Genomic DNA, 120,566 nt, shown 5'->3' on the forward strand with positions numbered 1-120,566 from the left:
CTACCCTGAGCCCCTCGAGGCATGCTGGGCTCTTCTTAAACGTCCAAAACAGATGGTTGTTGATCAGAGTTTTAAAGATCCCAGGATAGACATTCTTCAGCCTCCCTTGTTAACTGATGTCAGTGCTTAACCTGTTTTCATCTGAATAACTTCTTTTTGAAATTACACCAACAATAGTGGAAATTTGAAAATTGCCCAAATAAGTCAATAGCTCCCCACTCCATAAACCACCTGCAGCCATGTTGCTACAACTTACATTTGCTACAGAAAGAGTTGGAGTTTAGGAGTTGTAGTTTTATAAAAATACAAGGTGGTTTGGTTTGGTTTTTTGAGAGAAAGAGTTACAAGTCCTAATCAGTCCTCTTCCTCGTGGAGTCAGGGCTGCTCCATCATGGGTCCTGCCTTCAGAGCCCCAGTAAGGAAGCCCTGGCCTTAAGTCACATGGGTCTTTAGTCAGGGGACACAGACTCTCTGCTGTGCTCCACTCCATCGTGGGTCAGGCGGGAAGGATGCGGCTCACCAGGTGTCTACTGGGGAAGCCCCGCCCCCAGTGTCTCTTGGATTAAGGGTTGACTGAGCCCCACATCTGACCCGGATGCCTATTTTCATATAGCCTGTGAGCTGAGGTTTTTGTTTGTTTTTTGTTTTTTAACCTTTGAAGTGGTTGGAAAAAAACCCAAAAGAACACTATTTTGCGAGGTGTGACGGTTATTGTTGTTTAATTGCTCAGTCCAACCGTGTCTGACTATGTAAATGAACTAGAATTCCAATTAGCTAGAATCTTCCACCCTGTCTTCCTCATCCTGCCTTGGCTTCCTTTTCCTCTGTCTTCTCCTTTCTTCTCAGTTTTGTGTTAAACACATCGGGAGCACCCAGGCCCTCAGGCCACCCTGGAGCATCCTTGCTTACCTAGCTAGAGCTCTGGGTGGAGCAAGTTGATGATCCAGTTCATTAGTCCATAGATAACCTTCTTTTTGTCTACATGGGTTGTTTAAAAAAAAAAATGTTATCCTTGTTCCTGTAGAATCTCACCCTCTTTATAAACTATTTCTTTGTTCAGATCATGCTATTTTGACTCCCGCCTGCCTTCTTACTAATGCCTCACAACTGGGTGTCATCTGCGATCTTAATTAGGAAGTTCTCAGTTACATCACTGGGGTGAAGACAGAGATGTTCAGCCCCGGCTGACACGAGTGAGATCAAGCAGGATGCTCCCCCGTGGAGGCTGAGTCATCAATCAGCCACCTCTTGGGTGATATTATTCAGCTCTTAAGACAGAAAGGAGTCTTATTTCTTTCTATCTCATTGATGAAAAGTCATTGGCAATAGAATCTAAGGTCATCTTTCAGCACAGAGATTACACCTCCTGCTTATTCCCTATCTACATGGCCGATCTATCGTCGAAGAACATTAAATTAGCCTGCTGAGATTTGATCTTCACACACTGTCGACATGAGTGCAAATTGATTGTTTGCTGATGGTGAACTCACTCTTTTTTTTTTTTTTTTTTTTTTGGGGTATAGCTGATTAACAGCGTTGTGATAGTTTCAGCTGAACAGCAAAGGGACTCAGCCATAAGTATACACATGTATCCATTCTCCCCCAGACACCCCTCCCATGCAGGCTGCCTTATAACATTGAACAGAGTTCCGTGTACTGTACAGTAGGTCCTTGTTGGTTATCCATTTCATAACACCAAAAACATTTCGGATTGGGGTATAGCCAATTAACAGTGTTGTGATAGCTTCAGGCGAACAGTGAAGGGACTTAGCCACACCTAAACATTTATCCATGCTCCCCCAGGTTATCCATTTTAAATACAGCAGTGTGTATGTGGGTGGACTCATTCTTGACACTGAAGTGGATTGTATGGTGTCCTGCATGGGTGTTGCATGGGGTGAGACCAAGGCGATCAGGGAGACCAGTCGAGGTCACATTTTTCACCTGGGCATCATGCCAGGTGCTTTATGAAGATTTGCTTATTTAATATTTGCAACAGCCCAGGGAGTTTGGTATGGCTCTTCTTGTTTTCCAGGTAAAGAAACTGAGGCTCCAAAGGTAGAGGATCTTGTGCTAGGCCACATAGCTGGTTGGTAGCGTTGAACTTGAACTTCGTCGAGTCTTTCCCACTGACTCCTGGCAGTGATGAGTGTGTGCTCACCTGAACAGGACCACACTGTGGGAAAGACTGTCTTTAAACTCCCAAGGCTTCAAACAGCACCTGGGCACAAATGACTTCAAAGTTTATCATCTGCCTTCTAAGACCCAGCTACCATCTCCAACTGCCTCCTGGATGCTTCCAGTCACATCTCATTCTAAAAACTGCTGCTCCACATGTCAACTCAAGCAGTGATCTTCTCTGCAAAACTCAGGACCTGCCACCCCTCCCCTCGCTGTCGTGTGCTTCTCGGTGGTACAGTATCCTTTCAACCTTCTCAAAATAGGAGTTATTTTTAAGCCCCTCCCTGTGGATTCTTACTCTGAAATCTTCCTCACCTCCATCTCCCATTTTCTATTTCTACTTTCCTTTTTGCCTTCATCACCTAAGGCTTAGATTATTGCAACAGCTAACTACATCTTTTACCAGCTGTCACAAACTCTGTATACTCAAGTCAGTTCCTTCCTTAAAAGTTCCTTCCTTGATTGTGTTTGCATACTGAAATCACCTGGGAAGTTTTAAAAGTACTCAGCCTTGTGTCTATTGGGGGTCTTCAACATGACAGCATCAGGGTACCAGCCAGCTCTAGCGTTGTAGGAGCCACGGCAGGATTCTGAGACCAAGGGTGCTGTCCTAAGGTTCTGGGGATCAGACACAGTCCCCAGGAATTAAAGAGGTGTGACTCTAACCTCACTCTTGTCTCTTTGGACTGGATGAGATGAGACAGGCTTACCTGCCAATTAAAAGAGTCAGGTAGGTAAAGCTTTGCACTGTTGCAGCCCACACTTTCTCATAGTCCTTCCAAAAGGTATCTGCTGTTTTCCAGTGACCGACTCAGGTGAATGGTGCCTCTGTGCGGTCTTAGACCCTCGAACAGAAGGGTCATGCTCAGACTTGCCAGTGTCACAGTTTATACATTACATGTTTTCTAACCAACGTTCATAGAATTCTCTGATGGAGAATTGTGCAAGTTGGCTGGCACATCTGATCAATTAGTCCAGAATATAATGACTTAATGCAGTGTTTTTGTTTTTAATTTATTATTTGTTTTTGGTAGTGTCGGGTCTTAGTTGCAGCATGTGGGATATTTGCTGTGGCTCTCAGGTTCGGTGGTTTCTGTGCACAAACTTAGTTGCCCCCCGGCATGTGGGATCTTATTTCTCGGACTAGGAATCCAACCTATGTCCCCTGCATTGGAAGGCAGATTCTTAATCACTGGACCACCAGAGAAGTCCCCTTAATGCAATGTTTTAAAATCTGTGTTCCATTTAACAGTAGCACTATAAGGTGCTCCAAAGGGGGGAAAAAAAGAATTTCATGCCCAAATAATCTTAACAAATCTATTGAGATGCACTTTAGCATATTAAAGGCTCTGAGAAGGTCTGCATTCAAAACTTTCGTTTATTACTATGTTCTCCAAACATATTTGACTGTTGTCCACTGAAAAAAATGCACAGCCTAAAAATTGAGAATTAGGTTTTATTTGGCAGACAAAACTGAAAACTTAAGCTCAGGACACAGCATCTCAGATAGCTCTGAGAAACTGCTCCAAAGAGATAAGGGAGGAGCCAATATATGTAGGAGTTTTTGCAACAAATAAGATACGCATAACAAAGAAAATGCAACAGGTAGTCTTCCTGCATTCTCCACAGCAGAGGATGGTTGATCCTTTCCTCTCCCTTCTTCCTGATTGGAAGATATGTTGTAAACTGATGGTTATACCACAAGGTGGCAGGTGATATGAAATGAAGAAGGAGTAAGAAATCTGGCTGTGAGACTCTGGCCTCCAAAACAGTGGAGAAGCCTGAGTTTAGGGAATCTGAATCTTTTATACAAAGCAGTAAGCCTATGGCACCCTCTGCTTCACAGATAGACGTTATCTCAGTCTCACAAGAGTATAAGCACACTTGCATTTTGCTTCAAAGGAAGACACTGTCTCTCCTTATCAAGGCTGATAAATGCATAGACATCCTTCAAAAAACAGTCCAGAACAAAAGGCAGTCAGAGTCTCTGCTCAAGACATGCAGAAATTTGAGATATCCATGAAGAATTGTATCCCTCCAGAAATGTCTTTTTAAGCTTAAACTCTCAATAAATGAAGTTGGAATGAATAAAATTAAACGAATGATTTTTTACTTTTACCCCAAATTGTCTACTCAATTCTCACTTTAAAAAAAGTGTGTTGGAGAGTATTATTAATGTCTTATCATGATTGATTCCCCAGATCCGGAAAAACTTCTTAAACACCGCAGGAGTCTTGGTACACCATTGTCTCTGCTTTAATTGTCTCTAACTTTGGTATCTCAGATTCCCTCTGGCTTTTTCACACCTCTGTCTGAACGACTGCCTGCTGACATCTTCCTCACTCCCTGGGCTCAAGGCTGCCTCCTTTCTTCCTGTCCCCAACTTTTTTTTAAAACTCTTTCTGGTCCTCTTGGGTTTCACCTCATTGGGTTTTGTCAACAAGATATACAAAGAGAAGACAAAACAACTTCACTTCTCACTGCGTTGGCTGTCTTCTCATAGCATGTGAAAGTGAAAGTCACTCAGTTGTGTCCAACTCTTGGCAACCCCATGGAATTCTCCAGGCCAGAATACTGGAGTGGGTAGCCTTTCTCTTTTCCAGGGGTTCTTCCCAACCCAGGGATCGAACCAGGGTCTCCTGCATTGCAGGTGGATTCTTTACCAACTGAGCTATGAGGGAATAGTTGAGAGAAATCTTAAATGCTATCTCATCGTACCTGCTCATTTTACAGATGCGTGGGGTTCTGTGGTCAAATGAATACAGGAAATATACTACATCCAAAAAGTTAACAGGTGTAACTATTTTGGAGAGCTGCTTGGCAGTTTTTAAGAAGTTAAATATATCTACCCTATGACCCAGTCATTCCTTTCTTAAGTATTTACCCAAGAAAAATGAAAACATATGACCACAAAAAACTTGCACAGGAATGTTTGTAACTGCCTTATTCATGACAGTCGAGACCTGGAAACAACCCGATGGGTAAACAGATCATGAGATATATAAACGGATAGGGGGCACTAGTGGTAGAGAACGAGCCTGCCATGCAGGGGATGCAAGAGACAAGGTCTGATCCCTGGGTCAGGAAGATCCCCCGGAGAAGGAAAAGGCAACCCATTCCAGTATTCTTGCCTAGAGAATCCCATGGGTGGAGGAGCCTGGTGGGCTACAGTTTATAGGGTCACACAGAGTCAGATGAAGCGACTTAGCGTGCACACACACGCATCCATGTATGCACAGTGAAATACAGCTCAATCACTGCCAAAAAAAGAAAAGAAGAAAGAATGAGCCGATATACACAGTAGCTTTGATGAAAGTAAGAAATCTCACATTGAGCGAAAGAAGCCAGACCCCCCACAGAATTAAATCCATGTGGCATGATCTGATTTTTATGAAATCTAAGAAGTAGCAGAGCCAGATGATGGTGATGAGAAGTCAGACACTGGTTGCTGCTGGGAGAGAGGATGGACTGGAATGAGGAGACTTCCTGGGATGATGAAAACATCCTGTATCTTGTTTCGGATGGTGGTAGATTCATTCAACTTTTTTTTTCCTTCTATTTTTTGACTGTGTGGCATGTGGTATCTTAGTTCCCTACCCAGGGATTGAACTTGCACCCCTGCAGTGGAAGCATGGCGGGTTAACCACTGGACCACCAGGGAAGTATGCATTCAACTGTTAAAACTTATCGACCTGAACGATTAAGGTCTGCGCTTTTGTTGATAATACCTCAATTAAATCTTTCAAAAAATTCAACATACTCCTATACCGTGGTACATTTCAGAGGCTTTAATCCAGCAAATATATATCTTCTTTCTTTAAGACAGAGACACAGACAGAGTATTCCTTAACCTTATTTGAAGACAGGCCACACTTTGACGGTGCATCTGGGGAATGAAACATGCTTTAGAGGACAGATGGGTTTGCACGCTGACTTTTTGCCTCTTACCTGCTCATTGTTTCTTCTGCTCCCTTCCTTCCTCCTCAACACAGAGAGGGGCAACTCAGGCCAGTGTCCGGGGCAGGATGCTGAGTTACTTTCCATGGCCCGATTCCCCTGCCTCCCCCTGGCCAGACCGAGTCCCCTTGTTGCACCCTCGTCTTTCCAGATCACCCCTGCCCATCACCTCCTGTCAGTGGCAAGAGACAAGGTTGGACGGGGGAGCTCGGCTCCTAGTGTGTTTGCAGGACGTTGCCTCTCTCGCCATGCAGCCCATTCATTTTGTCACATCTGCGTGCTTCACCAGCTCACAGCCCACACTGCTGTCAGTGCCTCTGTCTGTCACTGTGCCCATTCTGGGGACACAAGACGGAGTAAAGCACCATTTCTGCCCCCCAGGGGAGAGAGTTACATAAACACGCCTTTTTTTTTTTTTTATGGCTTTTAACATTTTATTTTAGTTTCAGATGAACAGGGAAGGGATTCAGCCATACATATCCATGACTCTTGAGAGTCCCTTGGACTGCAAGGAGATCCAACCAGTCCATCCTAAAGGAAATCAGTTCTGAATATTCATTGGAAGGACTGATGCTGAAGCTGAAGCTCCGATACTTTGGCCACCTGATGCGAAGAACTGACTCACTGGAAAAGACCCTGATGCTGGGAAAGATGGAAGGCGGAAGGAGAAGGGGATGACAGGAGATGAGATGGTTGGATGGCATCACCGACTCAATGGACATGAGTTTGAGTAAACTCCGGGAGTTGGTGATGGACAGGGAGGCCTGGAGTGCTGCAGTCCATGGGGTCGTAAAGAGTTGGACACAACTGAGTGACTGAACTGAACTAAACTGAGCTGATTCTTCCCCGAACTTCCCTCCCATGTAGGCTGCTGCATAACACTGAACAGAGTTCCCTGTGCTATATGGTAGGACATAAGCACACCTTTTTTTTTTTTTTTTAAGCCAGTTAACAATGTTGTAATAGTTTCAGGTGAACAGGGAAGGGACTCAGCCATGCACATCCATGTACCCATTCTCCCCCAAACTCCCCTCTCATCCCCTCAGTGTTGCCTGCGCTCTACAGTGGGTTCTTGTATACACCGTGGAACAGCAGTGTCCACACGCAGCTCAAGGCCAGCTTTTATCTTCATTCCTCCCCTGCAGATGTGCTGATTTCCTTTCTCAGATGGGTCTGCTGGAGGCGTAAATCGTAATACCAACCACTGCACACAACAGGAGGCTCATTACTGTGACTAAAAAGGTATCTGTCATAAGAGGGATGCTCTGCATGCTGGCCAGGTGCCAGAGTGGTGCAGTGCAGGAGGGACTCCAGGGCCTTCAGGGTTTTCCTGCACCTCTGTGGGTGTGGCAGCTAAGAAGCAGCCCCAGAAGCTCCAGCAATAAGGGGGTCATGTAGATCCATAAGCCCTGAAGCCCATGAGTCCAGGGGGTTTTTGTCTTGTTTGTGCGGCAGGGATGAAGGGAGCTCAATTTTGTGGTTTTCATAGAACTATCAGGCCGTCACACAAAATGACCCCAGACTTCTTGCTCCTTGTCCAGTTCAAGCACGTGATACAGTCTTCCCTTGAACTGGTAGCTAGGCAAGGTGGGGAGGGTAAATTCAGCTACTGGCTGCACTCAAGGGCAGCAGGAACAGCCTGGCATTGGCCATGGCCTTGGCCTCATTGATTGCCCTTGCAAGCAGAAGTCCAAGGGAGATGGTGGAGCCTTAGGTATGATTCAAAGCCCAGAAGGTTCTTCAGTTCACTCGCTCAGTCACGTCTGACTCTTTGCAACCCCATGAACTGCAGCACACCAGGCTTCCCTGTCCATCACCAACTCCTGGAGCTTGCTCAAACTCATGTCCATCAAGTCGGTGATGCCATCCAACCATCTCATCCTCTGTCGCCCCCTTCTCCTCCTGCCTTCAGTCTTTCCCAGCATCAGGGTCTTTTCCAGTGAGTCAGTTCTTCGCATCAGGTGACCAAAGTATTGGAGTTTCAGCTTCGGCATCAGTCCTTCCGATGAATATTCAGGACTGATTTCCTTTAGGAGAGGCTGGTTGGATCTCCTTGCAGTCCAAGGGAACAAAGCATTCCTAGGGAACAATGTCTCTGTTGACTTTTTTTATGTGTATTTATCTTTGGCTGCATTAGGTCTTAGTTGTGGCATATGGGGTCTTTCGCTGTGGCATTCTGGCGCCTTCCTAGCTATGGTGCCCATGTTCCAGAGCACGTGGGCTCTGTATATGCAGCACACAGGCTCTCTAGTTGTGGTGTGCAGGCTCAGTTTCCCCCTGGCACGTGGGATCTTAGTTCCCCTGTCAGGGATCGAACTAGCATCCCCTGCATTGGAAGGCAGATTCTTAACCACTGGACCACTAGGGAAATCCCTGACTTTTTTAAAAGAAATTAATATGAACCAATTCTGTCTGAAGAATCCCCATGGACAGAGGAGCCTGGCAGGGTACAGTCTATGGGGTCACAGAGTCGAACATGACTGAGTGACGACTAAGCACAGTGTTGACTTTGTGCGTGTGTGTGTAGAGTTTCATGTGTTTTCACTGCATGTAGAGTTCCTTAAAACTATCATCATAGTCAGGATACAGACAGCCTCGTCCTTCTGAAATTCTCTCCCGCTGTCCCATTTTACTCCCACTCTCATCTCACCTCTGACTCCTAGCAACCACTGAGGCGTTCTCCATCACCATAGCTTTATCTCTCTGAGAGCATCATATAAATGAAATCATTATAGTACATAACCTTCTGAGTCTGGCTTTTTTCACCCAGGGTAATTTTATCTGATGATCTTTCTTTAGCCCTTCTAGAGCAAGTCTGCTGCTGGTGAATTCTCTTATTTTTCATTCACCTGAGAAGGTTCGCATTTTACCTTCCTCCCTGAAGGATATTTTCTTACAATGTAGGATTCCACGATGACTGTTTTTTTTCTTTCTGCACATAAACGCTGTTGCTCAACTACCTGCTCTCCTCCAGTTGTTTCAGATGAGAATTCCAGTTGTTCAGCTGTTTCATCATAACGTGTTGTTTCTTTCTGATTGTGATCGTGATTTTTTCCCCCATTTTCAGCAGTTTGATTATGATGCATCTGGGCATGGATTTCTTGGGTTTATCTTGTTTGGGGTTTGCTGAGATTCTGGAATCTTACCGATAGGTTTTATGCCTGTTGATAAATTTGGGACATTTTTGGTCTGCATTTTTCACTTGGTTTTCTACATCATACTCTATCCTCTGAGACACAAATAACACAAATACTAGACTTTTTAGAGTTGCCAATAGAACTTGGAAGGTTTGTTCTTTTTTTTTTTTTAGTCTTCATTCTCTCTCTTTTTAGTTTTTAGTTTTTTCCTGTCTTTCAAATTTTTTAATTGAAATATAGTTGATTCACAATGTTGGGTTACTTTCAGGTGTAGAGTAAAGTGATTAAGTTATATGCACACACACACACATATTCATTGTTTCTTGTTAAGACTAGATACTTTCTACTTTGAGTTGATCAACTTTTTCATGTTATTTATATTCTGTTTTTAAACCCATTTAGTGAATTTTACATTTTTGTGACTGTATTTTCCTTTTTAAAATATCTATTTGGTTTGCCTTGTATTTTTTATTTTTTGGCTGAAGTGTTCCAGAGTGTGTGTTTTTACTTCTTGGAGCATTTTTGTAATTGTTGTTTTAAAGTCTTTGTCAGATAACTTTCACATCTTTATCATCCTCGCACTGCCATCCGTTGATTGTATTTTCCCGTGTGAGCTGAGATTTAGCCGGTTCATATGCCAGATATTTTTGGATCATATCACAGACATTTTGAGTATTATGTTAGGAGTTACTGGGTCTTGTTGAAATCCGGTAGAGAATGTTGATTTTTTTTTAGGCAGACCATTGACACAGTTGGGCTCAGGATGCAAGTTCTGAACTGACTTCTGTGGGTTGTGGCTCCAGTGTCAGTTCTACTTTCGAAGTCTTTGCAGTGCTATCCCATTTCTCCTGAATGCCCACTGTCTCATGGTCAGGCTGAGACCTAGAGGGCAAGGAGCCTGTTAGTTCGGTTCTCTGTCTTTGCAGCTCTGTTTGTGATCGAATCCAAGCATGCCTGGCTTGGCGGTGAGCCCAGAAGTTAGATGATAACATCATGAGTTTGTTTCCCAAGTCTCCTTTCTCTGTATAATCTCCCTGGTATTTTCCAGTTTCCTGGGGTTTCCCATTTTTGGCCGTCCACACAGAAACCTGGGGTTTTCTTTTCCCTATTCTTCTGTGCAGTTCTTGTGACTTTGCCCATGTCCAGGGCTGGTTCATCAGAAAAGACCTTGATGCTGGGAAAGATTGAGGGCAAAAGGGGAAGAGGGAGGCAGAGGATGAGGTGGTTGGATGGCATCACCGACTCAATGGACGTGAGTCTGAGCAAACCCTGGGAGATAGTGAAGGACAGGGAAGCCTGGCGTGCTGCAGTCCATGGGGTTGCAAAGAGCTGGACACAACTGAGCAGCTGAACAACAATGACAAAGGCCAAACGGGTGGGGGACACAGAGAGAGGAAAAAGCATGTTCTTGGAGCCTGGAGAGGAAGAGGCCCCTTCCCCAGCATTTTCCATGCTTGTCAGAGGAGGTGATGGAGAACATGTGACCTCCAGGTGACCCATGAGCTGGATCTGGAGAGGCAGAGTCTCCTCACCCACCTCCCCTCCCGTGAATGTACATTCTGCCCATGATTCCCGCGGTGGGAGGTGTTCCCAGAACTCAGCCTTGGGAGGGGGTGTTGTTGAGGCCATCCAGATGGTATATGTGACTGGACCCAGTTAAGGGCTCTGCATAATCTTTCAAGATTCTGATGGGTGGATGCAGTGATCTGTTTGTCTTGCAGCTGCTCGAGATGAACACCTTATGTGAGTTCCCTTGCTCATGAAACCTGCCTCCTGCCAACCTGTAGGGTCTTACTTCTTACCTCCGTGTCTCCCTACCTGCCTTGTTTGGGGACCAGTTTCAGATTTCACGAAGGAAGCTCCGGAGGTTGTAAACCTATACCTCTGACACAAGGAGGCTGAACTCGAAGATTTCTCTTGGAGTGTTCTTGGTCCACACTGACACCCACTTCTGGGCTTCAGGCTTCCTTGTGTCTCTTCCAGGGAATACCAGGGTGTGGGAAGGGAATGGTGGATCTGAAGTCAGCTGATGCTGCTACGGATTGGTGTTTTCTGCTTGGTCCTCAGATCACTGCCCCACCCGCCTCCTCATTCTGTCCAGGAACTCACTGGGTGAGCCAGGATACAGAAATGGAGATCTCATCTTACCCAGATCTAGAAGCTGCTCATTGACTTTTGCTGAGCCATTTCTCCAAACTGAGGACCCTTTTCTAGTTAGAAAGGGAGAGCGGACGTATCATCATAGGAGTTTGTGATGACAGTTGTCGAGTATGTGAGCCTGTATATCTGTGTGTGTGTGAGTACTACTGAAGTGTGGATAAAAGACACTGCTGCCTATTATGCGCATCATGTAACTTCCAAAGAGAAGCCCAGACCTCATCCCAGACCAGAGTGGTGGTCACCCTCCTCTCATCCCCAGACACCGCTGATGGGAGCAGAGTCTGCCCGGCCTGTTTGGTGTGATGGTACTTCGGACAGCCGCTTGGGGGTGGCTCTCCTCCTAAGGGCCTGTGGGGTGCCTGTAATATTCCATGTGGGGAGATGTCAGCCCAGCATCTCATCCCAGGGTCCCTTTTCCATTTGTTTGTTTTTTGTTGGTTTTGTGTATGTGAAACTTTAATCTTTTAAAAAAAAATGATATTTATTTATTTAGTGCACTGGGCTTTAGTTGCGTCATGAAGTGTCTTTTGTTGTGGTACACGTGGGCTCCAGAGCCCACAGGTGTAGTTGCTCCATGGCATATGGGATCTTAGTTCCCAAGGATCAAACCCACGTCCCTCCTACATTGCAAGGCAAGGCTCTCAACCTGGACCACCAGGGAAGCCCCCGACACTTTAATCTTTATTTTATGTCTTAGGCCAGGCCATCAGCTGCGTTTGAGATCTTAGTTCCCTGACCAGGGATTGAACCTGTACCCACTGCTTTGGGGAATGTGGAATCTTAACCACTGGACCACCAGGGAAGGCCCTTCTCTTGCTAGGTCCCTTTTGAAACTGTCTTTTCTTCTCTTTTGCATTTACCCATTTCTTCTGCCAGCCCCTTTTATGGAGTGATGTGACGGTAGGAAGGAATGATTAGATCCAAGCAGCAGAAGAGAATGAGTGGAGTGTTTCTGTGACAAAATGAGCATCTTACATGTTGTAAGTGTTGTGATCTGGGCTGGGGCAGGCTTTTGTTGGGAAGGAAGCGGCAGTGCAGAAAACTCTTGATGGATAAAGATATAACTGTTCTCGCCAATGTCACCCAAGGGATAAACAGCTTGCCCGCCATAAAATCTCATTAGTCCTGCCAGGCGGATGAAGAAATGTAAAGATTTGTGGCCCCAGTCTAACTAAAGCCATTATCTCAAGACTGTTTCAGCAATGCGTTATGAGTCTATTTGAAGATTTCAATTTACCTGTAGTTGGGTTTGCTTTCTTTTCTTCCACTGGAGGAAAACATACAGCCTGTTTTATTGTTTTGGATTCATTTTTTTCAGAGAAATGAAACTATCATAGCCCTCCCTCCAAAAATAGTGAAAACACCACCAGTTACCTGTCTTGCCCCCACTCCCTGCCTGGCCCATCCACACACAATCATAGAAGAGATTTCTGTTGGGGCAGTAAGGTCAGGGGCCACCTGGTGGGTGCACAATTGAAGAATATGATTGACGAAGTCGTAAATTCCTTTGTGCTTGAAAAACATGCTGAGAATCCAAGGAAAACTCAGTTTCTCTCTGAAGAAGAGACATTACTATGAATATGGGCACTATTTTTCTTTATATATATTCGTTGAGGGAATTATATACATTAATTATTGCCTGGAGAATCCCATGGACAGAGGAGCCTGGAAGGCTGCAGTCCATGGGGTCGCTAAGAGTCGGACATGACTGAGCAAGGTCACTTTCACTTTTCACTTTCCTGCATTGGAGAAGGAAATGGCAACCCACTCCAATGTTCTTGCCTGGAGAATCCCAGGGACAGGGGAGCCTGGTGGGCTGCCAGCTATGAGGTTGCACAGAGTCGGACACGACTGAAGCGACTTAGCAGCAGCAGCAGCATATTATATATTATTAATAATTATATTAATTATATTAATGTATATATTTCTCTCAATGAAAGCTAAGTGCCTCTGAATGAGGGACACACAAAGAACATGCTAAGATCCTTGTTCCCTCTAAGTTTTTTTTATCTCCTTGTGAAGATGAGACATACTGGAATGGGTTACCATTCCCTTCTCCAGGGGATCTTCCCGACCCAGGGATCAAACCCGGGTCTCCTACCTTGCAGGCAGATTCTTTACTGTATGAACCACCCGGGAAACTTTTGTTTCTAAAAGAGCTTCTCAAATTCCTTTTGTTTTCCTTGCTCCACTGTTGCTTGGCTCCATCAGAGTGTCACTTATTACAGCTGTCTTGGACTCTAGCATTTTCCTCTGAAACAATCTCCAGTTCAATCTGATCACATTGCTGCTTTATTCAGAATCCCTTCTCGGGTCTCCATCACGACCAGAGCAAGATCTGAAGTCCTGAGCACGTTATTCTAGCCCTTGAGTCAGCACAACTTCCTCTCTAGTGCTGTCTTCTACTGGACCAGGAATACTGGTTGCTCTTGGAGGAGGCCCGCCATTGTCCCAGCTCCTGACTTTGTTCTTCCTGTTCTTCTGTTTGCAATTCTTCTCTTCTGTTTTCTTCCAGGTAAAATCAGTTTTGTCCTTCCATACTCAGGTCGAGTGTTATCTCTTCATTCATTCATTGAATCTATTCATTCAACAACACTTTGTTACTGGGCAATAAGTCCACTGCTGAGGATGCATAAAAGAGACATCCTTCCATCCTCAAAGGACTTAGTCCGATGAAGAGATGAATTTGAGTATAAAGATATGCAAACAGGGGGCTTCCTAAGTAGCACTAGAGGTAAGAACCCACCTACCAATGCTGGAGACATAAGAGATGCAGGTTCGTTGCTCACGTTGGGAAGATCCCCTGGAGGAGGGCATGGCAACCCACTCCAGTATTCTTGCCTGGAGAATCCCATGGACAGGGGAGCCTGGTGGGCTACAGTCCATAGGGTTGCACGAAGTTGGACATGACTGAAGAGACTGAGCACGCATATATGCATGACAGAGATACAATGGCTGTAGTGAACTTGTGTGTGTGCCTGCGTCGCTGTGTGAGGGGTCCAGGAGAAGAGGTCCTTAAGTCTGCTTGAGCGATTCTGGAAGAGCTTCCAGAGGAGAGAGTATCTGAGCTCAGGCTTAATGGATGGGCAGGGTCTGTCTGGTAGACTAGTGGCAGGCGGGAATTTCTGGCAGAAGAAAGGCTAGAAGCAAAGGCAGGAAGCTGTGGCCCGGCAGGGCACCTTGGAGAGAGAGGGTTCGTATGAATGGGATGCAGACTGTGAGAGGCGGCTGTGGGTTTTGGTGGCACCTGGGCTGCTTGTGAGGCAGAGTGCAGGACAAGGACAGACGCCAAAGCATTGAGAGGGACGTCAGAGACTGTTCTGTGATTAGATTCCAGGGGCTGAGCCTTTCAGGAAGATGTATGCTTTTACACATTTAGATAAGAATGCCAGTTGATAGTAACATCTGTTGAAGCCACACTTAAAAAAATTTTTTTTTAAATTTATTTGGCTGCATCAGGTCTTAGTTGTAGCACTCAGGATCTTTAGTTTCGACATGTGGGATCTAGCACCCTGACCAGGGGTCAAAGCTTGGCCCCCTGCCTTGGGAGTGCTGAGTCTCAGCCTCCAGACCACCAGGGAAGTCCCAGAACCATGTTTAAGCTAAAGGGTACTTACTCTCACTCCCCCAAGCGATCACAGTGTTAGTGAAAGAGTAAGAGTTTGTTTCTCAGAGCTTGGAACAGTATGCGAAATAAACTGCTGCTGCTACTGCTAAGTTGTGTCCGACTCTGTGTGACCCCATAGATGGCAGCCCACCAGGCTCCCCTGTCCCTGGGATTCTCAAGGCAAGAACACTGGAGTGGGTTGCCATTTCCTTCTCCAATGCATAAGAGTGAAAAGTGAAAGTGAAGTCACTCAGTCGTGTCCAACTCTCAGCGACCCCATGGACTGTAGCCCACCAGACTCCTCCATCCATGGGATTTTCCAGGCAAGAGTACTGGAGTGGGGTGCCATTGCCTTCTCCGGTGAAATAAACTAGGCATCCCCTTCTCTTTCCCTCTTCCCTTCCGTTCCTGGAAACTGTCAGGAGATAGCACTTAAGATATATAAGTTCTATTAAAAATTTGACTAGAAATAGTTCTAAAATTTAGAGACTTCCCTGGCAATCCAGTGGTTAAGACTTCTCTAACGCGGGGGTGGCAGGATTGATCCCTGGTCGGGAAGTTAAGATCCCACTTGCCTCCAGGCCCCAAATCCAAAACATAAAACAAAAGCAATATTGTAACAAATTTAATAAAGACTCTAAAAAAGATCCACATAGAAAAAAATTCTTTAAATTTTTAAAATAGAGGATGATTCTGAGAAACACTGGACTGGAAGAAACACAAGCTGGAATCAAGATTGCCGGGAGAAATATCAATAACCTCAGATATGCAGATGACACCACCCTTATGGCAGAAAGTGAAGAGAAACTCAAAAGCCTCTTGATGAAAGTGAAAGTGGAGAGTGAAAAAGTTGGCTTAAAGCTCAACATTCAGAAAACGAAGATCATGGCATCCGGTCCCACCACTTCATGGGAAATAGATGGGGAAACAGTGGAAACAGTGTCAGACTTTATTTTTTTGGGCTCCAAAATCACTACAAATGGTGACTGCAGCCATGAAATTAAAAGACGTTTACTCCTTGGAAGGAAAGTTATGACCAATCTAGATAGCATATTCAAAAGCAGAGACATTACTTTGCCAACAAAGGTTCATCTAATCAAGGCTATGGTTTTTCCAGTGGTCATGTATGGATGTGAGAGTTGGACTGTGAAGAAGGCTGAGCGCCAAAGAATTGATGCTTTTGAACTGTGGTGTTGGAGAAGACTCTTGAGAGTCCCTTGGACTGCAAGGAGATCCAACCAGTCCATTCTGAAGGAGATCAGCCCTGGGATTTCTTTGGAAGGAATGATGCTAAAGCTGAAACTCCAGTACTTTGGCCACCTCATGAGAAGGGTTGACTCATTGGAAAAGACTCTGATGCTGGGAGGGATTGGGGGCAGGAGGAGAAGGGGATGACAGAGGATGAGATGGCTGAATGGCATCACTGACTCGATGGACGTGGTCTGGGTGTACTCCGGGAGTTGGTGATGGACAGGGAGGCCTGGCGTGCTGCGATTCATGGGGTCGCAAATAGTCAGACGTGACTGAGCGACTGAACTGAACTGAACTGATGTTTTATATAACTAAATTTATTTTATTTTTGGACACATGGCTCTTCATAATGTTTCTGCTTCCTGCCTGCTGCATGGATGGTCACACACACACACACACACACACACACACACACAGCTTCACTGGATTTGGAGCCCCCTTCTACTGTTTGTGGGGGCTTTCCTGGTGGCTCAGCCAGTAAAGAATCTGCCTGCAATGCGGGAAACCTAGGTTTGATCCCTGGGTTGGGAATATCTGCTGAAGAAGGGAAAGGCTACCCACTCCAATATTCTTGGCTGGAGAATCCCCATGGACATAGGAGCCTGGCGGTCTGCAGTCCATGGGGTCGAAAAGAGTCAGACATGACTAAGCACAGCACAGCACAGCCACTGACTGACAAGGTGTTCGCTGGGGCTTGAGCATTTGCATTTTCCATCGTTTTCAACACAAGCCCCCAGGGATGCTGATGCTGCTCATCCGGAGACCAGTCTCTGAGTAGCACTGCTCTGCATGCTACTATCTCCATCATCAAATTCAGCACATAAAACACTAATCTGAACATGACTTGCTGAGTTGAAAGGCATTTTAAGAGGCTATCAAGACTCATCATCACTTTACTATCCGAGGCATGACAGCGTGTACTCCAGTGCACTGCTCAATAAGCACAGGTGACTGAAGCCCCAGGTCCTGATACTCACGGGAATAAAAGTTGATTGTTCCATTTTGTTAATCTTGGATTAAAAAAAATGATCCCATGATACAATATGAGATATATTATCATACATGAAACAAATGACGCAAACTTCTCAGCTGGGAGCTCTAATGCCTTGGGACTAAGGTTAAGCTTTTTTTTTTCCCTTAATACTTGATCTACAAGCTTTAATTTTCACCTCTCTGTATCTTCTATTATCAAACCTTTTTAAAATCAGCTTTATTGAGGAATAACGTAGGTACAATAAACTGTATCCATTTAAAGTGTTAACCTTTTAAGCTACTTAGTGTGGTGGTGGTAGTGCAGTTGCTCATTCATGTCTGACTCTTTGCGAACCCATGGACTGTAGCCTGACAGGCTCCTCCGTCCATGGGATTCTCCAGGCAAGATACTGGAGTGGGTTGCCAATTCCTTCTCTAGGGGAATTTCCCGACCCAGATTATTCACCAACACAAATAAAATTTTTTTTTAATCCAACACAATTGGGAAATACTATGTGACCTTGACAGGGAGCAAGACAAATATGATTTATGAATGTGGATTTATGAATATGAATTCTGTCTGGGATCTGTGTGACACATGAATGACGGAAGGGCAAGAGGGAATCGGGACAAGAGGGTCTACCAGGGTGTTGGAGTCGCTTCCTAGGGGCATGTCAGCTCTGTTCTGAGGCACCTGAGAAGGGGGAGAGAAAGCATCAGATCCCAGACACCCCGGAAACTTTGGGAATGCACCTAGTTGGCTCAGATGACACAGTCTAGGGAACACTTGGACAGTGAGAATAGACAGAGGGGACACGTCCTTATCATGCCTTTCATGGCTGTCACTTGCTTTCTGTTCCCAGTGTCCGCACCTTGGCCCAGGACCTCATCACCTCATCACCATGCTTCTGGACTCTCCCCACATGAACCTATCTTGCATGTAATTATGTTTATGCTGCTGCTGCTAAGTCGCTTCAGTCGTGTCCGACTCTGTGCAACCCCATAGACGGCAGCCCACCAGGCTCCCCCATCTCTGGGATTCTCCAGGCAAGAACACTGGAGTGGGTTGCCATTTCCTTCTCCAGTGCATGAAAGTGAAAAGTGAAAGTGAAGTCACTCAGTCGTGTCTGACTTTTAGCGACCCCATGGACTGTAGCCTACCAGGCTCCTCAATCCATGGGATTTTTCCAGGCAAGAGTACTGGAGTGGGGTGCCATTGCCTTCTCCAATGTTTATGCTACATCTCTACTAACAGAATTTCTAGAACTCTCAGAATGCAATCATACTCTTTAGTCTGGTATTTGAAGCCCTCGACCATGCGGCCTGCACCTGGAGTGACTTTGTTAGCCCAATCTCACCAAATTCCAAACACAGGTGCCACATTCCAGGTGAGGGGACTGCCCTCACTTTCATGGTGTCTCTCCTGCTGGAACATCTTCCTTATCTGTGTTCTATGCTCTACGTGCTGTTCTCTGTCAACTTTACACAATGAAGGCTCCAGTCCCTCTGGATTCTTTCCTCTTCCAAAATTTTGTAGCTGTTATGGTCTGAACTACTTACTTTATACACAATTGTGAGCTGTTTTTGATTCTTAATGAGCATTTCATGAACTTATGTTCTATCTCTTAAAAAAAAAGTATAAGCTGGTTGAGATTAGAGGCCACATTACAGAATACTTTTGGGGCTTTAGAATTATAGGTAAAAAAATACTTTAAATGTGTAATTCAATGGTGTGTTGAGACTTTGAACACAAGCAAATCCAAGAATCTGAAGAATCCTTTGTTAAACAAAGCATCTTTTTAAAAAATTTTAAACATATCTTAAATATTTTTGTAGGCACCACAGAAATACAAAATGTGGTGATAACAAAGCAAATGTTTATTGAGTGCTGACTGAGTGTCAGAATTCTTTCAAGTGCTTTTCCATGGCAGTCAGTCAGTCAGTCAGTCAGTTGCTCAGTTGTGTCCGATTCTTTGCAACCCCATGGACTGCGGCACAACTGCTTTAATTCTCCTGACAACCCACTGAGGCTGTTACTCCCATTTTACTGCCAAGGAGACCAAGGTACAAAGCAGGGAAGTCATTGCCAAGGTCTGAGAACTTGGGCCACGCAGGTGGGCCTGGTGCCTGAAAGTTTAACTGCAGTACACACTGCATCTCATTCATATAAGGAGCATATGAAATGCAGACGGGATTGAGGAGTAAGAAGCAGAATTATAATTACGGGCCAGAGGAAAAGATCTTGAAGTCCATGTCAAGATTTACGCCTTGGAGATGGTGAGATGGAACGCAGGTCCTGTATAATGAAGGTGTTGGATTCTAATGAACTCTGGGGAAAGAGTGGTTCATTATCACTCAGTCTATTTTTAGCTCCTTTTTAATGTCATCATAGAGAAAATATAAAATCTCTATAATTTGATTACGCTATATATGATAGGTATTATCTTAATTATTATTATTATAAAGATGTCCTACAAAAGTCTGCACTTTGCTGAGTTTTTCATTAAAAATCTCCTTTTTGGACATAGCAAATGCTTTATCTTTTCCACTTCAATAGCTGGAAATTCTCCCTTGGGTGTGCTAGCTCTTTAAATATTTTCAGGTTGCCAGATTTCCTCCATTGGCTCTCCAGGAAGCCAATTTGGTTTTAAGCCCTGCTCCAGCTTTCACACCCTCACTGCATCATAATAAAACGCTGCCTAATTACCCCCTTTGTGGGGTCCCAGAGGCTCCTGTACTTGTCTCCACGCCATTGCTTTGGACCATAAACTCTTCTCAGATGAGACATAAACCTCTTCAGTATTTAAATCTCCAGGTCTTGTAACATGAGTTTACTCCCACCAAATCGTTTCCAGTCTTGTAAGAGGAGCGATCAAATGAGACAGTGTAACTCATCTCAAGATCTTTTCTAATGGGACCACTTTAGGGGGAGGGATGTTCATTTCTAAAAATCAGGTACTCACATCTAAAAGGGGATCCCGAAAAACCAAATCCTTGTATTTGTTTTGTTTCTCCACTTCTGGTATGAGAAGAGAATTTAGAAGTGAATAGTTGAAGTGTTACTGTATCACAAAGGCAAAGGTCTGATTAAAGTAATACGGTGGCTTTATTTGGTGGCTATTTTCTTCCAATGATGGAAATTTCTTCAAGAAACTTGAGCCAAACAGCCAAACCTATGTTTCTACTGAAAAGGAAATGCTTTTAATAGCTATGAAAATATCCCATTTGTAAAGTATGTATGTGCTTATGTGTGCTAAGTCGCTTCAGTTATGTCTGACTCTTTGCGACCCCATGGATTGTACCCACCAGGCTCCCCTGTCCATGGGATTTTCCAGGCAAGAATACTGGAGTGAGTTGCCATGCCCTCCTCCAGGGGATCTTTCCCACCCAAGGATTGAACCCATGCTTCTTATGTCTCCTGCATTGGCAGGTGGGATCTTTATCACTAGCACCACCCAGAAAGTGCATTTGTAAAGTAATTTTATGCTTATTTGGTTAACCCTAAAACAAAACAGATAGAACATGTTAATTTGCAAGAGCATTGGAATTGAGAGGGAGAAGTTAACAGTAAGTGATTCTTTCTCATCAGTGGGCAAAATGACAGGATTGGACACTTGTAGAATATTTGCTTATCTTCTGAGATTTCTTTCTTTTTTTTAATTAACAAATGTATTCAATTTTCCAGTCCCTAGACATAGGGAAGACATGGGGGCATGCTTCTGAGAAGCAGATCTTAGTCGAGAAATGGAGATGAGGATGAGGACATGGACTCTGCATTGCTCAGGCTTCTCTGTGTGCCCAGCATCTTTCCCACCGCACACATCGCCCATACTTTCCACCCACAGTGCCGGTCCAGAAAGGAGCCAGGCTACCGATGTGATGGCAGGACTTTAGGATCTTTGTGGTCCAAGGCCCAGTTCCTGAATCACTTTCCCAGATAACTTCAGACATCCTCAGATGATGTGCTTCAACCTCTGGAACAAATAGACAGACTTGTAATCTCTACAGGCTTCCCAGGTGGCTCAGCGGTAAAGAATCTGCCTGCCAGTGCAGGAGATGCTGCTTTGATCCCTGGGTTGGGAAGATCCCCTGGAGGAGGAAATGGCAACCCACTCCAGTATTCTTGCTTGGAGAATCCCACAGGCAGAGGAGCCTGGTGGGCAATGGTCCATGGGGTCAAAGACAGTTGGACACGACGAGCAACTGAGCATGCACACACACAGTCTCTACAGCAGCGGCTACCAACTTTAGCTGCAAATCAGAACCTCTTGGGGAACTTTAAAAACGACTGATGCCCAGTTCCTCCCCACCCCCAGATAAAGATTTTAACCGGCCACAGTGTGGGTCCTAGATGCCTGTGTATTTAAAGTTCTGCAGGTGATGCTAATCACTGCTCTAAATTCATTCCAGAAGAAAGAAGCCTGCCCCTCCCTCATTGGTCAGCTGCTGGTATACCTGTAGAGATGGTAGTAACAGGGGTGTTATATAGAAATAATATGCTGCAAAATTATCAAAAGGCTGCAATGAAAGGCCCTGTCAAAGTAGAAAGATGATAACAAGTATGACTCTCATTTTGTTAGAAAAGATTGCTAAGACCTGATATCTGTGTAATAACCCTCCCAGTTATAAAGCATGTTCAACATACCACCAGCTTTGTCCTCATAAGGACCCTGTGAGGCAGATGGAGAAGGTATTATTATGCTCATTTTTTCATAGGTGAGGACAGGAAGCTCAGAAAGTCTGGGTGACATGTCCAGGATCACACAGCTAAGTAGCTAGGATCACTGGGGTTGGAATCCAGGTTTTTGATTGCTCTTCTGTTGTAATAAGTGGTACGATTATGAATATAGTCCTGGGCTTCCCTGGTGGCTCAGTGGTAAAGAACTTGCTTGCCAATACAGGAGACTCAGCTTTGATCCGTGGGTGGGGAAGATCCCCTGGAGAAGAAAATGGCAACCCACTCCAGTGTTCTTGCCTGGGAAATCCCATGGACAGAGGAGCCTGAAGGGCTACAGTTCATGGGGTCACAACGAGTCAGACATGACTTTGCAACTAAACAACAACAACCCATATAGTTCCAGCTATTCATTCACTGTGTGACCACATGCACGGTTGTGTGACCTCTCTGTTTGCTCATCTGTAAGATTCAGATACTACATGGACCTACCTTACAGGGGTCACGTGGAACAAAGTTTCTCATAAACTATAAACTGCAGCACAAATATAAACTGCTGCTATTATTCTACAGGGACGAGGCAGTGGTTTGACAGATGTAAGGTGATTTACAGAACTCTTTTCCTACCCTTGGGGCTTAACATGAACTGCAAAATTTAAGTTGTTACCTGGTAGTCTGTGTATGTTTTTGGTCTGGTTTGTTCATTGATTTACCAGCCTCGGTTACAGGATTGACCAGAACAAACTGGCCTTCCCAGGGTAAAAGGACTGTCTGAGTGAGACACTGAGACCATTTTTGAGTCACACTTCCCTTTCTGCTGCGCTTCTGAATTTTCTGGCTTGTAATGGTTTTTGAAGCAGTTGCTGTATGTGTCCTAAGCCACCTTAAAATCTGTAACATGTCATATTACTTTACTTGGGCTCCCTGGGCCTATTTTGTTTTCTTTAGAAATCATATGGTAGTTAAATTTTCTCTGTCTGATTTCACTCAGCACAATATACTCAAGATGCACCCCAAGTTGTCATGAACAGAAAGATTTCATTCCTATTTATTGCAAAGTAATATTCCATTATATATTCCATTATATATGTGTGTGTGTGCTAAGTTGCTTCAGTTGTGTCTGACTCTGCAACCCTATGGACTATAGCCCACCAGGCTCCTCTGTCCATGGGATTCTCCAGGCAAGAATACTGGAGTAGGTTGCCATGTCCTTCTTCAGAGGATCTAAGACATAGAGGAAGCCTCAATCTTCTTAAGTACTTCTGAACAGAATGTTGGCAGAAATCAGGATGGAAAAAGCCATTCTGACAAAGTCTTAACTGGAAACGAGGAACATTTTATTGGACAGTGGAGGAAAGGCTGTCCTCCTAAAATGTCAAAGAACTGAATTCTGTTCATGTTGTCATGTTTTGTGGAAGTTAGAACTTGCAAGGAATGAAATGAGATATTTAGCTGAAGCAGTTTCTAAGCAAAGAGTTGCAGGAGTAACCTGGTTCTTTCTGACTCTTCAGGATAAAATGTGAAAAGAAAGAGAAATGACTCAAAGACAAAACTGTTAATACAAAAAGAAATAGAAATTAAAGATTTGGGAAAATCTCAGTGGTGCTGGAGAAGACTCTTGAGAGATCTTGGACTGCAAGGAGATCAAACCAGTCACTCTTAAAGGAAATTAACCCTGAATATTCATCGGGAGGACTGATGCTGAAGCTGAAGCTCCAATACTTTGGCTACCTGATGCAAAGTGCTGACTCATTGGAAAAGACCCTGATGCTGGGAAAGATTGAGGGCAGAAGGAGGAGAAGGTGACAGAGGATGAGATGGTTAGATGGCATTACCGACTCAGTGGAGTTTGAGCAAACTTGGGGAGATAGTGAAGGACAGGCAAGCCTGCTGTGCTGCTATCCATGGAGCTGCAGAGTCGGACACAACTGAGCGACAGAACAACAACAGTGTCCATGTTGGAACAAATGAGAAGTGCCGTGTGCGAGAGGACACTAAGGATGGGGCCAGGTGAGCCTTCGATAAAGACATTTATTCTGCCATCTCCATGGAAACCAGGAGCTCTTCTCCAAGACGATGGAAGACTAACTCTCCTTTCCCTCCAAACTGATTCAGAGGTCATCAAGGGTGCTGCTTCCATCACAGGCCTGCCTTTAGGGTGGGAGAGAGCAGCAGGGGCTACTGTTGCACTTGCCGGAGCTCAGGGGGACCCACCAGCACCGCCTGGCACCATGTGTCTGTAACCTGCACTCGGGCATGGTGCTCCTCAGCTGCCCCAGGTGCGGGCAGGTACGGCTGAGGCACGGGCAGCAGAGTTTAACAGCATCCACGCTGTGCTCATGGAGTGCATCAGCCCTGGGCGCATGGCTGCCTCCACCTAGGTTTCAAAGGATGGGAGCCAACAACCTGTGGAGGCACAGTTGTGGGACTGTCACTCCTTCCTTCTTTCCCATCTCTCCTCTTTGAACTGGGAGTGTGTGTCCTGTGCCCCTCCTACCACTTTGTATTTTGAAAGCATATGGCAGATTTGGTTTCACAGACAGCTGGGGAATGTGCCTCTGGATGAATCTTACCCTGAGTCTCACTTATATCTGATTTACATGATATTTGGAGGAGACATTGAACTTTTGAGTTGACATTTGAGTAGGACATGAATTCTGGAGGGTCCACATGGACTGCTATAGGCTTTATTATAGACAGCTGTAATAAAGATTTCTAAAATCCCTTATTCACCCTCATCTCTGTCCCTTTCCCCCTAGCTTACCAGTTACCTGTTCTCAATATCTGAAAGTGAAGTTATTATACAATGACATGAATATTTCTATCCCACCTGCCCAGGTCATGTGCTGAAATCCTAACCCCCAATGTAACAGTATGTGTTTAGAGGTGGGGCCTTTGGGAGGCGATTAGGTCATTAGGGTGGACCCTTCGTGAATGGGATTAGTGTTCTTTTTGAAAAAGACCCCAGAGGGCTCCCTCTCCCTTTCTGCCACATGAGGACACAAGAAGAAGACAGTTGTCCATGACTAGGAATCTCACACCGAATCTGCTGCTCCTCGCTTGCAGAACTGTGAGAAATACATTTCTGATGTTGATAAGCCATCCAGTCTATGGTTTTTTGTTACCAGCCTAAAAGCACTAAGACATCGATATAAACATTCATTGATAGGAAATGGAAGAACTGTATCATATTGTTATAGCAATTAAAATGAGCTCACTTTACATTTGGGCTTCCCAGGTGGCACTAGTGGTAAAGAATCTACCTGCCAATGCAGGAGACTTAAGAGATGTGGGTTCAAGCCCTGGGTTGGGAAGATCCCCTGGAGGAGGGCATGGCAACCCACTCCAGTATTCTTGCCTGGAGAATCCCATGGACAGAGGAGCCTGGCAGGCTCTAGTCCATAGGGTCAAAAGTGTTGGATACGACTGAAGCGACTTAGCATGCATGCAACATCACATTTATAAACATGTATAAACCTCAGAAATACAGTGTTGAACAGAAAAAGGCAATCTTGAGAAAGCATAGTATGTGACATTTATATAAAGCTTGAAAACATGTAAAACAATATTATAGAATGCTTATAATAGAGGTATATATAGTAGTGGGAAAAAACATGCATCTGAAAAAGTAATCAAAATCAGGATGTGGCGGGTACAGGTGTTGTTGTGCAACTTTATAATTTTCATGAATGTTTTACATGTTAAACAAAGCACAGCTGAAATGCTTATCAGCTTGGCACAGATCAAGATGGAAGACACTTTACAAAACTTAGGCAATCCAGCCATCCCCAACCCTTTTGGCACCAGACACTGGTTCCGTGGAACACAGTATTTCCATGGACCAGGAGGCGGGGGATGGCTTTGGGATGATTCAAGTGCATCACATTTATTGTGCAATTTATTTCTATTGTTATTACATCAACTCCACCTCAGATCATCAGGCATTAGACCCCACAGGCTGGGGACCCCATTGCAATTGGCATTCTACTTCATGTCATTCTAACTTCACTTTCAGATAGTGAGAACAAGTAACCGGTGAGCTGGGGGGAAAGGGACGGAGATGAGGTTGAATAAGGGCTTCTAGAATTCTTTATTACAGCTGTCTGTGAGGGTTTTCTGGAAATTTGAGGTGAGGTTGGAGACAGGAAGGAGGCAGCCTGGTGAATAAAGCAGAGAATACCAAGGAGAGATCGGATGATGAACAGTCTGCTTGAGTAGTGAGCCATTTAGGAGTGATTCATGCAGCCAATATTTATGATGTATCACTTATGCACATAAATCACAGAGACGACCTAAAATGTAGCAGAGAAACAAGAGCCAAAAAGGAAATGGAATTTGCTCTCCCCTCCCCCAACCCCATCACTCTGCATTCTGTAGTCAAATTAGAAAGGGACACAGAAAAATCAGCGGGAGGGTGGGGGCTGGGGCGGGGGGCGGGGGGAAGGATTCTGGGGACGGGAGGGTCCCTCTAGAGTGGCTCGTATCTTTGTACAATGGGAACGGGAAATGGGGGTCCCAGCTGTACTGCTCTGTTTTTCATTCAGACTTGAAACGTTTCCCGCTTGGGGTTGCTTGGCAGAGCACTGGCTTCTCAGAATAGAAAACCTGATCACAAGCTGCTTTTCCTCTGTGACACACCACCTACATTGTAACATGCTTCGGTGACTGAATCAGAAGGTGACGTGCTTTTCAGTTCACTAGAAGATATCCTGCTTGTCACAAACCAAGTAACTCTTGCCAGCATTTTCGAGTACAGCCTATTCTGTTATGGATCCCTCTACTAAACATAAGGTCCTCCAACAGAGAAGGGGGAAGAAGCATTGCTGCTAACGTATTAGCATCTTGCAGCGTATTCACAACGACTTCCTGTGGAGCTCAATGAAATGCCAGGGCTCAGCTGTCACAGGGGACTGTGTTCATTCATTGAGTTCCCCACCGGCAACCCTCCAGAGTGTTACAAATCCACTTAACAACCTCGAATCCTGGGTTTTCTGTTCATATTTGTAAATTAACATAAAGAAATACAGACTCACAAGCAAGGAGAATTCCCATAGGCTGCTGCCAAGAGGTTTTGTGTTTATTTTGGCATTCAGAAGAAATCTTTTCGAATCCCTAAAGTGGGGAGCAGTTCTTTTCATTAGGAATAAGTGAGGCTGGCCTAAAATGGTTCTGGGCTTTCAAAATAGTCTCACTTCTAACGAAAGCACTGACGCAGAAGTATATGAATAAAACAGCGCAAAGCCTCATGGTGCGTGGATAAGGCACGAGCTCAGGTATGGGTGCCTCATTTCCTTTCCTGGGTTATTATCTCTTCCCATTACTTTCAAGAAAAGGCAACATCAGAGAGGCAGAATTGCCACCCTGAAAATCTTTTTAATCCTTTCCCTCCACTTAACCAAATTCCAGTTCACTTTACGAGGACTCTGGTACCACTTCCTGGCTTTTTTGATCACTAACTTTTCGCCTCCTCCCACTTGCCAACGAGAAATAGTGAAGGTTAACAAATGAAAGGCTGGGTTTCCACATTCTCAGGGAGGTGAAATTCCAGATGAAGCTTGGGGCTCGGACCAAGCGCTGGGAGAACACTGCAGGCTCGTGGGCAGTGAGACCCAGGGCCAGGTGCGGGCAGGGGCCCCACAGAGACCACTGCTACTGGGAGCTGGGTCTTTGCTCTTTGCAGACCTGAAACGCAGAGCGCCTCTACCTGTCAGGAGTGGCCCCTTGGCACGCAAGGCAGCTGCATGTTTATTTAAGAACCCCACTCCTCTAAGGCAGTGTTCTTGACCCTTTCTCACTGACATTCACAGTAGGAAATACGTGTTAATTCACTATCCGTATTGGTCAGGGTCCACCAGTCAGGAAAAAAAGAAACTAGAGTAAGTATTTTGACAGAGAGAATTTAACATAGGGAACTGGTTGAACAGAAGTTGGAGGGCCTAAAAAACTAAAAAGGAACACTGGGATAACCCATACATTATAATTGCCTCGGGGGCTGGAGATCAGAACAGTGAAGGGCCAGCAACTTTAAGGAGAGGTGCCGAGGAGCTGGCCCCAGAGAGGAGGTTTCACTAAGGAGAAAAGCTAAGGACCACCAGTCAAAGATATTCTGTCCTTTAACGCAAAAGATATTATAAAGATGTTTTGGGGGAATATCTAGAAATGCACATCAGAGGAGCTTGGAATTTAGTAAGGAGAAAAGACAAAAGCCAATGAGTAATCAATACTTGATCAGCCACTAGGCAGCCTGGTTAGATGTCAAGTGGATGACATAGGGTAGTAATACTGGGTAGTATAGGATTGTGAGCAGGAATGATCTGGAAAGGCTTCTTGTCAAGGCCTGAGTTATTTTTGACGGAACAGGCAGAGTTTAGGGAAGGAAGGGAGCATCCCAGATGAAGAGAACACCAGGAGCAACAAGATGAGTCCTTGCATGTCTGGTGTGGTGCCGAAACCTGGGAGTCAGAAATTCCCTCGCTGGCCAGGGCCAAGATGAAGCCTTGCACGTGGAGAGGGTCTGTGAACTGAATGTTGGAAACTGTGCCCACGTTTAAGAAGCAGATAGAAGACATAGTTAGGAACTCAGTGACGATGCTTTGCAGAGAACCAAGGTCAAGGAGCATGTAGGAAGGAGGTCAGCAAAGTCAAAGGCTGCTGAGCCCAAGGAACTGAGGACTGAGGGAAAACTCTGGTTCACGTTAGAAGCATTTCGTCTCTCTTCTCTTTTTTGGGCGGGGGGGGCTGCTGCACAGCTTGTGAGATCTTAGTTCCCTGACCAGGGACTGAACCCCAGGCCCCACATAGAAATTGCCAAGCCCTAACCACTGGACCACCAGGGAATTCTCATGAAGTCTCTTGATGCGGATAATGGCTCTTGATCATATTGTCTCTCTCAGTGGATCAATCTTTTGAGTTTGCTTGGTGTGTTTAACTATCACTTGAACTGGTAGAAAGCACTGAGTGGAAACACCCAGTCCCCACGGGTTCCCAGCCGTCCAGAGCAACTTAGGTTTTTTAAGGCTGTGCTTCAGTGGCTCGTGGTCTTCCTGTGCGTAACTGCCCTCCTTCAGCTCCCTGCAAAGCAGCTGTTCCCTTTCGCTGCTGTCATCCACGCTCCTCAAGGGGCCTGTCCTTCTGAGCAGAGGCTCTGGGATCCTGACTCAAGAAAACAAGGAGGGGTTACGCATGGGACCTCGTGTTTGGAGATCTGTTCATGGTTGTGGGCTGCACTGAGACCCCAGCCAGCTGCCTTGCAATTGCGAGTAACTGCAAACAAGGGAAACCAGATGAGGCATCGATGGATTAGGTGAACCTGTCACCCCAACTAAACATGTGTTCAGCTGGGAGCCGAGCAGTATCAGCTTCCCCAGGAGAAAAGGAGAGTCTATTTATAGCCTTACTGTATATGCACAGTTGTGACCAAATTGCTAGAGGTGACAGGTCTGGGTGTTGCTTCTGTGCTCGTTACACAATCAGGTTTTGTTCTAGATTTTCTCGTTTGAATGCTGTCATTTCTCCTGCACAATAGAAGCTGTGATCTTGTAGACTTTGGTTTCTTTTTTCCCTCCTAGACATCAGATTCAGCTACTGGCAACCCCGTTCTCACTTATACTAAACAGTTTTCATAACTGACCCCACTCTGTAGGTAGCCTGAACGTGTCATGCGCATAAGCTGCTTAATACTTACTGAGTAACTATACTGTGGGTTGAATCAAATAGAATACCCAGATATATTTTGGGGTGAAGACTATTATTTTAATAGCTGGCACTACAGTTTCTCTTGGCAATGTACTTTCTAGGTATAGGAACATACTTTGATAAACAGTTTAGGAATGGAAGGTGGCACTAAGTATAGACTCGGAGACAGAGATAAGTAAGAGTACTAAATAAGGAGAGTGTATCCTTCACTTAAAACACTTCAGTTGCTCCAAACCTTCAGAAGACTCTGCTATACAAACAACCAAAGCAGTCTGCTTTCCACATTGTGTGGCAGCAGGAGAGAAAGGCATTGTAGGAGGTGGGATATGAGGGAGTCTAACTGTTCAGAGAAAACTAGAGCTCAGAGCCAGAATTGACCCTGAAACTGTAAGCCCCCAGGGAACATGTGACCTTGGAGAGAACCCTGGCCTTCTGCAGGAGTTGGAAAAGGGACTTGAGTCAATTTCCACAAAACCTCTGTGGACAAAGTGACCCCAACTGAAAACTGGATGCTTGCTATTTTCAATCATGATTTCTGAAGAGACATTTATTACTAGAAAACAACAGGGCCAGTAATCCCTACTTCCTCCTCCATTTACTTCAATCTGTAGGCCTCATTTTCCTCATCTACATTTCTGGCAACTGGAGCTAGAGTATGTATATGGTCTCTATTAGCGTCTACAGCTCACTGGAAGGACTGATGCTGAAGCTCCAATACTTTGGCCACCTGATGCGAAGGGCTGACTTATTGGAAAAGACCCTGATGCTGGGATCGAGGGCAAGAGCAGGGGGCGACAGAGGATAAGATGGTTGGATGGCATCACCAACTTGGAGGACATAAATTTGAGGAAACTCTGGGAGATGTTGGAGGACAGAGGAGGCTGGGGTGCTGTAGTCCATGGGGTCATAAAGAGTCAGATACGACTTAAAAAGACTTAACAACAACAGCCCTACTAACAATAGCTAACATTTTCAACGTTCCTTTTTGAGGTAAATTTACTTAGAGTGAAACGTACAGATCTAAAGGTAGCACTTCATGGGTTTTGACAAATGCATATACCCTCCTAAAGTGAAAGTTGCTCAGTCATGTCAGATTCTTAGGGACCCCATGGACTGTAGCCCACCAGGCTCCTCTGTCCATGGGGATTCTCCAGGCCAGAATACCGGAGTGGTGGCCCTTCTTTTCTCCAGGGTATCTTCCCGACCCAGGAATCTAACCAGGGTCGCCTGCATTGCAGGTGGATTCTTTACCAGCTGAGCTACCAGAGAACCCTCCTAACCCAAATTCTAAGTAAGATACAGAACTTTTCCATCATAGAAAAATTCTCTCTTCAGGCAAACTATACCCTTTCCTCCAGGCTCCCACCCTTCTGGCTCTGATCACCACGGATCAAAAAACTAATATTTAAAAATTATGTTTAAATCCCAGCATTTTAGGATGCCTCATTAGTTATCAAAGCTTTTATTTCTCAAAAGTCCTGTGAGGAAGCTATTACCTCCATTTTGCAGACGAAAACGTTGAGCATCAAGACGATTCACCTGCCCCTGGTTATCAGTGAATTGGGTTTTAGAAGTTGTTGCTCTTAACCTCACTACATCTCTGAGGCGGGTCACGACCAGTCCACACCGATTGCTGCTGCTGCTGCTAAGTCGCGTCAGTCGTGTCCGACTCTGTGCGACCCCATAGATGGCAGCCCACCAGGCTCCTCTGTCCCTGGGATTCTCCAGGCAAGAATACTGGAGTGGGTTGCCATTTCCTTCTCCCCCATACCGATTATTCAAGGGTTATTAGAGACCAGCTGTCAATTGAAATCAACGCCACTTAACAAATTCTCAAGCCTTCTGAATAATTGTAAAGGCCGTGTGCATTATATTTTACTAAATGACTCGTTTTATCTCTCAGAAAATGGCAGAAAGGAGGTGTGAAAGGGTGCAGATTTGGTTTTTACTGGTGAAGAAGCCCCAGAGGTGGCTTTTAGGTTTCAAACACACCAGACGGCCGGGCCAGAGGAGGCTGCCTGGATGGGCGGCGGGGGAGGGGCTGGACCGGCGACCTTTCCAGAGCCGGCGCCGCTCCTTCCTCTGACGCCACCCGCATCTCTCTCAGGAGAGAGCGGACTCGCGTCCTGGCACGGGGGTTGGACACTGCAGCGCAGGACTCGTCGGCGGCCCCGAAGCTCAGCTCGTCATCCGTCCTCCTCAGTGTCGCTGTCTCCCTCCACTCCTCGGCGCACCCTCGCGCCACCCTGTCTCCGCAGCTCCTGCCGCTGCCCAGGCTCCTCCCCGAGCCGACTCCGAATCCTCGCGCTCCCCCCAGCCCCACCGCGCGGCCCACGGCTGTCATGGCAACCGGCCGTCGCCGGCGCCGCCGCCGCCTCTTCACGCACGTCGCGAACTAACGGACTCAGCGGCGGCGGCGGCGGCGGCCTCTGCCCCACCCCCACCCCACCTGGACCGCGGCAAAAACGGTCGGCCGACCTGCGACACCTAGGTAATGAATCCGAGGGGGAACGGGGGCCAGCGAGAGAGCCGGTGGTGGGGTGCTTGGGTGGACAGCCACACCCCAGCTCCCGCTGCCGGAGACGCTGGGGCCATGCGCGGCGGAGGAGACTGCGTGCTGCGCGAGAAAGGGTGAGAGAGAGAGCGCGAGCGGTGGGCGCGCAGGGCTTTATGGGGATTGTAGTTCAGCGGCTGCTCGGGCTTGCGGCCTTGGTGGCTCGGCCCGGACGGGTGAACTACAAAGCCCGGCGGCCCCGACAGCTGAGAAAGACCGATAAACTTTGAGCCGGCCAGGGGAAACAGGGAGACTCTGTCTGTGGTGAGGGGATTCTGGGGTGGTCGCTGAATGGGGTTCTGAGAGCTAAAGGGGAAGTGGAGGTGAGACTCGGGCGTTCCGCCCTGCCAATTTGTCCCGCCCCGGCTGCAGCGCTGTCTCCACCCCGGCCCGGCCACCGCCCCGCGTAGAGTCGGGGAGGAGTCGCCTTCGGGGCTGCGGGGCCTCGGGCCTTCGGCGCCTCTCACCCTCCCTAATTGCTGCCTCTTGGTGCAGAACCGTATGTATGGCACACTTTTGATGGGCGACCCGAAAAACTATATTTTAACCGATTTTTCTCCTTTTCCTGATTCGCTCCTTTATTGCTAGGTACTTGATCAGATTTATTCTGAAGTAGTTCAGAGGTGTTTGCATTAATTAAACCCAATGGTTAATAATTACTCAAAGGGCATTAATGTTTAAAGGTCAAGTGTGGAAGTAGATAAAAGGTACCATGCTGTTGTATAGTAGTATCTGATATTTTTTCCGTTTTGCATTTTATTTATTGAGGGTCAGGATTACAAAGTGAGCACTCCTTCACCTCAGCCTATTAGCCTGAACACTACCTACACATATTTTGATGCCATTTTAAAGATTGTTTGTACTTTAAATTACTAATTTTCGTTTAAGTACAGGGTTGTCTTTTTAAACCAAATTTTTAGCAGTGGGTAGTAGTAATTATTTTCTTCTATTATTACAATGTTTTTAAAAATTTATTAGGACCATTTTTCAGAATGAAAAGCACTCTGTTCTTTCCTTTTTTAATGCTCTGAAATACATTTTAGTCCCTAAAGTTTGCCCAGGCCCTGGAGGTAAGGAAGCTGATACAGATTTAGAAAACCTCCCTAGTCATCCCTTTAAAAATTTTTCAATAGATAACCATCCTAGAAATCTGGTATTTTACAGTGGTGTGTTGGAAAATTATTGGTGCAGTATGGGCTTATTTTGTGTGTGTATGTTTCTAAACAAGAAGACAAGGTCACTATAAAATTAATTTTCTCTCACTATAAGATTCATTTTCTCTTTGGTCACTGTAAACTTTATTTAAAGAAGCAGTTTTGTAGGAGGAGATAAAAAAGTAAGTTTAATAAGACCACTGGGGAAAAAAATCAAGGCCTTATACACAAGGAATTTGAAATATTTATTCATTTAGGATTTATTTATTCATTCATTCAGTATTTGTTAAGGACCTATTATGCACAAGGCAATATGCCAGGTGGTGGGAATTAAGAGCTGATAGAAGATAATCTGTGTCCTACATGGGCACACAGTCATGTCATCACAATAGTGTGGAGAGATGGGTGCAAGTTGCTGCGAGCCCAGAGTGGGAATACATTATAGGGATATTATATCACAATAACATGTATTGAATACTTACTCTATGGGAGACATATTTTGCATGCAGCCCCTTATTTTATCCTCACAACAATCCTATGAAGTAGCTCCTGTTATTTAGACATGAGGAAACAGCCTCAGAGACCTTGCCCATAGCTGAATAAGGTCATAGCTGAGTAAGGTGTGAGCCTGGAATTTCAACCAAAGTGGATCTAACTCATCTAAATGGTGATCTCAACTACTGATGGCATCCTTTGTACCCTTGGGGAGGATTGTGACTCTGTCTAAGGAGATTAAGAGAAATCTCCAGAATGATGTGACATTTGACTTGTGCTAGGAAAGTTTATTCAGCTTTTATTGGAGTGAGGCTGAGGAAAGCCGTTCTAGGCAGATGGCATAGCAAAAGCAAAGGAGAGATTTGAGTGTTTTGTGTTTGGGAAATCCTTGACTGTTCTGATGACTGAAACCCAGAATACTTGCAGTGTAGTGGAGAGACCAGATCTCAAAAGTACTTGGTACCATGATAAAGAATTTAGAATTTTTCTTCAACATGGGGTCACCATTGAAGAATTTCCAGTGGAGTAGTGGCCTTATTGGGCTTCCCAGGTGGCTCAGTCGTTAAGAACCCACCTGCAATGCAGGAGACTCGAGTTCAATCCCTGGGTCAGGAAGATCCCCTGGAGGAGGAAAATGGCAACCCACTCCTGTATTCTGGCCTGGGAAATCCCATGGACAGAGGAGCCTGGCAGGCTACAGTCCATGGGATTGCAAAAAGTCTAACATGACTTAGCTTCTGAGCACATATGCAGTGGCCTTAACAGGTTTGTATTTTAGAAAGATAAAAATAGTTTAAAGCAGAACTTTTTTCTTAAACCTCACATGTAAATATTATAACTGAGTTAGGTAGATTCCCTGGTAGCTCAGCTGGTAAAGAATCGGCCCACAATGCAGGAGACCCTGGTTTAACTCCTGGGTGGGGAAGATCCACTGGAAAAGGGATAAGCTACCCACTCCAGTATTCTTGGGCTTCACTGGTGTCTCAGCTGGTAAAGAATCCACCTACAGTGTGGGAGACCTGGGTTTGGAAGATCCCCTGGAGAAGGGAATGGCTACCCAGTCCAGTATTCTGGCCTGGAGAATTCTATGGACTGTATAGTCCATAGGGTTGCAAAGAGCTGGACACGACTGAGCAACTTTCACTCACATTAAAAATTAATTTGAAAATATTTGCTTTCCTACTTAAAAACCATTACTGTGGAGACAAAAGAATTAACTTAAAAATTAATATAAGGGGTTCTGAGAATAAGCTGGTTATTCAGTTCAGTTCAGTCGCTCAGTCTTGTCCAACTCTTTGTGACCCCATGGACTGCAGCACACCAGGCCTCCCTGTCCATCACCAACTCCCGGAGTTTACTCAAACTCATGTCCATTGAGTTGGTGATGCCATCCAACCATCTCATCCTCTGTCGTCCCCTTCTCCTCCAGCCTTCAATCTTTCCCAGCATCAGGATCTTTTCAGATGAGTCCACTGTTCTCATCAGGTGGCCAAAGTATTGGAGTTTCAGCTTCAACATCAGTCCTTCCAGTGAACACCCAGGATTGATCTCCTTTAGGATGGACTGATTGGATCTCCTTGCAGTTCAAGGGACTCTCAAGAGTCTTCTCCAACACCACAGTTCAAAAGCATCAATTCTTCGGCACTCAGCTTTCTTCACAGTCCAACTTTCACATCCATACATGACTACTGGAAAAACCATAGCCTCGGCTAGATGGACCTTTGTTGGCAAAGTAATGTCTCTGCTTTTTAATATGCTGTTTAGGTTGGTCATAACTTTTCCTTCCAAGGAGTAAGCGTCTTTTAATTTCATGGCTGCAGTCACCATCTGCAGTGATTTTGGAGCCTGAAAAAATAAAATCAGCCACAGTTTCCCCATCTATTTCCCATGAAGTGATGGGACCAGATGCCATGATCTTCATTTTCTGAATGTTGAGCTTTAAGCCAACTTTTTCACTCTCCTCTTTGACTTTCATCAAGAGGCTCTTTAGTTCTTCTTCACTTTCTGCCGTAAGGGTGGTGTCATCTGCATATCTGAGATTATGAATTTTCTCCCAGCAATCCTGATTTCAGCTTGTGCTTCATCCAGCCCAGCGTTTCTCATGATGTACTCTGCATGTAAGTTAAATAAGCAGGGTGACAATATACAGCCTCAACACATTCCTTTTCCTATTTGGAACCAGTCTTTTGTTCCATGTCCAGTTCTAACTGTTGCTTCCTGACCTGCATACAGATTTCTCAAGAGGCAGGTCAGATGGTCTGGTATTCCCATCTTTTTAAGAATTTTCTACAGTTGATTCTACAGTGATCCACACAGTCAAAGGCTTTGGGGTAGTCAATTAAGCAGAAATAGATGTTTTTGTGGAACTCTTTTGCTTTTTCCATGATCCAGTGGATGTTGGCAATTTGATCTCTGGTTCCTCTGCCTTTTCTAAATCCAGTTTGAACATCTGGAAGTTCACGGTTCACGTATTACTGAAGCTTGGCTTGGAGAATTTTGAGCATTACTTTGCTAGCGTGTGAGATGAGTGCAATTGTGTGGTAGTGCAATTGAGTGCAATTGTGTGAGCATTCTATGGCATTGCCTTTCTTTATGATTGGAATGAAAACTGACCTTTTCTAGTCCCATGGCCACTGTTGAGTTTTCCAAATTTGCTGGCATATTGAGTGCAGCACTTTCATAGCATCATCTTTTAGGATTTGAAATAGCTCAACTGGAATTCCATCACCTCCACTAGCTTTGTTTATAGTGATGCTTCCTAAGGCCCACATGACTTCACACTTTAGTTTTCCCAAATGTGTGTCTTGCTGCTACTGCTACTGCTAAGTCGCTTCAGTCATGTCCGACTCTATTCGACCCCATAGATGGCAGCCCACCAGGCTCCGCCATCCCTGGGATTCTCCATGCAAGAACACTGGAGTTCTTGGTCTTGGTATAAGAGAGAAATCCAGTTATACTGGGAAGAAATCTTTGTGTGTGTGCAATACAACCCACATTGTATTGTGGGTTGATGGTAGATTTAAAGAAGAGAAGGGTGTGGTTGGAGATGCTTCGGGAGAGATAGGTTGGAACCAGGAATTTGTTACTTTTAGATCTGAGTCATGAAGGAGACAAGTCATAATTATGTAGAACCAAATGAGGCAGTATTTTGTCTTCTTGGTCTAAGCATGAACTTGAACTGATCTCTTTTTGTCCTGAGACTAGAGCTCTCCTTGAAGATATTACATGGACTGTTGTGTATAGGGCAACTCTACTGGGTCAGTTCAATTGTAAATATTGTAAGAAGATGCTGATTCATTTTTGAATGAATAAGAGAAGTATTCTCAAAATAAGAGAAGTATTGTCAAGTATGTGTCATTGTTAAAATATCTATGCCTCCTTCAGATGTAACCTGAGCATTTAAAAGTTCTAGAAACTCTTCTAATTTAAATTCAAGGAGATTTTTTAAAAAATCCTCTTATATTTCAAAGAGTTTAAATGGTTAAACCTTTTAAAACCTCTATTCAAAGAGGTTATGGTTAAAAGTAATTAAAGTTGTGGTACAGCTTCTAGGAATTACAATGAAAACTGGGTTAGTTGAATGTAGCGGCTTCAAACTTATGCATTAATGTTGAGTGTGGAGTGAAAATAATAGCTTACATTGATTCAGTGTTATGTGCCTGGAATGATGCTAATGTACTTCACATTTAATTTTTGCAATAACCTTGTGATGGTAAATATTAGTTTCCCTTTTTTTATAGGTGTAGAACTGAGGCCAAGAGAAGTTACATGATTTGCTTGAGATCACAACTAAAAATTTGTGGTGCCTGGATTCATACCCAGGTTTTTCTGCCTGAAATTTTAATATTGCCTTCACACTTGAATAGTTTAGCTTGGTATACAAGTCTAGATTGGCAGTCTCCCACTAGTAGCACATGAGAGAGATTATTCTGCTGCCTCCAGGCTTCCAATATTCCTTTTGAAAAGTTAGCTGTCAATATATTATTTTTCCTTTGTTGACAATATATCATTTCTCTCTATTGCTTTTAGGTTTTGCAGTTTTACTAAGTTGTCCTAGATGTGGACTTGTTTTTATTTATTTTGAAACAGAGTTACTGTCTTATATAGATTTTGAAGAAGTTTTCAGATCAGTCACTCAGTCGTGTCCGACTCTTTGCGACCCCATGAATCGCAGCACGCCAGGCCTCCCTGTCCATCACCAACTCCCGGAGTTCACCCAGACTCACGTCCATCGAGTCGGTGATGCCATTCAGCCATCTCATCCTCTGTTGTCCCCTTCTCCTCCTGCCCCCAATCCCTCCCAGCATCAGAGTCTTTTCCAATGAGTCAGCTCTTCACATGAGGTGGCCAAAGTACTGGAGTTTCAGCTTTAGCATCATTCCTTCCAAAGAAATCCCAGGGCTGATCTCCTTCAGAATGGACTGGTTGGATCTCCTTGCAGTCCAAGGAACTCTCAAGAATCTTCTCCAACACCACAGTTCAAAAGCATCAATTCTTCGGTGCTCAGCCTTCTTCACAGTCCAACTGTCACATCCATACATGACCACAGGAAAAACCATAGCCTTGACTAGACGAACCTTTGTTGGCAAAGTAATGTCTCTGCTTTTGAATATGCTATCTAGATTGGTCATAACTTTCCTTCCAAGGAGTAAGCGTCTTTTAATTTCATGGCTGCAGTCACCATCTGTAGTGATTTTGGAGCCCAGAAAAATAAGAAAAAAAAAAGAAGAAGCTTTCGCCATTATGTATTGAATATTGCTCTCCCCTTTTTTTCTCCTAGAATTCATAGTAGACGTATATTGGGCCAGGTCTTTGTACTCTCTGCATTTCTTATCTTTGCTTGCTTATTCTGTGTTTATGTGCTGCATTCTGGGCAAGTTCTGTAGCACTATATTCTGGTTTCTTGATCCTCCCTTCAGCTGTGCCTGATCTGCTGTTTCCTCAGTGCACCGAGTTTTTCATTTCAGTGAACATTTCATTTTAATGCTAGAAGTTCTTGATTCTTTTTCAGACCTGTCTATTCATTTTTAAATGGCTTGCTCCTGTGTTTCTAAGTATACTTATTTTGTAGTGACTATTAGATTATCAAATACTTTTGATAATAGCAGTAATTTTGCCATATGTTTTAGTATTTGCCTCACTCTTATAATGGGTTGTATTTTTTGTACCTTGAAATTTTAGATATAACCTCAGTGCAAATACTGTGAAGTCTTGGTCAAGGATGTATCCTGTACTTTTGGTTGTTTCTCTGAAGTGCATTATGGAGAACTGGTGAATGAATAAATGCATTTTAGTATATTCATATAATGAGGTGCTACTCAGCAGTAAGGAAAAGGCAATGGCAACCCACTCCAGTACTCTTGCCTGGGAAATCCCATGGACGGAGGAGCCTGGTAGGCTTCAGTCCATGGCGTCACTGGGAGTCAGACACGACTGAGCAGCTTCACTTTCACTTTTCACTTTCATGCATTGGGGAAGGAAATGTCAACCCATTCCAGTGTTCTTGCCTGGAGAATCCCAGGGACGGCGGAGCTTGGTGGGCTGCTGTCTATGGGGTCGCACAGAGTCGGACACGACAGAAGCAACTTAGCAGCAGCAGCAGCAGCAGTTTCTAGTTTGGAAGAATCACATATAGACCCATGTCAAAGCATATCATCAATCGTTTTTGGAAACTTGTGTCAAAGAGAAGATCCTGTAAGTTTGCAGAAAGGGAAAAAGGCATGATATATAAGCAATCAGGAATTTGAATGACTTTAGTTGCCTCAACTTAATCTTAAAACTTAGAAGGTTGATATTTGGCAAAACTAATACAATTATGTAAAGTTTAAAAATAAAAAAAAAGCTTAAAACCTAAAAAAAAAAAAAATTAGAAGGTAATAGAGCAATGCTTTTACATTTTTAAAGGAAATTATTTGCAAATGAAAATTCAGTAATCAGCCAGACTATCACTGAAGTATGAAGATAGTTTAATAAAGGTGTTTTAAGGCATGCATAGTCTCAAAATTTTATTTTACTCCCCATTTACAGAAAATGTATTCTATAAAGGAGACACTTGCTCTTTGGAAGGAAAGCTGTGATAAACCTAGACAGCCTATGAAAAAGCAGAGACATCACTTTGCTGACAAAGGTTCATATAGTCAGAGGTATGGTTTTTCCAGTAGTCATGTACAGATGTGAGAGTTGGACCATAAAGAAGCCTGAGTGCTGAAGAATTGATGCTTTTGAATTTGACAAAGGTTCATATAGTCAGAGGTATGGTTTTTCCAGTAGTCATGTACAGATGTGAGAGTTGGACCATAAAGAAGCCTGAGTGCTGAAGAATTGATGCTTTTGAATTGTGATGCTGGAGAAGACTCTTGAGAGTACCTTGGACAGTGAGGAGATCAAACCAGTCAATCCTCAAGGAAACTGACTGTGATTATTCATCGGAAGAACTAATGCTAAAACTCCAATACTCTGGCCACCTGATGCAAAGAGCCGACTTGTTGGAAGACTGTGATGCTGAGGAAGATTGAAGGCAAAAGAAGAAGGAGGGAGCAGAGGATGAGTTGGTTGGGTAGCATCACTGACTCAGTGGACATGAGTTTGAGCAAACTCCTCGAGATGGTGAAGGACAGGAGGCTGGTGTGCTGCAGTCTATGGGGTTGCAAAGAGTCAGATACAACTTAACAACTGAACAACAAGAGAGTGAACCAAGAAAGGAAGAAAGACATGTGATAGACAAAAAGATTCAATGTAGAAAAGACAAAGACTACCCCGGATAATTGAAATACCAAATTGAACAGCCTTGGCAGGTAGATAGAGTGTCCAGAGGAAAGGTTAGGCTTGCTTACAGCCTTGAAAGAAAGATAGTATCTTCATCTGGAACAAAGGGTAGGCATGCATGGTGTTCAGTATGATAGATTTGGGTTCCCTGAATTTAAGATTCTTTGATAATGCAATCTGCTGCATTTGCTGTTACCACATGCCCCATTACACGTTGCTTTGTAGAAACTGGGGTTTAGGGGACAAGTACAAAATATCCCCACAATCTTAGGTTGTAAATTTTGTAGTTTTAATTCTTATATTTGAGTCATTCATTTTGAGTTAAATTTTGTATATGTTGTGAGGTAAGACTTGAGATTCAGAATTTTTTTTTCTTCCTTATATGGATATCTAGCTGTTTCAACACCTTTTTTGGGGGAAAAAAAATATATATATATATATTTTTTTTCATTTTAATTGGCCATATATGTATCGATCTTTCTGGACTCTGATTTGTTCCGTTGGTCTGTGTCTATCTTTATGCCAATCCCATGCTGTCTTGATTCCTGTTAATTTTATAATAAATCTTGGAATCAGTATAAGTTGTCCTACTTTACTATAATTTTTGAAACTGTTTTGGCCGTTCTATGTCCTTTGTATTTCCATCTAAGTGTTAAATCAGCTTGTCAGTTTTTATAAGAAAGGCTGCTGGGATCTTGATTGGGATTTCATTGAGTCTGTGAATCACTTTCAAGTGAATTGACATTGGGGGTTTCAATTCATAAATGCATGTGCACATACACACATGTATGTATATCTATTAACTTAGGTCATCTTTAATTTCTCAGTGCCCAGATCTTACATATATTTTGTTCCGTTTATCCCTGGGGTATTTAGTATTTTTGAATGATTTTACTGTTTTGACTTTAGTTTTCAATTTTTTTATTGTTATTATGTAGAAATACGATTGATTTTTGAATATTAACCTTGTATCCTGCAACTTTACAAAATTCACTTATTAGTTCTAGTAATTATTATAGATTCCCTAGAATTTTCTCCATTAACAATTAACATTGTATGTGAATAAGAGAATTTTCCTTCCACTTTTCTAATATGTATCCCTTTTATTTTTTTCTTGGCTACTTGCACTGGTTAGAACCTATAGCTGTCATGTTGAATAGAAGCGTTGAGAGGAGATTCACTGGCCTTGCTTATTCTTTCTTGATTTTGGTAGAGAGTATTCAGTTTTTTCTGGAGAAGGCAATGGCAACCTACTCCAGTACTCTGGCCTGGAAAATCCCATGGGAGGAGCCTGGTAGGCTTTAGTCCATGGGGTCTTTAGAGTCGGACACGACTGAGCGACTTCCCTTTCACTTTTCACTTTCATGCATTGGAGAAGGAAATGGCAACCCACTCCAGTGTTCTTGCCTGGAGAATCCCAGAGACGGGGGAGCCTGGAGGGCTGCCGTTTTTGGGGTTGCACAGAGTCGGACGTGGTTGAAGCGACTTAGCAGCAGCAGCATTCAGTTCTTTCACAGTTAATCTGATGATATCTGCTCTTTACTAGATTGAGGAATTTCTATTCTTAGTTCGCTAAGAGTTCTTATCATGAATGGTATTGAGTTTTGTCCACTACTTTTTCTGCATCTGTTCAGATGATCATGTTTTATTTCTGAGTCTCTTAAGATTGATTGGTTTTTTTAAGTAGATACCACCTTGAATTTTTTAATATAAACTCCACTTGGTCATAATGCATTATCCTTTTTATATACTGGATTTGATTAGCTAAAATTTAAATATTTTTGTATCTATGTTCCTGAGGGATACTGGTAGGTAAGTTTCTTTTCTTAAAATGTCTGGTTTTGATATCAGGCTAACACTGGTCTTAAAATATGAGTTGGAAGTTTTTCCACCCATTTCTTTTTCTGAGAGAGTTTGTTTGGAAATTGTTTTATTTTTTTTCCCTTACATACTTGGAAGAATTCACTCATGAAGTCTTTTGGATTTGGAGTGTTGGTTTTGTTGTTTGTTTTTCTTTAATGGGAAGATTTTAAACTACAAATTGAAGTTCATTGATGGACACAGGACTATTCAGATTAATTATTTCTTCTTCAGAAATAGCTTTGGTATGTGGTGACTATCTCTACAGTTTGTAGTGATGGCCCCTCCTTCATTCCTGATTTTGGTAATTTGTGTTTTCTCTCTCCCTTTCTTGATTAGTATAACTAGAGGTTTAATCATTTTTAATGATTTCTTCAAAGAACCAACTTTTTACTACATTGAAAAATTTTTTCTTGTTTCTATTTTATTGATTTTTGCTTTCAACTGTGTTGTGTTCTTCCTTCTACTTCTTTTGGATTTAATGTGCCTTTATTTTCCTAGATTCTTTAAGACAGAAGCTGAAAGCAGGAGTTTGCAAACTACAATCTGGGGACCAAATCTAGTCTGCAACTTGTTTTTGAACAGCTGGTGGCTCAGATGGTAAAGAATCTGCCTGCAGAGCAGGAGATCTGGGTTTGATCCCTGGGTCAGGAAGATCCACTGGAGAAGGGAATGGCAACCCACTTCAGTATTCTTGCCTGGAGAATTCCATGGACAGAGAAGCCTGGTGGGCTATGGTCCATGGGGTCACAAAGAGTCGGACCATACTGAGAGACTTAACACAGACACACATGAGCTAAGAATATTTTTTTCATTTTTTTTTAACAGTTAAAGAAGTCAAACGAGGAATAATGTTTCGTGACATGTGAAAATAAATGAAATTCAGTTATCAATGTCTGTAAATAAAGTTTTATTGGAACACAACCACACTCATTTGTTTTCATATTGTCTGTGGATGCTTTTGTACAAAGTTGAGTAGTGCCAGTAGTGACTTGATGGTGTCTGAGTGCCTCTTGCTGTGCACTGCCGTCACAGTGTCTCATGTGCCCTCTGTGTCCCTGTACTCTGACTTTTTACTTTATTATCAGTGGATTCCCGTCACGTTAAAAACAGAAAAGAAGAGAAAAATGGATTTGATGTATTTATACTTTTAAAGCACAATGAAGTGAGGAGTATTGAACAGGATGACAAAGCACTGTGATTATTATGCAGTGACGCTATAGCTGTACTGAAGAAATACAGTTTACACTGATATTACCAGATGAATCACTCATCGTGGTATTCCCAATTCATAGGAAAGCAGTGGCTAGAAAACTTAAAAAGGAGTATCTTTTCAAGCAGAATTTCTTCACAAAATTAAAAAACAAAAATCAGGCTGCACCTGGAGTAAGTTTCTCAAGTGTCTCATTATTTAGCCAAACAAGAAAGTTATTTGCCCATGGTGACTTAAGTAAATCTTATTTGACTGTAGCAGCCAAAGAAATGTGTCTGGAGAAAATAAACTTGTTTAAGACTATTAGCCTTTTGGTGAGAACAATTGCTAGAATAGATGAGGACATCAGTCAATTAAAAAAACAAGGCAAACGATTTTGAGTGGTTTTCCTTGGCTCTTGATGAATTGACAGATGTTACCAAAACAGTTAAGTGTTTATTTGCAAAGTCAATGCTGACTTGGAAGTTACTGAAGAAATACATTTAATGAATAGTGTTTGTGGAATAGCTACAGACAGGAATATTTATTAAAAAGTTGAGAATACACTTATTCTTTACAACCTGAAGTGGAATCTGATGTGTTGGAGCTAGTGGTGGTAAAACAAAAAAAAAATGTATAGAAGAGAAAAAGGCTTACGTGAACAAATTTACTATGCTGGGAAAACATAGGGTGGTTAAAGTTGATGGTTCTTTACTTTTTTATAATCAGCAGGTATTTTGCAGAGAATATTTGAATCTATCACGTGGTAAGAAACCGTTAGTGTCTTAAGACGCAGGAGTGTTCTTCTTGAGGACTTAACCATTGTCAGTTCCTTGAATTTTTGTCAGAAGCAGAATATCCTGACGTATCCCTACCACAGCAGTTCGTGGCTTGTAGTGGCGAAGTTCTATTGCAGTCTTGAGTTACGGGCTAATTTGAACTTTTTCTGAATGAGAGGAACTGTTCTCATCCACTGTTATTGAACACTGAATAGCTTTGGAAAGCAGTTTTGCTGCAGACTTGATAATGTTTCTTTTTTTTTTTGAAGGGCAAATTCTGTATATTTTATTCATAGAATGAGATGCTACTTAGCAACAAAAAGAATTACCAACACCCTCAACAACACGGATGAATGTAACAGACAAATGCTAAGTAAAATAAACCAAAAAACAAAGAGAACATATTGTATGATTCTACCTGTATGAGGTTCAAATCAGAGAAAAGTGATCTATGGTGATAGAAATTGGGACATTATGTCCTTGGAAGAAGGCCATGGACTTGGAGGGACATGAAGATTTCTTTCTACTTATGGAAATGCTCTATATTGTGGTCTGAGTGATTTTTTTTTGGTGGGGGGGTGTATATGGGTTTGTTTATTTATTTTTAATTTTATTTTATTTTTAAACTTTACAATATTGTATTAGTTTTGCCAAATATCGAAATGAATCCGCCACAGTTATACCTGTGTTCCCCATCCTGAACCCTCCTCCCTCCCCATATCCTCCCTCTGGGTCGTCCCAGTGCACCAGCCCCAAGCATCCAGTATCCTGCATCGAACCTGGACTGTGAAACGAGTTGCCAATCCAGGTTTGATAATGTTTCTTAATAAATTCAATGGAAAATTTCAGGATCAGACTGCTTACATGCAAAACTAAAGTTATTTTGATGCCAGCTAATGTTTGAATCACAAGTAGTACTGAGTTATTTTATAATATGTAGCTATCTACACTGTCAAAAGTTAAAGAAGTGAGATCTCTGTTCCCACCCAGATTTTCAGTGTATTTGAGCTCAAACTACTTTGATGCAAGTGCAAAGGAAATTTCCGTATTACAAAATCCATTTAACTGTGTAATGGAGATACTTCCACTTAACCTTCATTTGGAATTGATTAATATACAGTGTAATGACTTATCAAGAGAAGAATAAAACCTTCAAATGCTTTTCAAACAGCAAATATGCTGGATTGAAATTATATGCTTGTGATTTGATATCAGCATGTGACAATACCTCTCTTGGTAAACAAACACTTTAAAACATGAAATGCGTAAATCTTATTAAAAAGCAGTATTGACACATGAACATTTGCAGTTGATCTGGATGATAGGAAACACTAACTATGAATCCCAACTACATGAAATCATATCCCCTGTTCTGCAAAAAGTTGTACTCAATGATTGCTACTATAATAGTTTGAATTTTGTTGATAAAAATTGTGGACATTTTTGTCTCTTTTATATAACTAACATAATACCCTCAGTTTTTCCTGTTGCCCCTCAAAGCTAAAAATATTTACTCTAGCCATTCACAGGGAAAGTTTGCTGACCCTGCTTTACATGGAAATATTTCCATTGTGCATCTTTGCGTGCCCGCATATATTAGCAGAATGAATGCTTTTGTCTAAGGACTCATTTGAAGAATTGTAATTTGAAGAAGAGGCTTTCCATGGTTGTCATATATTCTGTGGGTAGATCTACTGAATGTTGAAATTTCTTACTTTGTGAGAGTAGTATACTATTTGCTGCAGTGTGATTCTCAAGTAACATAAATGCTGCCTTCAAGGAACCTATGCTGGGAGAAGGGGCAACTAAAATGGGAGAACACATAAAAAGAAACAACTTTAATCTTTTCAAGAATGTACTGGAGTCAGCTAAAATGACTAGAAATAGTTGTAGTTAGTTTTGAGGAAGAGGTTCTGAGCCCCTTAAGAACAGATAAGAGGTAGAGAGGAAGAGCCAGGCTACTCCCAGCAAAATTTAATCCCCTCAGGAAAGCATGGGACAAAATGATTTTTCTCTGCTAAGTGTATTTCTTGGTTTACTGTTCCAGGAAGTAAGAGTAGGTCAATTTGGACTCCTTCCCAATATGTCATTCTCCTGGATCTCTGGACAGTTTTCAGTGGAAAGTATCTTTGCTTAGAAGCCTTGGATGATCTTGGGGGACTGTTGAGAAGCCTGGAAAAGCCAGAATTACTGAGCTGGAGGGCTTTGGTAGAAACCAGAGGTTCAGATGGTTATTTTTCCTATTTTCTTGTAGAAGGGGAAGATTAATGATAGTGATTTGCACAGGCAAAAAGCTCAAGAGAATGGCAGGATCATAGAAGATTACCAGATGGGGAGCATCAGATAGTTAAATTCACAGGTTTTTGAGGTTTTTGCTTAGATTTAAGTTGTATGAAACACTTAAATGTATGTAAATGATGCATGGACAACTATAGGCTGTACTTTTAAAATGTGTTCCTTAAGTCAAAAAGTTCCTTCCCTTTTTGTTCTTGGGGCCAGATAGTTTTAGTGAAAAATAATTTTTGTAGTTTTAATTGATGTTGATGGAAAATGTGAGCTATTTATATATTTAGCTTTACATTGTCAAGAATAAACGGACTAAAATGAAGCAAGTTGATCTTTACTGTTATTGCAGCTTGTGGTGATTATAAATGGGCAAGGAGAACTGGTGTCCAGTTTATGTAGCTGTAACATAAATCGATAGTGCAGAGCTGTGTCATTTCTCTAGTTATCTCCTTGGGTGCTCTTTTGTAATCTGTGCATTTCCAAACTTGGGAACTTTGTTCAGTATCATTATAAGATGCATTCAGATAACCTCAAAGAATGAGAGAAACATTTTGACTTTCAAAGTAGTTTTAAGCAGATCTTTTAAAGTGTAATAAATGCTTTAAAGTCAGTACTGAAAACTTAATAAAAAGCCACTGCATTTTATGTTTAGATCTCTGAAGGATGAATTTGGCTGAGATTTGTGACAATGCAAAGAAAGGAAGAGAATATGCACTTCTTGGAAATTATGACTCATCCATGGTATATTACCAGGGGGTGATCCAGCAGATTCAGAGACATTGCCAATCAGTCAGAGACCCAGCGGTCAAAGGCAGATGGCAGCAGGTAAGAGCCCATGGACGTGTTCAGGGGGTGAGGACAGCGGTCTGCTGCACTGGAGAGATGTGAGCTGAAAAATCAGTTTGAGATTTTGCGAGTAGTTCTCTTTTGTCTGACTGCTGAAGTATATTTAAAATGTACTCTGGATCGTTTTTCTGTCTTTCCTAGTTAACGTGTATGTTTTTCATAATATATTGATTTGGCCAAAAAGTTTGTTCAGTTAGTGAACACATTGTTCATTAAAAGCCTTGGTGAAAATGAAAAATATGTCTTTTAGGTTTACTTAAAACAGAATGAACTTTTTGGTCAACTCAGTATTTTTGAGACATATTTCGAAGCCATTTAATTCAGATTGACTCTAATTGTTTTTTCCTCCTCAGTTGACTAATTGTGTATGGTTACAAGTTGTAGAAATGAGATATTTCTACTTGCCCTTTCCCCTTTCATTTTTACATGTAATTTTGACCCATTTCACAAAACTTTTCCTTTAAAAAAGTTTCCTCTTCTTTTGAAAGACTCTTTACAAATACAAAGGAGTCAGTAATCTAATAAAAAACAGTAATATATTTACTGTGTCTTGACTATACAATTTTATAATATTAATAAAAACTTGAATTACAATTTCCCCATTTAGTCTTAAAACTTAAAATCCTTTTAAAATTAAAAGTACAAAGTCAAGCACTTCTTTGAAGTTTCATTTATGTGCTAATGCCTTTCAAGTGTTTCTTTTAAGTTTTCCACTGGTCAGAAATTGATGTTTTACTAAGTTTTCAGGGTGAATTTGGCTTATTTTCCAACTTAAGTGTTAACCAAATTATGTTGAGTGAGAACAATATATTGGTTTTAACTCAAATTGAAATTTTTGAGTTCTTCTCTCTGGTGTCCTAGCCATAGACAAGAGTTGTTTACTAATCCAGCATGGAAATATTTTTGACATGTTCTTAATTGTGTTAAATAGTGACCGTTTCTATTCTGGTACTTCTATATTTACTTCCATTAGGTTCTGAAATTTTATTTCTCTCAGTATAGCATATAATTGCATATATTAGGTGAATTTAGATTTTTATTTGGTTCTGTGACTTGTTTATATGTTTTTATGTGTTGTTTGAGATAAAGTTAAGGGAAAGCTTCTTATGCTCTGCTTTATAGTAAAGTGTGCTTTTTGGTTAAAAAATTAGAATTATTGAAATTAGCTTATACATGTGATTTTCAATCTGTTATCTGTTTGCCTTTGAAAATTAGTTTGGGCTCAAAATTTGAAAACATAAGAATTTCCACATAGCGCTCAGTAAAGTTTTTTAAATATGGGAAAAATCTTGCCTTTGAGCTTAAACTTTAGCCAGGTTGAAAGATTTTTAAACAAGGCGAAAGAATTCAGACTTTGATGAAGCAGAACTTAAACTGGAAATGGGTAATTCTTAGTATTATGCCACTCAGGGCTTTTAGATGCCCGTGAGAGGCATTTCATATCTTGTGATAATGGGGATAGGAAATGCTGATGAAAATTTTGGCTGACAAGTTTTGAGGGTGTTATTTACAAATATATTAAAAGAATTTAGCTTAACATTATAGATTTCTGGGAATGGTTACTGGTTAATAACTTAGTTGCTTGTTTTGAATTGTCTTAATGGTCATCACATTCTTTGGTAGAAAGAATTTCTTTATGAAAGATATATAACTACTTGCCTTAAGAAAAGATATATGTCTTTTTCCAAACCAATTCCTGCCCTCCTATCTATATTACTTTAAATAGTTCTTTGGTTTTTTGACTGTGTTTTAATGACTCATTTTGCATACTTTGAATGGCATTAAGAAAACTAACATTCTATAGCAGTTTGTTGTTTGCAATTTACGTAAATAGTTTGTAGCATAAAGGCTATTTTTTTTTTAAAGGTTCGGCAGGAATTATTGGAAGAATATGAACAAGTTAAAAGTATTGTCAGTACTTTGGAAAGTTTTAAAATCGACAGGCCCCCAGATTTCCCTGTGTCCTGTCAAGATGAACCATTTAGAGATCCTGCCGTGTGGCCGCCCCCCGTACCTGCAGAACACAAGTAAGTGGAACTTTATGTTTGTTCTCCTTAGGTACTTCTTGAGTTAATTGATGGTCAGAGTGAAGAGAGTAAACCTTTATTTGAACCAAGTATGAGAAACTCTTTGGGGTGGCATGTAAATTTAGTAGCTGTTTATAGTTTTCACACATGTGTGTCTACAGGGTTTGTAGTTGATAAAGAACAGAACTATGTCATTTGTCATATATCTTGCTTTTGAAATATTTTACTACTGTAATCATAACAGTAGAAATCCACTGCTGGTCCTGAAGTTTAGTTTAACTGATAAATTTATCAATTAAGCAAGTTCTTTTTGGATTTCGTAATGTCAACATCAAAGCTTTTTTGCTTTAAAAGACTAACAACTTCAGATGAAATGGTGGACAAATTGGATCCATCTGGTTGGGCCTACAGCCGGTTTCCAGAATCTTAGTGTAGAAGGAACCTTACCTTTCCTTTAAGGTGGAAGGGTGAATCAGTAGTGTGGCAGTAAGGCTCGAAATTTATCTCCTTGATGCTCAGCCTGTGCACCATCTATATTAAACCTCTCTCTTCTTGTTCTTTGCTACCTTCCTGTCTTTGCACAGTCTGTTCTTCCTCAAGGAACAGCCATAATCCCCATCTAAGCAATTCATATTCGTTCTTCAAGTCTCAGTTAAACTGTTTTTCCTCTTTGCAGCCTTTTCTGGTTTGCCCAGGCACGACAGTGTGTTCATCCCAGTTATGTTGTATTTCTTTGTCTCTTGACAAGGGTAAGAGTTTTGCAAGGGCAAGGACCGTGGCTTTATTTACTCAACACAAATAACAAATAGCAAACTCCACTGCTCACGCAGCATTTGGCACATATTAGGCATTCCGCCAACACCGAGTAACTTCATTAATTCTACAAGTAAGGACACTGAGGCCTGGGAGACCTTGACCTGTAAGTTAGGCTAGACCAGGAGCTGAGTTTAGTTCTTTCTGGCTTTCAGTCCCTTTTTTTGTGAAGTCATATTGTGGTCTGAGTGTTGCATCACAGAAAATAAAATTTCCTTTTGATTAGTAGCTGTGATCATGTGTTTAGCTTGTTGATCTCTTAAAATTTTCGAAAAGCATTTAAAAAACTGTGAAAAATAGTTAATTTATTCCTTCAGGATTTTTCCCACTGAGTTAGAGATAATTTTATGATTCCCATTATAAAAACACAAGATGATTCTTTTCTAAGTATTTTATTGTTTTTGATGCCAGTGTGAATGGGATAATTTTATTTCTTTTTTGGATGTTTTGTTGTTAATATATTGAGGCACAACTGATTTTTGTATGTTGATCATATATCCTGCTGAATTCATTGATTAGTTTTCAGTAGTTTTCTGATGAGCCTTTAAGGTTTCCTGTATTTAAGATCTTACCAGTTGCAAATAATGACGATTTTTGCTTATTCTGTTCCAGTTTGGATGCCTGTTATTTCTTTGTCTTGCCTAGTTACTCTAGCTAGAACTTTCAGTATTATGTTGAATAAGAGTGATGAGAGTGAGGGCATCCTTGTCTTGTTCCTGATCTAAGAGGAGAAACTTTCAATTTTTCACAGTTGAGTATAATTTAACTGTTGTCGTACATGGCCTTTATCATGTTGAGGTATGTTCCTTCAATTTGTTGAGGGTTTTTCTCATGAAAGGATGTTGTATTTTGTCGAGTGCTTTTCTTCATCTATTGAGATGATCATATGATTTTTATCTTTTATTTTGTTGATGTGAGAGATCATGCTTATTGATTTGTATGTGTTGAACCTGGCATCCCAAGGATAAATCCTACTTGGTCATGGTGTATAATCCTTCTAATGTGTTGTTGAATTTGCTTTGCTAATATTCTGTTGAGAAATTTTACCTCTGTTCACTGAGGATATTGACTTATAGTTTTCTTTTCTTGTCATGTCCTAATCTAGTTTTGGTTTCAGGGTAATGCTGGCTTCATAAAATGAGTCTGAAGTGTTCCCCCTTCTTCGGTTTTCTGGAAGATTTTAGATGGATTGGCATTAATTATGTTTAAATGTTTGGTAGAATTTTCCAGTGAAGCCATCTGGCTCTAGGATTAACTTTCAGTGTAGGAAGTACCTGTTCTTAATTGCTAGAGCACCATGATATACTGCAGAAAGCAGTGGCCACAGATAACAGCCCTAATATCTGTGGCTCAAACTGAATAAAAAGTGTGACTGGCATTTTCCCATTGATAAACACTTTCCTGAAAACTTCTTCTTATTAGAGAAACACCAACCCAGTTATTTCTTTTCTTTCACCTCCCTTAACCGCTTTGTAGCACAGATCTGATTTATTTTTATACTTATGTTTTAAGCCTTATTCTTAATGAAAGTGAATGGACCAGAATATGTTTCTCCAAACCTCCTTCCTCCATACTAAATTTTCTCTGTGGATCAGAAATCCTTAATAAAAGCAAATCTAAGACTGTATATTGCCTGGCAAAAAAGATTTCCATTTCCATATATATCATCAACAGTGATGGAAAATCACTCAACAACACAGCAAGCTTCTACTAGTGAAGGAATGCTATTTAATACCATGAATAATATCATAGAATTAGGAGTTTTAAACTTTAAAATCTTTATATCAGCAAATCCACAGATCCTTTACCAAGTAACATCAGCATAGTGATATCTATGTAAGGCAGAATGAAGTAAACTTCATTGTAGCACAGAATGTGGGCAGTGCTGATAGAATTAGGGCTAAAAGTTATGGGAGATTGAATTTGTATAAATTTTTTTCCTTTTACAATTTCATTTCCTCTACAGATTACATAAAACAAATGTAGTAAAATACCACCTAGAGCTAGTGAAAGTGAATATAGCCCTTAGATTTTCTTGGTGTGGTGGGAAGACACTTGAGTCCATGAGATCTGAGTTTAAATTCTACTTCTGACACTTCCTTGGTTTGTGACCTTGTACAAGTTATTTAACCTCTAAACATTTAGCTTCACTCTCTGTAAAATGGGGTGTTTACCTCATGAAATTAAATTTTAATGTTTAAGACAGTAACTGGCATGTAATAATTAAAATGAATCATCAACTCTGAAATAAAGTGCTACAGTGTTCTTTCATGTAAATACTAAGAGCTAACAGAATTTTAAAAATGATACTGCCTCATTCATAAAATCCCTCAGGGAATTTTATTTCCTTCTAGTACATTTTACATAAATCCTTAGTTTTCTGAAACATTTTGAATAACTCTGGCAGAGAGGATGTGGTTTTTTTAGATGTCCAAGCCTCATGAAGTGGGTAATCATTTTCAGGAAAAGGATGAGATAACGAGTTATCGGTCACTTTGTGCTTTGCAAGCATTCTCTTATTTAAACCTCCAGTAATCCTATGAAATAGCTACTTGTATTGTGTACCCATATTACTATTGCTGATTTATTGTTATGAACTCCATCTAGAGCTAAGTAATTGAAGCTTATAGAGTTTATTTTCCCAAAGTCGTCTGAACAAGAAAGTGGCAGAGCCAGGATTTGAACCCAGATCTCTTCAACTCTTCAACAAGTTGAAGTCTTGGCTCTTCCATGTTACTTTCCTACACATACTTGGTGATATTTGTGGTATATTTTGACAAGTGTCTATATATCCTAATACATAATATATAATTCTGTTAAGCACTTGATTAAATTCTTACTAGAGGGGGTAGGAGAGAAGGAAAATGAAGAATACTTAATGAAGTACTTAAAGATGCTTAAAGAAACTGAAGATGCTTAGTGAAATAAATAATGTAATTTAAAAATTTTCTCTCTGGTAATACCACACTGAAATTGCAGTGTGGGCCAGTCAGAAAATATAATTTACCTTGTTCTGTACAAAGTGTTTCCAGGATGCATCTGATGTTTGCCGTTAGCCACTAATTCGGAAGCCCTGCTTGTGGGTCTGTCCTTTTCACACAGAGCTGCTTCTGTTACACTGGTGGTCTCTGGTGGTAGTTTGCCGTATCGTTCCAGGTTATACCTTATATGTTGTGTGTCCTCTGAGTTTAATCATGGTCCTATATTAGATCACTAGCAGCTGCTTGGATAAATCAAAGCAGCCTTTTAAAATGAATTAGATTTAATGCCTTTGAATATGGGGGAAACTGAGCTACAAAAGTAGAATTATAATGGGAAGTACTGGCAATATTAGAATTAAACTCCAAAGAGATGGAGCTTCCAGATTATTCTTAGTGTCCCAAGTTAAAAGATATCTTGTGTTAATTATATTATTTTATAATATTTGCCATGTAAGTTTATCAAGCATAGTTTCTTTAATGAGGCCATTTAGAAATGATCTTTCCCAGTGAGACCTAAGGCCATGAAATTAAGATTTTCTGTATAGAAGCAGTATGTGACATAGATTATATTCAACGAAGTATTTTTTATTCAGCTTCAAAAATAATTGTGTTAGGTCTTTTAAAGTGACATCTTTTGGGAGAGATGGCGGTAGCAGTAGGATACCCAGCCTGAAAAGCATCATCTGGCTTCTTCCATTCAGGTTTAAAAAGATAACTCTAACAGGCCCTCTAATGCTGTTTCACCTGGAACCAAGGGAAATGGCATAGTGTATTTCTGCATACAGATAGGTGGGAAGACTGATTTTTATCAACTTTGTGCTCTTCTGTAGAATTTCAGCCAAGAGGAAATTCTTGTTGACTCGGTATTAAAATCGTTGCTCTGTGTTTTCTGTGGATACCCTAATAGATGAAGTAACTGCTCGCATATTAAAATCCCAGTTTGCACTGAAAAAAGCTCAGTCACGGCCAAGGTCGGGTACTGATACAGAGTACCCTGCCTTCTCATCTTTACGGTGTCTCACCAAGGCTCTGGGAAACTTTCCTGGGGTTGGGAGGTGGGAGAGCAAGTTTCTGTATCAGTGCCACCACTAAATGGAGTGGTCCTCCAAGTTAATTTCACTTCTACCGGCCTCAGTTTTCACCTCTTTAAAATGTATATCATGATGAGATTGTTTTGTAAAATTGCTTTGAAGTCTTAGGAAGAAAAAAACACTACTATTGATACATCCAACCCCTATGTTAGGGGCTTCTCTAGCGTCTCAGATGGCAAAGAATCTGCCTGCAGTGTAGGCCAGGTCCACATCCCTGAAGTGGAGCTAATATGAGAAATAATCCAGACGTTGTGCACAGCCTCGCCTATGGTGCTGGCCCCGTTGTATGCCAGGTGCTCTGCTGGGTGTCAGTCCTTCTGTAGGGGTGTGGCAGGGTGCAGCCTTCCTGAGCTTGCAGTCTTGTGAAGTGGTGTGAGAGCCGTTAGTGAGCTAGGATTGGCTGGATATGGTGATTAATGAGCTTTAGAGAATGAGAGAAAAATTACGTAATTAAACATCTAGACAAAGCTGTTGAATAGGAATTGAAAGTGAGAGCCAGAGTTTAAGAGTAATTGGGATTAGTAGTTAGTTACTTGGGAGTCATCAACAAGTAAGGCATTTTAAGAAAGAAATTTTAAGGTCATTCTTCATATGGTAGAATAGGTTATTGCCTAATATGATGGGCAGGTTGAGATTATACTCACTTCTAAACATTCTGGAGTCTTAGTCTCTTCCAGAATTCTGTTTCTGGAGTATGGAGTATACACAGACTATGGTAGAATGTAGCTAGCAGTGCTGATTAACTACGATAACTGACATTTATTGAGTTTTTAACTGTGAACCAGATACTGTGCTGATAAACTCTCTACATGGTTTGTTTCTTAATCTTCAACAGCCACCCTCTAAAATAGGTACTATTAATTTCATCCCTTTTTTTTTTTTAGAAGAAATTGAAGTTTGAAGATTCTAAGCAACTTTATCAAATGCTGCATGTAGGTTAAGTAAGATAAGGATTGAGAATTGGATTGGATTTAGCAGCGTGGAGCTCATTGGTGACCCTGATGAGTGATTTTGGTGGAATGGCGGGTGGGTTCAGAGAATGGGAAGAGAGGAACTGGAATCAATGAGTACTTGCAGTTCTTTCAACAAGTGTTGTTGAGCACAGAAATTGAGTAGTAGTTGGAGAAGACGTGGAATCAGAATTTGTTGTTTGGAGATGTTTGTGTGCTGATGTGAGTGCTGCAACAGGAAGGGGCGAGTGATGGTGCAGGGGAGAAAGGGGACCATGCTGGAGCAGCGCCCCCGTGTAGGCCAGAGGAGACGGGGTCCCGTGTGCGGGTGGAGGGGGTGTGGGACAGCTGATCAGAGTGGCTGCAGGGAAGACAGTCAGTTACGAAGAGAAGCAGCAAGATTGTCCCAGAGTGAGTGCAGGGGTGCAGGTGTTTTCCAGGGTCTAAATTCTCAGCTGAAGGGTCCCAAGAGTGGGACTTCCCTCCAATTGGCTACTTTATTTCTTTTATGTAAGTTTTCTAGGGAGCATTTGTCTTATTTTGTAGGACTCAGTAGTCACTCATTTGAAACTTTTATTTTGGTATTTGAGGTGTTTATTACAATTAGTGCCTAAAAACATGGTATTTCTATCTTTTTTTTTTATGTTACAGAAAAGACAACTGAAAGATAGAAATTTTAATTCATTAGAGATATACTAAGGAATGGGAACAAGATAGTGGTAAGTCAGACTGAAATAACGTGTTCATTTTGTTTCTTCTTTCTTGAAAGAAGTATTTACCCTGCTGCGCTCTAATTACCTCTGTCTTCTTCCCTCTCGGTTCCTTTGGCAGCTGCTATGATGCATACACTGCCTCTGTTGCCTTTCACTGCTTCTTGTTCCTTACGAAGTAGGGATCTGGATCTCTGTTCATTGCAGTATTGGGAGTGAATTCTTAAAAGACAACTCCCTAATTTAAAATGGAATGCCAAGTTCTCAAGAGTTACTGTGTTTAACTGTTGTTAACAGCTGATTGTGTTTACCAACTCTCTTCTCTGGAATGCTACTCTTCTGTTGGCTTCTCTAACACTGCCCTCTTCCCTTTTCCTTCTTGTCTGCCCGCCCCGCCGCCCCAGGGACTGTGGCCTTTTCTCCTTTTACGTCCTCCTCTTGTCGGACCTTGGTGCTGTCCTGTGCCCTTCCTGTGTTCCCTTCAGCTCCAGCCTGTTCTCACCCTGCTTGATGTTAGTGATGGTGGGGTTTTTGCCTTCTGGCTTGCATGAGCAGTCTAACTGTTGTTTGTATTGATAGATACCTTCTGTTTTCTCTCTCTTTGTTTTTATGATTTTATTTTTTTGTCTTGGTGTTAAGTAGTCTCACTACAGATTATCTAAGTGTAGATTTATTTTTATTTAACACTACTTAAGACTTATGCTTCTTTTGTTTCAAATTCTTTTTTGTGCTTTTAGCCATTTTATAGTTCATAACTAATAGTTCTGTTGTTAGAAGTTATTTTGCGCCTTATCTTTTTTGTTATTTCTGATGGCTCTTATTTGTGGTCAAGTTGAGAGCGTCCCTTCGAGATCTGAGCCCTTCTGAGGAGTGGCTTATTTAGGGGAATGTCGCTTCGTGGAGGGTCTGTGTTGGCCCCAGCCAGCTGCCTTAGGGATGTCACCTGCCTGGACCACTTTTAGGTAAATTTCTTGGCTTAAGTGAGTGTGAAACTAAATCCCAAATCACACGTGCGCAGACCCCTGGTTACTATTTCTAGGGGAGACTTATGCGTACTCTGCACATAGAGAGCATAAGCTGGGATAGACAGATGTACTTATTTCTTCCATGTGCATGTTTAAATGTGCTCTTTGAGAGTCCTGGCTTCACGCGCTAGTCTCTGGTCACCTTTGGCAGTGTAGGCCTCAGGCCTGTCTCAGGCCTCACTACGTGCTCCTTAGAGTCTCAAGCCCTGAGGTGGCAGAGACCTGGAACCTTCAAGAACCACAATGCCATCAGCTATATTTTATGTATCTTTTGGCTGTTTTGTATTTCTCTTTATCTTCTGGTAAGATCACCTATGTATAAAGAGGATATTTGTTACATTTTATTCAGAATTCCTATCTTTTTGTTTTTTAATGTTATAGGAAAAAGACAACTAAAAATTCAAGTCATTAGAAATAAACTGTATCTATATACTTAGCTTAAGTTCTTGAGGGCCTTACCCTCTAGTTTACTGTTTTTGAGGACTCTTATTTATAGTTTAGTTGGGAACTCTTCTTCAGCAAGGCTTTAGTTGTAGGATTTATATGTGGATAGAAAAGGGATGTCCAATACAATACATAAAATACGTATATATTTTAGCTAAACTATAAGCTTCTTGAGTGCAGTGATTATTCATATTTTTTTGCATTCCCATATTTTGCAAATCAGTAGAATAATTTCAGAACTTGACTATAAGACAAAGAACTGTGAGACGTTTAAAATTAAACTGGTAATATTTTAATGTAATCTATAAAAGTTGTATAGATTTCTATGGTCTGTTTCTATACACTGTTTTTATATTCTGAAACAGTGCTGTTGTCATCTAGTTTTAAGGTCTTTAGAGTTAGGCAGAAGAAAGGTATTTTAAGTATTTTAAGTTCAAAGTTCTTTAGAGTTAAATAGAAAAGGCAAGGGCCAATCTTTAGACCCAAAGAAGAGCAAAGTAAAATTAATAAATTATCACCCTGCCTGGGAGTGGTGGCATCCTACCATTAGACTAAATAATCAGTGATGTTATCGTCCCCTTTCCCACACTGTCTTAGAAATGATAGAATGACTGGCTTAGCAACTCTTTGAATGAAGCTTAGTGCGTCCCATCAGAGTCTCTGACAAGAATTTAGTCACTGTCCTTGCTGAAATTCCTTGTTGTGGGTGACATCAAACTGCTAAGAGGGCAGCCCCTATGATAGTTAAATGGGATTGTATAATATTTGGTGTGAGAAATGTGTCTGCAGCCCCAGATCTCATACATTTTAAGTTTCTGGCTAAATGTCATCTTGGTTAACTCGGACAATAATTATCTTCTATATTGGGTAAGCATCTTTCAATTCCAGTGCCATTAGAATGAAGAACAAAAGTGTCTTAAGAGAATCAAAATTGTAATAGTATTTTTTTTTTGTTAAGAGATATGTACATATTTATTATTTTTATGTACTTGTAATTTAAGAAAATATGGCTATTGAGAGTGATAAGCATGCAATTCCAATCAGGTGTATTATGGAATAATTTAGATCTGTGATTTTTACATAAAAATTTGTGTTAAGTACTTTGGGGGAACGTTTAGGAGAATTTGAGGCTTACCTCGTTTGTAAGTTTAAGTTACTAAGTTTATGAAAATATGTATATATAAGCTATGCTTTGTTAAGAAACATAAGTGAAGAACTAAGAAGATTGTGAAATATATTACATTTATAATTGTAGGTTAAAATATTTAGTGGCATTTAATTAGCCAGGTTTTAAATGGCATTATTCAGAAGCCTCTTAAAAGTGACTTCTAAAATCTGCTGCTTTTATGCATAGAAAAAGATTTGTAAACAAATCCACAAATTTTAAGGACTAACTGAATTTTTTATATTTTTAACTTTAATAAGGTGAATATTTTTAAAAAATCAAAGTAGACCTCTGAAGAGATTTTCCTCACAAAAAACAGCGCTGAGGACACAGAACTACTCATATCAGCATGGCTGGCAGCTCTCCTTGGGTTTGGATGGGATGGATTTGCTCGTTAGACAATGAGGAAAAATTTAACCCAATATTCAAAAGCCTTTTATATTATGTAGTGTAGTGTCTTGCATTCATCAAAAATTCAGGTATTTGTTTTTATCTCCAAACAGTATCTTGCTTTTCTTGGAATCCTATTGTCTGTGTTCTTTTAGCTTACTTTTTCACCCAGCATTATGGTCCTGAGATTAATCTATTGTTATTGCACATGGCTATGATTTATGTTCACGTGTATATAGTATCCCATTCATTATGTATATAATGATTCATGCATCTGTTCTGATTCTGGACCTTTGGGTTATCTCATGGTGTTTACCGATCAGCAGTGCCACCACTCCCAGACAGGAACATTTACGTACAACATTGGTGATTAATTTTGCTTAGAAAGGAAGAATTGACTTTTGAAGGAGATCAGGGTTGTTTGCACATGATAGACTAAGGCACCCTTCTTCCCATTCCTACAAGGAGATATCCTCCCATGGGAGAGCTCAGCTCCACGTAGACAAGCTGCTTATTTCTCTGCAGATTGCCAGTGCTTCTCTGATTTGAAATGCTGTAAGCTAGGAGGGTGTCAGCCTGGGTTTGACGGTTGGGGCAGAGGTTGATGATGCTGTGGCAGGTGGGGGTTGAGTCGCTCAGTCATGTCTGTCTGACTGTGACCTCACGAACTATAGCCTACCAGGCTCCTCTGTCCTTTGGATTCTCCAGGCAAGAATACTGGAATGGGTTGCCATTTCCTCCTCCAGGGGATCTTCCCAACCCAGGGATCAAACCCGTGTCTCCTGCATCTTCTGCATTGGCAAGTGGGTTCATTACCACTGAGCCACCAGGGAAGCGCTGATGATGCAGTGCAGCCCTACTAGTAATAAAGTCTTTTTTAAAAAAGAGACCAGTAAAGCCAGCCTTGAGACTTACTGTTTACAGCCTGGAAGCTGTCACTGAGTCCTTAAATTGAAGCATGACATTGTGCAGTGATGCGCTAATGGAGGAATAAGTATAGACAGAATCAAGGATGTCCTTTGGGTAGCTGACAGAGTCTGTTGCAAACTGCAACAACAAACTGCAGTGAGACGGAACTGAAGACCTGCAGAGCATAGGCAGGCTTTCTGTGCCACTCTGGACTGGCCAACAGTGGTACGTCTGGCCTCTTTGAGCAGTTTCATGCAGGCTGGGGATGAGCTCGTCAGAATATTGAGCAGCAGGACAAGGTCGGCAGTAGCACTCTTGGAGTGCCGCCTGTGTATGAGCTTTGAAATAATTCCTCTCGCAGCACAGCTTTACTGACCTGGATGTGTGTGCAAAATGGACTACAGCAGGACTCCTCCAAGACTGCTAAATAGCCAGCCGAGGTGGGAAGGCACAAGCTGAGGAGGCAGAAGAGCTGTTTGAGGATTCACTGCAGTTCTCCCCTCCTCACGGAGGCCTAGCAGGGCCAGCCCAGCAGTCGCGCGGCAGCCCGTTGCGCAGCTGTAAAGGACGGGCTTGCTGTTTGCCAGCGAAAGCCTCAGGCCGGCTGTGCCTCGGAAGAGCAGGACCACAAACAATGACAGACTACTTAAATAGCAGGCGCAGCTGCTGACAGAAGGCAAGCACATGTCAAGTGTGTTCTGCATAAGGAGGTTGTTGGTTGCATTTGATTGCCTTTGGCCATGAATCCGATTCAGGAAAGACATTTATATATATGCAGATATGCACTTACTGTTACGTATATATGTATATATTTACTGTTATATATATATTTATTGTTTTATATTTATGTATGTAGAATAATAAGGTTCTGCTCACCTATTTGATACCTCTTCATCAAAAAGGAAGTACAGTCAAAAAACAATGGTTGCAATGAAATACTAGGAACAGAGCAGTGTAACGTTTTTCTTTTTTTTTTTATTCTTTGCCAGTCTCATCACATTTTTTTGTATCTTAGTGGCAGTCAGAATACTAATAATGTGCTAGAACTAAAAACATAATAATGCCTTTAAATTTGAAAATATCGTATAACCATTTCAACATACATGATTTTTGAGTTCCTTTCCTGTGGATTTTTTTCCCCACAAGATTGCTCTTTCATCGTTGTCTCCTCTGAGGGCCTAGCACAGTAGAGGCTATCTGCCTCCTAACGGGTGTCTGGGTGTTCAGTACATAATTGTTTAATTGGACTGAATTCCAAGGACTCCAACGTCAGTGTGTGGTAACCTAGTAGGTAGGTTACCACATTTTCCACCAGGCTCTCTCATCTGTAACAGTTTCATGTGGTGGTCTGACTCCAGTGGTCTGAAGATGCTACAGTATGTTACCCATTTTTCACCTTGAGTTTGCAGCCTTCCTGGCTTGTCATCCATTTTCCCGGGTTTATTGAGTTGTACGCATGTGAGCCTTCCCTGATACAGAGAGAGAAACTTCCATGATGAGTTAGATGAATTGAAAGCAAGAAGCTGGAAAAGAGATAATGATAGATTCGGTATGTGGGTGGAAAAAGGGATATACATATGGGATGTGAAGGGCTACAAATACAGGTGGAACTGTAGAGAGAGTAAAGGTAGAAAACAGGCAGAGACAGCTCAGGAAATTATACACAAGGTGACAGCATCTCAGCCAGCACCCAAAGAGGGGCAAGTAAGTACTGTGCTGAGGAGCCCTCCGACTTTACTATTTGAAGAAGACACATTTCACATTATATGAGACAAAGTGTGCTACTTGGTCAGCATAGTTATATTTATATGTTTATCAAAATTCTTTTTAAAAATTGCCGTGTAATTGACACAGTACGTTAGTTTCAAGTGTACAGTGTCATGATTCAATATCTGTGTGTATTGTGAAATGGTCACCACCATAAATAGAATTAACATCTTTTGCCACATGTAGTTATCAGAATTCTTGATTCATGTTTGGGGGCCTGTATAATTTGAATGATTCTTGATTTTTGACACCTTCAAAGCATGAATTTTAGATGCACCTAAATTAAGATTTCATTGCTGCTGCTAAGTCGCTTTAGTCGTGTCCGACTCTGTGCGACCCCATGGACTGCAGCCCACCAGGCTCCCCCGTCCCTGGGATTCTCCAGGCAAGAACACTGGAGTGGATTGCCATTTCCTTCTCCAATGCATGAAAGTGAAAAGTGAAAGTGAAGTCGCTCAGTCGTGTCCGACTCCTAGCGACCCCATGGACTGCAGCCTACAAGGCTCCTCCATCCATGGGATTTTTCCAGGCAAGAGTACTGGAGTGGGGTGCCATTGCCTTCTCCAAAGATTTCATTAAGCCTTGCTATTTGTAATTTGATGAATAAAATGCTGGTTTTTCCAATACTGAAGCAGAGAGAATAATTTTGGTTGTAAAGGATAAACTGGTAAGCTATACAGATAGACATATTTTCAATTCTTGTCTTTTCAGCTTTTAATACTTTTTTTTAAAGTTACTTATTTGGTTTAGGACAGCAATGAATAAGGAACTGATACTCTATTACACTATTAAGATTATTAGATGGGAGTAGTGTGTATTGCCCTCTATTGGTGATTGTTACTTTGACAAAGTAATTGCTGTTATATGTATCATTTATATGTATTTGATATTTGTATCAACCAGGATTTTTTACAGAAAAGTACTTTCAAAAACTGACCTAATAGTTGTGACCGTGAATTGGCAAAAGGGGAAAAACTGACTTTGTGGGCTAATTGATTTAATAGTTTTATTAACTGAGGTAGTATTGAAGTACTTTTGCCTTTGATTAATTTTAACTTTATTTTTTTTGGTTAGAGCTCCACCTCAGATAAGGCGTCCCAATCGAGAAGTAAGACCTCTGAGGAAAGAGATGCCAGGAGGCGGCGCCCGGGGACCTGTAGGCCGAGCACATCCCATATCTAAGAGCGAGAAGCCCTCCACCAGCAGGGACAAGGACTGCAGAGCCAGAGGGAGAGATGACAAGGCAAGCCTCCCTCTTCCTGACTCATTCACTTTAAGCCCATGACCTTTGGTGCATATTGTAATTTTTGTAGGCTTTTCAGAGGACTCTGGTTTTAACATGGAAGAGATATAAAAAAGAACTCTGAATCAAAAACTTATGCAGTCTTTGCATTTTGAAGGCCATTCTGCAATGCCAGTAAACTCAGAGATGTATTAAATAAACAAACACACAAATTTGTCTGTACAGATCTTAAGTAAAATGGAACTTTTGTAGAAATATTCAAAATAAAGTTTTAAAACTTAAAAAAATATTTTAGCTAGTATTCTGAAGTAAAATGAACAATAAATGAAACATAACTGTAGGGGAAAGATTTATAAGGAAATAGATGTGTATATAGTCTTCACAGAATAAGACAGTGGATACAGTTTATTACTGATACAGAGTTTTAAAACTTAGATTTATCTGTAAATTTTTGAGTAGATTTTTTTTTCTTTCATGAGAAAATTTCCTTCAGTATATACGTTTATCTGGGAAATTGATTGGTGAATAAACATAATACTGGGTAGAGATTCTGTGCTGTGCTTCAGTTCAGTCTCTCAGTCATGTCCAACTCTGTGACCTCATGGACTGCAGCGCACCAGGTTTCCCCTGTCCATCACCAACTCCTGGAGCTTGCTCAAACTCATGGCCATCAAGCTGGTGATGCCATCCAACCATCTCATCCTCTGTCATCCCGTTCACCTCCTGCCTTCAATCTTTCTCAGCATCAGGGTCTTTTCCAGTGAGTCAGTTCTTCACATCAGGTGGCCAAATTATTGGAGCTTCAGCTTCAGCATCAGTCCTTCCAATGAATATTCAGGACTGATTTCCTTTAGGATTGACTGGTTTGATATCCTTGCAGTCTAAGGGACTTTCAAGAGTCTTCTCCAACACCACAGTTCAAAAACATCAATTCTTTGGTGCTCAGCTTTCTTTACGTTCCAACTATCACATCCATACATGACTGTTGGAAAAACCATAGCTTTGACTAGACCGACCTTTGTTGGTAAAAGTAATGTCTCTGCTTCTTAATATGCTGCCTAGGTTTGTCATAGCTTTTCTTCCAAGGAGCAAACGTCTTTTAATTTGACGGCTGCAGTCACCATCTGCAGTAATTTTGGAGCCCAAGAAAATAAAGTTCATCAGTGTTTCCATTGTTTCCCCATCTATTTGCCATGAAGTGATGGGACTGAAGGCCATGATCTTAGTTTTTTGAATGTTGAGTTTTAAGCCAGCTTTGTACTCCCCTCTTTCACTTTTATCAAGAGGCTCTTTAATTGCTGTTTGCTTTCTGCTATAAGGGTGGTGTCAACTGCATATCTGAGATTATTGATATTTCTCCTGGCAATCTTGGTTCCAGCTTGTGCATCCAGCCTGGCATTTTGCATGATGTACTCTGCATATAAGTTAAATAAGCAGGATGATAATATATAGCCTTGACATATTCCTTTCCCAATTTGGAACCAGTCCGTTGTTCCATGTCCAGTCTCATAGATGTCTCATGAGGCAGATAATATGGTCTGATATTCCTGTCTCTTTAAGAATTTTCCACAGTTTGTCATGGTCCACACAGACAAAGGCTTTAGCATAGCCAATAAAGCAGAAGTAGATGTTTTTCTGGAACTCTTTTGCTTTTTCTGTGATCCAGTGGATGTTGGCAATTTGATCTCTGGTTCCTCTGCCTTTTCTAAAACCAGCTTGAACATCTGGAAGTTCATAGTTCGTGTACTGTTGAAGCCTGGCTTGGAGAATTTTCATTACTTTGCTAGTGTGTGATGAGTACAGTTGTGTGGTAGTTTGAACATTCTTCAGCATTGCCTTTCTTTGGGATTGGAATGGAAACTGACCTTTTCCAGTCCTGTGGCCAGTGCTGCGTTTTCCAAATTTGCTGGCGTGTTGAGTGCAGCACTTTCACAGCATCATCTTTTAGGATTTGAAATAGCTGCACAGGAATTCCATCACCTCCACTAGCTTTGTTCAAAGTGATGCTTCCTAAGGCCCCCTTGACTTCACACTCCAGAATGTCTGACTCTAGGTGAGTGATCACACCATCGTGGTTGTCTGGTAATTGATTTAAGTAATTGATTGGATTACTTAATAGCAAATGGCCATTTTTTGAATATTTTCTTTCTCACGCTTAAGTCTAGGAATGTCTGATACGGAGAGAGATAAACTGGGTTGAAGTATTCTTTTGAGAAATGTGGATCAGTAGTTATACAAATGAACAATGACCTAAAAAAAAACTCTTTATTGAAGAAAAGTATGTAGATTATAAGGGTAGTATTTGATGAATGATGATCATCTAACTAGTAGTGTACTGATAAATGTCTAATAACTAGTTTTTTTGAAAAAAAAAGTTGTATGTATATAAGTATGCATGCATATTCACACAGATTTATTATAAATCTCATAATAAAGGATGTACAACATATAACTTACAAATAATAAAATATGTAAGACTCTTTATTGTAAACTTTTATAGGGCCCATGGACCCTCATGAAATGCCTTTGCTGCTTTTTGCTTAACTCTTGCACCTGTAGGTACCTGTGGTTGCAGTTGACAGATGATTAGGAATGTAGTTCTGACAAGACTTGGTTGATATTTTATTAGTCAGTTGAAAATGGAACAACAGAAACATATGTCAGAACTTCACTCCTCCATCAATCACTTGAACAACTGTGATGAATCATATCATGGTTTTCAAATACAACTTATTTCCTTAATTTTTTGTGTTTACATGGTATGCTATGCTAAGTCACTTCAGTCGTGTCCGACTCTGTGTGACCCCATAGACGGTAGCCTACCAGGCTCCCCCATCCCTGGGATTCTCCAGGCAAGAATACTGGAGTGGGTTGCCATTTCCTTCTCCAGTGCATGAAAGTGGAAAGTGAAAGTGAAGTCGCCTAGTCGTGTCCGACTCTTAGCGACCCCATGGACTGCAGCCTACCAGGCTCCTCCGTCCATGGGATTTTCCAGGCAAGAGTACTGGAGTGGGGTGCCATTGCTTTCTCCGATTTACATGGTAAGAACTATAGAAATGACACACTCTTTAGTTTAATATTTCCCCATTAGTTTAAGTCTAGACAGTTAACAGAACAAGAAATCAAGTCCCCATTTTGTAATGCTTGCTGGTTTCTCTGGTATAAACACTTCCACTATGACTGGATCTAGGCTACCAACACGAGATCACTGAACTCAGAGTTGACGTGAGTAGCAGCCTACCATTCTGCAGTGTAGACGCAGTACAAGTACGTAGTGATAGTTTAGTAGTTGGCAGTGAGGAGTTTTGAGTAATTACTTATTCTATTTTTAGTATAATTTATTCTAAGTTTGTATGATTTTTACTAATGGCTGTTTTTCACAGTTGGCTTGAAAAATTCCTGAAAATTTAATAACTGGCTCTTACAAACCAGTAAGAGTCAGCTTGGACTGATTGCATGCAACCTCTGTAACTACCATGTAATCCGTTTAACTATTGCTCAGGGGTCAAAAATAGAGCATTGAGCTCCTCAGAAGCCATACTCATGATCCCTTCTGATCTCTGCCACTTACTGCTTTCCCAAAGAGAACCACTCTTCTGGTTGCAGTTAATCTAGCAGGTTAACTGAAACCACAGCTATTCACTCATATTTGATATTTCCTATTTTAATTGATCTGTTTGTTAAGAAGGATAGTTGTCACCCATTTTGTTGATCTCCCAGTATCACCAAATAAATTATTAATTTTAGTTTCCTAGTTTTTCTTTTTAGTCACCTCACCATTTTGAGTTGAAAAAGATCTAGAATCTTCTTTGGAGTACTTACTTTGTATTCAGGTCTCATCTGTACTATTGAGAAACTTTGGGTGGGAAGGCAAGTGGTTTGACTGACTTTCTACCCACGTATCTTCTTCTGTGAATTGAGAGCCTTGACTTTGCTGCTACAGGCTTTTATTTCCCTGCTTTTCCTTCTTTCTCCAGCCCACCATTTTTCCCATATAGCAACTGCAAGGGTCATTTTAACATGTAAATCAGATTCTGTCATTGCCCTTCTTAGCAAGTTTCAAAAATTTCCCCATTTACTTAGAATAAAACCTAAACACCTCCCCATGGCCTAGAGGGCCCAGTGTGCTGACTTCTGACCATCTTTCCAACCTATTCTTATTTTTAAAAAATACTTTATTTTTATTTTTTTGGCCACACCGCACAGCATTCAGGATCTTAGTTCCCCAACCAGGGATCAAACCTGTGCCCCCTTCAGTGGAATCTAGGAGTCTTAACTAGTGGACTGCCAGGGGAGTCCCCCTCCAGCCTATTCTTTTTGCTCAGTACCTTTTAACTATACTGACCACTCGTTTTTTTCATAGCACTTCACAGTTTATGTGTGTTTGGCGTTTACTTGTTAACTTTCTGCCAGTAATCTAGCAGATAATCTTTTTTTCATGCACTGATCTTACACTGAAGGCACAATAGAATGTCTTGGACATAGATAGTCATATTATTTTTCTTAAAATCCTATGATTCCTGTTGCTTCCAGATAAGTGTATACCTTTTACTTTCCCTTGATAGTGTTTATTAAATCCTCCCCACCACTTGGATATTCATATTAAAATGACTCTCTGCCTACTTATTTATTTATTTATTTTTTGGGGGTAAGTCTCAAATTACAATGGCATATCAAAGCTTGTTAAATCCCAGATATATCAGTTTCTGTTGCATTCTCTGGTTGATTTATTTTTAGAAGAGTTTTAAAAACGATTACAGAGTGTTCACAGTGATATGTTTGAGTGTGACTAGCCTTGGCCCATCTTTATTATAAAATATGATTCTAGGCTGAGCTAATTTTAAATTTGTTGACGTTATCTTTGTTGTGTAGGCACGCCAGAAATTTACTCCTTTTAAGTGTCAATATTGGGATCTGTCATCTGAAGTACAACAATCTTCCTAAAAATTCAGTTTCATACCATGCTAACCAGAGACAGTAAATTTTTCATTTTGGAGTAAAGTTACCAGAGTACTGTTTGGTCATTTACCCAGTGACTTAAAGAACTGGAGCATCTGCCCACAGGGAGCCATTTAGTTCTCTCTGCACTTAGGATCTAGTTTATGGTTTATCTCAGATGGAGTGTGGTAGGTGAGGTTCATCCCATTCTCTCTCTTCAGATTGAAGCTCAGGAAATTGATTAGTGTTTGGACCATTTTTCCTTCATTTTTGCCTTAACAGTAACTGTGGGGCTGAAGCTCCGGGGAGGTGCTTGGCTCTGTCTGCTAAAGTAGTTCTAGTGGTTGAACTGTCTCTGGCAGCTGAGCACGTCTCATTTAAAGCTCTTCAGAGCTGAGTAAATGTTGGCAGAACCCCATAGAAACCATAGCATATAATTTTTTTTTTCAAGCTAGTGTGTTATTAAATAAAGAATTTGTGGTAAAGTATATTGCTTTAATGACCCTAATGATGCTATTTTAAAAGGTTCTTTTATCTTTGTCATTATAGTGACTTTATGATGTGGTCCAAGGACCTAACTAGGAAGAAACTCTGAACCCTGAGTGGGTACTTACACTGAGGGAAAAAGCTTTGTAAGCTGCAGTTCAGTGTCCCAAGTCTTTCCTCATCTGCAGCCTCTCAGATCCTTCAGTTCAGTTCAGTTTAGTCGCTTAGTCGTGTCCGACTCTTTGCGACCCCATGAATCGAAGCACACCTGGCTTCCCTGTCCATCACCAACTCCCAGAGTTCACTCAAACTCACGTCCATCTAGTCGGTGATGCCATCCAGCCATCTCATCCTCTGTCCGTCCCCTTTTCCTCCTGCCCCCAATCCCTCCCATTATCAGAGTCTTTTCCAGTGAGTCAACTCTTCACATGAGGTGGCCAAAGTAATGGTGTTTCAGCTTTAGCATCATTCCTTCCAAAGAACACATAGGGCTGACCTCCTTTAGAATGGACTGGTTGGATCTCCTTGCAGTCCAAGGGACTCTCAAGAGTCTTCTCCGACACCACAGTTCAAAAGCATCAATTCTTCGGCGCTCAGCTTTCTTCACAGTCCAACTCTCACATCCATACATGACCACTGGAAAAACCATAGCCTTGACTAGACGGACCTTAGTTGGCAAAGTAATGTCTCTGCTTTTGAATATGCCATCTAGGTTGGTCATAACTTTCCTTCCAAGGAGTAAGCGTCTTTTAATTTCATGGCTGCACTCACCATCTGCAGTGATTTTGGAGCCCCAAAAAATAAAGTCTGACACTGTTTCCCCATCTATTTCCCATGAAGTGATGGGACCAGATGCCATGATCTTCGTTTTCTGAATGTTGAGCTTTAAGCCAACTTTTTCACTCTCCACTTTCACTTTCATCAAGAGGCTTTGTAGTTCCTCTTCATTTTCTGCCATAAGGGTGGTGTCATCTGCATGTCTGAGGTTACTGATATTTCTCCCGGGAATCTTGATTCCAGCTTGTGCTTCTTCCAGCCCAGCGTTTCTCAGATCCTTAGGAGGATTAATAGTTCTACCATATGTAACCTACTCTTTTTTTTTTTTTTAATGAAATATATTTGATATATAATGTTGTGTTTCAGGTGTAAGGATATTTATATATATATATATATATATTTTTTTTTTCAGATTCTTTTTGGTTACTATAAAACACTGAATATCGTTCTCTGTGCTAGTAGGCCCTTGTTGATTACCTATTTTATATATAGTAGTGTGTATATGTTAACCACATCTTCCTAACTGATCCCTTCCTGCCCCTTTAACATGCTTTTAAGGTTTAAAATGACCCAGGCAGGCATGAGGTGGTCTGATGTTGTGAAAAAGCATGAGTTTGGGGCGTCAGGAAGATCTGAGTTAAAATCTATCCTCAGACGTTTAGTAATTGTGAACTTGATTAACTTTCTGAGCCCCAGTTCCTTATCTGTAAAAAAAGGGTAATAATACAACCTTACCTTTAGGGTTGTTGCATTAAACGAGATAATGTTTTTGAGATTTCTTGCTGGGCAGTAGGTTTTCAGTAAGTTGGTTTTTTCTTCCTCTGTATTAATGCTTGAAATATTTTCTAGTAGTGGCAGAAATCCGTAGCAACCCCAAATTTAGAGATATCAAGCTTGTTTAGTCTTAATGTGCACCTGTCCCCTCAAGAATGTAAATTTGAAGTGTCTCCTAAGGTTGGCCAGTTCATCTATTGCTGATGAATTAAAAAGGGGAGGATGGCCTTGGGGGTAATTAGAAAACACTATTTAAAAAAAAAATGAAAAAATAAGCCATTTTAAATAGTTTGCAGTATTTTGAAGGCTTAATGATTGTTATTGATATTTTTTTTTACACGTGTCCCCAGGGAAGGAAAAATATGCAAGATGGTACAAGTGATGGTGAAATTCCAAAATTTGATGGTGCTGCATATGATAAGGACCTGGTAGAAGCCCTTGAGAGAGACATCGTCTCCAGGAACCCAAGTGTTCACTGGTGAGTCTGTTATGTTCTTGAATCACAGCTGCGGAGAAGGCTGTAGGTTGGCTTGGTGTGTCTTGTCTTGCTATCCATTCACCTCCTGATTATGATTTCACCCATAATATGAGTGTGCAGACTTGGCAGAACAATTGTTCTTTCAGAATACAGCCAAGACATTTTCATGTTAATTCAATGTTGACGTAACCAACAAAGGTTGTTAATTGAATAATGTCCTGATTTATAACTGTAGTATGTTTTCACTGATGATTTTATACAGTAAAAATTAGAATACTGTTCTTCCTATAAGAACAATTTCCTAAGTGAAAAACAATTCAAAGAGCTGCTAATGACCATAAATCAAAGGTGACCCCGAATAAGCATGAAACGTGGCTGTTCTTCCAAAGGGATGACATAGCAGATCTGGAAGAAGCTAAGAAGTTGCTGAGAGAAGCTGTCGTCCTTCCCATGTGGATGCCTGACTTTTTCAAAGGGATTAGAAGGCCATGGAAGGTGAGAATTTATTAAAATAATATAGGCATAAAACTGCAGCTTGCATGATAAAGAAAGCCAGCGTTGTAGTTTCCTTATGCATTTATTAACATGGTCTGTAAAGGTTGGGGGAGGCTGGTATATACCTCAGGTACCTGGATAAGGATTTGTGGTTGAGATGCTGCCTCTGCCTGGCAGAAGAGGGGTTGGGAGTGTTGATGCTGTCATCTTTAAAGTCACTTCCCTCAGGGGCGCTGAGCTGGAGACGAGTTTTAAGAATTTTCCAGGTGTCTGTTTCTGTAATGGAAAGTTAGCAAGCAAATTAAATAGTAATAGTACATAGTCATAGAATAAGTGTTTGATCAAATAAATATCTTTTTAAAAGCTGACCTGTTTCTCAGTAATTAATTATTTTGATCACTTCATCTAGGCCAGGTATAAATTCTCAGAGGTAATGAGAATGTTTAGATCTTTCTAGCTTGCCCTGTACTTTGTAGTCTAAAGCCTGCCCAGGACTCGCGCCTCCCAAGTTCAGTGCTTTCATTCCAGTGTATTAAAAAAGCCCTTCCAACAGCTGCTGCCTGAACTGTTTTTGGTCTTAGCCGTAGGCCGAGTCTTGCTTTGCTCTGACTGGCAGAATGAAATAAAAGCATGATCTTACTTTGCCTCTTCTAGATTAGCTGAAACGTCTTTTATGTTCTCAATACCTCCTCCTTATTTGTGCCCAAAAGGAGAAAGGAGGAGAAATTGTGTTTATATCATGGCATTTTGATTGCCTCTCACAACTTAAAAGCTTCTATAGACTGTTTGTTATCAGTTCAGTTTGGTTCAGTTCAGTCGCTCAGTCACGTCCGACTCTTTGCAACCCCGTGGATTGCAGCACGCCAGGCCTCCCTCTCCATCGCCAGCTCACGGAGTTTACTCAAACTCATGTCCATTGAGTTGGTGATGCCATCCAACCATCTCATCCTCGGTCGTCCCCTTCTCCTCCTGCCTTCAGTCTTTCCCAGCATCAGGGTCTTTTCCAGTGAGTTAGCTCTTCGCATCAGGTGGCCAAAGTACTGGAGTTTCAGGTTCAACATCAGTCCTTCCATTGAATATTCAGGACTTATCTCCTTTAGGATGGAATGGTTGGATTCCTTGCAGTCCAAGGGACTTTCAAGAATCTTCTCTAACACCACAGTTCAAGGTGCTTGGCTTTCTTTATAGTCCAACTCTCACATCCATACTACTGGAAATCCCAGAGCTTTGACTAGACGGACCTTTGTTGGCAAAGTAGTGTCTCTGTTTTTAATATGCTGTCTAGCTTAGTCATAACTTTCCTTCCAAGGAGTAAGCGTCTTTTAATTTCATGGCTACAAACACCATCTGCAGTGATTTTGGAGCTCAAAAAAAATGAAGTCAGCCACTGTTTCCCCATCTATTTGCCATGAAGTGATGGGACTGGATGCCATGATCTTAGTTTTCTGAATGTTGAGCTTTAAGCTAACTTTTTCACTCTCCTCTTTCACTTTCCTCAAGAGGCTGTTTAGTTCTTTTTCACTTTCTGCCATATGGTGGTGTCATCTGCATATCAAAGATTATTGATATTTCTCCTGGCGATCTTGATTCCAACTTGTGCTTGTAATATCTATTTGTTATAGATATCTATTTGTTTTAGATATAGATATCTATTTGTTACAGATATTACTAATTTAGGGAACTTAGTACCATAAATTTCCCCCTTTATAATAACTTTAAAAATAATGTTTAAAAGAAATAATAAGGCCTTCATAAAATAGGTATTTAAAGGGGTTTTAAAACACCTGGAATGGTAGGTGTGTCCTAGAACCAGCCTGGGGAGGAATAGTTTCAGGGAGAAGGGGATGAATGGGTATTGGCATCAAAGGTCAGAAGGAGAAGAGAAGCTGTGAGTTAAAAAGTGACCATTGGGTTAGTCAGGTATTTTTAGTGAAGCAGTGGAGGCAGAAGTCAGACTGTAGCTCATGAAGAAAGAGTAAGCATATTCATTTTGATGTTTGGCAAAACTAATACAGTTATGTAAAGTTTAAAAATAAAATAAAATTTAAAAAAAGCTCAACATTCAGAAAACAAACAAACAAAAAAAACAGTAAGCATAAAACATTTCTTTAAGAAGCTTGGTCAGGAAGGGAGAGGGAGAGGTAGATAGTCATTAGAGCATTTGTAGGGTCAAGTGAAGGATTTCATTTTTCAAATAAACAGGAGAGGAGATACAGGAAAGAGAGGAGACAGTTGAAGGGGTAACATCACGAGGAGGTGACGTGTTTGAATGCTGTCCTGTATCTGTGAGCTATGTTTGTGCACAGATGCTGACACTGGAAATCATCTGGTCATGGCCATGTTAATGACATTATGAGAACTGAGAGGGCATTAAGAGGACAGTGGAAAGAGAAACAGGGCCTTTTTTGTAGCTGTGCCTATACTATTAGTTGTCTTTACAGTTTTTGAAATATTAGTCTCACGTATAGGTAAAGGTTTCTTCAAAGCAAAAAAATTTTTTTATAAAACTAGTGTTTTAAATCGTGCTGATCCCTCGTTGTCCTGGGTATCAAAATTCCATAGCTAGAAGCAGGTTTGGACAGTTTCTAAATTTAGAGTTTATGAAACTTTGCTATGCACATAGTTTTCAAAGTTTAACTCCTCTAAAGCTTATTAACAAATGGCTCAGAATTCATCTTAAGATCACCAACTATTATGCCAAAAAAATGTAGTGTTAAGTGTATATCTGAACTCTCACTGAAAGTGTTAGAAGAAAATGGTAAGTATTTAAAAATCTTCTAGTCTAAAGGACTGGAAGATTAGTGTTCTTGGATAATTTGTACTCCTCAATTTATTTTTATAGAATACTTCTGTTTATTTGCTTTCAAAGGTGAGAAATAACTAAAATTTAGATTTTAGTCTATATTTGGCTTTTTCATTACTAACAGTGTTTTATGTAAACTATTAACTGTCCAGCACAGTTAAAATGATAGCTAATTTGATTGCTTGAATCACCACTAGATTTTAGTTACTTTATAAGCTGATAAATGGATCTTTATTTCTGATCTAAATTATATATTGTGTGTTGTGAAGGATAGGTTTTGTGTCTAAGGAGGGCAAAGGATATATAATTCTGCTCCATGTGGTAGAAAATGTCATCTATTTTCATTGCTTAAACAGAGCAGTCAGTCTTAAGCTGTGCCCAAGACCATCCATGTTTGTCTTCTGCCAGGGCCTCTCCAGATGTCCCAGGCAATTCGTTGTTGTCTGGGCCCGTTGTTAGCCCACCTCTGAGTACCTCTGATACCTTTGAGACATTCTGTGAAGTAATTCGTCATTTTAGTTTTTCCTGTCTATAAAATGAAACGTGTCAAATGCACCATGATTTTACTGTGACAGTTGAACTTCTCTTTTGATGGGAAGAGTTTCGTGTACATTATTAGCTGATGATATTTTATAAAAAAGTATTTTAATCTGATAAATCACTTAATACATCTTTTGAAATTTCAGGGAGTGCTGATGGTTGGGCCCCCAGGCACTGGAAAGACCATGCTGGCTAAAGCCGTGGCCACCGAGTGCGGCACAACCTTCTTTAATGTCTCCTCTTCCACACTGACGTCTAAATATAGAGGCGAATCTGAGAAGTTGGTTCGTCTGTTGTTTGAAATGGTGAGTGATGGTATGTTTGGGTTTCAGAGTCCCATTTGTATAGGCACATGGTATCCCTGTAACCTAGATCCATTCACCTAGGTATCTTTAAAAAAGGTCAAGTGTAGTTGTTTCAGAGTTCTTGACACTAGTAAGACATGAGGTGGTGAGTTTTGTGGAGTGGCTCTTGTGTCTTCAGCTTGCATTCTTCTCTGAGGTTGAAGCCCCGTGGCATCGCATCCAGGGAGGGTAGAAGAGACTTGGGAAATGTGTGTAGTTTGGAGGATATTTCTGGCTCTGTAATGAGTGGATTGAGCAGAAGTATATTTTAACATATATTTTGAAAACCAGTTAGGAATTGATCTATCATTAAAGTTTGTTCCTTTTTCATAAACATTTGCAATAGTTACTTAGGAATGTATATTTGAGGATACATTGATGATTTATCTTTAGGAGCGTTTTGTATTATGGAAGTTTTCAAACACAGAAGTAGAAAGATAGGACCATGAATCCTTGTGTATCTGTCACCTGACTTCACCAACTGTATAACTTATCTTTTATTTTTAGGATTTTCCTTTTCCTGATATGATTAACACATCAGTAACCAAAGAGTGGCATTAAAGCAATGAAAAATTTCTCCTCTTTTTTACTGTTGTTTTAGATGGAGGAAAATGGCATTTTAGAAATTCAGTTTATTTTATGAGATCATTAAATGATTTCTTTCAAATATTTTCACAAAGGCTAGGTTTTATGCCCCCACCACGATCTTCATCGATGAGATAGATTCTATCTGCAGTCGAAGAGGAACCTCTGATGAACATGAGGCAAGTCGCAGAGTCAAGTCTGAGCTGCTCATTCAGATGGATGGTAATTGATAATTAATGCCTCAAAACTATTCTAGTTCCCTTTTTGAATTTTGTGTAGATTGATTTTTTGGAAATTCTCAGTGAATGGACCAGAAGGCCCTGAAGTTTATTTGTAGTCATTTGTTCATCCACCCAGTTGTTCATTTCTTCATGCACTCAGAAGGTGTCTGCTGCATACTTGTACCGTTTCAGGTTCTGAGGTTACAAAGAAAAGGAATGTCATGGCCTTCAAGGGGCTTACTGTTTAGAGATGTGGTCCAGGGTCCCAGAGGTCTTTAAAACTCCTAAAAGGTGTTCAAATGCTGAACTACTTTCATAATAATATCAAGATGTTGCTTACTTTTTTCACTCTCATTCTCTTGTAAGTAAAACAGTGGAGACTTTCAGAGGGTATAAGACATGTGGAATATCACAGTAGGTGAAAGGCTGAAGCAGATATGAGAATCCACCTCTCCTCTGTTGAGTCAAACATTAGAGAGATTTGCAGAAATGCAAAAAAAAAAAAAAAAAAAAAGCCGGCCTTCTTACTAATTCTTTTTGGTTTTAAAAAACAGTTATTTTTGATAAACTATATTAATTAACTATGTTAATCAATAATGTATTTTTTATTGTTAAAATGAATTAATATTTTTTAAGTCTCAGTATAGTTTTTAATAATAAGTGTTGAATATTGATATACTCCACACACACTAAAACTCTATGAGGCTCAGTAATCTTTAAAGGTGTAAAAAGGATTCTGGGACCAAAAAGTTTGAGAACCACTGTTCTAGTTGAGAAGCAGGCACTTCATAGACAATTACAATATATTGCTAGTACTGTAGTAGAACTAAACTCTGAGTGTAGTGAAAACAGTAGGAGGGGTACCACCCAGATGAAGGGAATAGCCAAAGGGCTTTGAAGTATTGGTAGAAGTTACTCAGATTAAGAAGGAAAGGCTTTGGGGAGCCATTGGAGGAAGGGAGTAATGGACCCAGAGCTGCTCTTTAGAGATATGTGACTCTGATTGCCAGGCAGTGTAAGAGGTATAAAATAATTCAGTACTAGGAGGCCCTTCCCTCAGTGAGTTTACCATTTTTGTGTCTGTTGAAGTATAAAAGAAAGGAATGTCTGTGTTGTATTTTTTTTCCAAGGAAGAATGTGGAGGAAAACACAAAAACATTTAAAAACATCACCAAATACAAATTTAGTAGCTGAATTTTATTGCTGGGTATTTGTGACCATTAGTTGGACAGCTTAACTCTTTATAATAATGATTGAAATAAGAGTTTAGTAATTTATTAAGAAAATACCATTGAATTAAGTTGTTTTAAATCTACTACTTTGTTATATCAGACTCAAAATTCATATTGATAAAGTTTGTGAGTTTTTGATAATTTTTTTTTGTTTATTCTTCAGTTTCCATTCTGTAAACCTGGTTTTTTGTTCTAAAATTTTAATTCTGAGAAGATAGACCCTGTGTCCATATATTTGGTTTTGTGTAAAAAGAAATGGTTATTTTCAGTAGCAATTGATTATTACATTCATTCTGAAATTTCTTGTTTATTTTTTCTCAGTCACATATATTAGAAGGACAAAATTATTGCAGTGTAATGTCTCTCAAAATTATGATTGCATGCTAGTATTAAATAAATGTGAACTCTATTCTGTTCTCCTTTCTCGAGAAAAACAGAGTAATAACTAAAAAATTCATGATTAAAAAAAAATAAAGTAGTAAAACAGCATAATCTCCCTTGCCTCCTCTTTGCAGAGGAAAAACAACAACAAAAAAAGATTACAGAAAAAAATTAGATTTTCTTATTGGATTAGACTTCTGCAATAGACTGTGGGAATTCTTCTACCTCTCTGTCTCCTCTGTGGATCTGTCTGGTTTCTGACACCACACAGGTGAGAAGGACCACATCATGTTTGTCACTGAGCCTCCCACCAAGCCTGTAGCTGATGCTTAGAAGTACTGGTTGAATGAAAGAATAAGGGACTGTAAGAGAAATGCTCTTCTTTGCCCTTGTTGTCCATAGGAGTAGGAGGAGCTTTGGAGAATGATGATCCTTCCAAAATGGTCATGGTATTGGCTGCCACTAACTTCCCATGGGACATTGATGAAGCATTGCGGAGGAGATTAGAAAAAAGGATATATATACCTCTGCCAACAGGTATGATGCCTTCCTTCTACTCTATTTTGATCTTTCTTTTACTCCTTGTTACCTTTCTCTGTTTCTCTAAGTCTTCATTCTGTTGGCATTCTGCTTATAGAAGTTTATAAATAACCAATTTGCTGTTTTTGGAGACAGGCTACAGTGAAGTTTCTACATTCAGGGCAGTGTTGTTTTTTTTCCCCCATGGAACATGCTTTATTTTATTTAATACTAATACAACCCTGTTAGGTAGGGAATGTTGATCCCACTTCACAGCTGACCAGTGTTCCCGAGGTCCCAGACCCAGGTGTAATAATAGCTGATATTTGTGTGCTTATACTGTGCTCTCTGCTGTCTTAGCTCCTCGACGTACTTACCCAGTACTCCTGTGTGAGAGAAAATATATAATTAGAAAGATAATTGATGACAGAATTTTGTAAACTGCTGAGGAAAGCTTAGCTTGGGGGGAAAGATACGAGTTGATGGTACAAAGGCAGAGATTCAGCTTTCTTTGAAATATTGGAGAACATAGACGTGGCTGACTGTTGAGATTTTTTTTCTAAACTTATTTTCCTGTATGAAAAGGTTATGTCCATCGTGGGTAATGACTTTTAGGTGCTTCTCTTTGCTTATTACTAGTCTGAACGTGTGTACCTTGTGACCGTAGAACTGGAGAAATTGCTTTCTCCTAAAGGGCTCCCAAACAAATAATCATAATCAGAACTCCACTATTTCTAACTTCTTTCATCTGTGTTAATTAATTTCACAGGTGTTTATTTAGCTCTTTGCTATTTGAAGGACATTTATTATTAGGTATTGTGTCAATATAATGTGTGACCCTTGTCTTTAGAGAGTTCCTGTATGATTGGAAGGGAGCCATACACCTACCCGGTTTAACTGCAGTGAAACCAGGGAGCACGTGATACTGGGGTTGCCCATAGTCTTTTGGGGTGGAAATGAAGAATAGTAAATTCTGACCGAGGTGCTGAGGGGAGACTTCATGGAGGAAGTTGCATTTTTCACTGAATTTCCATAGAGAAGGATGGAAACAGAGGCATGGCTGCTTGAAAATGAGTAGACAGCTATTGTGGGATAATCTGGTGGGATAGAAGGGTGTTGAAGAATCTGATGGGTAAAGGGTGTGGAAGAGACAGAACTATAAAGAAATGTGGGAAGACAACAGGCCTGAAAGAACGGTTTAGAAATCTAGAGTAAAAGGAATGGAAAGAAAAATAGATTTAGAAAGTTAAAAAAATTGAAGGACATTTTATGAACAAAATCTATGCCATGAAAAGACGTTTTTAGTTGGAAAAAGCAAGAAGTACAGGAATGAAAATAGATAAAACAAGAAAAGCCACCCAAAAAGGCATATTGTAAGATATGTAATTTACATAAAGAAATATGCAGATTTCTTTTAGATTGAGAGGCAATTAGAACTTGATGGCAAGGAAAGGCAGAGGATGGGTTACTCTTGCCATTGCAAACAGTCTTGTTTTACTCACAGAGTCTGTGGATCGGGAATTTGGATAGGGCACCGCAGGGATGCTGTGTGTGTGTCCCCTCATGTCTGGGGTCACAGCTGGAAGGTCAGCAGAGGAGGTGACTCCACGCCGAAGCCTGACTTATCTGGAGTGTCTCCACCTGGGGCGGAGGCCTGGGGCCTCAGGTGGAGCACCTCTGTGTGTTACTTGGGGTTATTCCACGTGGCCTGGGCTTGTGCAGGCATGGCGGCCTCAGCTGATCACGTTTCATACATGGTCGCTCAGGGCCTCAGGAGTGATTGTTCCACCGGAAAAGGTAGACAGTGCGGTTTTTTTGAGCTGGCCATGGAGATCAGGTAGTGTCATCTCTTGGTACCCTGGGTAGAAACGTTTACAAGCCCACCCATTTTCAGGTGGAGGGGAGTGAGACCACCAGTGGGTGGGGATGGCACCACGTTGTAGAAGTGCATGTGGACGAGAGGCTGTCAGGCCACCTTGGTGACTCCCGTCTGCCGTGGTCAACATGAGGAGGAAGTCAGGTAACAGGCTCAGGTGGAGCTTGGCCGCTCACTGAATACCTGATGCATCTGAATGACGGCAGCAACCTCCTGTCAGCCTGACGACTAACTTTCTCCAGCACCTTCGTTTAGTTATGCTTTGCTTTTAGACTCACCTCCCTAAACCACCAGGGCATCACAGAGTCTCTTAGACTCCAAATGATTCTTATTTCCTATCACATCAGGGTTAGAGTGCTTCTTTGAAGCTCTCTTTTCAATACCTTACCTTTCATTTTTGTGTCTGCATTTCTTAGTATTCTGTTTTACTTTTCTACTTACATTTTTTTCACGCGTGCTTCTTCCTACTCTCATGTCACGGTTTACAGTGCTCTCATTTCCCAGGGTGTTTTCTCTCTTCCTTTCTATTTAAATTTTATTGGTTTTTCTGAGTCAATGAAAACACACCAGTTCTTTGAGGTCTTCTTTGCCCTGACCTGTCTCCCTGTGTGGGCTCCACTCCCTTGGCCGTTTCCTCTGTATTGTCCATCTCCCAGTTGGTCCTTTATAGAAGGGCTCTGGCTTTCTCTGTCTCCCTCTAGTCCTGTTTGTTGATTGACTGGGGGTGGTGGGACAATGACCACTTACTGCGTGCTGCCTATGGGCTGCGCCTTTCAGGTGTTAGCTCATGGCACGGGGCTCGTGAGGTCGAGTCTCTTCTCACCTTTCCTCGTGAGAGCCTGAAGCCCCGAGGGTTAGGTGTCCTCCCAGGGCAGCGGAGCTGGATGTATGCCCGGCCCTGGAGCACATGCTGGTTACCCGCCGTGCTGGACGGCCTCGGGTACTCAAGAAGAATTGTTACTACAAGTGTGTGATCTATCTGACAGTGTTTATTTAAATTTCAAATGTGTACTAACTTGGTCATGTAGCGTTGACAGTTCTTTATGCTGTTGTTGCCACATTAAACCCTCATTAAATCCTTTCACAATGTTATTAAGTATCATTAATTCAGTTTTATAGAGGTGATAAATCCTACTTAGACTCTTCTAACAAATCATGGATAGAACCAGTGTCAGAAGTTACTTTCCCCACGTCATGGTCACTGGGGGAGAGGAGCGTGCTGCCTACTGAGCTTCAGTCCTACAAGGCCTTCACGTAGGAGCAGGCTTAGGCCCCAGAGTTCCTTGAAGTTGGCTGTTGGGAGTTTTATTTCTGTGGAAGAACGCGTTAGGTTAAACTCAGTGTTTTAAGTTCTTAGGACAGGCCACATAAAACATTCTGATTTACAAACATAGTGATGTTCTAGTACTGGGACTAAAAGAGCAAAATGATGTTCATTCACTAACATCCACCTGCTGTGTGTGGAATGCTACCAACTGCATTGGAGCCTAGAGTTTCAACTTAAGAATTTAGCGGGGACACAGTTCAGCCCATAATATCCATTATGTGGTCATACCACAATTACCCATCATGTTATTTGATGGCTGTTAATGCTTATTTCCAGGTTTAGGCTGCTCTGCTGCTCTGAGCATTCTTCTATGTGCTGTAGTGGTGCCAGTGCCTAAGTTTCCTTAGGCCATGATGGAGCATTCCGTCCTAGGAGCGAATTGCTGGGTCGTGTAACGTAGCTGAAACATCAGTAGATAAATCCAGTCTGTCTTCCAAAGTGGTTGCTCTACATCAGTGTCTCTTTTGCTGTCTCGTATACACGGTTATTGTTACCATTTTTCTAAATTCCATATATATGTGTTAGTATACTGTATTGGTGTTTTTCTTTCTGGCTTGTAGAACAGTCTTTTGGACTCTGTGGGAGAGGGAGAGGGTGGGATGATTTGGGAGAATGGCATTGAAACATGTATAATATCATATATTAAATGAGTCGCCAGTCCAGGTTCGATGCACGATACTGGATGCTTGGGGCTGGTGCACTGGGACGACCCAGAGGGATGGTATGGGGAGGGAGGAGGGAGGAGGGTTCAGGATGGGGAACATATGTATACCTGTGGCGGATTCATTTTGATATATGGCAAAACCAATACAATATTGTAAAGTTAAAAAATTAAATTAAAAAACAAAAAAACCAAAGTGGTTGCTCTAGTGTACACTCCTCCCAGCAGCATGTGAGAATTCCCATATGTGCATTTCTCCATCGCCTAGTCTTGTCAGACTTCTAAATGTGTGCCAGTGCTTATTGTGGTTTACTTTGTCTTTCCTTTACTATTAAGGAATTTGAACATCTTTTCCTTTACTGATTGGCCATTTGAATTTTGTGATATACGTGTTCAAGTTTTTTGCCCATTTTTCTGTTAGGTGGTCTGACTTTTTCTTACTGATTTGTAGGAATTCTTTAACTATTTTAGATATAAGTTTTTTGTCTCATCTGTTGTATTTCTCAAACTCTGTAGATTGTGTGTTTTCACTGAGTTTATAAGCCGTGTCTTTTGATGAACAGGAGTTCCTGATTTTAATATGGTCAATTTATTAGTCTTTTTGTTTGTAATCGATTTCTTTTATGTCTTATGAATACTTACTCTGAGGTCATTAGGGTAGATTCCTGCTTTATCTTCTGAAATGCTTGTGAATTTGCATCTTATATTTAGATCAGTAATACATCTGGCACTGATTTTTATGTATGGTGAGGTATGACCCAATTTCACTTTTTTCCTTCTGTGAATAGTCACTTCTGGTGTCATTTGTTGAAAAGACTTTTTCTCCCACTGCCTGAATCAGGTGTCCACACTGTATGCCCTGCTCTGCTTCTGGGCTTCCCATTCTCTATCCTGGATCTGTTCGTCTGCTTCTGCAAGAGTGTTACAGAGATTTGAATCTTATTGCTCTGTAGTAGGGGAGAAGGCAATGGCACCCCACTCCAGTACTCTTGCCTGGAAAATCCCATGGACAGAGGAGCCTGGTGGGCTGCAGTCCATGGGGTCGCTAGAGGTCGGACACGACTAAGCGACTTCACTTTCACTTTTCACTTTCATGCATTGGAGAAGGAAATGGCAACCCACTCCAGTGTTCTTGCCTGGAGAATCCCAGGGACGGGGAGCCTGTGGGCTGCCATCGATTGGGTCTCACAGAGTCGGACACGACTGACGCGACTTAGCAGCAGCTCTGTAGTAGAGCAGTTCCTCCCACCTTGCCTTTTTTCTTCCAGAGTGTCTTGGTTATTCTTGGTTCTTTCCATTAACATTTTCATATCTATCTGCCTGTCAGGTTCAAACGTACCTGATGGAGTGTTTTATTGGAATGCCTTAACTCTGTAAGATCATATGGGGGAGAATTGTCAGTGTCGTGAAAGACGGCACAAACAGAACAACACTGGGGAACTGTTTTAGACTGAAGAAAATTAAAGAGACAATAACTTAATGCCATCTGTAATTTAGGTCTTTAAGAAAGGAATGAAAGCCTGGGACAAATGTGGACATTTCAGTCTGGATTGTATATTAGATAATCCTCACGTACCGGTGTTAAATTTCCTGCTTAGTGAGATGATTGTATGGATACCTTTGTTCCTAGGAGACACTGCTGAGTAATTTAAGGTACAGTGTTGTGATGCCTGTAGCTCCTCACAGTTGATAAGGTAGGGGAGTAGAGGAGAAGGCAAGGGGGTGATAACTGGGTGACAGCTGGGGGATCTAAAGAAAAGGTAGATGGCGTTCACTGAGTCTGTTTTTACTTGAAATATTTAAATTTTCAAAATAAAAATTGAGATAATTAAATTTCATTTTGCCTATTAGAAAATAATAGAGAGCCACATCTGAACTAATTTTGCATCATCTTAGTGTGCTGTATGAAGCAGATTTGCCACAAAAACTGGTGGTAAAACAGCAAGATTGGTTATATTAAAAAGTCTGCAGTTTGTTTGGGCTCACTTCATACACATTTTCAGTCACATTGGAACAACGAATGTCTGTGAGCTGGCTCCCCATTAAAAAAAATATATTAATAAGCGTTTTGTGCCAATTGCTAATTTCTAGGAAAAGAAAACTAGATTAAAAAAAATACCGATTAGAGTTCTAGAAAGCTTTTCCTGTGTCGTACTAGAAGATGAGCAAAGTAACTCAGGAGTTATACTCCATGTGCTCTAGTTTCATAAAACTAGGCTAAGTACATTTTTGTTTTTACAAAAGGATTTCTGGTGCTAGAATACTAATGTTTTTATTTTTCATAAAGGATCTCAAACCTTTGTTCGCATGGCAAGTGTCTTCACAATCTTTTAGGAAAACTCCGAGTTTTGTTTCAGTTATTAGTCATTGCAGCTAAGGCCCACAGGAAGTTACATGATTCCAGGTCATGGGGTAAATCAGTATTATCTGTAGACTCAGAGTTATTTACTCTTCTTTGCATTAGACTCTGTTTCTTTTCCTGAATGTTAATAGATGATTTCTTAACAAAATGGTTTGTAAAGTAAAATATCTAATAGTAGCAAAAAAATCTTTTAACAGCAAAAGGAAGAACTGAGCTTCTGAAAATCAATCTTCGTGAAGTTGAGCTGGATCCAGATATTCAACTGGAAGATATAGCAGAGAAGATTGAGGGGTACTCTGGTGCTGATATAACTAACGTTTGCAGGTATTTTTTTTTTTTTTTTTAATGATCTGTGACCTTTTTGTATTAGTTGTTTTCTGTGACACTTCACTGGTCATTGTTAGATGAATAGTTATATAACAATATGTTCACCTTGTATAGCCTTTGATTTTTAAGAAATTGTTTTGCCTAACTTGTTAATAATAACTTCAACAACCTGAGATTAATTTAGCCCTAAATTGGAGCCTCGCTACATCAACATAAAATAATATCATTTAGTTTGGGTTGGCATTATTTTACTACACACAGATGAAGAAAAGTGATCAATTTTATATATATATATATATATATATATATGTAAATATCCCTTTCAGTTTAGTAACATAACTTTTAGACAGTTCACATCACTCAAGAGGATTTTTTTTCAGTACTTAACTTTCCTGACAACACTTAAATTGACATCAGTAAAAACCGTGATATCTATGTTACTCATTTTTTCTACGATTACTTTTCTGTGTACATCTAAGTTTAGTGGCACTCAGGAAGCTCATAACAGCTTCTACTATTGCTATAGTAAAATGTATAAAAATGTGAAATTTTGATTGGCTTGTCTGCCTGTTAGCTATCTTGTGAGCAGTCATTGTCTACTTAACCTGCATAATTATTTACAAGTGATCAAGAATAGAGTTGAAAATAGGATCTGGAGAAGCCAGATTTTACTTCTTCACTTGCCCACCCATATCTACTGTGTGTACATGTATTCATGCTCCAGGGAGAAAGGTTCTTGACTTTTCTTCCCCTGCTTAGATTGTAGACAAACTGGCATAAGATTTAAGTTATCCTAACATTAGCCTTATATTTATTTCCAAGTCCGCAATTCCGTATTTCATAATTCCCCTTCAGTTTCCTAGACTTCTGGGCTGTCTGTGAAGAGCAAGTGAGGGAAAAGAAAATTCAGCACCATCTGAGCCCAACCTAGACTTTTAGGATTCACCAGCAGTCCCTTTTATGGTTAAATCCTTAGCACCCTGTCTTCACCTTTCCTGAACCCTCAGGATGTCTCTCCCTGAAGTGGAAAATTCTGAGTGGCATCATAAAAACATGTAAAAATGATCTTTTGAATGTGTTCCCTTAACTTTATTATAATAGATGTGTCTGAAACATTCACAACAGTAAATTCTCACTGATCCTGGTATGTTTTTAGGGATGCATCCTTAATGGCCATGAGACGGCGAATCAACGGTCTCAGTCCAGAAGAGATCCGTGCACTCTCTAAAGAGGAGCTTCAGATGCCCGTGACCAGAGGAGACTTTGAGTTGGCTCTTAAGAAAATCGCAAAGTCTGTCTCTGCAGCAGACTTAGAGAAATATGAAAAGTGGATGGTAGAATTTGGATCTGCTTGAATTTCTGTCAGCTCTTTCATTTCTGGTATTTTTGTCTATAAAATGTGAAGAAATTCCAGCAATTCTTTTTTTTAAAACAGGTTTGAAACTTTTCATTGGAGAGATTTTTCTCTGAAAGGAAAACAATTTAAAACCACAAAGAGTATACATGTTGTAGTTGAGAAATAAGAAATAAGTTGAGACACAGAGAGCCTGACATTCACGTGTCCATGTGTTACGACTGCACACCCGCACCAGAGTGCAGAGGGCTGAAGAAAGTGACCCATGTGCTGTTGTAGAAACTCGTTTACAGAACATCTAGAAGGAACTCTGTTTCTGACTTTGCCTTTTTTTTCCTCTTCTTTGCTCTGAACATGAAGGACCTGTTTCTGTTGACTTTAGCATCAGAACAGGGTTTGTGTCAGAACTGTTCCTTATTGTGAAGAGTGATAGTTTTGGAATAAATAATGAATCTGCTAGTTAAACCTTCAGCATTCAACCACTACTGTTAGAGGCTGTTATACCGTTTGAATGTTTACCTTCCCTTCCCTCACCATTTCCTCCACTAGCTATTTAATCACTTATTGAGCTTTGTGGGGGTGTATAGCTTCATGCTTTGTGGTTTTTGAATCATCTTGCCAGGTGGCTCCTCTGGTCTGGAGTATTTTTGCTGGCAGTACTTCATATTGGAAGGGCGGGAAAAGTATCATGTTTGCATAAGACCTTCCTCTTCGTTCTAGACTTCTGAGTTTGTTTTCACTCTTCTTTCAATAAGTTCAACAGATCAACCCTTGCTCTAACATTGTTTTTTGCTGAATTTGCCTTTCGTATTCTAAATAAATGCTTTGGTATTCTAAACAAGTCCACTCTCTTGTGGCTAATGCAAAACAAAGCAAACTCTTTATGGTTTCTGGACAGCTTGTTTATTAACAAAACAGCATCGTGCGTAATGAATGATGTTCAGTTGAACGTTTAGAAACCATTCCTTGTCTAGGTTGAGTGCTTGTATGCACACTAAGGTTAGGTTAGAAATCAGCCTTGCTCATTCACTTCAGCAGGAATTAGACAAGAAGGAGGCCAGAAAAAGAGAGGCCGTGTATCTAGTTATGAGTAGCCGAATGTTAGTTTTTAAAAATTGTTATTTTGACTGGGCAACCTATGCTTTGATAGTCAAGCTTTAAAAAAAATTATATTGGATGGTATCCTGAATTTTTAATTTTAGACAGTAGCTAATAGTTTAAAAATAATACAGCTTTTTTCACAGTTGAAGATAACTTTTAGCAACTTGCTTAGGAGCTTTTGCCCTACTAAGACTATGTAACTTTTAGATAAGTCTGACTCTGACCTGCAGTATTCATCTGATGCTTTAAATCGCCCTCCCCCTTTCCTCTGAGGCATAGATTAAAAGAGATAAAATCATGAGATATCATGATTTTAATTGAATTAGTTCATCTTAATTCCTTTTATTCATGAACTTTTAAAAATAAATAATCCCACTAACATAATCTTGCAGACTATTGCCAGCCAGTAGCTTATTTTTTTCATGAAATCCAAGGGGTCATGGTTAAAACCTTAGTGTTTTGATTGCCAAAAATTTTGTATATGCTAGTTGATTAGTTAGACCATATTTCTAGATTTTATGTTATTTGCCTTGGCTTCTGTTTCAATTTTTCCTGACTTCTTCATGCATAATAACATAGTGATTGTGGTTTTTTAAAAAACTGTCAGTTGGTTAGTTCCTGGGAGCTTGTCTTCACTGTGTTCCGTCAGTCGTGTGTGCTTTTTCACTTCCCTGCTTTTTCTGTAGAGGATGGTGAATGCTCGGTATGTCTTAACCCCTTAAAGGATCCTGGCTCTAGCTAATGAAAATGAAAGGCACGGTAACCTGTGTGTGCTTTGGAAAGATTATATATGAAAGTTTTTCTTTCTCCAAATTTGCTTTAAAATTAGAACTGGAATCCATTTGCTTGAACAATACAACTGTTATAGACCTGGCTGTTTACAAGAACCATTTTTGCCATTTCCCAAGCTACATGTTTATTCTGAACATGTACACATGTAATTGTGGAGAACCTGTAAACCTGTTACATGTTTATTGCAAACATTTTGCTTGGATAATTCCTTTGTTTTTAGAAGGAAATTAATATTCATGAAATGTGCCAGACAAATGGCTGAAACCTTCTATAAATCCAAGTAGAAAGTAGACGTTGGCGTCCCAGATTTTGTCTTCTAGTCAGCAGCATCGTCAGCGGTCCAGAATGACCAGATACGTGTTGGGCTTGGACCTCTGCCTCCAAAAATGCCAGGACAGCTTGAAAGAAGTAGCATGCTATGTTCTAGCTGCCTGTGGGGGCTTTGTTTGGGCTCTGGAGATTGCACTTTTTATGATGTGATATTTGACTGTCAAAAAGTAGGCTGAAATCACTAATTATTCAAAAAATGAGCAAGTGTCTGGTGAATCTACTGTAAACAAACATATAGCTGCTACACCAGGAAAAATACACTGCCCAGATTTTCAATATAATTGTCACTCTTACACTTCGCTACGTGTAGGCTGACTCTTTGAAACATGACATTATTGATGCCGTAGGTTTTGAACAGCTTGAGTTTGAATTCCTTCCTGGGAGGTTTCTGTATACGCTGCTGAATCCATGATGAGAATCATAGATCAGCTGACACTGTTCTGTTTTTACTCTCCTGACCCTGAAGGACTTAGAGGTCCAGTGAAGGACAAGGCAGGCATTTGCTTGTCCTGTGGGCTTTGGCTCCTTCTGGGTTGTTTTGATCATTGAGTCTTGGCATTATAGATTCCCACACTTCCGTTTCTCTTGCGAACAGTAAGTCACCTTAGGGTATTTCCTGTGTGATAGGCATAGAATGCTAAGGGTAATTGCTGGCCTTTTCCAAGAAAGGGCCGCTTTAACCCCATAAGGAAACAATGGTAATCATTCTTTTAACATTCGTTTTGTATCTTCTGTTCCATAACTGTTTTGATTGTATAGATTTGTTTATATACTATATATACTACTTACTTAGTGATGTACATAATATTTATGTGAATTTAAAAATCTGTCACAATAGAAAAGGGTAGGAATTACAGTTGGAAGGCATATTGGAGGAATTCAGATATTTAAACCCCAAATGTTTTAGTCTCATTGCTGCTAACTTTTTTTTCAGAAAAAGCTAAAACCACATTATAATTACTGTGTTTACTTATTTATACTTTTAAATTAGGCTTTTTATACTTATTTAATTTTTTAGGACATTTGCTTTTAATGTTGTTTTCTCTTGTGGAAACGATATGAATATTTAAAAAATAAAGCCCTAAGTAACACTTATGTTTTTAAACATTCACAAATTGACAATAATTCTTTGCATTTTTATTAGTTTTTTTTTTTGGCTCTGAATAACTCTTTAACTTGAGGGATATTTCTAAATTTCCAGTTGACTTGTTAATAAAAACAGGAAAAATATGAAGGTAATGTCATCAGATTTAGTTTTTTTATTTTCCCTTTCTCATTTCTTGATTGATTTTATTATATATATATATATATATAAATAATCTAGATTCTGCTTTGTCACCAGCAGTGTGTACGTTTCTGGAAATTTGGCACAACAAATAGGGAATTAATATGGAGGTTTTCCTCCAGTGAAAGGACTCTGATTTTATGTTCAAAATTATAAGACACACTTTTGTTCTGCAAGCTCTGAAATGACTAAATATTACCCTTTGGAAAACCTGAGTCTTTGCACATGTCATTTCCGGAGTCTACCTCAGTTCAGCAAGCTTAGTTTCACGTGGGAATGAACCATGTTGAAATTCAGTTCATCATCTAGGCAGATTTGTTTTTTGAATCGCTTCCTTCTCTCTCCTCTCTCACTCACTTTTTTTTTTTTTTTTAACACTGAAAGTTTAATTGAAGATGCTGGTGGTTCTTCCTCTGGCAAAGTCACACCCTCCAGTTGAAGCCTCTGCAAATATCTACATTAGTCTTCCCACCTCTGTCACGGCGGCTTGACCACCAGGGCACACTCGTGTGGCAAGGACCTAACCCTTCCTGTACAAGGGCCTGAGTGCTTCGTGATCACACACAGAGGTGGGCACGCGACACGTCCATTCACACGGCAGCAACTGATGCCCTCGGTTAAGGCTGTGCAGACACAGCGTCCAGTAAGATCACTCTGTGCTGTGACCATTGGTGTTCTGTTAAGATTCTCGTTTCAGTGTCTGTGTCCCAGTGTTTTGAACCTAACTTAAAATGATGTTTCCAAATTGTATTTATTAGATGTGCTTTTCCTTACATTTTGTGTGGCCACATTGCTAGTTTCACGAGCTGAGCTGTGTCTGTGCATAGAGTGTAATTTGGTAATAAATTTCTAGAGCGTGGCTTGTCGGTGTTTTCTTTGTGGTTCATGTTTGATCTACAGTCTCTAGTCCACTTATTGCCACCAGTGGGAGTAACAAATCCCTCGCAACAAGGGATGACTTTTTCCAGAGTTTTAGTTCTTACAAAATCACACATTGTAAACCCATTATTTTGTGTTTGCCATGCATTATGCTAATAACTTCAGGCTTGATACAGGTAAGATAAGAATGGCTTTTCAGTTAATTTTCTTTTAACAAATACATTTGTCTTCCTTGTGTAGGACCATTTTGCAAAGTGGGTGTTCCATAAGGTGAATTTTCTGGGTGTCTATGTCTTATTTTATGAATCCTCCAAAGCTACTTTTTAAAAATTCACAGGCTTTATTTTTTGAGCAGTTTTACGTTTACAGAAAAATTAAGCTTGTGTGTCCGTAGAGTTCTCATACACTTCTTCCGTCCTCACCTCACCCCGCCATTTCCCCTTTTATCGGTATCTTCACTTCAGTGTGATTGACTTGTTTTAGTTGGATCAGTATTGATTATTACTAAAGTTCACAGTCTACATTTCACTTCACCAGGTTTGACAAAAGCATCGTGTCGTCGTGTCGTAAACCCACCATTACAGTGTCGCTGACCTAAAATCCTCACCTTTGCCCCTTCTCTTCACCCCTGCACCCAGTGGTCTTTCTGCTGTGTCCACAGCTTGTCTTTTTCCAGGATGCCATATAGCTGCAGTCGCACAGCACGTGCCCATTTTAGACAGGCTTTTTTCACTTAGCCGTATGCATTTAAGATTCCTCCTTGTCTTTTTGTGGCTGATGGTTCATTTCTCTTCATCAGGGAATAATAATCCATTACATGGATGTGCCAGTCTGGTCATCCACCACCCACTGAAAGGACATCCTGGTTGCTCCCAGGCTTCAACATTCATGAACAAAACTGTCAACATTCCTGCTCAGCGTTTTGTGTGGACGTAAGTTTTCGACTCATTTGAGTACTTACTTGAGAGGACAGTTGCTGGAATGTGTGGTTGAGTTATGTTCAGTTTTGTAAGAAACCGCCAGGCTGCGTTTCCAAGTGACTGCACCATTTGCATCCCCAGCAGCCGTGAGTGAGGGTCCCTGTGGCTTGGCATCCTCACGGGCATTTGGTGGTGTCGGGGTTCTCACTGAGCCATGCTAACAGGGGTCTCCTGGGTTCTCAGTGCTGTTTCAGTTTTGAATTCTCTAGTGACATGAGGTCAAACATCTTTTCATATGCCTATCTATTTTTAATTGGCTTTTATTAAAAGCTTTCTAAAAGATGTCACACTTGTTCTCTGACTTTGTAAAACACAGAATTTGAACATCACCTTCTCTTTGTGATTCAGAGTTTTCCTTGTGATGCGCCCCCCTCAGCAGCCAGCGGAGGGGCGAGCAAGCTTTTCTGCCTGTCACTCCGTGGTCTTTGAGTTGTGGTGTTTGCTTTCATAGCATTTTTACTCTCGTTATCAGGCTGTCAGCCTTTATTTCTCTTCCAATTTCTGACCTGCAGTCTTTCAATGAACCTAATGGAAAGAAATACGTTGTTAGACGTGTTAGAATTATGGGTGAATTAGTACAGCCATTTGGGGGTGAAGAGTGATAGGGCGTGTGTTGGTTGAGCGCTCAGTGTTTGTGTCGTTTCTCTAGGCTATCTGTGGCCTTTTGGCTTTATCTTTGGTTCCCAGAGTGTTCCAGGTAGACCCAAGTGTGAAGCAGTTATTTATGCATCATTATTTTGTCATGTTGTATGATATTTATAGCTGGAAGGTACCTAGCAACAACTTGATTCCACGGCTCCCCTTTCTTCCTTGCTGTGACTGTTGAGGATTTGATCTCTTAGAGGGTATAAAGGAAAAGAATGAGGTACAAAATTAATTAAGGACAAAAAGAGGACACACGCGTGGCTAGGGCCTTCTTCCCTTTAGTCCTTTCTACATTCTCCAGCGCCCGTGGCCAGTGCTGCCTCCCACCGCCCAGTGCTGTGCTGACCGCTACACAGCAGAGGACGCGCGTTCTGGGGGGTTTGCCTGGGCCGGGACTTCAGTTGCAAACAGCAAGGGAAGCCTTGCCTGGCCAGGGGCCGCTGCTGCTTGCAAACAGATGGGGAGAGAGGCAGCGTGGACTTGAGTGTCCTCTGGCGGATCCCATCCACCCAGGTTCAGACTTGGGAGACTGGCACCCCGAGCTCTCCTCCCTGCCTGCCTGAGTGTCACTGTGGTCAGCTGCTCCCCGCCCAGCAGAGGCCAGGATTCACCAGCGACTCCTTCCCCTCCGATTCCCAGCCAATCCTGCTCCGCCAGCCAGGTGAGAGAGGGAGTTGAGAACACGTGTGTTCGGTGCCCACTTCCCATCCTCTTTGTGATTCTAAAAGTCATGGCCAGCTCTTCCCCGATTTCTCATTTTCTAAGATCTTCTTAGGACCTTTCCTGTGAGTTGTTGAGAGGCTCAGCAGCAGCCTCGGGCATTGAGACCTGAAATGGGGAGCAAATGACCTGGTCCAGGCCCTTCGTGTTATAGGTGAAGAACGGAGCCCACAGAGAGTTTAAGATATGTGTTCAGGATCACATTCTGAATTGGGAAACAGGACAGCTGTCTATTTCTCATCTTGATAAATGCTGCAGGTAAGGTGTAAAGAAAGCACACTAGATAGCAAGCGCATTTATGAAGGGGCTTCAAACCTCTGCAGCGTGGTGCTGATAGAGACGGCTCATCCAAGTAGATGGTAGTTAAGAATAAGAAATACCAGATGAATTGACATCATACAGCACTGGTGCTGACATTTGTAATGTTTGCTGCGTGCTAGAACTTTACCTTTATTGCTTTATTAAGTCCACACATTAGTTTTAAGATGTATTTACTATTATCCTTTTATTTTGCAGAGGGTTTTCCTGATAGCTCAGTTGGTAAAGGATCCACCTTCAATGCAGGAGTGCCAGGTTCGATTCCTGGGTTGGAAAGATCCGCTGGAGAAGGGATAGGCTACCCACTCCAGTATTCTTGGGCTTCCCTTGTGGCTCAGCTGGTAAAGAATCTACCTGCAATGTGGGAGACCTGGGTTCAATCCCTGGGTTGGGAATATCCCCTGGAGAAGGGAAAGGCTTCCCACTCCAGTATTCTGGCCTGGAGAATTCCATGGACTCTATAGTCCACGGGGTCGAAAAGAGTCGGACATGACTGAGTGACTTTCACATTCACGTTTTTTTGCAGAAGCAGCAGCTGAGGCTTATAGGGTGACTTGCTCTAGTCATTTGGCTCCTAAGAAGCAGAAGAAGGAATGGAACCTAAGTTAGTTTAGTTCCAAAGCCTAGGCCTTTGCCATATTCCAGTGTTAAATGCAAAAGTTCTCAATTCTTGAAATAAATGTTAACCCATTTTTCTGAGGGTTATTGATCACTGTTTTACCATCCCTTTTCTGTAGTGCCTTTTTTTTAACCAAGAGACTTTTGTGCAGACTACAGTGATATATTCTTTTACAGTATTTATGTTTCTAATGATAGGAAAAAATAGTGGCTTGTGTTGTGGGATTACTATGAATTTGGGGGACTTCCCTGGTGATCCAGTGGTTAATCTGCCTTGTAATGCAAGAGACTCAGGTTTGATATTTGGTCATGGAACTAAGATCCACAATTTATTGTTCAGTTGCTGAGTCGTGCCTGACTCTCCATGACCACATGGACCACAGCATGCCAGGCTTCTCTGTCCTCCACTCTCTCTCAGTATCCATTGAGTCAGTGATGCCAACGAACCATCTCATCCTCTGTTGTCCCCTTCTCTTGCCCTTAATCTTTCCTAGCACCAGGGTCTTTTCCAGTGAGTCAGCTCTTCACCTCAGGTGGTCAGAGTATTGGAGCTTCAGCTTCTGTATCAGTCCTTCCAATGAATATTCAGGGTTGATGTCCTTTAGGATTGACTGGTTTGGTCTTCTTGCAGTCTAAGGGACTCGAGTCTTCTCCAGCACCACAATTTGAAAGCATCAACTCTTCAGCGTTCAGCCTTCGTTATGATGCAACTCTCACATCTTTACATGACTACTGGAAAAACCATAACTTTGACTATACAGACCTTTGTCAGCAAAGTAATGTCTCTGCTTTTTAATATGCTGTCTAGGTTTGTGATAGCTTTTCTTCCAAGGAGCAAGCATCTTTTAATTTCATGGCTGCAGTCATCGTCTGCAGTGAATTTTGGAGCCCAGGAAAATAAAATCCGTTACTGCTTCCACTTTTTCCCCTTTCTGTTTGTCATGAAGTAATGGGACTGGATGCCATGATCTTAGGCTTTTAATGGTGAGTTTCAAGCCATTTTTTTCACTCTCTTCTTTCACTTTCAGCAAGAGACTCTTTAGTTCCTCTTCACTTTCTGCCAGAAGTCATCTGCATATCTGTCATCTGCATATCTAAGGTTGTTGCTGTTTCTCCCAGCAATCTTGATTCCAGCTTGTGCTTCATCCAGCCCAGCATTTTGCATGATGTACTCTGCATAGAAGTTAAATAAGCAGGGTGACAATATACAGCCTTGAATTACTCCCTTCCCAATTTTGAACCAGTTCATTGTTCTATGCCCGATTCCTAGCTGTTGCTTCTTGACCTGCATACAAGTTTCTTAGGAGGGAGGTAAGGTGGCCCGATACTCCCATCTCTTTAAGAATTTTCCACAGTTTATTGTGATCCACACAGTCAAAGGTCCCACATGCCCAGAAGCAACTAAGCCTGCACACAAACTGCTGAGCCAGCACCGCAACCAGAGAGTCCCTGTGCCTCAGCCAAGACCCCCTGCAGCCAAATAAAAGCCATGATTTTGGGAATATTGTTGCCCTTTGCTGTATCTGAGGTACACCTACTTCTCTTTCAGGGCAGGCTTTATGAAATGAATTGATCATTCTGAAAGTTTCTCCATGACTTGCCCTGGCTTCAGTGTCCGCATTTGAAAAAATACCTCAGAACTGAGTTTCTAAGTTTAGCTCTGAATGTTCAAAATGCTTTCGATTAGCACATCTTAAATAACTTCTTTCAACAAATAACTAATCATGGTCTGACTACTGTATTCCATAACATAAATCCTAAACAATAGTGTTAGTAATTGTTGTAATTAAAGATGGATGAGTCAGGCTTCATTTGGGATTTATAAAAATACCTCCAGCTATTTTTCAAACATTTTCAAATACATTTTATAACATTTCTAAAAAATACTTAAACAAGAATATTTCCTCTAATTTTTAAACCCTTGTGTATTTTAAAGGGAATTTAATTCACATTTCTGATTCATTGGCGGATAACTCATAACTGTTATTTTTTGAGGACAGTTTAGAAGACTTCCCTGGCAGTCCAGTGGTTAAGAATCTGCCTCCCAATGTAGGGCATGTGAGTTCGATCCCTGGTCAGGAAACTTAAGATTCCCACATGCTGCAATTAAGACCCAATGCAGCAAAAAATAATTTTTAAAAATTTAGTTTCCAAGTCCTTAGGAAACCCTTCTCATAAATTCTGTGAGCCTTTAAAAGCCTTTTCCGTAGTCAAACTTTTTTCTCCAAGATAAATGTGTGTGCAGTGTTTTAGTTTGGTTTATAATGCAGAGCCTATATTTCCGAATCTAAGTTCACTTTGAATTTCGTGTAATAAGTCGTTCTGCCTTTACTGTAAGAACTCGCTTCATTTGTGTCTCTTCAAAGCACGTTTCTGTGAAGAACTGGTGATCGGAGTGCTCTCTTGAAAACCCAGCGCGCTGACATTCCGAGCTGTCTCCCAGAGTCACAGCACAGGGAACAGGTGTGGGTTGATCAAACACAGCAAGCCCAGTTAGCTGTTGATCGGGGATCTGTCACGTCTGCTGAATATGTATACACATTTGTACATATTCAAATAAACGTACACATTCATAAGAATGTTCACATCCTCATAGGTTGTCGGTTTTGTTTTGACCTCTGTAAATTCTAACAAAACAGTATTCTATTCCGGGTTAAATTGATAATTTATTGTGCGATGACTGTAATTGTTCTCATCTGTCTTCAGAAATGTTTTCCACCTGAGATTTAGTTCAACAGGTTTCTGTTGCCTAGCAGTAGGTCTCTCAGAACAACTTTTTGTACGGTTTTAACTGAACAGGTTGACTGTCTTAGAAAAAGTAAGGTTATTGCTGGGAAGGTAAAAGGAAGTACGCTGACAACTAATTGGACAAAATGTCATCCCAAACAGCAGCTCTAAGAGATTTGTAGAGACACAGCAATTTAAGAATGGAGTTTGCTCAAGGCAGCTAGAAACCGCATACATAAATATTCACAGTAAAAGAAAAGCACCATTTTCCTAGGTTCTCATTAGAGAATGGTATGAAATACATATTTGCAAATCATAAGAAGCAACCTCTTTAGTTACTATTCTTAATGAAACCTCATTTCACCCTGAAGTTTTCAGTGTGGGATTATTAAACAATGAGAACATCTTTTCAGTACTTTTCAAAGTATACCTATTTCTTACATAGTTTGTTAGTTTGTACTATAAATTAATTTTTAATATTTTAGGACAGTCTTCTATGATTAGGTAAGTTCCTTTTAAAATTTAATACCTGAATTTTTCTTTCTTCATACCAAAATGAAAAGCCTCTTGAAAGGGAGACTTTTGCCTTTTGCTTTTATATGATAATTATTTTACTTTTCAAAGGAATTATGCCTACAATATTAAGATTGTTTTTAATTAAAAAAAAATTTTTGGCCACACCATTTGGCATGTGGGATCCTAGTTCTCTGACCAGGGATGGAACCAGTGCCTCCTGCTTTGGAAGTGCTGACTCTCAACTACGGGACTGCCAGGAAAGTCCCTAAAGTGGTTTTTAAAGAGCAGTGTTTATAGAAATCCAGTCAGTCCCTGCCCTCACTTTTGCCTCTGAAAAGCCCTCGGCGTGCACGTTAGTCGTGGCTCTTGACCTCATGGCCTTTGACTGATGGGACAGGATCATGCTGGTCACATTGTGTGACCTGGGACACAAACTCCTACGTGCTCACAAACTCCTGTGACGGTGGCTCTCTGCCAGTTAGATGCTTTGAGTTTTACATTGTATTATATTTACTAAATGATAATTTACAGAATATTTGTAATTAAGTATGTAATTTATAAAAATATGCACAAAATTTAAAAATTTAAGGACTATAAATATGAAAACATGGAAAATCATTTTACTGACACAAAATACCTTCCAAAAATTATGAACAATACTTGTATTGAGAGCCATGAGATTAAATACACTTCATTTTAAAAAACCAAACCTTGGTCTAGGCTAACTAGGTACAGTGATTCTGTTAATTTTCATGCTTTTAATGACTTTTGTAATGAAAAAGTTACCCCACAAAAGTGTGTAGATCCAGGTGGAAGAAATAAATCATTGGCTGCAGTTATAAATCATGAGCTTTATTTTTAAATTATGGGCCATTGAATATGCAGAAGTTTTCATTTAACTTTGGCTGTTAAATTTGCATCTTTCCTGGTATCAGTCAGTTCTTGTAAATTAATTGGAAGGTTGCATTTTGTATGAATAGTTTAAAAACCTACTGAACCTCTTCACTGGGCAGATTTTTAAATAGGGAAAATCATTTCAAATTAAATTGCACATATTAGAGTTTCTAATAAGAGACTTGCTGTTTTTGGCAACAAAATCACAGAACAATGGAAACAAATTCTGGGGTCAGGGCCTGGGAGTCTTGCCTGCATCTGGCTCCTTGACCCTCCTATGCCCATAAATTCTTGTTATTAGTCAGTCCCACTGACAGTTTTCCTGATTCTGCTTAGCCTAGAGGTGATCACTTCAAGGACTTAGGACAAGTTTAATTCCCATCCCGGGTTTTCATGTCTCCCTGGATTTGGAATAACTCCTGACTTTCGGATATAGGGATGTATCCCCGTCCACCTCTTTGCTTTCACTGATCAGCCATCCCTGTGCCATGTCCAACAGAGGCCCTCTACCTCCTGCGGACAGCGAGCTCTGGGGCCAAGCCCTTGTCGGCTCCTGCCCTGGAAGTGCAGGGGGCTCTCCCAGTGTGAGACTCCCAAGGAGGACACTGCTGGATGACCCATCCTTGTTGACACAGGGGTACAGTAGGTCAGCTATACGTGAATGGGCTTGCGGGGGCACCCGCAGCAGGACAGAGGCGGCTGTTCCTGGTAGGGAAGCGTGAAGGGGTGAGAGTTAGATTGGAGGGAAGAAAATGGGAGGAGGAGGCTGAGTTTACAAAGGCAAGGAGTCCCCCTCATGTGTTCTGTGCCTGGGTGAGGGATGTCTGGCCTCACTGGGGCCCTGTGGACTCTGGATGGAAGGCCCCGCCCTTTGGCTAGAGATCCATTACTATGGAAATGAGAGTCTGTCTCGCAAGAGCACTGTGGGGCTGGAAGGACTTCAGCTGGGGAGTCAGACTGGGATTCCAGCCCCTTCTTCCCAGCCCCAGTGGGCAAGTGGCTTATCCTCTCTGTGCCCCTGTTTTCTCACCTTCAAATGGGGGATGGTGACGATGAACCTTCCTTATAGGACTGCTGGGAAGATGAAATGAGACACTTGAAATATAAAGTGCTTATCAGTCTCTGGCCCTGCCATAAAGTGAAAGTCGCTCAGTCATGTCCAGCTCTTTGTAACCCTATGGACTGGGGCCTGCCAGGCTCCTCTGTCCATGGAATTCTCCAGGCCAGAATACTGGAGTGGGTAGCCATTCCCTTCCCCAGGGTATCTTCCAGACCCAGGAATCAAACCAGGGTCTCCTGCATTGCAGGCAGATTCTTTACCACCTGAGCTACCAGGGAAGCCCATGGCCCCATCATAAACCCTCAATAAATGTAAGTTGCACAGTGTGCTAGAGTTGGCTCATGGCAGGCTTTTTTGGATCCAACTGTTGACTATTAAAAACAACATTGCCAGTCTTTCAACCTGCTGATGGCTTGAAATCAGCTATGGTGAGGTTATTTACACCGTGGAAACTAGCAACCACCACAAGTGAGGCTTCCTCCTCCACAAGGCCTCCTTGCAGAGGTAGTTCCGGGCACATCACTATAGCTCCCTTTATTTTGTTTGGGTTTTTTTCCTGCAAATAAAGCGGCTCTGGTTGCCCACCCTTGCTCTCTGTCGGTGCCTCTGAGATCAGTAGATGGAGTGATGACCCTTGCAGTCAGAGTGCGTGGGGTCTGTTCGCTTATTAGTGAGCCGCTTTGACTCAGGGCGGGAAGTGACTCAAGGGCAGGAAGGGATCTGCCGTGGTTAGGGACTGCTCTCTTCTTTGAACTAGACTTAGCTCTGAGGCTTCTATTGTGACGGAGCAGAAATCTTAGGACACCAGAAATAGCCCAAAGTGTCCCACTACCCTTTCATTTGCTGACAAATACAGTCTGAGCTGTATCAAGGCGGTCCCCACACTACTTTTACCAAAAGTGGGATCCTAAAGTCACCCTGAAGCTTCTGGACCCCCAAATTGGCCTACCCAGTGGCCAGAGTAGACACGTGTACACTGAAGTGTTTTGCCAAATGCTTCATGAGCTCTTGGGCTATTTTCCCAGCAAAGGTAGAAGAGGCTGGAGGAGGGAGGCTTCTGTTCTTACTTCTCTTAGTCCCTTTTGTGAACCAAAGCATGGATGTTGGTGGTTGTGCTCTTGCCCTGTTTACCACACTAAGACCCAGATTTCTCCCTCTTTATAATAGGAACAATACAAGCAAGCATAATTTCCTCAAAAAGAAGCACTTTAAACAGGGAGCTGACAAACTACACACTGTCTCATTGTCTTTTCTTACTGCATATACAGGTGTGTGTCCTGGAGAAGGTCACATAGGGAAGAGCTTGGTGTTTCTCGCATAAGAATCACAGACCAGAGCTGCGGTTTGCTTTTCATAGGAAGAAAAAGCATTACATCATGTCAGAGGGTCTCAGGTTTCCTAAAGAGGAGGGTGGTTTCCCAAAGTTTTCTGTATAAGGAAGTCTTCTGTGTAATCCACAGGGGATTATGCATGGAGGGCATCTAGAAGGATTTAGCCTGGATTTATTTTTCCGTATTTTTCTCATTTGAATCTCATACAGATATTTATTGATTGATTTATTTAGGTGTATTAGGGGGCTTCCCTGGTGGCTCAGATGGTAAAGAATCAGCCTGCAATGCAGGAGACCTGGGTTAGGAAGATCCCTGGAGAAGGGAACAGCTACCCACTCCAGTATTCTTGCCTGCATAAATCCATGGACAGAGGAGCCCGGTGGGCTACAGTCCATGGGGTCACAAAGAGTCAGACACAACTGAATGACTAACACTTATATCCTTAGTCTATTATGTAGACCTTTATAAAGTCAGCTTAGCTTACTGGATGCCCAGCAAATCTGAGGCACAGCCCCTGCCTTACAGAACTCATCCCATAGAGAAAGCCCTGAAACAAACCATTGCCAGATCCATCCATCAGCCATGAGATCAAGCAGCAGCAGGGAGGAGGAGAAGCGCAGGGAAGGCTTCACAGAGGAGGTGCTATCAGCCAGGCTCTGAAGCACAAAGAGGAGTTTATCACGTGGCGAGAGAGGTGACATCCCCACTCGCTGCTGACTTGTGTCAGTCTGCCTTCTATCAGAGCAGGTTCTTTCACACACTAGCAGCAGCGAGTCATGGGAGGCAGGGGGCATCAGTCACTGCTGTCCCCCCTGCAGGATGTCGCACATGTCATGGCTCCGTGCCCGGTGGGCAGTGAGACTCCTACTAGAAGGCTCTGTCTTCACTGTGACCCTGTAAGCAAAAGCCCTCATGAAAAATAGTGACACGAGGAAACTTCTTTACCACATGGCGATGGCGAAGCTGGGATTGGACATTGGCTCCTAAGCCGAAAGCCCAGGGTAAGGCTGGGTGTTAGTCTGTGTACGTGCCCTAAGTAAACACAGAACTTCAGTTCCTTTCAGTAGCTTAGAGGTCTGTCGTTGTGATAGCTGGTCGTGGAGTCGCTGACAGACTGCTTTGCCCATCTTCTCAGGACGGGTGGCGGTGGCCTTGGGTGCTTTGGTTTTGACGAATGTGGATGAAGGTCTGGCTCTGCAGTCACAGTATCTTCTCAGTCTATGAAACTCCCCTCCACTTTTCCAGGTCCACGTGCAGCCTAGGGTTCATCTTGGAGCTGTCTACGGGACATAATTTTTTCCACATATGAATCAAGCCTACTTTATAAATCAAAAAGCATTTCTTAATTTGCAGTTGTATATTAAATTCACGTTTCAGATGGAAATTCACAAAATCTATTTTGCATTACTCACACTTTATAGTAATTTCTTGTGGCTATTGCCCTCAGGCTGTATAAGAGTGAAAAAATATATATTTGAATTCTTTGTTTTGACTTTGTTCACAGATTTTTAATCTAACTAGTTCTTTTTTCTTCAAAAGTAACATACACAATACTCTCTGAACAAAGACTGATAAGCAGAGACAGGTTTGCCTTATAACCATGTTCATCTCACTTAGATTATGATGTCAATTCACTTGGAAAATTCATCTGTTTTTCTGCCCTAATTAACTGCATAAAGTTGATATGTGCCACTAATAAATTTGATATCTGCCTATCAAATGGTGAGGAAAATAATGTCCAAATTGGATAATGCTGAAAGACTGATCCGTTTCAGAGCCAAAAGGAACCTTACAGCTCGTTGTATCTAGTGTTCCTCATACTGAGCAAGAGAACCCATTTATTCTATGAGAAACCTTTAAATACTGTGCCTACTTTCAAATGAACAACCACCAAAAAAAAAAAAAGAGAGAGAGAGACACAGTCTGGGCCTGGGGGATGACCTCTCTGAACTGAGAATCCACTGTGAGATTTCAAAGGCCACATGACAGGACTTTGGGGACAGGTTCGAGGTTTCCTGCAGACCTGTGGGCAATCAGAGATCAGGGAGTGGCTTGGGACTCTAAGGATAAGTCCACGGTCTGCCTTTACCCCCATTGAACTCCAGTTCGAAACATAATGAATGGAGGGCATCACCGTGATGGTGGTGTTGTGCCAGCCTCAAATTCCCATGGGCGGGAGCCGGGGCTGTGTGTTTGGAGAGCTGTGCGTTTCTGGCATCCATGAGAATGAGGCTGCTGCCGCCAGGAGCTTTCAGTCTAAGAGCACACATTAGCCATGTCATCCTTGTCCTTCTTTGAGTATTTATCATTTGTGCCCCATGGAGGGTAGTGAATCAGTCCACTTTCTCTCGGTAAGACTGAGGGATGAAATATGCCCCAGGTTTCAGTGGCTTGCAAGAACAAAGGTATGGATCTTATTCTCATGTCATCTGCAGCTCTGCTACAGCTGTGATTTTGCTCCATACAATGATCCCTTCTTGAGATCCCTAAAACCTTCATTGACTTTGTTCTCACAGCATTGGAAGGAGAGCAAGGGGGTTCGCAAGCTCTCAGAGGCTCTTAAAACTCCTCTTGAGATGTCACACACATCAAGTCTGTTACCACTGGTCAAAACAAGTCATATGGCCAAACTTTTTGTCAGTGGAATCAGGAACTGTTCTCTCCAAGAGGCATCAAGAGGTATAACCCTCCTCCCAGGGTGGTGGTGGTGGTTGTCACTAAGTCGTGTCTGACTGTTTGCAACTCCATGGACTGCAGCACACCAGGCTTCCCTGTCCTTCACTAACTCCCAGAGTTTGCTCAGACTCATGTCCATTGAATCTGTGATGCCATCCAACCATCTCATGCTCTGTCATCCCCTTCTCTTTCCTTCAATCTTTCCCAGCCTCAGGGGCTTGGTTCGAATAATTGGGACAGGAATGCACTCTGCACAGGTGGTACTCACCAGGTAACTGTGCTTCACAGCTACTTATCTGCTTTGGCTGGCCCGGCTATTCAATTTGGTTTTCCTGGTTGCTTTTTTTTTTTTTTAATTTTAAAAAATTAATTCTTATTGGAAGATAGTTGTTTACAATGTTACATTAGTTTCTATCATATAGCAAAGTGAATCCACTATATGTATATGTATCTCCCCTCTTTTTTTGGATTTCCCTCCCATTTAGGTCACCTCAGAGCATTGAGTAGAGTTCCCTGTGCTGTACAATAGGCTCTCACTAGTTATCTGCTTTCGGAGAAGGCAATGGCACCCCACTCCAGTACTCTTGCCTGGAAAATCCCATGGACGGAGGAGTCTGGTAGGCTGCAGTCCATGGCGTCGCAAAGAGTCAGACACGACTGAGCGACTTCCCTTTCACTTTTCACTTTGATGCATTGGAGAAGGAAATGGCCACCCACTCCAGTGTTCTTGCCTGGAGAATCCCAGGGACGGGGGAGCCTGGTGGGCTGCCGTCTCTGGGATCGCACAGTCGGACATGACTGAAGCGACTGAGCAGCAGCAGCAGCAGCAGTTACCTGTCTTATACATAGTGTGTGTAGTGTATGTACGTCAATCCTTGTGGCTTTCTGTCTTTAACTTTCATTTTTTCTTATTTGGAATTTTTAGAATTGGAAAGCCGGAAAGCTTTAGGGCCAGATTGATATCTAGAGGTCTTATCTCCTGCTCTTATTTTTCTGGTAGAGGGACTGAGGTCCAGGGATGTGATCGGCAGCAAGATCTCCGAACAACACTCTCTTCACATCATCACCTTGTGAAAAACCTTAAGGGAAGAAGTGCTTTGCTAATTGGATGAGAAAAGGCTTCTACTGTTTGTGAAATCATACCCCTCCTGGAGACAGAAATAGCCTCAAACCTGGTGGTCGGTCTGGGGATGAAAACTAGCTCAATTTTCTATCAATTTATTTTACCCAGCCGCATTCATATTAGAGGTAACTTACTTAAATTTATTACGTAGCGTCAACAGAGCGCTGGGAGCTGTTTAGTACAATAGGAAGGCACAGTTCTGCCAAGGCAAATTGCATCTCTATTTTACAAATAGACGTCACCCTGCGCCAATTTGATTTAAACCCCGTATGGAGTAGGCAATGTGCTTCCTTTAGCCTTTGTGGGGTAACAGTAGGGGGATGACTCTCAACGCTGGAGACATTAAACTAGGTGAGAGCTGCTTGGCGGGGCTTCCATGGGCCTCTAATGTTCCCCCGTGGTTCAACTGAGGAGAAATAACAAGACGCAGCACTGCCTGTGGGAGACGCGGATAACCTTTATGTAGCCACTGACTTTCCCAGCACCCCACTCCTGCTCTCCAGAGATTTCAAGTTCTGAAGTCAATGGCCAATGAAAAAGTGATAAAATAGATGGAAGTTCCTGGAAGAGCTCCCGTGTAGAGGCCTAGGATTGTGGCACGACGGAAAGAGGCAAAACGGGAGCGGCCACTGCTCCAGGGAGAGGCTGGTTACAGGGGCCACACAGTGCCTGTTGTCCGTGTAGATGCTGTCGGGTCCCTCTCTTTCCAACCCCAAGGACTGTAGCCCGCCAGGCTCCTCTGTCCGTGGGATTCTCGGCAAGAACACCGGAGTGGGTTACAATTTCCTCCTCCAGGCTGTTGCATGAAAGTCAAAGTCGCTCAGTCGTGTCCGACTCTTTGTGACCCCATGGACTATACAGTCCATGGAATTCACATCAGAATACTGGAGTGGGTAGCCTTTCCCTTATGCCAGGGGATCTTCCCAACCCAGGGATCAAACCCAGGTGCCCCACATTGCAGGTGGATTCTTTACCAGCTGAGCCACAAGGGAAGCCCTGTCTGTTGCATGAGAGGCTCACAAATAAGATCCATGAGGAAAGTGAATGGGGTGACCTCTCATACACCCAGGAAGATTTCAGGGTACAGTGTAGCCTCTTTCTTTGAGGGGCAGCTCACAGGCAAGCACCTACTGATGCACAACACTTGGTGACAACCATATTTCACATTCTAAAAGCTCTTAGGTGTGTGACCAGCATAATTTATATCCTTTTTGGCCATGCCATGTGACTTGGGGGATCTTAGTTCCCCAACCAGGGATCGAACCTGTGCCCTCTGTGTTGGCAGCATGAAGTCATCACCGCTGGACCTCCAGGGAAGTCAGTGACCAGTGTAATTTAAATATTTGTTTGCATTTGAGTATCTTAGACAAAATAGATTGCAGAAGTATGGAATTTCTGGCAGAACTGCCAGCATAGCTGAGCTTGAGTGGCTTATCTGGGCTGTGCTCTGGGGCAGACAGAGCACCCTTCCCAGGACGGAGTCTCCACCTTTAGCCCGTGGCAGTGAAAGGGGAGAGGAGGAGGAAGGGACACACCTAAGAAGAGTTCTTTGAAAATTGCTTTGGCATCTGCAGACTAGAGGCAAGATTAGCCTGACTCAATTTTGAAAAGGCCTCTTTCTGTTTTATCACTTCCTCTCACCTCCTAAAGCATCTTCTCCCTGTGAATCAAGTGCCAGTTCCCTTACGTTGGTTTTCTGAAACCTCGTGTTTTAACATCCCACCCAGCCTGCTCTGTATTGCCCTAAAATGACCTCCCCCGCCACCCACGCTGACGTCTCAGTGGCACTAATGGCAAAGAACCCGCCTGCCAATGCAGGAGACGTCTTCCTGAGTCGGGAAGATCCACTGGAGAAGGACATGGCGATCCACTCCAGTACTCTTGCCTGGGGAATCCCATGGACAGAGGAGCCTGGCGGGCTACAGTCCACAGGGTCACAAGGAGTCGGAGAGGACTGAAGCGACTGAGCACACGCGGGCACCTGACCGTCTCAGGCAGAGTCCCTTTTCCCTGAGTGCTGGCGGGTGTTAGGAATGCAATCTGATTAGATTTTCTTACACACAGTGGTGGTGTAGCACGTGGGGTTTCCTACTTCTTCAGCTGTCTCTCCCCACTCTCTGGCTGTGCTTTCTAATCTCCCCCAGGTATAAACCTTCTGTACCTAACGCTTTTAGATAATCAACTCGGGTGACTGTCAGGACCACTTAGGAGGCTCTGAAAAATATGCAGGTCTAAACCTGCTTCCTTGAGACCTTGATCAGTGGGCTTCAGTGTGATCGAAGTGTCTGACTTTTTAAAGAGTTCCTAGATGATCTGAATCCAACCCCCAAGTTCTTGCACATGAAGGCCCAATTTATTCTTGTTGCCATAATAGAGGGAGGCATTGCCTTTTACCTTACTATCTTCTTTTGGTTTTTTTAAGATTTTTTTTTTTTTTTATGTGAACCGGTTTTGAAGTCTTTATTGAATATGTTACAATACTGCTCCTGGTTTATGTTTTGGTGTTTTAGCCACGAGGCATGTGGGGTCTTAAGTTTTCCAACCAGGGGCTGAACTCTGACCTCCTGTGCTGGAAGGCAAAGTCTTAACCACCAGGGAAGTCCCTTACCTCAGTATCTTAACAATACTCCTAGAATCAGCTTTAGCTGATTTTAGTTGATTCTTAGCTTTCTTTTCTCTTAGAAGAACTGAATATAGACTCTACTCCTGCCCAAGTTCCTAGCTTGTAAAGTTAGCCAAGGGCAAGGACTGGAAATTCTACAGTCTTTGGAGCTGCTTGGCTTAAAACAGGGCAAAACCCCACCCATAACCATGATCTTTTTAGATGACCCTAATTCCCTCCCCACTAACCCATCTCATTTCCTTTTTTTCAAGGACCTTTCTTTACCCAGTTCTCACCCCCAGAATTTTGTACTATGTAAGAAATAATTTCAGTTGCTGTGAATTCTTATAATTCTATTTAATTACCATACAACACAATCGTAGACATGCATTTCATTAAAATGTATTAGATTTGCTTTATTGTAAGTTTTATTGAATGCGAACAATGAACTCTGTTTATATGTTGCTCTGATATTGCTTGTCTACACAAACATTAATGAAACAAAGTGGGGCAATTGTTTAGTAACATTTCCTTTGTGTTTGACTGACAGAGTGGCACTAGGTCATCAGAAGTCAAGTGTGAACAACAGGCCTGAGTTGACTCTCATGGCTCCAGACAAACAGTTTGGTTTTCTCATCTTACATTTTGGATTTCGAAGCAATCGCGATATCCCCACCTCAGTCTCCTCCCAATATAGAAGCGCGCTTGTCTCTGGAGCTGGGAGAAGGAATTTTGCCAAGGCTTTTGGCAGCATCCTTCATCATGTCCTCAGGGCAAGGTAGAGAGGTGTAACTTCAATAATAGGTTCCTTGGTTCTTGGCGGGGCAAATGACTGCACCAAAGTGTATTACTTAGTGGATTTCTGCTGGGCTGGAAAGAAGGCTTTAGTCTCTAGGCCTGTCCTTGACACTGTTCTCCAAATGCTTGTTTTTTCTTTCTTTTTTTTTTTTTTAAATTTAATTTGTTGTTTAGTTGCTAAGTCATGTCTGACTCTTTGGTGACCCCATGGACTCTTTGCCACCAGGCTCCTTTGTCCCTGGGATTTCCCAAGCAAGAATACTGGAGTGGGGATCTTCCCAACCCAGGGATTAAACCTACATATCCTGCATTGGCAGTCAGATTCTTTACCACTGAGCCACCAGGGAAGTCCAATTTACTTTTAATTGGAGGATAATTGCTTTACAATTATGTTAGTTTCTGCTGCATAAGAGTGTGAATCAACTAAGTATATAGACATATGCCCTCCCTTTTGAGCCTCCTTCCCGCCCCCATTTTTTTTAGTTCATTTATTTATTTGTTTATTTTTTGGCTGCACGGCATGTCAGATCTTAGTTCCCTGCACAGGGATGAGACGAGTGCTCCTGTAGTGGGAGTGGAGTCCTAACCACTGGACCACCAGGGAACTCCCTCCAAGTGTTTTAATACAAGGTGAAGATATCAAATTTCTGGAGGACCCAAAGCTGGAAAGAACAGATTATATTTAAGGCTGTTGAAACAATGTTTAAACAGAGCTCAGGTGGAAGGAAGAGCTAGAATGATCAAAATGAAAGGTAAAGAAATGCCATGAGTTAGGAACAGATGTCAGATCCTATGCTCATCAATCGTCTGATGCACAAGTGTGGGGGCCCTGGTATGACAGTCACCCCATGACAATGGTTTGCCCTAGAATGAGCCACCCAAGGGGTTCCCGCTTCTCAGGAGTTGACCAAGAGGGTCCCAAAGGATCTCCAGGGAGGTCAGAGGATCTGGGATCTTTGAGGAATCTAGTCATCTAAAGCTAGAGAAAGAAACCTTGGATTCCCCGGTGCCCCCCTAGTAGCACCATTCCCAAGCTTTGCACCTCTTTGGAATCTAACTCTTGTCTCAGTGCATTGCAGTTAGGTTATCCTGGCTTCTTATTCATAAACTCTTTTACTGCTTCTGAGTTCTCATGGTCCAGTGTCTGACACAGACACAAACTGGGGTTTAGGAAGTCCCCCCAGGCAGGGATTTTTGTCTGATTTGTTATTAAAAGTTTTTGTCATCCACAGGTCTCAGTACATATTTGATGAAAGAATGAAGGTCACATACAGATGCTCAAAAAATCTTAGCCATCGGTTCTCAATGCGATGGTGGCTTGTCCTGTCAATAAGTCATCACTTGGCCATTGGAAACCTTTCAGGAACTTCACTTCCTTTTTCTTTTGCCTCTCAGTTCTTAGTGCCTAGGACTGAAAAGCTTGATAATCCTTTGAACAGACAGATATACTCCAGATGTAATGAATTCATCACCTTTTGGCAAGGAGTTAAGTGCACAGTTGGTTCTGGGTTCGAATTCCAACCTGGACAGCTGTTTGTGAGATTATGGCTTGGGAAACTTTCTTGAAGTCTTGGTTTGGTTTTCTCATCTGTAAAATATAGATAAAACACTCCAAGGATAGATAGAGTATATATAACACAAAGCACCATCTTAATTTGTTGCTGTTGTTTAGTTGCTCAGTCGTGTCTAACTCCGGGACCCCATGGTCTGTAGCCTGCCAGCCTCCTCTGTCCATGGGATTTCTCAGGCAAGAATACTAGAGCGGGTTGCCGTTTCCTTCTCCAGGGGATCTTCCCAACCCAGGGATAGAACCCATGTCTCCTGCTTAGCAGGCGGGTTCTTTACCACTGAACCACCTAGGAAGAACACTGTGTAATAAAGGCTACTATTATTATTATTATTGTTGTTGTTAGTTCAGCAAAGCCTTCACTCATGAAGTACAGAGGGAGAAAACTCTTTAGAATCAAGGGAAAAAAATTAGAAATTCCTAAAGGCTTGCCTTCAAGGTTTACTTCTTTTGTATGTCAGAGCACCTGTTCCTATTAGACAAGTAAGCGCCTCTGAAGGCGGAAGTAGAGGCCCTACATCGCTGAGGGAGTGCTGGTCTCCATGGTAACGGCACTTTAGATTCTGATGCAGGCACACCTGGTATTCTCAGGTTGCTCCACCATATGGCACCTCATATATTTCATCAAGGAAAAAAAACTACCTTGACCTCCGCCTACTGAGCAGGCACACACACGCACACACACACACATTCCCCTCTCTGTGTAATCCACAGCCACTGAAGCCATAGAAACTTCGGTCACAGAGACTGGAAACACAGTTTTGAAAGCACGCAGTCAAACAAAGGGCCAGAAGAGTTATTCTTGCTTCAAAGAGGTGCCCAGAAGCGAGGTACCTATCAATCCATTTGCAGTTTGCCTTTCTTTTCTATGGGACTGACTCAGAATCAGGTGGCTCCCCCTTTGCCCCTAGCTTGCCAATAAAGCAGCTCCATTCATAACCCTGCCTAAAGCAGAATCTCGTCATTGATCATGACTCATCTCATGACAGCCATTTGTAAAAAGTAGCCTCTCAAACTCTGCCGTGTATAAATGCCCATTAAATGCTCTGCTTTGAACTGGTTTAAAAGAAAAAAAGATTTCATGGTAAGAGTAAAAAAAAAAAAATTACAGCCTGTAGTTTCCATGTGACACGAGCGAAGAGTTATGGCTGCTTAGAGATTTCCTGCTCTGCTCTAGAAACAGATGTTTAAAAACGTTGCATTGAAAGAGATGTCAGAAATTGGGGACAAAAGTCACTGTTTCTTGCAGCATATCAAAGCATTTCAATGAGCCTCGGTTTCTTCACACTGAATTCCCGGTAAAGCCCGTTTCAATTAACCTCGCGTGCTGTTCCTACTTGTTTGCGGGCAGCTGTGGTGCCTCGTGTGTGTTGTGCTTCATAAAGTGCCTTTGAAGACAAAGTCTGAAAAAGCCTCAGTCAAGGAACGTTAGAATTTAGGTTCTAGAACTGTTGGCTCACTCGCGGTGTTCATGGTGGTGTTTTCCGTGCCCTAGCCTGCCTGCTGCTGCTGCTAAGTCGCTTCAGTTGTGTCCGACTCTGTGCGACCCCATAGACGGCAGCCCACCAGGCTCCCCCATCCCTGGGATTCTCCAGGCAAGAACACTGGAGTGGGTTGCCATTTCCTCCTCCAATGCATGAAACTGAAAAGTGAAAGTGAAGTTGCTCAGTCGTGTCCGACTCTTAGTGACCCCATGGACTGCAGCCCACCAGGTTCCTCCTTCCATGGGATTTTCCAGGCAAGAGTACTGGAGTGGGGTGCCATTGCCTTCTCCCCCTAGCCTGCCTACTGAGTAATTAATAATAACCAAATGTATCCAACCAACATGGGAAAGTGAACTGTGCTCTATAAAGTCTGTAGTTTATGGTTTGAAGCTGGCTCAGGGTGCAGGGTTCCTGGATCATGACTGAGTTTTAATTTGTGGGAAAGGCATTATGTTTAAAGCAATAAAAACTTTTCCTCCCATGTCACGGCAACCTTTTGGCAAGCTTACTGGCTCTTTCTCTCAGCTATTTCTCCACCCACTTGGTCATGAGGGAACTCTGAGATTGCCTTAGGTCTCGGAGCACATCTGATCTCTCCCAAACATGCCAGATACAGTCAGACTTCGGTTCTAGTCAAGATGAAGTGGTTGCATTCCTCCAAGCCCCTCACTCTCACAACTAAAAGACCACAGACATAACACAACAGAAAAGCCTAAGAAGACTGCTTTGGCGGGGATTTGTGTGTTTTTCTTAGCTACACCGCATGCGGGACCTTAGTTCCCCAGCCAGGTATTGAACCTGTGCCCCTGCCATGGAAGCATGGAATCTTATCCACCGGACCACGAGGGAAGTCCCCAGAAGACTCCGAAAGACAGAAAGAAGGCAGGCTTCTCAGGGTCCTCAGAACTTGAGGAACATCACAGTGGTGGGTCTCTGGGATTTCTTTATCACCTCCAGTAGATTTCAGATATTGCCAACATATATATATTCCAGTATATTGCTGACAAAGGTCCATATAGTCAAAGCTATGATTTTTCTAGTAGACATATACTGATGTGAGAGTTGGACCATAAAGAAGTTTGAACATTGAAGAATTGATGCTTTCGAATTGAGGTGCTGAAGAAGACTCTTGAGAGTTCCTTGGACTGCAAAGAGATCCAACTGTAAGGAGATTGATCTTAGGTCAGTCCTAAAGGAAATCACCCCTGAGTATTCACTGGAAGGACTGATGCTGAAGCTCCAATACTGTGGCTTCCTGATGTGAAGAGCCAATTCACTGGAAAAGACCCTGATGCTGGAAAAGATTGAGGGCAGGAGGAGAAGGGGGTGACTGAGGATAAGATGATTGGATAGCATCATCAAATCAATGCGTATGAATTCGAGCAAGCTTTGGGAGATGGTGGAGGACAGGGAAGCCTGGTGGGCTACAGTCCTTGGGGTTGCAAAGGGTCGGACAGGACTGAGCGACTGAATGACAACATGTGCATCTTAGTTCCTTGACCAGGGATCTATCTGAGTTGCTTCCCTGGTGGCTCAGACGGTAAAGAATCCACCTGCAGTGCAGGAGACCCGGGGTTGGGAAGATCCCTTGGAAATGGGAATGGCAACCCACTCCAGTATTCTTGCCTGGGAAATCCCATGGACAGAGGAGCCTGGTGGGTTACTCACTTCAAATACAACAACATGGGTAGATTGAAAGTAAAAGGATAGAAAAAGATATACCATGTAAATAATAGTAATAAGCAGGAGTGGCTGTATTGACTTCAGTAAAGTAGACTTTAGAGCAGAGAAAATTGCTAGAGACAGAGAGGGACATTACATATGACAGATGGCTCAGGCCCTCAGGAAGACATACAGCAGTAAGATAAACCACTGCTCCGGCTTCCGTGGCACAAGTCTCTCTTCCTCCCTGGACAGTAAGAGCCTTCCAGGGCAGGAGCCACACCTTCTGGTCTTGCTCTTTCACCCAGAACATCATTGAGAAATGATTTGCATAAAATTTAGTCCATGGCAGTGCAGTGTGGCTCATAAGGACACAGTGAGGGAAGGGGAGAGAGGGGCGAATTGAGAGAGTAACACTGAAGCATTTATATTATCATACGTAAAACAGAGAGCCAGTGGGAATTCACTGCAGGGAGCTCAAATCTGGTGTTCTCTGATAACCTAGATGGGTAGGGACGGGATGGGAGGGATGTTCAAGAGAGAGGGACATATATACACCTATGGCTGATTCATGTTGATGTATGGCAGAAACCAGCACAACATTGTAAAGCAATTATCCTCCAATTAAAAATTTTTAAAAAAGAATAAAATGTAAGTGAAATAGTTAAAAAAAATAGAAAGTCCATGACTGCAGTGTGGCTCGTAAGGACACCCTCTTCTCTAGGCCGGCTCATCGGAAAATACCCTGATCCTGGGAAAGATTGAGGGCCGAAGGAGAAGAAGGTGACAGAGGATGAGATGGTTGGATGGCATCACCGATTCAACGGACATGAACTTGGGCAAACTCCAGGAGATGGTGAGGGACAGGGAGGACTGGTGTGCTACAGTCCATGCAAAGGGTTGGACACAACTTGATGCCTAAACAAGAAATTCTCTAGGAAGAGCCTGGGAGGAACTAGGGAGACTGTTCATGGTGTCATGACTTGGTACCCATGTCATGGTGTCATAGGTACCAAGATACCCTTTGAAGCAGAACACTGGTTCACTGGTTCACTTTAGACTTGAGGTGAGGTGGGATCCCCACTTGCCCTAAGTGCTCTCCTGTGTGGCTTGACTAGAGTCCTCCCTAAAAGCAGGGCCTCCGCCCTTCAGCTGTGCTGCAGTCCTCTTTCTGGGTCCTCCCCAGAAACCTAGGGCTTCTTATGCAAATAACGTCCCAGCACTCCTGAGAGGCATATGCAGATTAGGCCCCACGGTGACCCTCCACGCGAAACCATATCCATAAATAACCCCAACTTTAAGACACACTGGGGTCAACCGGCATCCCCTTTGATTAAGTAATGCGCTGAAATGCAGTGAGAGTCCCATCTCATGATTGGAACGTAAATCTGAGAGAGACTGGCCAGGAATAAATAGAAACCCGTCTTGGCTGTGTCATTATGATACTCGGTGGCTGGAAAGGAAATTATTTACTTGGAAAGTCTCCGCAGTGACATTACGTGATCACTGGTACATCGCTAATGATTTCTCTGCTCCCGTTTTTTTACGGCTTAATATTTGCTCAGTGCCCAAAATTTACAGGACAGAACTTGGCAGCACCCTTGGTGAGTGAGGCCAGGGCACATGAGCCTGTGGTCAGAGAGGGAGATTTCCCTGGGGGCCGTTCAGAAGCCTGAAATCATGGCCTCCCTGCCCAGGGGGAACTCAGAGGCCAGTCTGAGCATTTCCTGACCACATGCTTCCAAGGAGCCCGTCCTGGCTCATCTCTCTGGGCAAGGAGTCCCTAACCTCCTGGCCGTGGACCAGTACCTCCAATCAGATCAACAGCAGCATTAGATTAAAAATAAGGAAGAAGTGAAGTCAAACTGTTCTGAAGCTCAGTCGTGTCCGACTCTTTGTGACCCCATGGACTGTAGCCCACTGGGCTCCTCTGTCCATGGGATTCTCCAGGCAGGAATACTGGAGTGGGTTGCCATGCCCTTCTCTAGGGCATCTTCCCAACCCAGGGGTCAAACCCACATCTCCTGCATTGCAGGCAGATTCTTTATCGTCTGAGCCACCAGGGAAGCCCAGATTAGAAATAAAGTGCACAGTAAACGTAACTCACTTGAATCACCCCAAAACCACTGCCCCACGCCTGGTCTGTGGAAAAATTGTCTTCCACAAAATTGGTCCCTGGTCAAGCAGGTTAGGGACCACTGTTCTAGGGGGCTGTTTTCACTGCTGATGGTCAGACTTCAAATGCCTGTGGTCATCTTACCATGATACCCCCTTACCCGGGCCCCCTCCTTGTACCTGGCCTGACCTCCTGGCCTGCAACTGGCTGATTATTCACACATGGAGGCTCCTGCCAGTCTGGGGTTCTGCACCTGGGGTTCTGCTTCCTAGTCCCTCATCCGTGTGGGTTTCGGCCCTTGAGGCGTCTGCTCTTGTCCTCAACTTTATTGATTTATTGATGGGCCAGAGTAAGGAGTGGACAGCGCCCAGGCTCTCATGAGTTCAGGGCCGCCATTTGTCCAGGGGGTCACAATTACCCTCGTGTTTGACCCCACAGCCATCCCAGGTGAGCTGATTTTCTGCCATCATGTTTTCAAATTCACCCCCGTTAAACTTAGTAAATCCCCACTTCTTGGAGATATGGATCTTCTGACAGCCGGGGAACTTGAACCTGGCCCTGAGGAGGGCCTCAGTTACATGCTCCTTGTTCTGCAGCTTGGTGCAGAGGGACATGATGACTTGGCCAATGTGAACCCTGGCCACTGTGCCCTGGAGCTTCCAAAGGCACCACGCATACCTGGCTGGAGCCTAGACTGGGGACACCAGGCCAGTCATGAATGTCCACTGGGAAGAGCTATCTCCAAGGTCCCTTAGGGCAGCCTGTTCAACAACAGACTGAATACACTACCAAGAAGGCTGCTGTTTGCAGCCACGGCTGTCCTCAACTTTGGGGTGCATCTTGGCTTTTCCTTGTCTTCCGGGTCTCCTAGTCCTGATGTTTGACATTCCCTGGATGCATCCACACTGGTGCCCTGGCTGCTCTCAGTCATCACCCACCCAGGCAACTGCCTTTTGGACCAGAGCCCCCAGAGATGGCCCAGCTCCTCATTCCTTTCCTTCATCCATCCTTAGCCACAAAGAGTCACCCCCAAATCCAGTTTAGTCTTCCCATTACCCCACAAGGATGAGGTGACCATCTTCTGTCTTGCATCCCTCACTCTGGCCTCCATGCCGAGGGTGGGATGGCATGGGGTTAAAAGTAGGGGCTCCAGAGGCTGGACGCTACCTAGCTGCTCACCCCAGCTGTCTCTCTCTAGCTGGGAGACCCGGGACAAGTTGACACGGTTTTCAGCCCCAGGTTCCTTATCTATTAAATGGAGATCATAATAGTAATCACATATGGATGTGAGAGTTGAACCATAAAGAAGGCTGAGCACCAAAGAATTGATGCTTTCCAATTGTGGTGCTGGAGAAGACTCTTGAGAGTCCCTTGGACTGCAAGGAGATAAAACCAGTCAATCTTAAAGGAAATCAACCCTAAATATTCATTGAAAGGACTGATGTTGAAGCTCCAATACTTTGACCACCTGATGGGAAGAGCTGACACATTGGAAAAGACCCCGATGCTGGGAAAGACTAAAGGCAGGAGGAGAAGGGGGCGACAGAGGATGAGATGGTTGGATGTATCACTGACTCGATGGAATGAGTTTGAGCAAGCTCTGGGGGTTGGTGATGGACAGGGAGGCCTGGCATGCTGCAGTCCATGGGGTCGCTAAGAGTCGGACACAACTTAGTGACTGAATAACAATATAACAGTAGCTACCCTAGAGGGTTGTTGGCAAGATTCAATAAATAATTCATGTGACACCTTTAGAACAGAGGCCAGTACATAAGTGGTACGCACTTACTAGTTTTCGAAGTTAATCTTTACAAGCTAAGCCAGCTGTGAAACACTGTTTCTGTAATTCTGTGAGTCCCTCTGTTGCATCATTCCTTGTGCTCCTGGCCACCCAGCCTGGATGGGGACGCTAAGATCAAAGCCAGGTTTAGGGGAGGGGGAGGGCGTTCCGGATGCTTTTCTGTCTGTAATTTTCAAAGATGGTTCTCTCCCCTAAAAGAGCTGAGCTTAATATCAACTCCTGAATCAGCCGTTTCTTGAAGAACAACCATGGAAGAAATGCCACACAAAGTTAGTACCATTTTCATTCTTATTCTCCTCTGTCAACTGACTTAGGAACTTGGCTCCAAAGCTCTTCTTTTTTTTTTATTTTTGTAAGTGGATGGCATTTTGTTTATTTATTTTTGGCTGTGCCGGGTCTTCGTTGCTGTGAGCAGGCTTTCTGTAGTCGTGGCGAGTGGCTCCTCTGTAGTTTCAGTGCGAGGGCTTCTCATTGCGTTGGTTTCTCTTAGTGTGAAGCGTGGGCTCTAGGAGCGTGGATTTCAGGAGCTGCAGCGTGAGGGCTCAGTTGTTGCAGGCTCACAAGCTTAGTTGCCCTGTGGCATGGGGAATCTTCCTGGACAAGGGATTGAACTTGCATTCCCTGCATTGGCAAGTGGATTCTTAACCGCTGGACCACGAGGGAAGTCCCAGAGCTCTCGCGATGGGGGTTTTTGTGCCGCTGCTCGCTCGTCACTCCCCTCCATCCCTCAGGATTGAGTTCCATCGTTTTCTTAACCACAGGTGGCCTCTACAGCCTACCAAGGAGGTTTACATTCCTTGCAAGGAAGACCCCATTTTACTCAGACTCTTTTCCCATAGAGATCATTACATACAGAGTATTGAGCAGAAATCCTTGTGCTATACAGTAGGTCCTTATTAGTTATCTAGTTTATATATGTGTGCATGTGTGTACGCTCAGTTGCTCAGTCGTGTCTGACTCTTTGCGACCCCGTGGACTGCAGCACGCCAGGCTCCTCTGGCCATGGAATTCTCTAGGCAAGAATACTGGAGTTAATTGCCATTTCCTCCTTCCGGGGGACCTTCTCGACCCAGGGATCGAACTCACGTCTCCTGTGTCTCCTGCATTATAGGTGGATTCTTTACCCACTGAACCATCAGGGAAGCCCCTCAGCAGGTCCTTACTAGTTATCTATTTAATATATAGTAGTCGTATATGTCAATCCGAAACTCTCAATTTACCCCTTCTCCCTCTTAGGAAGCATAAGTTTGTTTTCTACATCTGTGACTCCATTCCTGTTTTATAAATATGTTCCTTTGGCATACTGGGTGAAATAAGTCAGACAGAGAAAGACAAATATCATAGGATATTGCTTATATGTGGAATCTAAAATAGTGGTAGAGATGAATCTATTGACCTGAGTTTTGAAAGATCAATGAGTAGGTGTTTACCATCAGAGGGTGGGCTGGGCGGGAGTGGGTCGAGACTTCCAGGTCAAGGAAACACCTGGACCAGAGGCGAGGCAGCCAGGGGATGCGTGTGGGGCTGGGTGGGGTGGGGGAGGATGCACAGAGAAGCGAGATGGCAAAGGGTACCCAGGACCCCTGGGCTCACACCATCTACAGCCCTGACCGTCAAGGAAGCTGAAAATCATTTATTTACACTGAAATGCATAGTGAAAACTGTTCATTATGGCTGGCCAGATGCAGGAGTCCTATGCCCATAAAAGAGCATGAAATCTCTCTCCCACAGAACAAGGTTGTCTTTGGGGTCTAGGAGATTTGAAAATCAAACCTTCAGTCTTGGATGTACACCCTGCTGGATACTGGCCGGCATTGCTGGAGCAGCAGCCTCTGCGGTGGAAACCGGGGGACCCTTCTGGGAGAGCCTCAGTCTCAGACAGGCAGGTGCTCAGAGGAGGCCTACCAGGGCCTGTAATTAAATGATACTGACCCACCTCTAGGATAATCCAGACTAGACTAATTCTATTCTCCCTCAGGCAGGAATTCCGAAGAATCACCCTGGACAGATCTCCTAGTAGAGCATAATTTTCCGTTATGATTAATTAGCTAGCTAGACATCTGTATTTAATTAATGACTCAAGCATCTATTAAATGGTCTTTACATGACAGGCACAGTGGATTCAGAGCAGCATAAAGTTAGTCCCTGCCCTCCAAGCGCTCACTATTGGAGAGATGGGTCCATAGACCACCCCACAGCGCTGTGTGTTGTATGCCTGAAATCACAGCTGCAGCCTCACGGAAAATAAAGCATTAAGGCTCCTGGTGAGGGGCTGGGGTCTTGAAGGATGCGTAGGAGTTTAATCGGTGGATGGACTGGGGAAGAACCTTCTAGGCAGTTGCAGCAGCATTTTCTGAGGCGTGAAGCTATGAAAAACCATATTACGTGTGGGAGCTTCTAGCTGAAGCTCATTTCTCTCAGCATGGCAAGCTTTCCCCATCTTGCCAGCCCCCAGGCAGGCATGCTCACGGACCACGGCTGTTTCTCCCACTTCTCTCCAACAGTTCCAGGCGGCGATCACAGACCTGCAGAATCAGTGCCTGGAAGGAGCCTCTGTGCTTTGACATCTTTCATGCAGGCTTTCATGTTGCAGAACCATCAGGTGTTTGGAGGACGGTGGCAGGAGGAAAAATTGGGATGGTGGTTTGGGGCCAGAATGTAAGAGCCTCATGAGTCATTCCGAGAACCTTTGGCTGATGGCAGAAAGCCACTGAACGTGTTTGGGCTGGAGAATCACCCTGTCAGATCCATGGTTAAGAAATAAACTCTCTTCACAGAATAGTGCGCCATTCTCCACATTAGCGCTGCAGCTCACTGACGTGTGGTGGGGGACTGCTTAAGGTCTGCAGAGGAGGCCCTTAGCATCCAAGGAAGGGTAGGGTTGACAGCATCCCCCAGAACCTCTCCCACTCTCTCTGGGGAGGTACAAAGTGGGCTGGAGTTCCATCTGCTGTGCCGAGAAGTTTGCTGGGCCTTGGAATGACTGCCTGCCCCACCTTCAGTAGACCAGGCATTGCTTCCTATTTGGTAACTTCTCTGCCTGGTTCACATTACATTTGTACTCCCCCACCTCTTTGAGCCTATTTATTATGTCAATTTGGGCTTCCCTGGTGGCTCATCTGGTAAAGAATCCGCCTGCAATGCAGGAGCCCTGGGTTCAATCCCTGGGTTGGGAAGATCCCCTGGAGGAGGGCATGGCACCCCACTCCAGTATTCTTGCCTGGAGAAGCCCATGGACAGAGGAGCCTGGTGGGCTACAGTCCCTGGGGTCGCAAAGAGTGGGACACGACTGAGCGACTGAGCACACACATGTGTCAACCTCCCTCTTGGTCCATTTGTCCCGCAAGTTCTGCTCCTGAGATTCGGCTTGATGTCTTTCTTCTAGTGGTTGTTCTCTGCAGAGGTGGTTTGGATCACGAGCTCTGTCTCCCTGACCCGTCCACTCCCCTCTCTGCTGATGTGTGTTACTGAGATGGAGGCCTTTGTGTGTCTGCCCTGATGAGTGTGAGGAGAGAGGAGGGGAGCTCCCCAGTAGACCACAGAAACCTGGAGCCGCTGCAGCCTCCCCCTTGCTTCTGTTCCTGCCCAGAGCTGTGCCTGTAAACCCTCAGGTTGCTGAGCTCCAGTTCCGGGGCCAGGCCCCCTGCTTCCATCGCTCCCCAGCTCGGCCCGGTTCAGGGGGCTCATGCTACACAGAGCTGGGCTGTTGCTTCCTCTTTCTGTGGGACCAGATGGGCTTGGATAGTCCCAAAGCAGTGTGGTGGGGAATGGTGAGACCTGAGCTATAACTTCCAGAACCTTCCAGTGTTCCTTTTTCAGTCTGTTGATGTGATGGATTATATTGGGTGTTTTTTTTTTTTTTGGCTGTACCACTTGTGGGATCTCAGCTCCCCAACCAGGGATTGAACCTGGACCCTTGGCAGTGAGAACTTGGAGTCCTAACTACTGGACTGCCAGGGAATTCCCAATATATTGATTGATTTTTTTTTTAAAGATTGACTTATTTGTTTATTTTTTGATTGTGGTGGGTCTTTGTGGCTACAAGTGGGCTTTCTCTAGTTGGGGAGAGCAGGGGTTATTCCTTGTTGTGGCTCCTGAGCTCTAGAGCACAGGCTCAGTAGTTGTGGTGAACGGACTTAACTGCTCCATGGTATGTGGGATCTCCCCGGACCAGGGATCAAACATGGCATTAGATCAAACATCTCCTGCATTGGCAGGCAGAGTCTTTATCCCTGAGCCACCAGGGAAGCCCCATTTCTAGCCTTTGATTTAAAGTGAGAAATGTGCAATGCTTTCTTTCACTTGAACACTTAGAGGCCATTGTAGGGTTATTAAGTGGCCTAATTTCAATATTGTTGTGTCTCAAGAAGTAGGGAAGGAGACAGGGTAACAGTCCTGGTGGAGCCATTGATTAAGTTTTCCATCTACTGCGGGTGTGTGGCATCTCAAAACAATTACAGTAAGAACATCAAAGATCTCTGACTATACAGCATTCTAACAAATAATAATGAAAAAAGTTTGAAATATTGTGAGAATTACCAAAACATGACACTGAAACACAAAGTGAGAGAATGCTGTTGGAGGAATGGTGCAGATAGACTGGTTCTATGCAGGAGGGTTCCTTCGATTTGTTTAAAAAAAAAATAAAAGAAGAACCACCCAGTGGTTCTTTGGGTCTGTGATAACCCAATAAAGTGAAGTGCAATAAAACGAGGTCTGCCTGTAAGCCCATCAAAGGCATTCTTCATTTCTGCTGCAATGCCTTTGATCTCCAGCACTTCTCTGGTTCCTTCTCAGGACTTCCATCTCTCTGCTTACACGGTCCATCTGTCCTGTGTCTGTCTTCTCTATCCATTAGCGCTCTTAGCATAGTCACCCGAGTTGTTTTAAATCCCTGGTCTGATCATTCTGACATGCCTTCCACGTCTGGTTCTGATGCTTGCTCCGTCTCTTCGGCTGTGATTTCTGCCTTTTGGTAGA

At 42.2% G+C, this 120,566-nt stretch overlaps 1 protein-coding gene and 1 pseudogene across 7 annotated transcripts; one reads left to right on the forward strand and one right to left on the reverse strand.

Annotated features, from left to right (window-relative positions):
• Nucleotides 1–32,034: 32,034 nt before the first annotated feature.
• Nucleotides 32,035–89,928, forward strand: KATNAL1 (katanin catalytic subunit A1 like 1). Of its 7 annotated transcripts, none has more exons than XM_061434854.1 (12): nt 32,404–32,512; nt 35,268–35,570; nt 47,373–47,545; nt 49,433–49,593; nt 62,913–63,081; nt 70,407–70,534; nt 70,924–71,029; nt 74,519–74,677; nt 75,397–75,523; nt 77,538–77,672; nt 84,078–84,204; nt 85,364–89,928. In XM_061434854.1, the coding sequence occupies exons 3-12, from the start codon at nt 47,384–47,386 to the stop codon at nt 85,560–85,562; spliced, it is 1,473 nt and encodes a 490-aa protein (XP_061290838.1). In that variant the 5' UTR covers nt 32,404–32,512; nt 35,268–35,570; nt 47,373–47,383; the 3' UTR covers nt 85,563–89,928. The 7 variants fall into 7 exon arrangements, 6 of the variants coding, with proteins under 6 accessions (XP_061290835.1, XP_061290839.1, XP_061290838.1 ...); XR_009739984.1 differs by lacking the exon at nt 35,268–35,570 and having other exon boundaries at nt 32,410–32,512; nt 85,364–88,378; nt 89,454–89,928; XM_061434851.1 differs by lacking the exons at nt 32,404–32,512; nt 35,268–35,570 and adding an exon at nt 32,035–32,126.
• Nucleotides 89,929–114,518: 24,590 nt separating this feature from the next.
• On the reverse strand, nt 114,519–114,608 carry LOC133258695 (small nucleolar RNA SNORA70; annotated as a pseudogene).
• Nucleotides 114,609–120,566: the final 5,958 nt, after the last annotated feature.

Source organism: Bos javanicus, chromosome 12 (genome assembly GCF_032452875.1).
Source record: "Bos javanicus breed banteng chromosome 12, ARS-OSU_banteng_1.0, whole genome shotgun sequence".
Taxonomy (NCBI): domain Eukaryota; kingdom Metazoa; phylum Chordata; class Mammalia; order Artiodactyla; family Bovidae; genus Bos; species Bos javanicus.

Coding starts and splice junctions, on each gene's coding strand:
- KATNAL1 (XM_061434851.1), top strand. CDS start 47,384: ATGAATTTGGCTGAGATTTGTGACAATGCAAAGAAAGGAAGAGAATAT. Junction 47,546..49,432: donor TCAAAGGCAGATGGCAGCAG/GTAAGAGCCCAT, acceptor TTTTTTTTAAAG/GTTCGGCAGGAATTATTGGA. Junction 77,673..84,077: donor ATATATACCTCTGCCAACAG/GTATGATGCCTT, acceptor ATCTTTTAACAG/CAAAAGGAAGAACTGAGCTT.